Source organism: Haemaphysalis longicornis, unplaced genomic scaffold (assembly GCF_048455015.1).
Source record: "Haemaphysalis longicornis isolate Haplotype H1 unplaced genomic scaffold, Haemaphysalis longicornis Haplotype H1 scaffold_9, whole genome shotgun sequence".
Taxonomy (NCBI): domain Eukaryota; kingdom Metazoa; phylum Arthropoda; class Arachnida; order Ixodida; family Ixodidae; genus Haemaphysalis; species Haemaphysalis longicornis.
In genome coordinates, this window is record NW_027526460.1 from 92,990,535 (window position 1) to 93,118,164 (window position 127,630).

Consider the following 127,630-nt stretch of genomic DNA (forward strand, 5'->3'; position numbering starts at 1 on the left):
TTCAAGCACGGTTTAATAAACGGCGCGTCTTAGCTTTCATCATTTTTGCATCTGCTGGCGGGATATGGGACATCCTCGTAAATAAATATATCGGCGTTTTTTTTAGCGGAAAGGCAAAATATACTTCGTGATAACTAAAGCGTCGCGTTTGCCATTGTCTTAGCCATTATTAGGCTTGCCATATCAGGAATAAGCTTTCTGAGAGTCTCAACATCTTGAATCGCGGAGTTAGTGAAAAAACTGTAGTATTGCGATGATGCTCTAAAGCGTAATTCTTGCTTTACAAATACAAATTAACTGCTCTGAGACTCGAGAGAGAAGAAAAATAAGCTTTCAAAGTCAATATTTTACACTGAAAACTACCGCTCAGGGTGTACATATTTATATATACATATCTATGCACACGAAAATGGTTGAGCAAAATTTGGTTGTAATTTTTATGATTGCTAGTTCACCTTTATAAATCTATATTTACGGTTCCCTCTTCATTGTTTCAAATTAAAATTTTTCATTTTGGTGCATTTTTATTTTTTTTGTGCAGTTGTACTGGCCGCTACGTTATGTATGTTCTCATTTGTGGTGTTATGCATAACGCTTCAAATGCTTTAGCGCAATGTATATTATGTAGTGATCGTGTAATTGTTTAAGTTTTTCGGACAGTAATTTGGATTTTTTTACCTCTGTAGCGACTCATATGAGAAGCCGTGTCTGTCTGCTTTAAAATATATTTTTATTTCTTGCTTTATGGGGCCATTATAACTAGGGGCAACGGGTGAGCAACCTTCCACGAGCAGCAGGGCCTTCTCAAGGCGTGCGCCGAGCATAAAATAAAGATTATTGTATCTCCTAACCACATGTTGATAAAAGCCTTTTGTTGCGTAGTTTTATCAGCCTTGGGCATTGGATACATTGAGGTGAATATCAAATTTTGCTTCGCAGAAACGTATTTGATTAACAGATGTCCTGCCCTCCTTGTTGAACAATTCAATCTGGCGCTACAAACGGCTAGTTTCCTGGTTAGCTCAGTTGGTAGAGCGACTGCCGTAGATAGCTGCGAAGTTTCTCAGAAAGCTGTTTACTTTTTTTTGTACCCGCAGGGCTTCATTGAGGTGTATGTCAAATTTTTCTTCCCAGAGACGTACTCCACCTTGGGCATTTCCACTAAATCTGGTCGAATATCCTTTTTTATTTGCACTGTTCTAAGGCAAATATGCAGATAGTGATGGTGACTTTCACATCCCTTTATTCGGCACTGACTGATAAATGGAATCGCAATACCTTCCATCCCTACAAGAGAAGAAACATTTGACATGTGTTTAAAACGACAATAAACCGCAACGCGGACCATAAATCAAGAACAAAATCTCATAATTTATTACATCCTTCCCTCTGTTCGCTGTGGTCGCATGGTGCTACCATAGGGGTTCGTATTTTCCTATATCAACGTCGTTCACGTTCTTAGCCGTCGCTATATATTTAACGTATCTGTATTTTTATACTCAAGTGTAATCAGTGCAGCGTTTAGGGTGCGTGGGAACTCACCTGAACAGCAAGTGTGTCGTTGCATTACCTCTGAATCGTGGCCTCCATTCTAATGGTATTCAAAATGCTCACAGGACTGTCGGGAATGACAAGTTCAGCCATTCGTGTGGACGCTATATTTGTGTTAAAATTGCAATAGATATTTGTGGTTTTATTTTCTGAAATTTTGAATTTGCGGAAGTCGGTGGAGGAGCATTTGGTAGCTTGTACAAAAGCTGGCTGATAATGACTGTGAATAATAAAATTACTTGGATAACCTTTACGATAATCTGACACTGGCGCAAAAATGTGTTAAGAAATAAAGTAAATGCCGTCATTGTGTCGCAGGCAACGTGGCAGCACTTTTCTAGCCAGGCATCGAAACAAACCCTTTTTGTGGGCTTCGAGTACGGCGGTAAAGTCACTGAAAAACTGGTGCAAGCATTGACTGGGTGAGTATGTGAAAGACAAGCTTTTCACAGCGAAGGTCTCTAAACCTCCCTAAATAACGACTGTCCAGTCAAAAAACGCATTGCAGGAAAGCTAAATTTTCACGATGCGTTTCACAAAATGATTATAACCGAAAGCACATCACGCGCCTCAAGGAAAAAAAACGCTTCCCTGTCGAATCGAACCTCGGTACCTCGCGGTCCGAAGCCGACGTTTATCCGATTGCGCTATACCATCATGGTCAAAACAGCTTGGATTCAGAGCGAAGCAACCGTCACCAAAGCTTTGTGAACTGCTACAACACCGACAGCGAAAGAGAAAGAGACCCTCACAATAAAGCTGAGCATTTGAACCGGCGTTGTCAATAGACGAAAGGGTTTTAGTTTTTGAATTTTGCACTGCGAAATTTGATGCCACGTCGTGGCATTTGTAATAGTTTAAAATGTCATTCTGAAATAATCTACGCCCTGCTGTAAATTTTGCATAACGATAGTCTTTTTTGTACAACTAAAACGCGAAAGGTTTGGTCTGTCTGTATGTCTGCCTGCCTGTCGCTCGATTCAGCCGCTTGGCCAAGTTGAAGGAATATAACCAAAATGTTTCCACTAAATAGATTTAGAAATATGCTCTGTACCTCCCGGCATTGCACATCACAAATAGAAGCACTTGAAGAATAACTGTAATACGTAACTGTTGTTGGTTGTCTTCGTGTTGCTTTAAATAATAGTAGGTGTGCGGTAGGCTTTCGTGAAACAGTTAAAAAATACCGGTGACTTAGCTCGGCTATGCCAGCATATACATAGCGTGAGCTACGGTTCAGCTGGTTATTCTTAGCTTTCCTGGTTGTCTAGGATTAGCTGATTATCATGCTTGCTGCTGCTAAATCGATTTCCAATCCAATCCAAACCAATGCAATCCAATCCAATGCTCCTCGCGCTTGCGCAGCACGGCCCTTTTAGGTCAACGCGAAACTTCTTAATCTCGGCCATTGTAAGCTTTCGCTACAAAATCTCCAATCCACGCTGTGAAGGTGGTTGGACTGCAAAGCTGTAAACGACACCCACAACGATTATTCATGTGGCGTCACTCACACACGTGGCACTACAAACAGTGAAACCAAAGACTCTGCAAGCCGTTACCTATGATTCGCCGGAGTGGGGTGCCGAACGCTGCGGCGTCGGCCACGGTAGGGGCCAGATGCCAAACCCCTCGGTCGGACGCCGCCGCTCTAGCCCGGCCGTCTGTCGCCAGGAAGAAAACGGAGAGGACGGCTTTCGAAAGCTGAGGAGGAGGGCGGGATGCCCGACTATGGCGTCACCTCTCTCACTACGATGCGATGATTCAAGAGAGGGGGGGGGGGGGGGCAGAAGAGGGGCGCAAAGGGCCCGAAACTCTCACTGCCTCCCGTTACTTTCATGTGTCGCCTCCAATGAGCGCCCTCCTCCTTACAGGCTAAATACAAAACCACCTACTGTCTCCCCCTCCCCGCCGCCCCTATCTCCACGTGTGGGTGTAGCTTAATCGGCAAGCCGAAGCGCTTTCACGCCGTTCTCTTTGGGCCCAGTTTCGATGCTAGTCGGTGCCAGTAGTTTGTTTGTGTAGCCTGTATTTAGCCGGTAGCCAGTAGTAGCCTTGGAGGTTTCTTTGTGTAACCAGTAGTAGCCTGGTGGTTTCCTGCTGACGGAAACACGAAAATATTCTTGGCTCTCTGGAGGTATACTGCTTCGCAGTAAGGCAAATTAAATACGATGTTTTAACGGCAGTATACAAGCTGGCACCCAAGGATTGCGCCCGTGGCTCGAGCGCTAAGTACCCACAGTCCCAACAGATGGCGTGGCGCACCAGCAGGGCGAACGCGGTTAAACTGAACTCCCCAACGGCCAATCGGTGGACCGAGACAGAAGGGGAATAGCATGAGAGGTGTGGGGAAGACACCGGAGAGAGTTACGTGGCAGGACGGCAGAAGAGCGCCCGTTAGGGATCCCCCCAGGGGGGCAAAATTAATCTGGAGCCCCCCACTACGGTGGGCCTCATCGCCTGTGCAGCGTCAGTGCGTTAAACCTCATAATCATTCAAGGACAACATTCAGTGCGGCGCCATTAGATGCGCGGCCAATTATTGATTACAAAATTTATGTGCATGTAATGATGGCTAGCTCCTAGACTGTATTCTGAATCGTTTCAAAGCGTGCCATGGACGAATACAAAGAAATGTTATGTGGCTTGGCAGTTGTGGGAACAAAAGTTCTTGCTCGCTGTAGTTGCATGTCCACTTAAATGCGGCTGAGTTTCTCTCTACTGCTGCTAGTAGCACTGCCTGCTAGCACTGCCAGTCACACCACAGATGCCCCTTGGTTTTTCCAGTAGCTGTGCCCTAGCCCAGGCTTTGTCTAGGTGCGTGCTCTCGCACTTCTGTTGTATTATCGATAAGCTCAACCCATATGGCACGCTTTGCATTATAAAGTTTCCGGTTAACAAATGGGCACAGAAGAAACAGGGACAAGCGCACTTTTTGTCTCTTGGGAGGCGTTTTTCGGATTTTGCCCCGACGTCAACTCCGACACCCACTTTGTCTGTAAAGAAAAGATGTACTTGCACAATAAAGAAATTAGCGGTCGTATCACGCCTTTTCAATGTTTTGAAATGTGGTCATCTGATTTTAATGGAAAAGATTCAATGAATATAATGCAAGTAAATAATCTCTTTGAAGTGGAAACTGCACACGCGGTCTAAAGTTGTAACGAGCTGGGTTTAGTATTGAGAATATTTTTATTTCCCCCTTTACAATGCGACGCTTCAAAGCGGCGGAAGTGCTCGTCGTCATTTCACAAGTCCTTGCGTTCGGCGTTCATGCCTGCGCTGCACCAAGTCAATTTAGCCATTGCATCCTATTTACTAAGAGTATGTTCATCGTTTTCTGCAGATTTTAATATTTACCGATGTTTGAACTAACTACGCTTTGCTTTTCTCTAGTTTCCATCCTGATAGTGATTTTTTTGAGTGGCTGACGGGGCCTACCTACACCCCCAGCCCCTCCTTTATACTAGCTCCTGTGGTAACGTTGCGACTGTTTAGGGAAAGCTAGGAATGTTGTATATTACCCTGACATTTTTATTCTACATTATGCTCATGCTCTGTCAATATTTGCAGGAAATGCTCGCTAATGGCATTTATAACCCATCCGAGAAGACCCTGTTGCAGTCCCACATGCCATGTAATGCCTGCGTCAACACCATTAACAGATGAAGATGTGGCTGTTATGGTATTTTTATTTTCTGTCCTGTCTCTTTGTATGAGCAGTAGACGTTGCAATGTTTGCTGGAACTTTATATATACCATAAAGAACGCCGCTCTTTTGATAAGACGAGCACTAATTTATTCGTGAATACTTATTCTGCACATCCTCCTCAATTAACAAGAGAGGAAAGAGCTAAAAAGGCGCATCTATTGTGTGCTCAAAATACGCTAGGTGGTTTTAAAACCTGCAAACCTGTTTCTGAAATGCTGGAAAACATTTTGGAATGTATCTTCTTCTCCATACATACGCGTGGTGTTATTATTCGAATCTGTTTTGGAAAGAATACATTACTTCAGAACACATTCCTGTGGTTTTCGAGATCTACTAAAGAGACAGAAAATAAACGGCAAATACCGAACTCAGTAATAGGGCGTTGACACTCGCGGCATGATTGCGAGTTTGAAGCATTTTTAATAACAGCAGGAATTGTAATAAAGCACTCAGTGGCAATACTCTACAGCTTTACATTCCACACCTAGAAAACATAGCACATTACCACAGAATCGCTGAAGCATCTTTGTGGAAAGCAGCAAACGCTCACGTGGACAGTTTGCTATCCGCTGAGAATGAGGCTCTTCCTGTGATTTGGCGATCCTGTGTCAAATATCAGCATTAGGAATCTGGAAATCACTGCATAGGCCTAACAACCGTATTGAGATACTTCATTTGAATGGTGCACGATAAACTCCGTGAATATGACATACGAAATAATGCGCTATGACTTATGAATTATAGCGCTAAAGCGACAATCGGCGCTCAATAGATGGGAACAAAATACTCCTCGTAAAAAGTCAAAAGAATGCCCGTTCTGTGTCGGCAATGCTCTCTGTGCTGCGTCGCGGTTTTTGTGCGCTATTTTCGGGAGCCTCAATTGTTGGGTATTCTCCGCAGCAAAATAGCAGAGGCATGCCGCAAACCGGTCTCTCGTCATTTTGGTTGAGACTGCGGTCACTTTAGTGGTTTATTTGAGAATAACGGTGGATTTCGAAACAAAACCATGCACAATAAGCGGCACACAACCCAGCAAGTCTGCGATGGGGCGTTACTAAAAGGATGCGCTGCAAGCAAACGGCCGGAGTGGCGTACGGACAACCGCGCCGGGACTCGAGTTCCAGTCTTGTGTACTACATTTACAAGGGTTTTAGCGTCGCGCCTCAGGTCATTCAGTGTATGTAAATCAGCTTTTATTCTAAAATTGGTCGAAATGTCAAAACCAGAAGGAAACACTCTGCTGCCCAGCCAAAGGCACGTATTGCTTGGTATAGTCCAGCGCTGCAGAATGATTTTAGCTCCTGCTTATGGCTGTTTTTCATTTTGTTTAATTCACTCTGTAGTATATTGTATGTGCTTGCACTCTACATTATATCGTTTATATATTTCGTAGATGCATTTGCTTTTTCTTCTGTTCGCAATATCCGTCTTCTCAGTGGTACGAATCATACCAGCCGAATTTTATGTCTTGAATAACAAAAAAATCTTCAAAATGACGTGAATACCTTGGAGCGTTTGCAGGACCACAATCTAGGGCTACCAGTTACGTCAGCAACGCTGCATAGAGTATCGAGAACTGGGACTTAAGTTTTTGCCATTTTTGCAAAAACGTTTTGCACATGAGCTAATCGTTGCGCTTGAGTATTGTTGCAAAAAAGTCAAGCTACTCAATAATTTGGACCGTGTGACTACCCTAACAGCGGATGCAAGCTATCTGTACCATCAGAAGGTGCTGCGGCGCACGACATTGAGAGCAGTCTCCTCGCCTGGCGTTATGTTTATATTTGGGGTTTGGGGTGGTTTTTAAGCGCCTAGAAACTCGCGTCACGGCAAACACTTCATTAGGTTTTTTTATTTTGACATTGTGCCACTGTTATGTGAGGAAAGCCGTTTCACTCCCCAAAAATGCAAGAATAGTGACTGACAAATGGTGTGGACTTTTATGAGAAAGGTCGACCGCAGTAGGCGCACGACATGGGCACATTGTGAAAGGTTATCGAATATCGGTTAGCGTGTGCTTGCGGGAAAATGCAGCAATGTAATATCAAATGTACATTGTGCAGGCGCTTGTACAGCTGTTAACCAAGCAACCGGTAGTGTAGCATATATTTATTTGGCTGGTAGTGTAGAATAATTATTTACATGGCAATTCCTCAATTAAGGTGTGGCTAATGTAGAACAAAAGTCACCTTGAGTAGGGGCGTAGCCAGAATTGTTGCTGGGAGGGGTGGACTGACATTGTACGTCGATCTCCATATGATTTTTCAAAGGGGTTAAAATATGTAGAACACATAGCTATAACTGATTATGTACATAACTATTACTGGAAATTTACAATAACTGACAATACGTAATTTTCAACTGTCAGCAACAAGGAAAACAAAATATTTTAAATTTATTAGTATGTTCCAAACATTTTGCAAGATTTGCTGTCACTGCTTGCAATTTCCTGTTTTGTCTATGTAAGAAAAAATAGCACTTAAAGAAATATGGAACTGAAGAACAAATATGCAAAGATTCTTCGTAACAAACATGTAAGCAGGGAACGTAGAAGCAAAGATCTATTCATCTAGAACTAACAAAGCACCGAGCGGACATGAAAAACGTTAAACGAACGAAACAGAAAATTGTGAATGGATGTTTTATTGTATTGGCGCTCTCTCACCCAAGATACTTGTTTATTCTATGCACACATGCGACTGCTCGGGACAACCGTCGTGGTCTAGGAATAATCGCACCAGAATTCATTCCACCAGATACTTCAAAATCTGGAGTTATGGGGAAAAAGCGAGATTAAAGTTTGATCGGGGCAAGAAAAGTCACAGCCAACCACGTGTATAATTATACAGAAAGCCCATTTCTACATAGTGTGAGTTTACCTGAGAATTTGCTGCGGCGGCGCCGCTAGTGCGGCAAAACGACCTCTTTGTGTAGCTGCGGCAATAGATCGTTTTGCCACACGAACGGCGCCGCTGGAGCAAATTAGTAGGTAAATTCCCAACATGTACAGGTGCCGCGGGGGGGGGGGGGGGGGGGGGGGGAGGGGCGGTGGAGGAAGGGGAAGAGATGAAGCTCGAAGTTGTTAGGGCACTGGTTTCGGGCGGCGACCCTGGTTGCTTTAACAGAACGTGCTGTTGCGTTAGTTGGTACATAGTGAATGGGAGCCTTAGCGCAAGAGGATGGTTGCAGGCGGGACAGGCGCTACTAACTACTGAGTTTATTTCGAAAAAAAAACAAGCGTATATATGACAGGCACGCACTAAAGGAAAAAAAAAGAAAGGAAGGGAAAAAATGATACATCCCGCGAATCTGGCGAAACCAGAAAAAAATTGCAGAAATGCACTTTCCTTGTAGACAGAAAGCGACGGTAAACTTACGCACATGGGCCCCTTTCTTTTTGTGAAAAAAAGCCTCGGCAACCTCACGTGCGGTCGCATCTCTGCTTATTTCGATTATTATTGTTTTGTCCACATCGGGTTTGCTATCACAATCTTACAATGTTGTGGCATGTGCAAACCAGTTCCATTTTTCATCGACAGGGCATGTTCTCTTAACCGGCCGATGCATTAATGACCACCTAAGAGAACATGCCCTTTCGATGAAAAATGAAACTGGTTAGCAATTGACACAACATTGTCAAAATTGTGATTGTGACTAAACACAATCTGGGCAAAAGAAAAATAATCGGAAGAAGCAGAGATGCGACCACACGTGAGGTTGCCGAGGCTTTTTTTCATAAAAAGAAAGGGGCCCATGTGCGTAAGTCTACCGTCCCTTTCTGTCTATGATAAGGAAGGTGCATATCTACAAACGTTTTTCTGATGTTCACCAGATACCCGTGATCTGTCTTTTTTCCCTTCTTTTCTTTTTTTTTTCAGGGCATGCCTGTCATATATATGCTGGTACTGTTTGAAATAAACTCAGTTAGTAGCGCCTGTCAAGTCTGCCACCGACCTCGTCTTTTTGCGCTGAGTCTCCCATTCAGTATGACCCTGGTTGCATGGAGGTACTCAAGCAGCCAGGCCTGCTGTTTCGCATGCCCATCTCCCCTAGTTGGTTATGAGCAGCTACTCGCCGACGCGCCAGGGAGCGCGAACTCGCACAAAACCCCTGTGTATGAAGGCCTTGCGTAAGAGTTAGGCATGCCATGAGGAAAGCGGGCCACTGAGGGAGAGTAGGTGCGCTTTCCGGGCAGGATTCCTGGGGTTCTAGACAAAATCCTAGAATGGTTTACGGCCCAGGTGGTTGTCCTGGTCGCCGTGCATGACAGAGTGACAACATTTCGGAGGAGAGAGGGGGCTGATGTCTCATAAGCCTCCTCCGCTCCCTACCCTGACCGTGAGAAAGAACTACTCAGTTGATGATCGTATCACTAATTCTTCTAAACTATGCAGTGTCAACTGCGCCAGCACAACACGTGCTAATCAGCCGAAGGAAACAAAAATGAATCTCATCGGAGGTTGTTTGCTTTTCCTGGAACTCTTCCTACTCTGGCATGTAGACGGGCAAAGAGGCTGATGGGTAGCCTCCACTTAAAAACATTGTTTTTGAAACAGAAGGTGGCAGTGTGTGTGCGATGTGCAAGTACGTGATCTTAGGAGTGTACCCCACCAATAAACCTGGGGTGGTCCTTCTCTTTCAGGCGAAAGTAGAGACCGAGTCTCATGCACAAACCATCAGCTGTCTTTCGTTCAGCATGGCTGTGAGGGCCTTCCATGGAGCGCAGGAGGACAGCAGTTGCAGCAAGGAAGAATTGTTTGCGTACCCTCAGGTGATGCCCCATGCAAATGAAGTATTTGGCTTGGGCGAATTGGCCTCATCAACACCACGTGAATCGCTTACACCGGGGTACACTACCAAAAGGGTGCATGAAGCGTATTGGGATGGTTGCGACACGAATGCGTGTTGCAGAGTCCAAGTAGCTTCTTTTCTTGTTGAATATTGAAGCTATTCAGGTAAGAGTTGATTTGAATGATTATAGGTTGATTTGATTAATTGAACAGGCGCCGGTGCTACACAAACGGTGAGGCGCACCATAGTGGGGGGCTCCGGATTAATTTTGAATACCTGGGGTACCTAACGTGCAGCGAAATCTCGAACACCAGGACGTTTGCGCTTTTCACCTTCACCAGAAAAGCGGCCGCCGCGGCCGGGAACCTGAACCGGCGTCCTTGGGCTCTGTTACGGGTTCAGTGAATAGTTAAGGGCTCAGCGTAAATTCTTGTTTCATTGACCACACATTGTTCCCAATGCTAGAGTAGATGAAGATTTCGCACCTGCGCATGGCTGCAAAGTTACAGTATACTAGCCCCATCTGCGCGTGACATAACATTGCAAAACTCGCTTGTGGCTGTGGGATGGTGCCAAGTTTCAGACCAAGTTCCTGGGACGTGTACAGAAAGCAAGATGGTAGGCTCTGATAGTTCGTAATATTGAGAACTGTTAGAGTCACGGGGAGCCCACTTTGAGAGCGGTGGAAAGCGGGTTTTAAAACATCGGCCCACGCATTACTCGATGAGATCTGTGTGTGTCCTGCTGAGATCTATAAGAAGATCACCAAGACCGCACCCCGTACACTACTTAAAAAGGGAGTAATATTCAACCACTCAACGTAGGCTTCCTGCAGGCGACTATAGCATGCAGACCAAGCACCGTGTTTGCTGCTACAGAAAAGGTGAAGGAAACATTCGGAGTCGTAACAGGAATAGCTATTTTTCTTTAATTGGGATGAAGCTGAGTATTAGTTCGAAAAGTGGGGAGAATTCTAGATAAGCGTTAGAAAACGTTCGTACGCTCCGCCGCACCTTGTAGAGTTGGGAGGCTATTAAACCGAACTGTTTTTGTGCTTGCAGTGCAGATCGCACCTTTTTTTTCTTTTCAATGTCACTTTTTATTTATTTTAGCTATATTTGTTTCTGATTAAACAGGATTTTGTATACCTTTATAAGCTACGCACTTAATATGGCTACCTATGTGAACCTTCAAAGAATGCTTCCTTAACAAAATAATTCTGCCCTTTCACTGGAACATTGGGGTAGTCACTATTGTTTCTTGCAGCATGGGGGGAATTGTTTTCGCACCGTGGCCAAATACCTGGCGATATATTGGTCATTCATTTGGGGTCTTGTGAGCAAATGGGGGGGGGGGGGAGAATTATTTCCTTATCCCCGCTGACCATCAGGGCACATTCGCTAGAGCCAGCGCAAATTAAAACTTTTGCTATTCATAATGCAAACCTGCATCTTGCCTTTCCAAAAACTAAAACAAGATGTTTCCTAGTCGGCCGCGACAAGACGAGCATGTTTATTTGAACCACTGTCTCAGGCAAAAACGAAAATTCCTTAAATATCGGTTTAAATCTTTGTTTTTTGTATAAAAACATTTAGTATACTGTATCCTATGCACTTCGGTTTATTACGGCTTGGAGCCTTTGACCCATTTTTTTTTCTCTTTGCAGATTTGCGACATGTTGCCGCAAAGACTGGAAGAAGAACCAGGTACTTACAGCGAAAACATTTTGTATAAATTTGAAGACAGGACCACCATCCTAGAACAGGTACGTGCTGTTTTCCATTTTGTTAGCGGAATCTCTCCTATTATCTACACATTACACGCCCATTCTCCTAGTAAGAAGATAATAAAAGCGATACACATCAGACTTTATCAGACATCAGACTTTATTACGTTTGCTTTCAACAAGCTGTTAGGTGCCCAAAAAACAGGGTGATGAAAGCTAAGTGGACAGTTTTTTTTTTAATTAGGCACTTCGATTTACGTGAAAACCACCTTTGCAGTAACGTTTGGCGCCCAGGGGGACACAGAATTAGGTGGTAATTTTTGATGTCAGTGGCTTAACTAAAATATAATAATTACCTTTTTAGTGGCTGCAGTAAGCAGGCATGTTTGTATTGAAAAGTTCGACGCAACCGTGTTTTCATGCAGTTTCATTTAGCAGAATTCTTCTAGCGCATCCATACTCTGAGATACCGAACTGCGAAGTTTAATTGCCGTTCGCATGATTACGCATGCAAGAGAGCGTCGAACTGCGCAACGCTCCTCACTTTTATGGCGTGCGTCATGTGTACCGCCTTTAGTTTGACAACGGGGTGGAGGCATAGGTAAAGTGATAACTGGCACCCTTTTAGTCTTGGCTGGTATTTGCGCAATCTGCAGTACTCGGAACCGCTTTCGAAACACAGAACAAAGGGGAGGAGCTTTGCGGTGGTCTTCACTGTCTAGCATGCGTAATCATGCGAACGGCGATTAAACTTCGCGGTTCGATATCTTAGAATACGGATGCGCTAGAAGGATTCTGCCAAGTGAAACTGTGTAGGAAGGCAATTGCGTATAACCTTTCAGTACCAACATGCCTGCTTACTGCAGCCCCTAAGAAGTTAATTATTCAATGTTAGGTAATTAGGCCAGCGACATCAATAATTACCACCTAATTATGTGTCCCCCCTGCGCGCATAACCTCACTGTAAAAGCGATTTCTGCATAAATTTAAGCACCTTATTTAAAAAACCGGTTAGCTTAATTTTGATCACCCTGTATTTTTCCTGTGCTGAATGGCAATTTTTTGAGATGATAGTCCAGACGGCCCAGGACAATACATGCGTATTAAGCCTTATTTGTGTTACACGTCTTATTTATCGAGGGTTTGTAGAATGTCTGCTCCATTTCTTGCAATCTCTGGAAGAGCTTCTGCGTCGGTTTTAAATAGTGTTTGCCTGTTTCGCTGATGATTATATCACGTCGACCTCCAAATCCCCTGTGCAGGTACCCCGTCTATACGGCAAAGTGCTGACGCTGTGCGCTGTCGTCTTCGAGCTTGACCAGGAGGACACAAGAGGCACTTGTCCTTCAGAAGGCGGTGCATTCGCCAGGGCTTGGGAGATCCGGAATGCAATTAGTAAAAGACCGGGTAAGCGGGAAGCGAACAAACCTATCCTTACTGCATACATGCCTCAGTGCCATTGTGATATTTACGATGTGGCTGTTCAGCTGCTATTGATATTTTGTTGTGCTATTTGCGGTTGTGCGATTTGCTATTTAAAAGCATGTGTAGCGTACACAAACTTCGCGAGGTACGAATAGGCCCCTGTATCATTTCAATAACCTAATGTAACCGATGACCCCCAGAGCCCCTTTTTGTTTGAGGTGTGTTAACCGGATTGGATATGATACCAAAGCACTTTTAAAATGCAAAGTCGTTCGCTTGAGTGCGATGAGGATTGAATAATAATCAGTCGTTCTAGCCATGAGCCAAAGAATTCGCTACATTAACTAATGCCAAGCTCTGAATTATGTCTGGCTAAATTTAGGGACTAGATGAAGGAAATCCCAAAACTCCCATTTTCATCAACGCGTTCAAGTCTGCAAATTGATCACTTCACTCCCTCTCATGGGTAGTATTGTCTGTGTATAGGCTTTTCGATTCGTTTTCAGAACAAACTCTGTCAGCATTCATGCCCAACACACGTTAGGGCGGACTTTAACCACAGTATTTGTGCATTAGCCGAAAATATCCCTCGATGACCCCAGAACACAATCCTGTAAACGGTCTTCAGCGGTGTTATCTGAATTATGTTCTTGAGTAAAGATTGATATCGTAAGTTTCCTCGAAGTCCAGTACCGATCAGGAACCCAATTGCCCGGGCTCCGGTTTGATTTGGCAGGAGGCTCGTAGAGCGATGGTATTGAAGTTTTCGGAGAGAGTGGCCGAACTGACGACGTCGGGGCGTTTGTTTTTGATGAAGGGAAAGGAAGAGTTTATATATAACTATTTAAATAAGGATAGCTGGATACATAAGGATTAAAAAAAAACAACTTCCAACTCCAGTTAGACGCTAGCTAAGCGCGCACAAGTCACTCGAGCTTCTCAACTCCGTCTAACACTCCTATGCTTGGAGCGTACACAAACCACTCGAGAAACGACGGCCGGGACTCTGTTCCCGCCGCAGGACCTGTCTAGTTGCCCGGTACACAGCTGTACCCTAAACTTCCAACGAGATCCTCCAGTCGACCTCCTGCTCAGGGAGCTCACAAATCCGAAACCAGTTTCACCGGTCGAGACTCCTTGTCTCGCCGGAAAATGCCTAGCTTTGAGCTCAGACAAGAACGTTCAGCCTTATAACACGCCGGTATTACTCTCTCGGAACGCCCCTCTAGCTTTCGTACACGCGCAAGGGAGGGCCCAACTTCACGTCGACTGCTGTCACGCAGAATTTGCCGAATATTCAATTAGGCGCCACCGCCTTCGGCTCAAAACCCTGCGCGCGGGCGAACAAGCAAGTGGCGCCGAGTGCACGTGCCTCCGAAGGGTGGGGGTGAAAAGAGGCGGCTACCGAAAAGCAGCAGTTCTTATGCTGTAGTGCAACAAAGTGAACAAAAGCCGCAACTGCCGTGCGGTACGACGACAATTACCCCTTCGTTGTCCGCTACGTCAACAATCCTCGGAACTTGGCGGGGCCGTCTGCATTAGGGGATTATTCCCGCGGTGTTCCTCCATCCAGACAAGCAGTCTTACAAACGCGCCGCAGCGAATTGACGACGGCCACAGCGTAGTGTCGCTACTGCTGTGCCGCTAGACCGAGAGAGAGAGAAAACACTTTATTTGAGCACTAGTTGGGCTAACGACGAGTGGTGACCAGCGCTTGGAGGGTGCCGGTGACCTGAGCTGCTCGTTCAGCAAGTCCTTGCTGGACTTGAGGGTCGAGCTGCGTAATGGCGCCTCCCAGTGCTCTTCCGCAGAGATGAGAGGGAATGAGTTGTGGGGGCATTGCCAAATGATATCAGAGACTGTTTCGGTCGCTCCGCAATCGGGAGGCGGGGATTCATCCTTTCACACGCGAGGCAGCGGCGCCTGGCCTCTGACCTCATAAGTGGACCGTACAACTCCCCCCTTTAAGAGGGTTGGTTATTCGTCCTCTTGGTTCAGTCAATCCGAAAACAATTCAAATGGGGCACTCGGTTCCCCTGCCCTGGAACAAAAACAACAAAAACTCATTAGAGAAGCTAGGTAAACCACAAATGAGCCCCCTACCACTTCTGAACTTCGGCTACTCTGAACGCTGTAAGCTACAAAACAACCTAACCACGAGCCGTTCTAAAGGAAAGGAATACATTAGCAAATCGAAAACACAAAAATGCTAAAAACACTAAAGGCGAGTGATAAAGAAGGTGGGTGGTGTATCCGTGGCGCTTAAACACCGCTAACAACAAGACAAGTCAACCCATAACATTATAACTGTAAACACACACACATTATGTATCTGCCACTGAACCACAACAAAAACACATACTGGCTAACAACCCAGCCAGTTGTGTAGCCAACAAAAGGAACGTTACAAAAGTTTAGACTGTGACTATGGGTACGCGCGCAACTTCTCCCAGATGGAGTAGCATGATGGGGTTCATTGGAGAATATTCAGCCGTTTGTCTGATCAATGCGGTGCACTGAAAGTTGTTTGGTGCTCGAATCTAACAATCAAGGCACCGTATCGCGCACAAACACCACACACCCACACGCATACAGCACCGTAAAAAGAGGATGGATGAACGGGAACGTTCACGTCCGCCGTGGCGGTGTTAAGGCTGGGAGGCAATTCAATACTAGCTTCCCGTAGTGATATTCTGATAACAGGGCAGTGAGTCCGCATATTTCTAGCCTCCTCTGCAGATGGCCCCTACCATGTAGCGTTGCAATGCCAACGCAAGTCTAAAAAATTTACCCACATGAGGCGTACGCGACTTCGGGAAAGACGGAGAAGTTTGATGAGACGCCAAGTAGATTTCTGTCCCAAAACTCCAGTGACCGTGCCTCCCGAATGCCCCAACGTTCGGCAATGCTTCGTGCTGGCAGCGTGAGCGAATGGTCAGTGTTGGAGTGGAATAGCGTCTCTCGAACGCGACGACCTTCTCGGTATCATTTTTTCCCTTACATCCCGGGTGCCCCGCAGCTACAACCCCGTGGGCATCTGTAACCACCGTATGCTGCTCGTGCACGCTATGAGTATTCTTTGCAGCGGCCGAACGAAGGCATTTTTTCAGCTGCACCTACATGCACTCGGACAAATGCTGGGGGGCACTATAGAACACGAAATCTTTTTAATAAAACACTTGCATTTTTGTCCTCGTGGCCCCTTTAAACGGCTTCCGGTACTGCATGTATTATTTAAGTGCCCACCTTCGACGAAGCTGGACGGCAACACGTTTCTGACATTCCCCCACATCTGTGTTTATAATAGCGGAATACCGGTTCGATTACAGTTCTCGTTCAGGCGAAATCGTTTCGTTTCGGTTGAGTTCCGGTTCGACAAAATCAAGTACCGAACCGGTTCACGAACCGGTTCGGGAGCTTCAACCGGTTCGCGAACTGGTTCGATGAGTTGAATTATCACTGACATGAAAAAAAAAACAGATTTAGTAGTTTAAAACGACAGTCAAATCGAAATACAAACAAAAATGAAAAATGCTGCTGTTCGCCAAGGGCAGTCGCGCAATTGCAAAGCAAACTTCAAACAATTACGAGAAAGTAGAAGAACAGATGAAGTTGCGACGATTTACCACCTACTTTATCGCCAAGACTTTGTTCTAGCGACTACCTATTCATACAGCCACCACCAAGAAATATGAAGGTTGGATATATTTTCTGCCCTTTCCTTTTTGTTGAAATCGCAATCGAAGCTATGGAATCACCCATCACGCTAACATTGAAGCCTTAAATTTAGGCCTGCGTACTGGCGCGTTCAAACGCCAGCGCTTAATACCAATGGCGCATATTTTTAAATTTGTAACAAAACAGAAAAATCCTACAACAGGCACAATAATACTTCCAATAAATTAGGTTGTTTCGTCGCCCTGAATAATTTGTTAGCTAGGCCTTATCGAATGTGTTAGCCACACTTTAGTTAAAAGTAAGCCATAGTTAACGCTCAGTCACTGCATTATTGCTATGACCACTTCAATTCCTTTTGCGATAGGTATACCGGATGTGTGCATTACAATCAGTATGTAATCGTACCGCCTGACCCCCGGCCATCGTTCCGTGTGCTACATTGCGGAATCTAACAGGTTATGCTGTTACAAACTGAAAGGAAAATGTGACGCGCGGAGCATGAGATGGGACTTTTTTGGGTAGACGCTCTTTAACTGGTCCACAGCAGTACTCCCCTCCGGAACGAGTAGCAGTACAGTAATGTAGCGAGTTGGCAAGTCAGCACAAGTGAACCTTCCAAAAAAGCGGATTTTAAAGAGGCGAAACTGCAGAACAAGGAGAAAAGATGATCGCTGGGCGAATGGGACAGTGTCAGGTACCGGCCTGCCTTTCTGCACGTGTCATCTGCTTTATTAATGTTTCTGCTTTTAAGACAAGGTGGAGGGCTGCAGCTTCTAGCCAAGGGATTAAGTGCGCACCTCAACTGTTTTTTCTGACATATCTGTCGTTATTTGTATCTGTAAAAAATGGAACTTGTCCACTGTACTGTCTTCAAAAACTGACCACAGAACTCGCTTTCTTCAGAGTGATGACACGTTTGGATGTAAATAGCAGGGCACAAAAAATATAGAGGAACATCCAGGTTTTGTGCTTTTTCTACTTCTTCGGTTTAACCTACTTGCTGCGTAATATTTTAAAACAGCGTGATTCGCCTTTTCTTTTTTGTTGTTTTTTGTGCAAACACATTTTCCTAAAAAACTGGCCCATTTGATGCCTCGTGCTATATCTTTGCTCCGAGGCGCGGTTTATGTTGCCGACCGGAAGACTAATTTTAACCAGCTGTTGATATTAAACCTGGATCAAATCTCGATACACGGACGTTATCGATTTTCATCTACTTCAGAAAAACGGTCGTGGGGAAGGGAGATTGAGGCCACTTGGGTAATAAGTAAACGGCCTAGCCACTGAGAAGCTCCTGCGGTCACACTTGTGAAGTATTAACAATTTGCAGGTGTCGGACTTTTTAAACAAATTATAAAATGCAACAAGTTGGCAAAGGTTGGTATACCACAGGCTTTTTAGTGCCATCATAGCCGCAGTAGAATATCCTTCAAGACATTGACATCAAAATAATGCTACATGTTGAGTCTGCACATGTTTGTCCAAACAGGTATCCGCTCAATACTGTCGAAAGCTATGTCCGTAACCGACGTAGTTCCAAAAAGTTACGATCAAAATCTGCAGTAGCTACACGAAATTTATAGCGCCAGTGTCACATCTGAAGTTGGTGATCCTGCCTCCAGTTATTAGTGATTAGACTTGAGTGATTGGCTACCTGCAGTGATTTTTGTGAGTGGACTTCAGTATCGATTCCCCACGAATGGCAGGCTCACTGGAATGGTATTCCAGGGATATACCAGCACCGCAATATCGCGGATAGCCGCGGTAAGGCATGGAAAAACGCCGAGCCTTGTCTGATCAACGGCCGCAGGGTCGTACGGGATCGTGGGTGATAGCATTTTCCTCGTGCATTGCAATGCAATTTGACGCCACTATACTGGAGTGCAGGTGCTCATGGGTTTCAGTTTTGCCAAAAAGGTCATCTGCAGAATGAAAGAAATAGACGTGTGCGAAAAGTGCCCTGACTATACCTTTGCTGGCGAGATCATCTTTCGTGCAGATCAGTATAAGTAAATGTATTCACGTGCTGCTTGCATCATTGCATCATATGAACATCATGTGAAGTGCATTGCATTATGGGAACATGATGCAATGCACTTTGCGCGAGACCTAAAGATAGGACATTGAAGACACACAAATCTTATGTCCAAACGTAATTCATGAATACAAAAATTGTCGAGAAAGGTTTGCTTCGCACATGATTTACCCGATAAAATCACAAACAAATAATAAAACAAAACGACACTCTCAGATAGAGTGCCTATATTGCTTTGTGGCAGTGCCTCTGCAGACTGCTCATGTTGCTTTGACGGAGTTTCCGTACTTCAACACATGTACCTAACGTTTTAAACAGCGACGTACGTACGTTACACGTTCGTATTTGATATTCCTCCCGATTACTAGTCTTCCACAGATGTGGATGAAGGCTGTCAATCCTTCACCAAACACTGTGTCAGGATTTAAGGATGCATGACGTTGATACATGTACAATTTCTACAGTTTCTCTGGGATGCACAGAGACATTTACTTTTCTTGCTAAACGAAGGGGTAGGACTGAAGGTTATATCGTTCCTGACGCCTTAATGTCAGTTTCATCCTTCATTTAGAACATTTTCAAGTTTCACCAAGCAGACCACACCGCCAAAGATCACGTCTTTCATAAACACCACGCATTGTTTTTCAGGTCACTGCTTTGTTTGTGTGTCGCCCTTGCTGCGTAGAGCTATGGCAGTGCTGCGTGGTGTATCGTCCCTTTTAGTTCTCTCTCAGCGCAGTTTCCTGTGAGGAGGGAACTGTGGAATTTACATATAGTGAATTCCGTCTAACGCACGGAATGTTTTTCTTTCAGAGACCCCACCACCACCGTCATCACCACCAACTCCACCGTCACGGCAACCAACAGAAACGGTACCACCGGCGATATCACCAGAAACTACCGTCGAAACGCTGCCACCAAAGCCAAAGGGTGAGATTGTTGTCCAAAAAACTAAGGCCTCGTGATTTCGTGTGTGCTGAAGTGTCCTCATACCCTTGGTTAGTTGCGTCCACAGTACAGCTATGGTCGCAGTCGATGATTTTAATGTAGTTAGCAGCACCAAAGATGAACAGGAGTAGGCGTTTTTTCTGTTTTTCTGTTGATGCTTCCATTTTTTCTTGAGACTTCTCCTTGCATTCCACAGGTGAGGTCTATGTTGTCCATGTTTGTGGTCAGTTCATTTCTGTGTATAATCTTTGTGGAATTCCTGTGTTTATTTTTAAGGTTGTCACACCAGCTGCTAAATTCCTCAATTCCTCATGAAAAACGTTACGATAAAACTCTGCAGTAGCTACACGAGGATCAGAGGGCCAATTTCAAATCTAAAGTTGGTGATCCTGCCTTCAGTGATTGGTGATCGGACTTCAGTGATTGGCTTCCATTTGCATGGAGTCTCTGTATTTTTTCCAGTCGCTTAGCTTGCCACACCAAGTGGTTTCCGAAATTTGGTTGCGGTGACCGTAATACTTATGATGATGTGATCGCTTCCGAGTGTGTCTTGTGTGGCAGTCCAGGTGACGTCATTTTCGGTTTCTTTGGTGAAGGTCAAGTGGTGCATCTAAGTTGACTAACAGTAAACAAGTCTCCGCTCCACACCGAGTTTAGCAGAAAGACCTGTTCTTATAATGTCAGAGCAAAACTCGTTCAAACGTTTTGGCGCAAGAAAACATTTCGCAGGTAATAAATCATCTTTCACTTCCGGACAAGCTCTGGGGGCACTATAGAACACGATATCTTTTGAATACAACAAATATGTATTTGTCGTCATTGTCCATTAAATGGCACACTAGCACTGTTTTTTTCCAAACTTGAGCAACGGCTTCCGGTACTAGATGTATTATTTCACTGCCCACCTTCGGCGAAGCAGGACGGAAACACGTTTGACATTCGCCAAATCCGTGTTTACTATAGAGGCTAGGTATATATATATATATATATATATATATATATATATATATATATATATATATATATATATATATATATATATATATATATATTTGATGCATTTCGCATCCAAACTATCCATCTCCAGGCTCCACATGTGTAAAAAGCGCAAGATATTCTACATCACAATGCGTTTGATGTCACGGACTTTATATCAACAGCAGGCAATCTGAACGAGCAGTGGTATAGCGCGTAAGATACAGATCAACTGCATTTAAAGCATAAGGCTCTAGCGGATTGCAAGGTAGTTTGCGTAAGCTGAAAGAGGGTTGAGCACTTTGAGATCCATGGGCGGAAGCGAACAATTTGAGGCGTTCGTGAGGACGTTACGTTTCCCCCAATAAAATGTTTATGTTATGCTGAAGTGTCCTCATACCCTTGGTTAGTTGCGTCCACAGTACAGCTATGGTCGCAGTCAATGATTTTAATGTAGTTAGCAGCACCAAAGATGAACGGGAGTGGGCGTTTTTTTTTTGTAGACACCTTGGGCTTGCCATATAGCACTGATCCCGCCCACCCCATCACCCTGAGGCAGGCCTACGTGCATCGATTTGACATAACACAAGGGAAATGTGAACGCCGTTACTACGTGTCAACAACTTATGAGCTTGTCTGGCCATCGACATTTTCAGGACGAAACGGCCTCGAATTTTATTTCCAGACCAGCCAATGTTCACTAAGAAAACTGTTTCAGCTGACCTTTCTTCCGGCGTACTTCACCCTTCCATGGCCACAAGCTTCATCTACCATTCTAGTCTCGTTCGTATTTGAAATAGGACCCTTTCTGTCCGCATTTAATTTTATTTGCTAAGGACACACTTAGAGCATAAATGCTTTATCTTTAATGGCAGGCTCAACGACCACCAAAAACAATTTGTGGCCAATTTCGTCTTGGATACGCCTCCGCCATAAACACTCATACATGTAAGAATAGTTTGACATAACCGAAAATTAGTCCTAAACTACGTTTTCAGGTCCCACGTTCTCAGCCGGTGCTAGCTGGTTTGTGTGCCGAAGTGGATGTTGCTTCGGGTGTATGTGTATAAGCGTAACTCCATACCCATTAAGTTGGCTTTGCCAGTGGTAGTGATACTTGCCGAAGTGCATGGCTAAATGCCAAGGCCAGTGGGAACTGTCACGATCTAGTCCCGCGTTCGTGAACCTGGGAGGGTAGGGGTACCCTCCAGCCGAGAGACGACATGCAGCGTGCTGGTGGTGACGGTGACTGACCCCCGAGCAGCCGTGCTCGGAGGTGTTTATTGCCCGGCCACACACAAGGTTGCCCACCGAGCCTGGTGGGACCACTGAACTTAGCGGCCAACGAATATCAGGGATGGGGGGCGCCACACACTTTTCACACCCCTCACCCCCAAGTTTGTTTGTCCTACACAAACACCAAACAACACCTGTCCCCCCGGCGAGTACCGGTCCGGAGGTCTCCGCAGTCTCTCACTCCGCCGGAGCACAGGTGTCGAGGCCGTTGTGGCAGCATTAGGTGCTGCCTGTGTCACACTCGCACCAGCTGTCAGCCTTCCCGGTGTCGAAGGACTTGCGCGTGGTGCCGCAGTGGCGCGAGTAGCACCAGCCCCTGGTGCTGTGCTGGCAGCGGTCGGTGAAGCTGGCTCCCCTTGAAGGAGTCCAGGCTGAGGCAGTGCAGCGGGCCCGTGGCCAGGCAGCCCGGCTGCGCCAGCAGGGGCGCCAGCACCTACTCGGGCGCGTACGGGTCCCCACACAGCATGCACAGCATCAGCCGCATGTCCAGCCGGGACCCCGCGACCGCGGGCAGCGTCTGGTAGATGTGCAGCCGCTCGATGCTCTCCACCAGCGCGCACAGCGCCTGCTCCAGCCGCACGGGGTCCAGGCCGCCGCCGTCGTCCACGAAGGGGCACTGCAGGCTCTTGGCCCGGTTGATGCCCTCCTCGCGCAGGAAGTCCCCCTGGCCCGCAAACACCATGACCAGGGGCAGGCCGTGGAAGGGCAGCCGGTCCTCCTGCTCCAGGTTGGCTAGCAGGGTCTTCGCGAGGCTCTCGCGGATGTACTCCAGCCCCGGCTGGCTGGTGTACACGCACAGGCAGCTGTGGGGCAGGGGCTCCGTGTGGAAGGAGTTGTGCGGCAGGCCCACGCCGCCGTCGATCTTGAAATCCAGCGCGTACTGGGCCTTGTCGTCGAGCCGGAAACCCTGCGGGTGCACCTGCCGCATAGCCTGCGCCACCTTCTGGGCACTGACCCTGGCACCCAGCACCACCAGGTACAGCAGGCGGCCGTTGGTGCCCAGCACCCCGACGCCGTTGGTGCCGGCCTCTCGCCGGTGCAGCAGCTGCTCGATGACGCCGTCCATGCAGTCGGGCTGGACGGGGCAGTGCTCCCTCTGGCACCCAACGCTTGCCGCCGTGCCTGTGCATGTCCCCACCTCGGGCTGGAACAGGGCCTCCGACTTGGTCAGGAGGCTCGGGCCATCTGCCACTGCATGCACTGCTTCCTGGTACTCCGGCAGCCTCACGCCCAACGCCTGGATCCAGTTCCGGCCCAGCAGCGTCGGTGACGGCCCCTTGGTCAGGTACAGGGGAAGGGTGGCCTCCCTGTCGCCAAGGCGGACGCTGACCTGGGCTTGACCCTCGACTTGGGCGAGCTGTCCGGAGTAGCTGCGCAGCATGACGCCCGACGCCTCGACGGCCACGCCAGGGAAGGTGCGTCTGAATACTTTCCCGGCCATGACAGACACACTGGCCCCTGTGTCCAGCTCCATGGAGATGGGGCGCCCGCAGACTTCGACAGTCAGCCAGTATGGTGGCACCGGCGGCTGCACTGTGGCCGCGTGCCACATGTCGAAAATCTGCGGGTCTTCGGCCACGGCGTGAAGCCTAGCCGCTGCACCCGAAGCTGCTGCCGCACGCCCCCGCCGCCTACCCTTGCGCCGACTCCCTCGGCCGTGGGCTGGCGCGGAACCTGTGCTCGGCGCCGGCTGCTGCTTCCGTCCGTCCGCCGTCGTCCCCCCTCGGCACGCCCGAGCAATGTGCCCAGTTCGTCCGCACGCGAAGCACTCCGCTTCCGCGAACTGGCACTGGGAGGGGGGGTGGTCACCACCGCAGCGAACGCACCTGCCATGCCGTGCCGCCATCTTGTTCACCGCCGCCTCCGCCGACGGTGCGCCGGCCGCACGCGCTAGCTCGCCCGCGTCCTTGGCCGCAGCCTCCATCGCCAGCGCTGCCTTCACGGCGTCGTCCAGCGAGGGGTCGGGAAGCTCCAGGAGTCGCGTCTGCATGGCGGGGTCGTTGATGCCGCAGACGAAACGGTCCCGGAGCAGCGAGTCGAGCTGCTCCCCGAAGGCGCAGCCGCTCGCCAACCCTCGCAGCGCTGCGACGAACTGCCCGAGCGTCTCTCCGTCTCGGCGGCTCCGGTTATTGAAGCGAAAACGCTCCATTAGCGTCGACGGAGCCGGGCTGTAGTGCGAGCGTAGCGTCGCGAGCAGCTCACCCAGCGACTTCTCGTGCGGCGTGGCCGGCTTGAGCAGGTCGAGCAGGAGAGCGAAGACGCGGGTCCCGCAGCTGGCCAGGAAGATGTCGCGCTGTTTTGCCTCGGGTGTGTCATTCGCCCGGAAAAACACGCCGACTTGCTCCTCGTAGACCGGCCAGGCGGACCCTTCACCCTCGAACGGCTCGAGCCTCCCGTACAGCGGCATTGAGGGGGCGGTGTCTCGGCGTTCTCGGTGGCGGCGTTCATGGTGGCTTCGGCCGCTCCGCGGGCTTCTTCCCTCGTCGCCAGTGTCAGTGGCGACGAGTGGCTTCAGTGGCGACGTATCCCATCCTCGTCGCCAGTGTCACGATCTAGTCCCGCGTTCGTGAACCTGGGAGGGTAGGGGTACCCTCCAGCCGAGAGACGACATGCAGCGTGCTGGTGGTGACGGTGACTGACCCCCGAGCAGCCGTGCTCGGAGGTGTTTATTGCCCGGCCACACACAAGGTTGCCCACCGAGCCTGGTGGGGCCACTGAACTTAGCGGCCAACGAATATCAGGGATGGGGGGCGCCACACACTTGTCACACCCCTCACCCCCAAGTTTGTTTGTCCTACACAAACACCAAACAACACCTGTCCCCCCGGCGAGTACCGGTCCGGAGGTCTCCGCAGTCTCTCACTCCGCCGGAGCACAGGTGTCGAGGCCGTTGTGGCAGCATTAGGTGCTGCCTGTGTCACAGGAACACAGCCGCCAACAATTTTCCTAAAAGCAATCAAGATAACGGGATAGTAAAGCCAAAGAGAGCAGTCTTATGTGTCGGAATTTTATTGTTGGTTGGCTTCAACTTTAGTTGAACATTCCTAGATAAAGATTTTTTTAAGTGTTGCCTAGTCCTCCGCATATTACTGTGGGCAGCAGTTTTACTTACGGTATACCACAGGCTTTTTATTGCCACCATAGCAGTAGTAAAATATCCTTCAAGAGATCGAAATAAAAATTATGCTACATGTAGAGTCTGCTGATGTTAGTCCAACAGTTATCTCCTCAATATTGTCACACGCGATGTCCATTACCAACGTAGTTCCAATAACGTTACGATAAAACTCTGCAGTAGCTACACGAGGATCAGAGGGCCACTGTCACATCTAAAGTTGGTGATCCAGCCTTCAGTGATTGGTGATAAGACTTGAGTGATTGGCTGCTTTCAGTGATTGGCGATTGGACTTTAGTATCGATTCTGTACGAATGGCTGGCTGACTGGCAGCCATTGAACAATTGGTATTCCAGGAATCTAGCAGCACCGTAATATCGCGAATAGCTGCAGGAAGGCATGGAGAAACGCTGAGCCTTCTCCGATCAGCGGCCGCAGGGTCGCACGTGATCATGGGTGATAACATTTTCTTCGTGAATTGCAATGCAGTTGTACGCCAGTATACTGGAGCGCAGGTGCTCACTGCTTTCAGTTGTTCCTCAAACGTCATCTGCGGGACCAAAGAAGTTGACGTGTGACGATACCTTTGCTGGCGAGATCATCTTTCGCGCAGATCACTATAAGTAAATGTATTTACGTGCTTGAAGAAACATAGTGCGAGAGCTGCTTCACATGACCACTCACTGTGATATGGCGCTCTTTTGCCTCGATGCTCTTGTGCCAAAGTACACACATACATACATAGATTCTATTCCCTTGTGAAACAAAAACACGCAATAGATACGTACAATTGTTTGTTTTATATGCTGTAGATTACAGGAGGGGCAAATGTATAACGCTATTACTGCAATGTTTGGTGCCTAAACGTTTGTTTCTTTTCAGTTTCTATTTCAAAACAGTCCAGCCACGTTTGCGACCTGTGTGAAGTCGCTTGGTGCAATGTCACCTTTGTGTCATCGAAATTTTAAAACCACCTGACGGACCTCAGTCACCTTGAATCCGAGGGTAGAATGAAAGCTCTCCCGCGGGTCCCAAATCCTCATTGCCCTTGTTCGAACCATGGGCATGTATCGATGCTTCTGGTCCTCTGTCATTATCATTCCTGAATAGGATCATCTGCAATTTTATATTAGCGGTTCTTTACACTCGCCCATATAATACCCTTAATACCATAAACGTGCTACTTTTACTACATGTTGTATGCTCATGGTTAGACGTGCACGGCTTTACCACTTATACATTCCTTTACAGAGACGCCCAAAACCTCCGGATCAATGTCATTTAAAGTTAAAATAAGGAAAACGCCTTCCTTTAGTTTCGGCAAAACAGGTTATTGTAGTGGCGCGAGTGAAACATTTTTAATAACCGTGTTCATAACACTCCAATTACTTACCATATATTCGTAAATACTACTGAAAACATAAATCGAATAAAAAAACCTTGGTAAAATTCCGATTCTAACTCTTAAGAATATCACCAGTCGGGTAATTGAAAGACCACCTAATATTGAAAGACCACCTATGTATGTATGTGAATAGTCTTGGCACTCAGTCGTCGCAGGTATTCCTGCGTCAATAAACGCAAACATACTACTACTACCGTAATTGGTTAACTGTTTGCTTTTAGGGCGTGTCTGTTCATCGAACAGATTGCAGCATGTGGAATAAAACATATTTCACACCTTCTCAAACTAATGTTGCCTTTAGAGTCACGTTTCAATGCGCAAGTGGTCACATCCCTACAATAGAAGCGACGCTCCTCCAGGATAACACAGATGACATCACCACATCTCGCCTTAGATGCGCCAGCAGACACTTGATTATGCAATTATACTTGCAGTAATGCGCATTATGCATAACGAAACAGCCGAAATATTTTTTTGCAAACTCTTGTTTGCAAAACTCCAAACACTATACAAAATCTAGAAAAACATGTTTTCTGCAGTCAAACAAACTACAGGATAAAAAAGGCCTTCTTTGATACAGTCCCATATCTGGGTGTATGGTTTGTAAACCTCTAAACAACACTCAAAAACATTTTTACAAAAATATGCGAAATGGTAGTACAATGAAAACGCAGAAAAGATTGCAGTATATTCGTGTTCTTGCATTTTCCATGCGTTGTGGTGTATGCATGCGAATGAAGATCTGAAGCCTTTCATACAATTTTTTTTATTTCAGGAACTCCGTGGTGGCACAGAACGAAATTACCACGCACGGGTGAGCTGTACTGCCCTATTCTTTAGTACTCTTTTGTTTTCTGTGTTTAGCCTTGTGCTGTGGCGTGCCTGTGTGTTCCTGTAGTTCAGTAGATCACACAGTTTCCTTTGTACCAGTGAAAGACATTCAGGTGTAACGAAATGTGCATTGTTTTGAATTAAACAAGAATATTTGTATTTCCCTAGGATCAACTCCCTGGTGGAAGCGTAAGGACACTGGTAAGGGTACGTATATTCCACCGCTTCGTGCACGTAAGGAGACACTATGGGGCTGCACATGAATTCCCTTGGTCCGCTACCTCCATTTATGGCTTCATTTTCTGTGAGGCTGGTTAAACGTTTGAGTTGTTCCTCACTAAACGGTAAATGTTTCCTGTTCACACTGTGATATCCAGGCACACGGCAAACAACTTCGAGCGCCAATAAATCCGAAGGGGGTGGTGCAACACCGACCAAACGTGCGTTTCCCACTAATGCCAGACACGTATCATATAAGGTGCACCTTGTCGCCTAAGCATAGCATGGGCTTCATGCGAAGAAATGCAGCAACACAAAAAACGGAATAAAAAATATTGTGGGATTCGTGTGTAAAAAAGTTCAAAGCCCCTTTTAGTTGACGTGAAAGATGGTTCAATTAGGGTGCTTTCTCCCAGGCAACTTGGATCAATGTCCAGAATTCGTAATTATTCAATACGAAAGACGCGGGCTTTATGATGCGAGGGGCGCACGTTCTAGACCGACCACCGAAATCGTTCCTTTTGGTAAGGCGTTTGATGGGCCTTTACTTAACATCATGATTGTTTAGAGAAACCCATTGTTCAAAGCCTGATTTCTGCACGCGTTATGTAGTGACATGGAACACTATCAGTGAGGCATAGAGAGCTTCGCTTCATAACGATGGTACGGTATTTAACGGTTTTTCATCCTTCAAGAGATCGACATCAAAATAATGCTACATGATGAGTCTCCAGATGTAGGTCCAAACAGTTATTCCTTCAATACTGCACATGCGTTGTCTATACGTAGTTCCAAAAAAGTTACGATAAAATTCGGCAATACCTACACGAGGTTCAGAGGGCCGATGTCACATCCGAAGTTGGTGATCCTGCCTTCAGTGATTAGTGATTGGACTTCAGTTATTGGCTGCCTTTAGTGATTTTTGTGATTGGACTTCATTAACGATTCTGTACGAATGGCTGGCTGACTGGCAGCAATTGAACAATGGGTAACCTACCAGAACCGTAAAATCGCGGATAGTCACAGTAAGGCATGGCACTACGCTGAGCCTTCTCCGATCAGCGGTGGCAGGGTCGAAGGTGATCATGGGTTATAGCGTTTTCTTCGTGCATTGCAATGCAGTTGTACGCCAGTATACTGGAGCGCAGGTGGTCATTGCTTTCAGTTGTTAATAAAACGTCATCTGCGGGACCACAGAAATTAACGTGTGCGAAAAGTGCCCTGAAGATACCTTTGCTGGCGAGATCATCTTTCGTGCAGATCAGTATAAGTATATGTATTCACGTGTTTGAAGAATTATAGTGCGAGAGCTGCTTCACATGACGCAATGCACTTCGTGCGACATCTAAAGATAGGACGTTGAAGACACCCAAATCTAGGTCCAAACCTAATTCATGAATACAAAAAAAATTTCAGAAAGGTTTGTTTTACCTGATTTACCTGATAAAATCACCAACAAATAATAAAACTAAACGACACCCTCAGACAGAATGCCTATATTGCTTTGTGGTAGTTCCTCTGCAGGCTGCTGATGTGGTTTGGATTTGTTCCCGTACTTCAAAACAGGTACCCAAAATTTTAAACAGCGGCGTACGTATGGTACACGTTCGTATTTAAAAATTATTCACGATTACCAATCTTCCACAGATGTGGATGACGGCGGTTAGTCCTTCACCAAACATTGTGTCAGGATTTAAGGAGGCATGATTTTGATACATGTACAAATTCTACAGTTTCCCTGGAATGTGAAGAGACACTTCACTTGCTACAGCAAGGGGTAGGACTTAAGCTGATATCGTTCCTGACGCCCAAACATCATTTTCGCTAGTCATTGCGTTCATTTTCAAGTTTCACCAAGCAGGCCACACAGCCCAAAATCACGTACACACATAAACACTACGCATCGTTTTTCATGTCACTGCCTTGTGTGTGTGTCGTCCTTGCTGCGTGTAGCCTTGCTAGCACTGCGTGGTGTATCGTCCCTATAGTTCTGTCTCAGTGCAATTTCCTGTGTGGAGAGAACTGTGGAATCTAACATGTAGCACTTTGCGTATAACGCACGAAATTTTTTTCTTTCTTTCAGCGACCCCACTACCACCGTCATCACCACGAACTCCTCCACCGTCACCGCAACCAACAGAAACGGTACCACCGGAGATATCCCCAAAAACTACCGTGGAAACGTCACCACCAACGTCAGAGGGTGAGATTGTGTTCAAAAACTGAGGCATGATTTTTTTTCCTGCTTACAGTTCATCGCAAGTGTGTCCCCCATGGTTTCTGCGTAAACATGGCCCAGGTTTAGAACATCTATACCTCATTATCAGGAGCGAAAGTAAATACTGCGCACCGCCTGTCGTGAAAGTTCTCGTTTGCTTGAGATTTCGCAGCCTGCCATTTACCAATATCTACTACATTATTGTATGCATTCATTCGCTTTTGCTCAAGAGCGTGCACAAACAGTCTAGCCGGCATAGCATCGATGAGGCGGCTGAGGGACTTAGCGCCGGCAAATCGGACGCTAAATATTCGAGTGGTCACATGGTACGCCGGCAAAGCAGATGCTAAATATTTGAGTGGTCACATGGTTCGCTTGCACTGCAGCGCATGCTCAGACGTCTCAGACATCGTTGAGCGATCAACCGCAGAAAGAAGCCGCCGTATCTCTTGAGCCTTGTCACATAGTAGCGCAGAAGCGAGGCTCCAGTAGAGCCAAAAGTGCAGCTTGCAATACGGCAGCTGAAGGTCACTTGCAATGCAGTGAATGACCAGAGCCTAGCGTACAAAACATTTTGCTCTAAAAACAATCATTCCTTCAAGGACCTGGAGCATTGAATACACATGTAAAATTCGAGAAAGGGTAGGGCGTCTTAATATTGACGGTTTGTTACTCATTAAATATTGGCCTTATACACCAAAGCACTGAGCATACAACTGAGATTATGCACAACCCACTTTTTGGCGCTATTTGTACTAGTATCCCTTGCGCCATTGAACGCAATCATCACCACCACATCATAGCCGAAGTAGAAACGGGCGCAATGCATGATGATTTAAAAATGACTTTGGCAATTACGGTGTTCGGACAGTGTCACTGGCTGCCTACTAATGTAGCAAAAGCAAATCCTGATTGCCTAATATTGGCTTGAGAGTTTCGTAGCAGAAATGAGCAAAGACAAAGCACCAACCTTTTAGTCTGCTCACAGATGTTCGCAAAAGACAGTATTGCACCATTACAAAATCTGACGGGTCATTTACCAAGGTATCTTGATTGATTGTGGGTGTGGCACTGCATATTCCGAGCCCCCATACATAGGCTGTTACCTACTCTGTCGAGATGTTGAAAGTAACGGGTTAGAAACTGGCAGTGGTGCGATCAGAGCCTTTGTAAATCCTTCTGATGGACTCTGCCTGCCACACAGGGCTCTCCAGGACACTGACCACGAGGATAGCCTCATTGGACCTAGGGCCGTTACCCACGTCTGCATTATGCTGCGCGGGAGACCCCTAGACAAGATAGGACCCGAAAAAGGGCCCGCACCAAGACTATATTCAAGCCCCAATCAAACATTGATTTCACTACTTTTGACAACTTTCACCCTCTCCCGGTTATGCAAACAGCCAAAAGGGGCACTCCTGCAGCAAGTAAATTTGGTTTCTTAATTTCGAACCTTATTCAAAATGTTGTAGAAAAAATTAAGAGGCGCAAAAGGTATGTGAATACATGCTGACTCAAGAAAAAGAACAGTCCTCTAACCTTCCTAACTTACGAAAGCTGTGTGTCTTCGAAGTCACCATCACACCTCCCAAAACCGTACAGCTGTCGGGGCCTGCTGGTATGATTCAGAGCTAATTCATTTATGGATTACCTATGCCAGAATTCCTTGTTAGTTATCCCCCTCGCCCTACGGCAGGTGCTGAGCCACTCAACGGCTTTGTCAAATGGCATCTCCTGCAGAACGTTCCAGTCGGAAGGTGCTGCTTGGAGTCAGAACGTGCATACAGTCTCGATATTGACATTTGATAAAACAGTGTTGATATATGTACTAGTGTGCGGGGAAAACCCACTACCTCGTAGTAAATTTCAATGGTTGCGTAACTGTTAAAAAAACCCTTGCCGAGGAACATAACGTGTGGGAATATTTTGACAGTCTCAAGTTGCCATTGTACTGAGGCCAGAGGCCACTGTATAATAATATAAAAAAATAAAATAAAATGAGCGTCCAATGACTGCGCTTTTGCAAAAGAAAAAAAAATAGCGTAAACATCATAACAAAATAACGCGAAAATACAATCAATATCACAGTTCATGTAGAAAATACTTTTTTGTTTTACGTTTAAAAGTGGCTGCCGATGCAAGCCGTTGAATCATGTGAATTTTCCCATGATGGCTGTGAGAAGGTTAGGAATTTGCCATTTTTGTGTTTGCGTGCTCTAATTCGTTTTAGTTCGTGCTCTACGAAGTCCTGAGACCGGAAATATATGCCCCTTCAGTATCGGGTAATTAGAACGTTTCAATGATCATCCAACAGAAAGCTGTCGGAGAAGACGATTCAGCTGCTCTAATAGTTTAAAGTTATCCAGCCTACTTAAAGCAATGCAAAAATTTAAGGAGGAAAAAAAATCAATAAGCATAAAAGTCAAAGTACCCCATTCCCACCTAGAAGCAGGAAGCGACATGCACTGCTTCCCCCTTGAATTTACCCTAACGCAGCTCTGGGTGGAGGCGGAGTAGTGTCTTTCTTGACGGGTGGCCTAGAAGTCAGAGGAGATAGCTTCCCTGGAACTCACCCGTCGGGCTACCACTAGAAGCACCTATCCTAAGCACACAACGTGCGTTGTCTGAGGATGATGTGGTCACAATCAGCAACACTGGCAGTGGGCCGTACTGTCTGGTGCTGTTAATTCGGCCCCAGAACTTAGGGCGTGAGCTCGCTTTGGAGCACCTAGCGCTCCTTGTATTTGGGGTCAGTCACACAACACAAACACACCATATCTGTACCCCAGTAGTGTCAGACGAGTACATGTATTTTGCTACAACTCCATACTAGCGATGCCCACTGAAAAGTTCCCCAAAGACTGGCAAGGAACTGTATCCTGTTACGTCAAAGGCTACACAATAAACTATTACGCCCAAGCATAGAGCTCTCCAAACCGTAATGGTATTATAAATTGTAGTTCTATAGTATTCTGTGAATCTAGACTATGTACAGTGGAACCCCGTTCATACGTTTTTACCCGGACCGGGAAACAAAACGTAACAATCAGGAAAAACGCAACAGCGAGGAAACATCGCCTCTATGTGAGCTGAGCAGGAACTATACAAAACCAACCTAGCAGTCGGGAAAAGCAACACTAAGGAACGTAAGATCGGGGTTCTACAGTATGTGAGATTGTCAACAAGCAATCGAGTACTGCTTTTCTCCAGTCGATGCATCTGAATTGCAAACATGCCAACTTTCTTGAACAAAGACTGTCTTCCGAAAAAAAAAGGATGCCTGAGCCCACTCCTCCGGTGAACTGACTGTTCGCCACTCCCCAGTCTTGATGCGGTTGCTAGAGTCATTTTTAACTGGCCAGAATATACTTCTTATACACCCTTCGGGACCACTGCTCATCTCAGTCAGGATTCTATTCCTCAATAAATAAACTTATCGAACCTTTCGTTTTAATGGGTATTCTACATTGACACAATAAACTCTAGTGGTCTGGAAGAAAGAGTCACCTAAATGTTTTTGTTTTGCCGTCCGCAGATTGCCTTTTTAATACCACGTCAATATTGCGGGATAAAGCGTAGCCTATATTTACTTTGTTCTAGATCTTATTGGTGTTGGTACAAACCATTCCTCTTCTATTTCAGACAAATATAAAATAAAGCGTTGCAAAAGGGGGAAACCCCCACTGCCGTGTGCAATAGCAGGTAACCGCAGACCCTTTAGGGAACGAGTGAGGTTCTCCGGCTTGCGTAGAAGGCGCCAGAAACTTTTGGTTTTTCTACTGCAGTTAATGGAAGGCCTTGCACATGACGTTTCTTACACTTAACATGATAATATTTACGCCTCATAACGTCAATTTCAAAGTTCTACATCAAGTTTTTTTACATCTTTGCGCTAATCGTATTTTTTCTTTATACGAGGGACCGACGATTGATTCCGGTACGGGAAGCCCTTGTTTTTTTCACTTCACTCATGATCATTCATTATCGTCAGAGAAATTTAGCTTCTCTGCAGGGCATATTGGTGTACAACGGCATCAGCCAGGAGACGAAAACGTCGCTTTTAAAAAATCGAAGTGGAGGGATGGTTTTTTTTATGGTTTCTTCAGCGTGAGCGCAAGTATACAAAACAAAGGTAAAGGCCAGCCACTGCAGAACACCTTTACCCCGAAAATTCTTTCCTTGGCACTTTTTGTGAGAAACCGGTTTAGGCTTTGGACGAATTCCATACCTAGCTTGTCCATCCACGGTTAGCTATACCATAGTTTGTTAGTTATCCCTTCGCCTACGGCAGGTGCTGAGCCACTCAACGGCTGTGTCCAATGTCTTCTCCTGCGGAACATTTGACTCGGAATCTGCTGTTTGGAGTCAGAACGTAATTACACTTACTTTTGCCGCCCAGCTTTGATAACGGTGCAACAGATGAGTGAAAGGAACGAGGTTCCGGTGAATACGACAATCCATTACGACTTCGTGTACCCCGGCCGCTTTTAGCACAGAGCCAGAGACGCCCCCATCCTCAACAAAACGAATGCATTCCTCAGTTACAAGGTGCTTAGACACACGGTCTTCATTTTGCAACTCCGACAAGAGCCTATGGGTGTTTGCTGATTGCCAATAGCGAAGAACTACTTTGGCCCCACTTTCCACCTGCGTCCCCTGGAAGTACCTACTGCTCCCGTTCGAAAGATGAGGAAAGTATGCTCCTTCCCTGCCTTTTTATGCTGTGGTGCTAAGAGACCGTTGGTGATTGGACTTCAGTATCGATTCTGTACGAATGGCTGACGGACTGGCAGCCGCGGAACAATGGCTATTCCAGGAATGTACCAGCACCGTAATATCGCGGATAGCTGCAGTAAGGCAGGATGAAACGTTGAGCCTTCTCTGATCAGCGGCCGCACAGTCGCACGTGATCCTGGGTGATAGCATTTTTTTGTACATTGCAATGCAGTTGGACGCCAGTATACTGGAGCGCACTTGTTCATTGCTTTCAGGTGTTCCCTAAACGCCATCTCCGGGACCCAAAAAATTGACATGTGCTAGAAGTGGCCTGACGATACCTTTCCTGGCGAGATCATCTTTAGAGCAGACCAGTATAACTAAATGTATTCCCGTGCTTGAAGAAATATAGTGCGAGAGTTGCTTCACATGATGCAATGCACTTCGTGCAAGACATAAAGGTAGGACGTGAAGACACACAAACCTTAGGTTCAGACCTAATTGATGAATGTGGAACATGTGAAGAAAAGTTCGTCTTCGCACATCATTTACCTGATGATAAAATCCCAAATAATGAAATCAAACAACACCCAGAAATATAATGCCTATATGGCTTTGTGGGAGTGTCTCTGCAGGCTGCTCATGTGGTTTTGAAGTTGTTCCCGTACTTCAACAGAGGTACCCAAGAAATTAAACAGGGACGTACGTACTGTACACGTTCCTGTTTAAAAAGTCCTTACGATTACCAGTCTTCCACAGATGTGGATGACGGTTGTCAGTACTTCACCAAACATTGTATCAGTATTTAAGAAAGCATGACGTCGACACATGGACAAATTCTACAGTTTCCCTGAAATGAGAAGATACCTCCATTTCACTTGCTACAGCAAGGGGTAGCATTTTCACCCTTCATTGCGACCATTTTCAAGTTTCACCAAGGAGGCCATACAGCCAAGATCACGTACCTATATAAGCACCACGCATTTCTTTTATGTCGCTGCCTTGTTTGTATGTCGCCCTTGCTGCGTGGAGCTTTGCTAGCGCTGAGTTGTGTAACCTCCCTCCTAGTTCTGTCTGAGCGCAATTTCCTCTGTGGAGGCCATTGTGGAATTGAACATGTAGCGCTTTGTGTGTGACGCGCGCAATTTTTTTCTTTCTTTCAGAGACCCCCCCACCACCGTCAACACGAACTCTACCGTCACCGCAACCAATAATAACGGAACAACCGGAGATATCACCAGAAACTACCGGGGAAACTCTACTACCAACGTCAAAGGGTGAGATTGTTAAAAAACTAAGGCATTATTTTTCTTTCCCTGCTAACAATTCATCGCACGTGTGTCCTCCATGGTTTCTGCGTAAACATGGCCTAGGTTTAGAAAATCTAAATCTCATTATCAGGAGCGACAGCAAATACTACGCACCGTCTATCGTGAAAGTTTGGTTTGCTTGAGATTGCGGAGCCTCTCATCTACAAATATCTACTGGATTATTCGATGCATTCATTCGCTTCGTCGAAAGAGCGTGCACAAACAGTCTAGCCGGCATGGCATCGATACGGAGGCTGAGGGATTTAGCGCCGGCAAAGCACACGCTAAATATTCGAGTGGTCACATGATTCGCTTGCGCTGCAGCGCACGCACAGACGTCTTAGACATCGTTGAGCGATCAACAACAGAAAGAAGCCGTTGTTTCTCCTGCGCCTTGCCACATGTTACCGCAGAAGCGAGGCTCCGGTTGAGCGAAAAGTGGAGCTTGCAAGACGGCAGCTGAAGGTCACTTGTGATGCAGTGAATGACCTTTAAGAGTCTAGCGTACTAGACCTTTTGCTATAAAAGCAACCATAGCTTCAAGGACCTCGAGCATTGAATAGACATGTGAAATTCGAAAAGTTGACGTCTTCTTAAGATTGGCGGTTTGTTACTCATGATTACTGGCCTTACACACCAAAGCACGGAGTATAGAAGTAAGATTATGCACAACCCACTTTTTAGCGCTCTTTGGACTAGTAGCCCTAGCGCCATTGAACACTATCACCACCACATAATAGCCGAACTAGAGACGGGCGCAATACATGATGATTTACAAATGACTTTGGCAATTACGGTGCTCGGACAGTGTCACTGGCTGTCTACTAATGTGGCCAAAGCAAAAGCTGACTGCCATAATACTGGCTTTAGGAGTTCGTAGCAGAAATGAGCAAAGACTAATGACCTACCTTTTAGTCTGCTCACAGATGTTCGCAAACGACGGTATTGCACCATTACAAACCTTATAGGTCATTTACCAAAGTATTTCGATTGATTGTTGGTGCGGCACTGCATATTCTGAGCCCCCATACATCGACTGCTACCTACACTGTCGAGATGTTGAAAGTAACGGGTTAGAAACTGCGAAGTACTTGCGGCTACCGTTCGAAAGGTGAACAAATTGTTCCGTCCCTGCCTTTTGATGCTGTGGTGCTAGGAGACAGCGACAGGTGAAATCAGCAGCCCCAGCGTACAGCCGCTCAGCTGGCGTGGCGTCGAAAACTCCAGTTTTTGGGCCCTCAGCCAGTCGTAACCTCGTAGGTAGACAGAACAGCGAAGAGAAAACCCGGTTAGGGCATTTAAGCTTTTACGAAGTACATTGTAGCTTTTTCAGAGCTAAAATGTACTTCTCAAGCTTCATTATGGAAATACCGAAGCTGAATATAATATAACGCCTTGTTGAAAACCGCAATTTGCCGTTTAAAACTGCAATTTATGTGACCTAAACCGCAATATATTGCATATGTATTGTTTACATTTCAATTCAATGCAAAGTACTCCACACAACAGTTCGCAAACACTTTTCGGAACTCCACCGACAACACATCTCACTCCAGCCGGCCGTTTATCTGACTACTTTTTGTTTCCTTTTAATTGCGGTTAGGTACCTATCCTATTAAAGGAGTAGAACTCAATTACAAACTGACACTATATACCAGCGTCCCCGTTGTCTTTTTTGATTTCTCATTTGTTCCTCTAACCGAATTCATTGTTTACCTCTACGCCACATTTGACGATGTTTTGCACTCTTTGCCCTTGTTGACTTTGCGATATTATTAACATAACCATATCATCGTCAAACGAAGGATAAAACCGAGGCAATGGTGGAATGACCAGTGAGCATCTTACAGGCAAACCGGGTAAGTGGTCGGGCCAGGCAGATTGGACTTCCAGCGAAAAGAGAAAGCTGAACTAAATCACTGACCGATTATCTCTTACATACAGCCACACAAATAAACAACTGTATACACACGTGGAGACAAAGCGAGAACTTTGGGCCAACACTTTCAGTGTGTCTGCCGTTCATACCATTACGTTTCTTACGCACAATAACAAAATGCGGTTTTAACACAACTGTACCTTTACTAAGCAAGACAAATTCGCTGCAGTTTTCGAATGTGTACTAATCCATGTGCTGCTAGCATTACGTACGAAATGGACAATAGATCTATGAATACACCCTCTACCCAATTATTTGTGCTCAACGAGGTGTTACAGGTAGGGCGTTTGTGAGAAAGACGAAAGCAGGCATAATTGTTCTATAATAAAAGCAAGATAAGTAAATTTTACCTAGATGCTACAGGCTTTTCGCTTTCACTTGCTACGGAAGAAATCATCAACGTTCTTCTGATGTGCCTTAACGTAATTATCATCTGCCATACCACCTTTAATTTTTAAGGCGGGACATTACACACCCGTGTTGAACTTATTACTTACCGTGCGTAATTCCAAGATGGTATACGTCAGGATCTTTACATTTTTTGACGTTTTAGACTGAGGGCCTTGTACACCCCCATACCAATGATTTATTTTGTAACCGCCTCACGTCCTTTGAAGTTGTATTTCCCTGACAGAAAGACTTCAAGACGCTATACGCCATCACTTTCTCTAGAATAATTGAATGGCAGACCCCTAAACCCTTCGGTATTTTTAGCAGATGAACGTATGTTTCCAACGAATTGTTTTTTAACTTACATTCAAGATATCGCATATTAAACCTTATTGCCTACCGCGCACCATTCTAACAAAGTATCCTCCAGGATATTTATTTATTTTTACGTCGTTTTAGACATAGGGTCGTTTACGCCCCATACAAATGATTTATTTTTGGCCCTCTCACGTCCTTCCAAATTGTATTTTACTGACAGAAAGACCACTCACTCTGACATGGCGCTCTTTTGCCTAGATGCCCTTGTGCCATTAACGCATACCTACATGTATTCTATGCCGTTGTGCCACACACACATACATACATACCATCGTTTGTTTTAAATGCTGTAGATTGCACGAGGGCAAATGAATAACGCAAACATACCATTTATTTCTCCGGCGTTTGTTTCCTAAACGTTTGCTTGTTTTCTGGTTCTAGTTCGAAACAGCCCAGCCACGTTTGCGACCGGTGTAAAATCGCTTGGTGCGATCAGTGTGAAATCGCTTGGTGCTCGGGGCCTTAGTCCCCTTGAAACCGAGGGTAGAATAAAAGCGTCCCAGTGTGTCCCAAACGGTCCCTTTCTTGTTCGAACAATGAGCATGTACCGAGCCTGCTGGTGCTCCGTAATTTGCATTCTTGATTAGGATCATCCGCAATTTTGTATTACTGCCCTTTACACTTGCGTATACAGCACTTTCAGTAACGTAAATGTTGCATGCTCATGATTCTCTCGTATTTCATTGTTTTGTTGGTCAGTTTTTTGCGCACGACTACACACTGTGTGCTCATGGTTAGGCGTGCATGGTTTTATAGCTTAGATATTCCTTTACCGAGACTACCAAAACCTCCGTATCAATGTCATATAAAGTTAACATAACAAAATGACCTTCCATATTATCCGCAAAATGGGTTATTGTTGTGTTTCGCCCGAAACATTTTTAATACCCGAGTTCAGGGCAGTCCCATTACTTAGCATAAGTTCGTAAATCCTCCTCAAAACATTTATCCAATAAAAATATTGAGGAAAAAATTTTGATTATAAATCCTGAGAATATCACCAGTAGGGGGATTGAAGACCACCGAATAATCTTGGCACTCATTAGTCGTAAATAACCTTGCGTCAATACAAGCAAACATGCTACTACTGCCGACAATTCCTTAAAGGTGTTGTGCCACCAAATTTTAACTCTGTAAAAAGCCTGCTGTAAGCTTCCTCTGCATGCAACGACCCTCAACACGAAGTGCTGGGTACCGCAAGCGCTGAATAAATAGTTTAATTCGCTTCTAAAAATTACCTAAATGCTCTTCTGGAAATCGGGACCCATCGCTAGCGCCACTAACCATGACGTCAGTGAATTGCCAGCCTAACAAAGTTTGTGACGTCATACAACGTTAACGACTCGAGCGACGTCAACGTGAACTCCAGTTACCACAGTTTGTTTGGTCGCTTGGTCGTATCAAACACACTATGCCAACACGACGGCGACGACGACGCGACGCCGACGAGTCGCCTCGCCAAACCATCGGCCAACTGCCGAATTGCCAGACCGCGTTGTCACACTACGCCGACGGCGACACAAACACGTCGGCCGATGGAAAGTCGCCGTAGTGACTTACTCGCCGACCGAAGACGCCAACGAAACCGGCGCCTTACTGGTCGCCCGGCGCGTCGTCGGGAATCGACCGAGAAGCGAAAACTGCGCCCCGACAACATTCGTGCCGCAATGAACGCGGCTCTATTTTGTTAGTTTCTGGAGTGTAATAGTAAGTTCCATGAAGCCCATACAACTCAACACTAGCGCTAATGCGATCAGTATTTTGGCGTTCGACGCTTCGGCTGTGCTCTTCGGCGACGCCGCTACCGCCGCTACCCCGGAACGCGTGTGCGATCGGCTCGCCTGTAGAAATATAAGGTCAGTTTCGTGCAGAAGAAGAGTTACGTAGGGTAATTTGGGTAATAAGAGATCAGAATTGGCAAAGGTTTTTAACGTAAAACGTAAAACCAAAGTACGGCAAGCACTATCCCTTCAGTGCAAAATCGCAGTCGCAGCCGGGCAAACTTATTTTTGCGAGTGCTTTCGCAAAAGAGCAGAGTTGATACAAGTCAGGAATTCTGTAAACTATCTAGTAAACACCGACGTACGACTCCAAGAATGGGCCTCCATCTGGTACACCGGCTATAGCGCGGTGTGAAACCGTTTACTCGGTGGCTCAGTGTTCTCGCGCGTTGCGCCTGCCCGGTCAACGTTGCTGGTTCGATTCGCGGTGGGGGCAACATTACGGTTGCGCAGCCAACGCAACCGTAATAAACGTGGGCTCGGCCACACAGCCTCATCGGCCGCCTACACCATCATGACTGTTTGGTGAAACCCCTTGTGCAAAGCCGGTTTTCTGCATGCGTTATGTAGGGACTTGGAAAGCTATTGGTGAGGCATAGAGAGCTTCGTTTCATATGTATGGTACGGTTTTTAACTATATAGCCCTTTTAGGGTCTGATGTTTCTGTGGCTGTTAGCCGTCCGTTATCACCACTTCTCATCAAGGGTACGCGGGAACCCCTCATCGCTGACAGCCGGAAACTACGACTGAAGCTGATGGATCGAAAGGCTCGCCTGGATCTTGAGCTTAGGCACAAGCAACTGATATGTCTGAAAGGGGGCCAATCATATGACGGCCGAGACGGTATAAAAGATGCTTGAATTCAGCAGGCGCTGCTCCTTGCCAGTGAAGTTCGTTCTAAGCTATTTCGGTGGTACAATGACCGGAAGACAGTCGCCAGCCATGCCCGCAACTGACGCCATCACACTAAATTGGTTCTCTCATAGGAACTAATGCCGCCACTCGAAAGACAGTCGCCAGCCATGCACGCAACTGACGCCATTGCACTAAATCGGTTCTCATAGGAACTAATGCCGCCACTAACACTGTTACCGAACTAAAAATGTTACAGAAGATAACGCAGGTCTCTCAAAAACCAACGAACATTGAGTTTATGACCAGAAACAAAATTAAATGTTTCCTAGTAACAACTAAACTTACGGTATACAGTTTAAATATATATCAAAGGAGCTTTCCAGTTTTTTTGTGGCTCCGTCACCACGCAACGTGTGTCGGGCAAGCTATTAATGGCGCAACCCTGCGAAGTTAAAGTACCGGAAATACCGCATCCGGAAGAACACTCACGCAAAAAAGTAAGGCGTGAACCTACTATAAAAGGGTTCAGCCGTCCTCACAATCCCCAAAAGGCAAAAAAATATTCCACCAATCGGGCAACATTGTAACTCGTCTAGGCTAGGGAACGGTAGCACGGAGAGAAAACCCCGCACGGGGCACCTTGAGAAATCTTGGTGACGGTATTGGCGACAGCGCGGACCCCGAGCCCCTTACTCACGCTGTAACCGACCGTGGTAATCGGTTTTAAGGTGAAGTGTAGAAACCTCAAACGCTGGCCATCGTAGCCCAGGTCAAGCTCCGGCGGATCGGCTCCTTGTATACCAGGCAGGGAGCTCCGGGACCTCTCTAGCTAACAGGGTAAGGCTCGAGATAAAAGTATCCCATTCCCTGCTGTATACTGTAGCATATGCTATATTCTAAACCCTCCCAACCAAATGATCTAGCCCTGAAGAGAGCTCGCTCCGAAGTAATTGCTTTCCCACCACTTTCTGCTGAATTTGTTTACAAGACCTGAGAACTTCACTCCTTTCCTGATACAGTCCGTTGAGAAAAAGGCACCAACCACCAGTAACTACAAGGCGAAGAAGCTAACATCAGGCGACATTCTCGTTGAAGTGCAAACCAAAGAACAATCCAATAAACTCCTGAGTCAGAGTGAGATGCATGATATCAAAGTGTCTGTCCCGCCACACCGAAGCTTAAACCGCTCGCAAGGTGTAATTTCTGAACCTGACCTCTTGAAAGAGACCGATTCCGACATCCTAGATGGCATTCGTGACATAGGGGTTACTGCAGACAGGGGAATGATGGTAAGGCGTGAAGGAAATAAATATCCACGAAGCCTGCGATTCCAACTTTTGATCGGAGCACTCTTCCCCAGTTAGTCACTACAGGATTCTTGCATTGCGAAGTTCGACCATACACCCCCAACGCACGCCGATGCTACAAGTGCCAACGGTATGGGCACACTACAGCCCTCTGCCGAGGACGTCTGACGTGCCCCAAATGTGCAGCGGACGATCACCCATCCGAAAAGTGTATATCTGATGAGCTGAATTGTCCCAACTGTGAACAACCGCTCGTAGCCTATTCCAGAAAATGTGAAACGTTCAAAGCAGAAAAACAAATCATCAATCTCAAAGTAACACAAAACATCTCCTACCAGAAAGCGCGGAGAAAACACGCCATGTTTTCTCCTAGATATGCCAACGCAGCTCGCCAGGGAGGCGGAGCCGCTTCCGGTTTAGATGGTGACCCGGTACAGCAGTGCTGACTTGGTCCCATCCTCGGCGCCCGCTGTGGTTCCCTCGGCAGCCCAAAACGTTGTCACACTGCCTGTGACTTCAGCAGCAGTGGCGACAAAGACTTCTGGAATGGTGCGGCCACTCTGGTGTCTGATGCACCCACCCTCAGTGTTCCTGAGAGGTTAGGGAACATGGACTCGGGTGGCCGACTCCACCCTCCACGTTTGCCGTGCCGCATTTTGCGCCTCCATTGCGCGCGGCCAACAGACGCCAACCCTCTCGGAGCACGCTAGAAAGAGCCTGACCCATCAGCTGCTCATGGGGCGCCCGTTGATGAAATGGATGTAACGCCGTCCCCGGTGGCACCAGAGCTGTCGAGGGAGCGGCGCCCCTCAGTTCAGCGTAGAAAACAAATAACAAGAGTAACAGGTCCACCACGCAATAAACTGAAGTAAAAAAAGAAGCACAATCTTCCCTAAAACGAAATCTATGTTGCAAAACATTATAGTGTGGAAGTGTAGGGGCCTGTTGAAAAATCTTGACGACATTTACAAACTATTGTCAGAACACAAGCCAGAGTTAATTTGTTTTTATGAAACACATCTGAACGCAAATCACACACACTTTCTGACAGAGAACACGGTTTTCAGAAAGGATAGAGATGGCTCCACTCACTTCTCCAGAGTTGTTGCCTTAGTCATTTAAAAGTTCATTGCTTGTCATCAAAGAAGCCTGCAAACTAACCTTGAAGCAGTTGCCAGGAGGGCGATTATCTTTAATAAGCTAATAATTGTTTGTTATTTGTTATACCCCCAGAATGCCATCTCCAGGCTAATGAATTTGAAACCTTAGTTGACCAACACCCGCCGCCTTTGATACTGATGGGTGATTAATTCTCATCATCAACTCTGGGGTTCTGCACGTGCCGATACACGAGGAAGACCTATAGAAAAATGCTTGCTATCTTCAGCAACTGCTTATTTAACAAAAAACAGCCGATTTATAACAACACAACCTACAACAATTACACCGCGATCGATCTCGCAATAGGCTCATCAACTACTCTCTTTCAATTAGTAGAGTGGAGTGTAACACGAAATCCCTACGGTAGTGACCGTTTTCCTGTTGCATTAACTGAAATAGATAGCCCCGCAATTCCAACACAAACGCAACGATTTCGTGAAGAGGAAGCCGACTGGAAAAAAGTTTAGGGTGATGTCCTAACGGTCGGATGCCTCAATAGAAAATTTAGATGTTCATGAAGCGACAGATATGATTACTGCACACTTAATAGAGGCAGCACATTCTCCAATTCCCCAAAGCTCTCGTAGAAACAACAAACGGAAGGCCTTGGTGGAACGAGGCGTGCAAGATAGCTCGCAAACAACAAAAAGCCTGGGCAGCCCTCAGAAGGTATCCCACTACTGAAAATCTCGTTCCCTTCAAGCTCGCAAAGGAAAAGGGCTGCCGAATTATACGAGAGGGGAAAAGTGACAGCTGGAAACCATTTATTTTTTCCATTAACTCCTGCACTGATACTCACAAAGTTTGGAAAAGAATTAGTGCACTACAAGGAAGAAACACAAACAACCTACCACTTGTTAGTACAGCTGGAGCCACGCTTGGAGATCAAGCTAACGCCCTTGGGCAACACTTTGACAGTGTCTCCAGCTCTGCTCAACACACTACACAACTCTTGAAAAAAAAAGTTAATGGAACGGCAGCCTCTGCGGAAAAAGACCGCGTTGGCTACAACTGCCCGTTCACCTAACATAAGTTTGCAGTTGCACTTTCGACCTCTAGAAAAACTGCTCCAGGGGCCGACAAAATAACACATGAAATGTTAAAACATGTTTATCAAGACACTCAAGAAGCAATTCTTTTTTTTATTCAACAAAATATGGCAAACAGGACGCCTTCCCAAATCTTGCAAAGAATCAATTGTAGTTTCAATACTAAAAGAAGGGAAAGATACCTGTTTACCTGCCAGCTACAGGCCGATTGCATTAACGAAGTATTTATGCAAGCTTTTGGAGAAAATAATCAGGGCCTTGTTTATTTTTTAAAGCATAACGGGATTTTAGACAAGTGTCAAGAGGGCTTTCGCTCGCGAAGGTGTACAACGGATGCCCTTGTGGCCTTTGAGGCATACGCGCGTGACGCCTTCGCGCATAAACAACACTATGTCTTTAGTCTTTGACGTAGGAAAGGCCTATGACACTACGTGGCATTACGGCATTCTACTCGATCATTGTTCATTCAGAATCTGTGGCAATATGTTAAATGTCATAGAAGACTACCCGACCCACAGGACATCCCGAGTGAGAATTGGCCACATCTTATCACGCGCTTTCATCCAAGAAAACGGTGTACCTCAGGGAGGTGTTTTGAGTTGTTCACTTTTCATCGTCAAAATTAATTCTTTAAAGAACAGTCTACCCCGCTCTCTTTTTTACTCTGTATATGTGAATGATGTTCAGATTAGTTTTAAATCTTGCAATATGGCCATTTGTGAGAGAACTCCTACTTGGGGTGAACAACTTCTCATGGTGAGCAAATGCGAACGGTTTTAAATTTAACTGTGACAAAAGCAGCTGCGTATATTTTACTAAGCTACAGGCATGCGGGCAGACCCATGTGTGACTCTTGAAGGGAAGCCCATCCCGTTAACAAAAGAGCGCATCTTTCTGGGAATGCTGTTGGGTGAAAAATTGTCCTTTATTCCTCGCATAAAACAATCACGAATAAAATGCACAAAAGCACTTAATATTCTAAAGATTCTGTCATGTCAGTCGTAGGGCACGGACAGAGCGTGCTTATTGAAAATTTTCAACAGCCTCGTAAGATCGGGGCTTGATTATGCTAGCCCCAAAAGCTGCTGTGAGACTTCTGGACCCTGTCTATCATATAGGCCTGCGTTGGCGACGGGTGCTTTTCGTACGAGCTCGATCGAAAGTTTCTATGTAGAATCTGACTTGTGGTCACTGGAAAACAAGCATGCTTACGCGTCGGCGTTATGTGCTGGAAAAGCTACGTCAGTCATAAACCACCCACACATCTTAATTCATGACACTTCCACTGTATCTTTGTTCGTTAGCGGCTGTCACTTCCACAGCCCTATGCAATAATAGTAAATACTGTAGCCCCCAGCTTGGACATTTCTTTCAAAGACACGTACAAAACCTCTTTAGCTGACGTTTTATCCCCATGGAAGCTATCGCCTGTAGCATGCGACATGTCTTTTGCAAGCATAAACAAAAACAAACCACCTAGTGCGTAATTCAACCGCAATTTTTAGGTCTTCAGCATAAATATCAATGTGCACAGTTCTATACAGACGCGTCCAAAACAAATTCTGCAGTGTCATGTGCCGTACTGGGACAGAACCTCTGCGCTTCTAAAATCCTAAATCCTCGCAGCAGCATTTTCACAGGTGAAGCCCAAGCCATTGCACTGGTAATAGAACGCATAATACAGAACAAAATAGTTTGTTCGGTCATATACACTGATTCTCTCAGTGTGGTGACAGCCCTGTCGTTAGCGAAGCCACACAAGAACGCAGTCTTCAATTTGCTCATAAACGCTATCATGGCAGTATATTCGATGGCACTCAAAATTACTGTCTGCTGAGTCCCTGGTCATTGTAGAATAGCGGGAAATGAGGCTGCTGATAGGGAGGCAGCTGTCGCTGCTCATGTGACAAATGTGGAGATCTTTCTGTACTCTATATCCTAATTGAATGTAAGTTACTCGAAAAAATCACACTTCGCTAGTATGTACACACAACACATACCACTACACCCTGCGCACTTTCTCTCGGATGAAGGAACAATCAGTTACAAAAAGTTTTAGACTACTTGGCCGAGGTTGATTTTTTTAATGAAAATTTCTTATCGCACATGACCCCAGCTTGTCTGTCAGTAATGAGGACACTGCTGAGGTACTTTTCCGTGACACTCACGGGCCTCATCCTTTTTGTCATAGGCGAAAACTCTTCCCAAGGCACCCTTATTTTTATCCCAAATCTTTTTATACTCTCACTAGTTTTATTCACTTTCTAGTAACAATCATTGGACCTATACACCAATTTTACATAACCAACCTTTAACCAAAGTATGCAGCATATAACTCACCTGCGACGTTTACACACCCTTGTTTTGGGGTTATTTGGCCTAGAAGCTCTTGCGCCATTAAGCACGATTATCATCATCATCAGGATGGTGAGAAAAAGAAAAGGTATAATCCAGGCATTTAGTTTGAGCCTAATATCTTATAGCTAGCAGCAACACACTGACCCACACGGGAGAAAATCAAGCGCAAGCCATCATTAAGACCGCTTATAGGGCAGCCCTCATTATCACAGTTTTGGCGGTCGCCGAAAAGGCCCTCTGAAAATAAGATACGAGAACGAATTTTGCGGTAAAGTGATGGACCATATTTTTTCGTAATGTACTAGGAGTTTATGGATTTAAAGAGGCTTCCCTCAGCGTCGGGGAAGCGGCTGAAAAAAAGTGTGGATAGGCAAAGTAGGTTGCCCAAAAAAAGATAGGCAACCCCTAAAAAGAAAAATAAACGTAATGTTTGACATGCCCGCCTAAGCCAAGCTAAAGAAAAATTCCTTCAGGGAAAGTTCCAACCCATGAAAACATTGCCCACCGAAGCCGGCATATCAAAAAGCACTAAGGAAATCAACGTCGTTGGGGATAACTATGGCGATTGTAAGTGCAGAGAACTTTATGGGCTCGCCTTTTCGTCATAGCTCGCTAACGGTCGATGCGACTGCCGGAATCAGGCGGCGCAGCGAGATAACGGACCCAAGTAGTGCCTGATGTACCATGGTGAGGGGTCACGCTGAGGCTTCAAAAAACCATGCAGTTTAAATAGCAATAACTGTTCGAACCTCGTGCACCGCTGGCGTTTGTGACACATCTTCCCGTTGTTTAGGGCACAGAAAACTGCAGGTACATGTCAGGCAAAATATGTGTATATAAACTGCAACCCCCGCGTTAAGTTAGCTAGGAACGCTCGTTGGGGTGGTTTTTTTTATAGTTAGAGAAAAAAAGAGGCTGCCAAATAAAACAAATTACACCATCTTCCCGCGAGGGGAACCATGGAGTAGATGCAACGCATCGGGGGTTGCCGTTGCGTTTCCGTTATGTTAGCGATGTCAGCGTGTGTACTGCTGTTGTGTATCCTATTTACGCAGCATGTTCACCCCCGATCCGTCGCAGCTACCCCATGGTTCCCCTCGCGGGAAAATGGTGTAAATTGTTCACCGAGCGCAAGCTGCGCGCTAACGCACAGCTGGCACGGTGACGGGAGCGAGTGCAGCCGAGCGCCAGCTGCGCGCTGACCGCGCTGACGCACAGATGGCGCTGCGGTGAGAGCGGCGGAGCGCGCAGCTTGCGCGGCGAAGAGAATGGGGGAGGGATGCGGACTACGCCGCGACAACGACGCGGGACAAGGCGAGTTAAAGAGATGCGTTGCATCTAAAAGTGGTGCGTTCGAAATGACGCAGAAAGGGCCCAGCTGCGCAAGAAAATTACGCGTTCGAAATGATCCAAAACAGCTCCAGCGTACGAAATTAAAGGAAGCACAAAAAGTACAGAACTCCCTCTGGCGCAGTTTCAGGCAGGGGGCGCGTGAGCACTGGGAAGGCGGGAAATTTGAAATGCATTGGGTGGTAGCAGTGAGCGGAGTACGGCGCTGCAGACTATTATGGCGAATCACGGCTCTGCACTTCCGATTGCTTTCACATTTAGTCGAACAGCTTTAATTTTGTGTTTCTACGAAAATATACATACCCTAGGTGAATTTATTTTATACGGGTGAAACTTTAGTTTCTAACAGACTCTCATTACAGACTCTCATTACAGCATTACAGACATTATTACAGAGAGACGACCTAAACGCTTTCGTAAGATTATTCCATCCACAGCGAAGCTCACATTACAGGGTCATCCGGACGCGACGGTCTGGAAGGGTATGTGAAGGCACGCGCATTCACATACAGTGGTCCACGCGACGGTCACTGCCACAGCCCCTCCACAAAATTTTCCTCTCTTCCTATGCCTAGGCACACAATTTTTAGCGTGCCACAAGTGGGTATGTAAGCCGCATATTCCCAAACTCTGCGGAGCGCGGAAATATATCCCTTTGCGGCACGGCGTGTACAAGTGAACACGCGTCTTTTAAGAGCAATTGTGAGTTATAATCGTTGTGATCCCCACTGGAACCGCTCAGCCAGCATTCGCATTTCCCGCTCTACGGCGGGAAATAGGATGCTGGCTGAGCGGTTCAAGTGGGGTTCAAGAACACCCACTCAGCGCTTCAAGAACAGGTACTTGACACGCCAAATTTTCGGTGCGTCAAGTAAGTGTCCTTGGTTTTCTGTCTCTATCTGCTCAAAATGTTTAGAAATAAAACTGAAGCTGTTACCTAAAGGGCTACAAATCAAAATAATGTGTATACGTTTTATATTTTAGCAATGTTTAGGAAAAGGCGGTCACGTTTATGTAGTTGGCTATGGTGTTTAAGTGAAATTTTGGTTATCAAGAACATAAACAGGGCGTTTCAAGTTTTTTGTAACAGATACGTCTTATGCGGGTCGCAAATGCGTGTCGCAAGGTGGGCGAGCAAGTTTGGTATTAACGTTCGAAGTTCACACAAAGGTGTGTTATATGCAACGAAACATGCACAGTCCCTAACGCAGCCATGAATACGCTATGGGAACAACAGCTCAAACGTTACATATTCTATTTTCTTTGACAAATGGGAGGCAGCTTTAACCAGCTCGGAACCACGAGATCAGGGTGAAATTATAGGGAAGGCACATAATAAGCTGCTAGCTGTGGAGCTCTGAACTCTTCCCAGATCTCAGTAGCAATTCTTGCGAAACAAAATTCTTGGCATTTTTTCTCTCTCTCACCCTGTCTATAGTGGATAGTTTTCACGCAAAAGTCACAACTCTCCTACATATCCATAAAACACAAATCTACGAAGATTGTAGCTTCTTTCACCCACACATATCGAAGCTTTAAAATGCAAATGCCTTAGGCCTGCATACATAAAACCCCAGAAGGACCTGGTGGAATGAAGAATGTCGAGACGCACGCCAAATGCAAAAAAAAAAGCCCTGGGACAGCCTTCGCAGGTACTCAACTGCACGGAAACGTATTAAACACGATAGTCTTTCTTGGGCTACTTAACCCAGAAAATTTGGTCTGTCTGTCTGTCTGTCTGTCTGTCGGTGACACGATTCAGCCACCCGGCCAAAGTGAAATTGATATTGCGCAATAGTCTTATATACTCACAGCCAAATGTAAACGTATAATCCCGGTTTATATGTTCATACTTTTCAACTTTGTTGAACAAAAACAGGACAATACGCAAATATAAGACAGGAAATTAGTATACAAGGGATATTTACTGTGTTCCTTTATTAAAAAATTCACAGATGCTTGGTTTTTCGATAGCAAATGATATTCTACATCTCCTGCAGAAAACCGCCGCCTCCTGGCGGCATATGAAAAATCACTCGGCAACAGCAACGAAAGGTTCCACTAGCTAGGTTCCACGTTCTTCTTGGAACGCACGTGGAGCACGGCCACGCGGTTCTATAGACCTTGTAGTCGGCCGCCTCCATTCACGCGCGTCTCCGTCGTACTGCAGCGCTGGAATTGAGGAACCCGGCCTCTAGCAGTGGAACACGGTAAATTCAAATAGCCTCGCGCAAACCTTTAGTGTGTTTACCTTGGTAAGAGCGCGACGGTACAGGAACAGCATGACAGGTGAGCGGGAGTGCAAAGGAGGGTATTTCCTTGGCAAATGTCTACAAAGAGTATCGTCGTTTGACGACATTTGCAACGAAAGGAGCAGATACACGGCGAAGCCAGTTCGAAAACTCATTCTCCGGTAGGCAGAATCCAACAGTTGTAGGGATTTTGTATCGTCAATTCCTCCACAGACTAAGGCAAAGTCTGGAACCGAACAAGAAAACAGACAAAACAGAAAGCAAACAGCCTATGCCTCGTGAACACTAATGATGGCACACTAGACGACCAATCAAACACACTGGCTAAACATATTGAACTTGTATAAAGCTCTTCGCACTACACAGACACAGAACTTTACATTGGCGACATGTTAGTCATCTGCACTGGTTGCAGACCCCCGCACATTTACAATGATACAACACCTGGACTCAGACACTCTCGAAGCACTGCTGTTATTATTTAATGTGATACGGTGTGCCGGACGTTTTCCGCGGGCTTGTAAACAGGCAAGTGTGGTGAGATTACAAAAACAAGCAACACAAGCTCTCTAAGTATGCTGTTCCTGAAAACTGCGGAAAGATACTTTTAGAATACCATGGTGTTCTGGATAACTGCCTGGCGGATTTCCGGGCGGGAAGGTGCGACTGACCATCCTTGGAATCATACGTCAAAGATGATTTTGTCTGTAGGTAGCACTATATGTCTGTTTTATTTGACTTTGAAAATGCGCACGAAACTGCATGGAGATATGTCATCCTGCGGGACCACAAGACTGACGGAGCATCTGGAAACATGCCCAACATTATAAAAAACTATCGGTCGCAACAAGCTCCTTGCGTGAAAGTCGGAGCGTCAATTTCCAGAACACGCTTTAAACAAAACTTCAAAAGGCACTGCCGCCCACTATTTTCTACTTGGTCTGCGTTGATATTTATATGGGAAATAAATCGTGTGATCTCTCAAAGTGGGAGGGGCAGTCATAATTTGCTTGAAACAAACTTGCAAAGTGGGTTGACGAAAATGGTTTCAAAACGAATCCTGTAAAGGGCACATGTATTTTGTTTTCCACGAAGCGTGCGTGGCGTTGCGCTGCTGAGCACAAGGTCGCGGGTTCGATTCCTGGCCGCGGCGGCCGCTTTTCTGATGGAGGCGAAAAGCAAAAACGCCCGTGTGTTCGAGATTTCGGCGCAGGTTAAAGATCCCCAGGTGGTCAAAATTAATCCGGAGCCCTCCACTACGGCGCGCCTCATCGACTGCGTTGCGTCGGCGCGTTAAACCCTACTATCAATCAACGAAGCCTGCGTTCGGCTTGATCCTGCAGTTCGACTGAATAGTTGCCATATCCTTTACAAAGGAACAGAAGTTTTTCAATATTCTGCTGGATAAAAGGTTCGCATTTATTGCCTACAGAAAGGGACTCAAAATTAACTGCGCAAATACTAAACGTACTTAAGGTCTCAACAACCAATCATATGATACAGATTAGATATGTCGCGCATAGACTAGGGAAGTATTATTCATACTACAGCCTCAAAAAATGCTTTAGAACTGCTGGGCCCAGTTCGCATGCAGGGGTTCATCTGTCGTCTGGGGCTTTCCAGACAAGCGCTATTCAAAGACTGTACTTTTAAACCGATCACTCCTGTTTAGAGCACCAGGGTATTTACATAACGCTTTTTATTGCATCGAGGCAACATCCCGGGGAAATCATCCGTTCAATGCTATCTTTTTTTGAATCCTCTGAAAGCCTGTTTTTAAGCCGTCCATCGTTTCCCTCCCTTTTGCTTCCCGAGTGAGAGCATACGGGGAGGAGATTTGGGTCACCCTAATTGTAACCTACGGAACTAATTTAGTTCATTCTGCCTGGGCATCTTCTCCCTGTCATCTGCGACACGTCGTTCAAGGAAGTTGACAAAGGGCGCGCACACAAGGAGCTAAATCTGCAACCGTTTTTCGGCTTACACATACGCATACACCGCTTTTTATAGGAATGCCGTGGCATGTGCGGCGCATGGTCCCAACTTTTCCAGCAAGAGAACACTAAGCAGGAACAGAAGTATGTTCACGGCTGAGGCACACCCTTTGATTATTGCAATAGAACCCATAACGAACAGACCCAACAATTGATTATATTTGCAGGTTCGGTAAGCGTTGTAATGGCGTTACGTTCAGGCCTAAGTCAGCGTATGCTTTTCAGTAAACCATAGTAGTCTGGTGGGTGCCTGGGCGAAGAGGAATTCCTAACAATGAACTCGCTGAGTACCTCTGCAGCAGCACTCCACGACGTCACCGATGTCCTACAGCTGCCCTATCTTGATTTGAAAGCACTCATTTGAAAGGCGCTTCAAAAATGCAGGCAGCAGCAGTGGGATATAACACCATGAAATCCCAAACAGGCAGCTACTGCCTACAGAAACAGAAGAGCAGCCTAAACTTACATGTGCAGACTACTTATAGGCCATGCATATTCTGCACATTCACACCTTCTAAATAGAGCACCATCGTCATGATGTGCGGACATTGTGTTTCAGTAACGCATATATTATTTGGAGGTCAGTACTACCAGAATGCGAGAAAGAAGCAGCTTAGAGAACTGCACACTCCCAATAAACCACTTCACCCTTGCTTGTTTTCAGGAAATGAACCCTTAAAAAGCAGCAATCGTCTTTTAGCCTACATTGGACCGTACCTGAGCGCAGAGCCCTGACGAGGCCAGCTTTGTGTGACCTTTCATTCCTAACTCTACCCCATAATCATTCTTCTAACTTTCACGTTAGTGTTTCACCCTAACCGTATTTAAATTCATTTTATCTATAGCATTGTTTTAACTATGAGTACAACCACAGAAATGACAACGATTGTAATGGCGGTGTTTGGCCTTTTGTTGCCTTTGCGCCAGTAAAGAGAAATATATATTCTCTCTCTCTCTCTCATCTAAGCAAACAAACAAAATGTTTGCCAATGTATTGGGGAATGACGACTTTGAATAACTGACACTGTCGGTCTCTCGCTCAAACTGACCGACTCTAAGTAGCCTCAAACTTTGCGCCCCTATCTCATGCCGCAGAAGCGTAGATGGCGTCTGTCTTTCCTGTGCCACCTCGATTGAAAAGCGTTCACTCTAGTATTACTCTTTTCGCTGGCATTCAGTACTTGAAAGACAGAAATTGTAAAAACAGGAACTCCATAGAAAAATACTCTCTCGGCGTCGAAGTAATGCTATCGCATCCTAAACATTGAGACCTAAACGTACATGTCACCTTCAACATTTTTATTTTTGTGAAATTATTTTGCAAGTTTAGATTTTTTCACAGCCGCGATGTTATATTTAGCTAAGAGACAGCAAAAAAATTCCTCCAATGATAGAAGAAAAAATGTCGTGTTGAAGCTATCGACTATCACTTTTATAGCGTAATCGATAATGGTCGAGCACAGCGCATGGAATGTTTGGCGTGAAATGACCAATTCCGTATTCTGGGTCTTTTCAGTGTTGGGCATCCTAACAACCTTAGAATACACACACAAGACGATTCCTGTAGTGTGTTCTGGCTGGCTGTTTTTATCGTATGGGAGCAATCGAAACAACCTGCAAGTTCTTCTCTACAGGTCCGCTGAGTAGCTGCAACATAATTTAGGCCCAGTAAGATTGCTTACAGTTTTGATAGACGCATCGATATCAAGTCCAATGTTTTCTTTTCTCGCTGTCATTTTCAGTGCCTACGACAACCAGCAGTACCAAGTCATCAAAAGGAAAACACAAGACAATGACCACAGGTGCGATATTAATATCACTGATTACTGGCCCCTTAGGCATTAGGTGCCCTTGCAACCTTAAAGTACACATACAAGGACACCCTCTTAATATGTTCATAGTTGGCTCCTTTCATCGAATGTGAGATATACAAATACTTGTGTCAATGAAACACAGCTGATATCTTGTTTCCTAAACATTATTCTCTATAGGTTCCCGGGATGACATTATTCTACAATTAGGACTGGGAAGACTGTTTGCAAGATTGGTAGACTTATCAATACCATTTCGGTTGTTTTTTTCACTCTGTCATACACAAATCACATTCCATAGCGCCACGTCCATCACATAAATTATTTTGTAGTTATTGGCATCCCCACTAACAGCGCTACCAGCGGTACCTTTAATAAGTGGTCTTGTGCAGCCGCGCCCACTTTTAACAGCCGAGCGGTGTATTGCTTACTTTGGTGGAGTCTCTGCTGGTATCGTGTCACTCTTTGTGGAGCATGTTTTTCAGACCACACATATTTGTCGCACACACACAAAAGGCCACACGCATGCCCCAAACTCACACCTCTTAAAAGAAACTCTCTCTCTCTCTCTCTCTCTCTCTCTCTCTCTCTCTCTCTCTCTCTCTCTCTCTCTACACGCATATATACGATGTTTAAGGATATATCAAACTCATCTCATACATATTTTATCATCAAACGGATCAGAAAAAACGCCTTTTACATAACCGCATAACCAATTTTGCACTGTTCAAGCACTAATGGCGGTGCGACATTTACATCAATGTAGTACTATTGCTACATATGGTACGCTCATGGCTTCAACATACGCGGTTATACCTTTTAGTTTTCCTTTATAGAGACTCCGAGAACGTCACCCGACTCAAACTCTTCTAAATATGAACTAAGCGAATACTATGGTCCCTACAAATATGTCCGCGCGCTTTCTCTATGGGAAGGCGTGTCCGCGCCGCTGATGCACGCACAGCGCTGCGCGGAGGGCGCTGCGAGCAATCGGAGCGCCCGAGCGGCCGGAGCGAGAGCGGCCGTAGGCCGGCCTGTGCCGCGAGCTACTGCCGCGGAGCGCGAGCGCGCATCGGGGTTTGTCATCCACTTAGAGCTGTGAAATCGAATGGTACGAGGGACATCAGCTCACAATTGAAGGTACGATAGTACTATAAGACCTTTCAGTTTCACGCCCCGAGTTTTTCGCGAATTAGGCTGCGGAGCCTCTTTGCGGCCGCTGAATTTCGCGAGTGAGACCGAAGGATGAAACCGCAGCAACCAGCGTAGCCGTTTCACTACCACCGCTTGAACCATTATTAAAGTGAAGCTTTCTATGTCTCACTGATGGCCTATGTCGCCTCGAAAAAGCACTGCAGGAAAGCCAACTGTCTCTGACGACGGTGATGTTTGTGAGTAAAGTGAGAGGGAAAAAAACGCTTCCTGTGGTCAGAATCGAAGCTGGCTTCATCGCGTTATGAAGCGTACGTCTATCTCAATGCGCAATTCCAACATGGTCAAAGCAGTTTGGATTTGGAGATGAGTGCATGGACGTGCACATGTAATTAGTCAGAAAAAATTATCCACTCCTCCGCTCCGCAACGATGGTTGAACACGAAGCTTCCTTCGCGTGAAATCAAACGCAAAGGGTCGATGTCAAATCCGGCGCGATCATAAGTCGAAAATGCGTGCGAGTCAAAGTGAAAGTTCAATGAGTCAGTCTAAACTCAGACGACAAGGAATCGCTCACAAGAAAGCTTGGCGTTCAACCATCAATGTTCAGGCAGTGAGATCCCGTTCAAAAAGAGCTCTCTGCGGCACGAGAAGCTGCGTTTGTTCCACATCGAAACTACCGGGCCATTCCCGAACGTCATTGACGGTGGCAAGCACGCAGCCGGCTGGTAGGCTGACAAGAAGAAAAGCGAAAGCTTGAGTAAAATGTGCCAGCAAAAACTTGTTCCTATATACTTTGGGCAGAGTGCGGGGGGAGGGGGGATAAAGCAAGGTATATATGGTCATGACAGTATAAATAAACCTCAATATTTTTATTCCTTGGTTTCAAACAGTCGCGATTATAATGATTGGCCATAACACAAATATTCTCCCGTTTTGCTTTCCCCGCGTGCGTCTCGCAATTCCCTCCGAGTGTGTGGGAGATAAAAAAAAGCCTGTGCAATGAGGAATGCAAGCGAAGTTACTGATTTGCAGCCGGGTGTTATTAAAAATCGGTTTCACGTACCCAATGCTGGCGAATGTTTCAAATCGTGGTATTCACAAAAATTACAGGCACGCAAAAGAGGTTTGATAGTACCCAAAGTTTTGGAAATTTCGAGGTAAGTGGAGTGTTGGGTTAAGCGAAATGAGAAAAATGTATGGCCAGATCACTGGAATAAGAGCTAGTGCTGGTAACAAACGCTCCAATGCACAGGGACGCTTCCAGAATACAGGCAAAATAATTCGCAAAAAAAAAAAAAACATTTTTTTAGGTATTGCGGAAAAAGAACTGCGTGATGATCGCCTGTTTCGCCTTCGCATCTGGTCCCAAAAAAGTGTTCTCGAGCTTCTCAATGCCCCAGCAACTGTTGGTCGCCAACGCTATATTCTATCTTGCTGTGAAGTAGGCAAAGCATGTGTTTTTCTTGTTCCTGCCGTTTTTGGCACTTCTTGAGACACGTCGTCGTCCACATGATCAGAAGCGTCTTCCCCAGTTATATCAACGATGTAGGCGTCGGACAGCACTCTGCTAACGGGACATCGGCCGAGCACAGTGCGTACCCTGCGCAAATTTGCCGTTCGCGACGGTGTTCCGCGCGTAATGGGAGCTAATCTTTAACCGAGAGCTTATCAGCTGCCTGCAGCGGATGTTGCATTGCGTCGTCTTTGTCAACATTTCAGTATACCCGTGGTCCCCGAAAAGGCGTTTCGAGACAAAGGGTGGAAAATGTCGCCTATGGCAGGTATATGCACGGAAAAAAAAGGTTTCGACATTAACGACATTTCGAGATAACCGTGTTTGAGTTATGGAGAAATCACTATCTGATGACTGAAGGTGATAAAACTTCGTATGCATGTGCACACGTATTTACATTTAACAGATTCCCAGTTGATTGGACGTAACTGCGGGGGCCTCGAAGGCGTGTGCTTAAGGGCCTCCAGATCAGCAATGCGAAAGATCAGAAGGCACCGGTTCGAGCTGCTTTATTTACATACACGCACAGGGGACAACATCTTGGGAAACTTGCAAAAAAAGACGGTTCCAAAGAGCCATACAAAAAAGCGGAGCGCCGACACACAACACACACATTTTTGCGCGCTGACTAATTTATCAGTTAACAACGGCGGGGTATTCACAAAGAACGGTTGTTTGCTAGCTGAAGTCCCGCATGATGTTTCCAAACTGGAAAACGATGCCATGCCGGCAGTGTTCCCAAGCCCCCGAGTATGTGTCGAAATCGGTTCGACACATACTCGGGGGCTAGCGTAGCGACACGATTCCGCGGTTTTTACAAGGCTCGATCCTTCATAACACGCGAAAACGTACTCCTGTCACTTCACGCTTCGGGTAAAACTCTTTGTACTGGTAAGAACCAACTTATTTGGCTAATCTGGTTTGTCGACAGAAACGGATAGGGTTCAAAAAGGGGAGTTAAAATGGGCTGAACCCGCCCAGAAATAGGGCAGAACTACGAAGGCAGCAGCGGCACGGCAGAGCGCCGTCCGCCGCTGCCCATCGCGCCGGCCGGCCACCGCGCTCCGATTGACTGCAGCGCCGCCGCTGCATGCATCACGGAGGAGCCCCCTTCGCGGCCGGCGGACAGCAGACTAGCACATTTTTGTAGTTTCCCAACACACCTTATTGCAGGGTTTAGCCTGCAGAAATTTTTATAATCCCGGTTCAGAGCATGTTCATCACTGAGGCGAAATTTTGTAGCTGATACTGAAAAAAATTCAATGCCGGAATGTGTTAGGAATAACCTTAACCAAAGCTCGTTCACGAAACATTTTAAATTCAGTAATTCTTGGAGTGTGCACTTTCAGCGCGTATGAATTTTTGACATGAATTTACATGAACGTAAATATCGTTCACACCTCCTCGAAAATGATGTCCCAGCGGAATCATGTTGTAGTGTAAAGGGTGCCCCATCTCTAAAAAAGAAATGAGCCTCCTGTAAATTAACGCACGTACCATCATCACCTCACTTCTGGGCCTTACGTTCTTAGAAAACAGCTTCGTAGCTGTAGAATGAACGACGGAATATCCTCTTAGCAGCCACAGCCCCCCTACTTATGGAGTGTTACTTTCAGCAAAACAAATTACGCAGACCCAAACCACACAAGCAATTATGGTTATCTCTTTGAACAACACTACTGCTTCACATTTGGCTTAATGTATTGCACTATCTGGATTTATCTAAAAATTAAAACGCGTGGTTTTGTATAGCTCCACGTCTGGAGGTATGGTTGTTATTCCGCTATACGATTGAGAAAAATCGTATTACGATCTAGGAACTATTTCTGTATGTTTAGTGCTTTTCTTCCCTTTTACATGCCGTGGGGTGCATTTCAATGCGTATATGGCAACTTTTATTTTAGGGACAGTCTGGTTTGATCAAACAACACCACGCACCGGTAAGCGGCCCCTTGTCCTTTGTTTTGTGCTCTTTCTTTTCTGTATAATAACGCGTGCTGCAGCGCACGACGGTGTTAGTGTACTTTCATAGGTCACATAAGACCCTTCGTCCCAATGAAAGACGTATTCACATGTTGCAACATGTTCAATGCTTTGAATAAAACAAGGTATATTTTTATTTCCCCAGGACCCACCCCCTGGTGGGAACTTACCAAGACTGGAAATGGTTCGTATATTTCAGCACATTTGTGCCCGTAAGGGGACACTATGGTGGAGCGCGTGAAGTCACTTCCTTCACTACCTAATTCCGTGGCTACATTTTTTGCTGAAATTAGGGTAAACGTTTGAGCTCTTTATCAGTACAAAGTTCAAAATTTTGTCTTCGCCCTCTCGTTTCCAGGAACACTGGAAAAAACTCCTAGCTCCAAGTCATCGGAAGGGGAAGGCACAACGCTGACCAGAGGTACGTTTTCAACTGATGCCAGTGTTTTTTCAACACGAGAATCACGCGCCACCGAAGATTCTCGTGGTCATCAAAGAATAGCTCCGGTTCGGTCCGAAATGTATTTGCATTCATTTGTACGGGCTTCATGCAGTCAAATGCAGCAGCACGAACCGAAACGGGAGAAAAAACGTCTTACAGGACTGTGCCCGCAGAAAAGATCAAAGCCTCTTTCAGCTAACGAGAAAAATGTTTGAAACATAAAACTCTATCCCATGGACCTTGAGTCAGTCAGTCCAGTCCGAAATTCGGAATGGTGCAATAGGATAGACGTGGTCCTACTAACGCGAAGGACGCAGGTCGTATCCCGATCACGGAAAGCATTTTTTTTCTGGTAAGCCGCTTGATGTGCCTTTGCTTATCCTCAATTCTTTATTGTAACGCATTGTGTAAAGTTGGCTTTTCTGCTTTGCGTTATGAAGGGAAAAGGAAAGCCATCGGTCAGGGATAGAAAGCCTTGCTTTATAACGTATAACGATGGTACGCTTTTTAACGCGACAGCGTTATTAGGGTCATTCGATTTTTCCGTGGCTGTTAGCCGTTCCTTATCACCCGTGCTTATCGGAGGTACGCAGTAACTCCACATCGCTGGTATCCGGAACCTATGGCTTAAGCATACAGAGGCAAACGCTCGTCTGAATCTGGAACACACGCAAAAGCAACTGAAATGTGGGAAATGAGAACCACGATACTGCGTCCGAAATGGTTGAAAAGAAGCGTGAATTCGCAAGGTGCTGCTCCTGGCACAATTCTCGGTGGCACAATGCCCGGAAGACGGTCGCTAGCCATGCACGTGACTGACGCTATCAAACCAAAGCGGTTGTTTCGTCGGAACTTATGCCGGCACTAACATTCTGTCACCTAACTAAAAATTGTACAGAATATAATGCCAATTTAAATCAATCTTCAATGTGACTACCAGTACTGGCCACGATATTGGAGAACAGGGACTTTGAAACACCGACGCTGTTGCCTTCCCGCTTAAAGTGACCTCACTAAGCAGCCTTAAACATTTGGCGCCCATATCTTAAGTATTGCCTTCTCGCGGAAAGTGGCCTATACTCAGCAGCTTTAACCTTTGGCGCCCATATCTTAAGCGACACAACTGTGTCTGGCGGCCGTCTTTCTTTCGCAACCACGATTTTAAACCATTGATGCTAGGCTTACTCTTTCGTTGGCTTTCAGTGATTGAAAGGCAAAAATTGTAAATGCAGGAACTCCTTTCGAAAATTCAATCTCCGTGTCGACGTAACGTTATCCATCGTACATCTTGAGAACTAAGCGTAGATGTCACCTAGTTTGTTTTTGCGTATTTATTTTGCACAGCAGACTTTTTACAGCCGGGATGTTTAAAATTCTCTAAAAGAGTAGCAGAAGCAATTTTCTCCAAAAAAGATTGAAGGGTGTAATTAAGTGATCGAGCATAAATTTTGTAGCGAACTCGGTAGATGGTCTAGATTTACGCATGGGGCGTTTGGCGTGGAATTTCCAATTACGTATTCGGGGACTTTTTGTTAATAGGTGCCTTGGCCTTAGCACATAAACACAAGAACACCGCTTTAATCTGCTCATGGCTGGCTCTTCTCGCAAAATGGAAGCAATATAAGTACTTGTAATCCAATATAATACAGCTGAAATGCTGTAGCCTAAACATATTTTTTTATAGGATCGCTGCGTAACTTAAGACTAAAATTCTGATTAGTAAGGTGGGCGGCAAGTTCGATAGACCTCTCAATACCAGTTCCAATGTCTCTTTTCATGCCGTCATTTTCAGTGCCTCCGACAGAGATAACCACCAAGTCAACAGCAGGAGAAGAGACGACACCCAGGAAAGGTGCGTCTCCCACTTGTTGAAACATTTATCGCTGTTTTTTACATAGAAATCAACACAACACCATTAAGCAAGTTAAACCAGCCAATCCAGTAGTGAGCCAGTTTTGCGATTAACATTCTGTAAGTTTTGTAAGGAAGACCAGCCACGACCCCTCCATCAAGCCCTTCAGCGATGGGTCATGGTCCCACTCTGGGAGCCACTCAGAAAGGTGACCTTCAGTTTCAGCACTTACACAACTTTATATTTGCTGTGTCGGAAGCACTGGCGTGCCGCCCGCGCGTCCAATTCGTTATAGATTGAAGCCATTCGCCATTCGTGAATGGTTCAGGTGACTTAGCTAGCATTTATATTCCTTCGAGATGTACTGGAAAAGTAAAGGTTCTTTTGAAATGCAAGACCATAAAGTTTAAATGCAAAGGTAAGTTATAAAAAAATATGCAAACCACATTTCATCCCGCTGCGTTCATCACAACTGTTTTTGTAGTTTTTGGAATCCCGCACTAGGACGCCAGCCACACAACTTTTTTGTAGTTTTCGGCATCCCGGACTTGGACGCCAACCATTTGGGACGATCACCTCAAGACAAACGCAGGAGATAATCCCCATTATCTATACCATTTATGGCAAATAAACGTTCATACTACTACTTCTACTGCTACCAGCGTCACTTTTAAGTAGTGGTCTGATACACCCAGGCATCACTTTGAACAGCAGAGTTGTTTAGCGGCAATCTCTACTGGCATTGCGCGCCTCTCTGTAAACGAGGTTTTTTTTCCGCAGCCAAAAACATATGAATAGAAAACAGAAAGAATAGAAAACAGAAAGAATAGAAAAAATAAACAAATCTTCCATGGCCTTCGGATTCCAAGCAATGTAATTGTGCGTAGACGTGAAAGTGGAAGCTTGGTTTTTGTAAGCAGGCTTTCCCACATTGCGTTTTCTGCAGTGAAAGATGGTCATCTACGGCGGAGTCTGATTAGAGAACTCGGCTCCAACACTTGCATTATGAAACCTATACTAAAAACTTATATAAGCCCGCTGTGAAGCTCAACAATTACGCTGAATTTCGTTTATTTGTCGTAATCAGTTTCACGATGAAGTTTTAAACATTAGTGAAATTTGTTTGCTGTAAGTACAGGACCATCCACACAGGGAGTATTGTTACAAAAAATAGCTGGAATTGTTATTCTGGAAGAACATTCCGGAGTAAAATTTCATCACATTTCGCTGTAAGATTCCTCTAGCAATACGCAGAAGAGAGCCCGTGCTAAACGGAATCTTCATAGGGACAACCGACATCTTCGCTGTTTAAGCATATACCACTCATCGGCAACTGGGTTTATTGTTTAAATTGAATCACATCGAGCCTACTATTTCAGATTCATAAACTCCCATTAGTTAACTACCACCATGGAAATGGAGCTGTGACATCTGCCCTCCTTCCGCCAAACAAAAACGTACTTAATCAAGCAACCGAAACAATCTTCAAACTATTTTCTTATTTTTTCTCTGCTCTAAATAGTACACAATAAAGGCTAAACAACTGTGATTTGGTGAAACTATTTAGTATTCTGCAAGAGCATTTTCTACAAAGACATCTCCAGTACACTCGGCACTTCCCGCGCCAAGCTTTTTGTGTAAGCCATAGGGTCATATAAATCGCCAGCAAATCTGCAGTCACCAAAGAGGGCCGCGCCTAAATTGTTTTGCACCGGTCCCACATTTCGGGAAATTTGACGAATACCCACGTTTTTTGATAAAATTGGCTAATAACTTCACAATCCCTATCTGCACTGGGGACTGCTTCGATTTATGTTGACGGTGATCGGGGACACAGGATTCTGTGCCACCCCCCCTTCCTTTTAAGCTCTGACCGACTGTGCTGAGACATTTCAAGGCGAAGGGGCAGACATCTCGCTGTCTGCGTTCCGGTGAAGTGCTGCCTGAGGGTTTCCGAATTTTTTGGTCATGTTGATTTCCGAATTGTTTGGCCATGGAGAGAGCTCCGGTACATAGTGGGGTATTAGAAGGCCCAATAATACACTAATAGCACACAAATATTTTTGTAAAGCCCTTCAACCTGCATACATAAGGACCGGGCACCCAAAAACACCTGCATCGGTTGAGTCTGGAACCTTTCCCACACATGGGCTTACCTTTTGGAACCACGTAACACTGAAAAATCAGTTTCACAAGAATGGCATTCCCGTAGCTGCAATTAAAAAACCCAACCTCCAGAGCTGCATGAAGTCACCCACAGAGTTCTTTCAGGCTCTTTTAGGAGTTCAATGAATTCCTGAAAGAGCCCGCACAGGGCACCTCAAGAAACCTTGTTTGTGATGAGGAATGACAACCCGTACACCAAGACCAAGTTCTTACGCTGCTTCCTAATATGGCGGGAGTTGGAAGATGAAGAATTAGAAACCGCGGGGTCTGCCTGTCTCTAGTCTTCGTCAAGATCCGCCTGTCTTTTCACCTGGGTGCCTTCGATGCGGAGCTCTGGCGCCTGTCTGAGCACGATGGTAGCAGTATACTTTCATTTCCTTCATTGTTTAACTTATGCCGTACGGGTTTTTCAATATTTCTTTCAATATACTGGTGGGTCTCCTACAGTAAGCCGCGTCGATCATATACTGAATGAGCCGAAGTACTTTGCGAAGTTCCTTGACATTCCTTTTGTAGAACCAGCGGCAAATACAAACGGCAAGTCAGTGTGTGAAGTATCGAAGTTTCTTCAATTTGTATTTGTTGTAACTACAAGAGAAAAACGTTGCCATCTGGAGGCATAATAATGAAAAGATATACTACAATTTTACCTGATAATCTTCTGGGTCAGCCAGACATGTGCGACGTCACTTTCTCCAAACAGCTCACCGTTAATACCTCGCAGGGACTAATCAATGCACTAAAACTCTCTTTTGAAACGGCAGAAGATATCTTTGTAAAGCTTCAATGACAAGGTTATACAGCAGCAAGGCAAATTACCATCAGACGCCTCTTCATTCCATAAATGCCATTATTCGGTCATATGTTCCCAGGATGCATAGATTATTGTTTTTGTGTTAGCGCTACGTACACGGATGCAAAGCATGTGCAAAAAACCTATGTGCAAACTGCTGCTCACATGATTACCCCCCAGAGAACTGCGAAGGCGACGTATTCAAACGCTCAAACTTTGAATCGCTAATATACCCTATAATAGACTCTTTAAAGAGCCAAGAAAAAGGGCGCTATGTTCTTTTCACGTGTATATTCACACGGGATCGTCAGAAAGAGCGATTTTGATTTCTCTGGCAATCAAGGTCCGGAAAGGGACTCGGCCCAGTCCCTGCCCGTCACGAACCTCCGAAGGTAGCCTAGCCTGGCAACGGAAAAATAAAATTAGTATAGAAGAACGCGCAAAAGTGGACACGTGATTTCTTTTATATACAACCAATGACGACGCGTTTGACCTGCTATCAATACCAATGCTATACGAATGATGATTGCTCGTTGGTTTCTAGATGTTTTACAAGACCGAAAGATGCCCTTCATCGAAAGTTAAACAACAGCTTCATCGAGGTATCAATATGCAAATCACACGTAACGGTCGCACACATGCGCCACGAACGCGCCTAATAGGTACTCCTGCACCGAAATGCATGCAGTGGGGTGAATGGCGGCCTGTATTACACATTTAGATATACAGCTTTCGCACCAGACGAAGACGCCACTTCGAAGAGCTTCTTAATATGAAAATATCATTACATTGTCAGCTTACTCACTACCCTAAATGGGTTTGGCTCGCTAAATGGCCAGCAGAATTCTATTTCTTTTTCTTTATTTGAACTATATCTCCTCCTCTAGTTTGTTCTCTCAACCAGGTATGTCGCCTCCTGTCCCTGAGTGTTATTCCTAACATTATTCGTTCCATGGCCTGTTGAGCCGAACTAAGTTTAGTGGTGCCAAGTTTGGGCTCCGCTTGTCATTAGCAGCATTGTGCACGAGTTGTAGATCTTTCTTTTGAGCGACAGAGATAGCTTTCTTTCCATTACTTCGGAGTACTTTCCGAGGGCTCCTCAATCCGTACCTCGTCTGCGCCAGATTACTCTCTCGTGGTTGGGGTGAGCACTAACCATCTCTCAAAGGTATTTATATTCTTTTACTTCTTCTGCCGTTTCGCATACTAAGCTGAAGAGGGCGTTTCAGCCATGATTATTCGTTATTACTTGCGATTTATTCATGTTTATTTTTAGCCCCACGGCCAGGGTTCCTGACTGGAGCTCCCAAGAATGTTTGCATGTATTCTGCAGTCTCACTCAGCTAGACTATGTCGTCTGCAAACCTCAAATAACTCAATTATTCCCTGTTTATCTTTATGGTCATGTTTTTCCAGTTAAGCTTTCTAAATACACTTACCGACGTGATGTGACTAGTTTTGACGAGATCATATCTTCCTGTCGTACTCCCTTTAGGATTGGAAATGTATCGCTTTGCTGGTGGAGGGTTTATCCTGCTCATACATTCTAAGTTTTCTAAATGGTTTGTGAAGGTGTCCTCTATTCTCAGTGCTTCTAGCACGGCTGCGGTAAGGACGCATTGAAACGCTTTCTCATCTATAAATTCCATGTAAAGAGGTTTAAAGTACTCTGCGAATTCTAACTTCACTTCATTGACGACACCGATGTGATCCATGGTTGAGTACCCTTTATAAAGCCCAGCCTGCTCTCTGGCTCGATGGCAATCCAGGCTGTCACCTATGCGACCAACTATAACTTTGGTAAACTGCTTGTAAATAAGCGGGAGTAGGCTGATGGGTCTGTCATTCTTGAAGTCTTTGGGATCTCCCTAATTGATCAGAAAAATGTTTGTGTTTTTTTAGGTTATGCGCACTTTTTGAATTTTCACCATTCCGCGCAGCTTTTTTAGTACGACATCCCCTTCCTTCTTCACAGGATCCGCGGTTTTGCCGTCGTCACCTGCAGCTTTACCTGTTTTCAACTTTTCTTTAGTTACTAGTAGGAGATCCCAATTTCAGTTTGTAGTCTCAGTAGTTTCCCCTGGTCTAATGCTGCTGGCTTACAACCTGGTGTAGAATCGTCCTGATACCTTTACCTCGTCCGTGTTTTGCGTAATTTTACCCTGAATGTCTCTGGATGCCTACATCCTGTCTTTGCCTATGGCTAGCTTTCTCTTAGTTGCTTTCAAGCTTCTCTCTCCCTTTGGTAGCATTCCCTCGATCACTGTCAGGTTATATCCGCGAATGCCGTTTGTTTTGCTTATGTTAATCAGTTTCAAAAGCTTGGCTGATTCAATCCGATCAGGCGTACTTGACACTATGTTATGTTTGACAATTAGTTCCTTTGTTTTCTTTGTTGTACAGTCTGTTGCCTACATGCTGATTCTCCTACAGCTGCTGCTGATTCTCTGAGGACCGATGTTGGGTTGTCAGCTTGTCTACACTGAACTAGTTCTTGTTTCTCAAAAGCGAGAATTTGGTTAGAAGAGTTACTCCTGCGACATGGCTCTGACTCCATACGGCATTTCTTAGTTTTCACGAGTTTCGTTCATTTGGCTTCGAGAGTCATCCTTAGCTTGCATATAAACAACCAATCATCGTTGCTTCGAATCTTACTTAGCACATCTACTTCCTGCACGATACCTGGGTTGTCACCTAAAATGAAGGCAATTTTGTTTTTTGTTGTGTGATGGGGGCATTCCCGTGTCCAGTTCGTATTCTTTCGCTTGTCGAAGTATGTGTTCATAAACTTCAGGCTATTTATCAGGTTTTTGCGAACACCTATTCCTACGTTTCCCACTGACATTTGCTTCTTCCCGACCTTAGTGTTAGTCTCCAATCACAATAGGGAAATGTGTTGTTGCCTTCTTCATTGCTGATTCGACGCCCTCGTAGAAGCTGTCTACGGCTCCCTTATCATAGCTGGTAGTTGACGCGTAGGCGAGTATTCTTTGACCTGTGTCGCTTGTTTAGCCTAATAACAACAGCCGCAACTCTCTCGGTAACGCTGAAAAACTCAGTTTACTGCTACTTCTGTGGATTAAATATCGCACCCCTTGTTCGTTCTCCTCTTGGAGTCCAGTGTAACAAGCTATTCCCGATAGTGAGCTCAATGAACCCTTTCCCCGTCCTTCCAACTCCGTTTATTTTTATAATATCCCACTTATTGCACGAGAGAACCTCTAGTAGTACAGATAAAACTCCTCAATAGGCAAGGTGCGTGCGTTGAATGTTGCCACGATCAATTTTTAAAGGCGGCCTGTCCGCACCCAGAAATCCTTAACACTCCCTGCTGTAACGCTGTTCTTACCGCCGCTGTGGACAGGCGCTCTGCAGCTGCTGGGGACCGAGGGCTCATGGAAAAAGCGGCCACCTACTACACCAGGGTTACCAGGTCATTTTTTGTTGCAGGAGTACTGTTTGTCCCAAAGAACCTTCCTAGCAAGGTTGAACCTTCCTATTGTATCCCCTTAGGTATCGGGATGATTGTTACTTTCGGGTTAAGCCGCCCGCCATACCTGCATCGATTGGGCACAGAGATCTAGATAAAGGGGAGAGAGATTTCAGGGGAATTTTCCAGCGGACGACTTAGCCCCGCACGCCTGTAGTGATATTGCCATAGCGTTTGTCGGGTTTGCTTTTTATACGCGCGGTTAGTAAGGAATAAGTTGACACACTTGCTTGCGGATGAGATCCACTGACGTCTGGCAGTTGGAAATGTAAGCCATTGCCACTATCAAGTGTAAAGGTACAAAACAACGGTAGTTTGAAGCTCAGCTGGCCAAAAAGCCTCTGCGGTTTATTAGAATCTTTCTGTGCCTTTTTAATACGATTCTAAGCTGAATAACTGTTTATCCGCCCTTTTCGAAGAGATAGGTAAAAGTTGGGCAATCCTGTGCTCTGTAGTCCGTAAATCTCGGCATCCACGCACGGGGACAAACACTTACGTAGTTTCTACTTAAAAACATATCTTGGTATTTCTTCCTCGGGCTGTCATGACAACTGTTTGTACTTTCCTATGCGCCCAGGGGTTTTCGAGTTGTACATATTTCAGCGATGCTACCTGTATCACTGTTGGCCATTGTCCTATCCCTAGCCCGGTATGGGTGCGGTGTTTCTGACGTAGCGCTGAACGAGTTTTCTCCCGCCGTAACTTCATGTACGATTTTGCGGAAGGTATTCTTTAGCTTTGCCAATAGTGTTTTTTTTTTCTAGCCTCGCTGCTTTTTCTTAGTTTAACCGGCCCGGCAGGGCAGGATTGGCTTGTAGTTTCCGTAGGCTGTTCGTATCGCGCCTTGACGAGCGCTGAAATTATAAGGCATTTCCTTGTTTATAAGTGTCTGTGATGTTCCAGCGGAATGTTTTTAACTTTTTTTCAGCCGCTTAAAGGCCACGCCGAACCAATTAATTGCTTATTCTGCAGTTTTTAAAGGCCGCTTAGGCGAATGGGGCAACGGTGACTGTTTTATTTACATTTGGGATTTTGACGAACTTTACCAAGGCTAGTTCGTGTGTAGGTTTGTTTTACTTGCGTTAACACCGCATGTGACTCAACGCGGCCACACCACACCGAAAACGAAAAATATATCTGTAAGCCTACCGGTCCTACGAAAGTCAAATTTGGTACAAGGGCGCCCTAGAACTTTGTGAAAGACGAGTGCCAAAGGGTTTGAACTTACATGCCAGATTCCTGGTCGAAAGTAGAAAACTTCGCGCACCTCCGTCGAAACACGTCTTCTATGATGGGAAGCTTCTCGAAGCTACTTTACGTGTTTACATGTGGCACGCCAAAAATTCAAGCGGGCTTCGTGCGCCGCCAAACTTCCCACGCCTCTCCTCGAAGAAACACGCAAAACGCTCAGAAGGGCCTTCGCCCCTTCCAAAAAAATTGCAAAATATAATTATACCTTTCATTATTTCAGCAAAAGAATCAGTGGGTTAAATCAGTGCTAACTCTTTCTTTCGGTTCATTTTTTAAAACTAACCCTTTATTGAACCCAAGTTTCGGCTCCCTCGGGAGTGCTGCCGCTACTGAGAACTCAAGACCAAGACGCTCAGATCCCCTGCTCGAGGGAAGCGGATGTATCGGGATCGTTGATGCTGTGTCGATTCAAACATTATGATAGTTCTCGCGTTTCAGAATTACGGCCTTTTTCACCTCTCAAACAGAACATTTACTAACATCATATTGATTCTAAGCATACCTGCATATTTTACTATAAACCGAATAATGAGCACATAACAAATCTTGAACTCCTCGGCCACTTTTAACGGTGCGCCATTTGCAACAACGTCTACGAATACTACATATTGTGTGCTTACGTTATGACGACACAAGGTTTTGCCGTTTACTGCTTCCTTTGCAGAGACACCGAGCACGACACCCGGCGAAGAGCCAGCCACAGGTGAACTAAGCAAATAGACGTCAACTATATAGCCTCCAGAACAGACCCTATTGTAAGGGGTCGCTAGAAGCAATTTATAGAACCCTGCTCTGAGCGTCCCCATCACGGGGACTAAGCATTGTAAACAGGACTGGAGGAATTGAATGGCGAAACATTTTAGGAATAATCTTGATTTATTTAAAGTTCTTCCAAAGAGTACACTAAATCCAAAAGTTCTTGAACTGCGCATTGTCAACGACTATGAATTTGACTCATTCGTTACCTGGAGTTAAATACCGTCCAGACCTCTTCGAACCTGGGGTCGTAGAAGACTCACGTTGCTGTGTAAAGGGGGCCCCATCTCGGGGGAGGAAATGAGGCTCCTTTGAAATACCTAATGCAGAGCGCTTCCCACTCGGTTTCGCAGCGTTACCTCCTTACAAAACAGCTTCTTAGCTGCAAAAAGGAGGACGGAATATCCGCATAGCAGTCACAGCACCCCTGCTTATGGAATTGTACTTTCAGCAAAACAAATCACGCAGACAGAAGCCACAACAGCAATAATGTTTAGACTTTGAAGAACGCGACCGCTTCGATAACTGCCTAAGGTATTGCCATATCTAGACGCAATTGAAAGTTAAAACACGTGCTTTTGTATAGCCCAACGCTTGGGCGCACAATGTGTATTGCGCAGAAAAAAACGTATTCCAATCGCGAAGCAATTCTTGTATATTTACTGGTTTTCTTCCCTTTTACATGCCATGGGGTGCATTTTAATTTGTGCATGCCAACTTTTTATATTTTAGGGACAAAGTGGTGGGATGAAACAGAACCACGAACCGGTAAGGCCACTTGGCCCTCTTTTCGTGTTCTTTCTTTACTGTATATTAACGTGTGCTGCAGCGTGCGGTGTTAGTGTACTTCCATAGGTCACACAATGTGTCCTATATCCCAATGAAACGCGTATTCACATTTTGCAAAGTGTTAAATGCTTTCAATAAAGCAAGTTATACTTTTATTTCGCTAGAAACCACCCCCTGGTGGCAACTGACGGCTGGAAATGGTAAGTATAACCCAGCACATTTGTGCACGTAAGGGGACACAATGGTGCTGCACGTGAAGTTTCTTGTTTCACTAACCAATTTTCTGGCTACATTTTTGGTGAAATTGAACGTTTCGGCTCTTTATCAGTACAAAGTACAATTTCGTCTGTTCACGCTGTCGTTTCCAGGAACACTGGAAACAACTCCTAGCTCCAAGTCATCCGAAGGGGGAGACACAACGCCGACGAAAGGTGCGTTTTCAACTGATACCAGCGTTTTTTTAAAGACCCCAATCACGCGCCACCTGCGGTGCTTTTGGTCACCGAAGAATAGCTTCTGTTCGCTCCTAGATGTATTGGGACTCCTGATTACGGGCTTCATGGCATGAAGTGCAGCAACATGAACAAAAACGGGAGAAAAAAACGTCCTACAGGGCTGCGTCTCTAGAATAGACCAATGCGTATTCAGCTAACGAGATAAATGTTTGAAAATCAAATCTTTCCCCCATGGAACCTGAGTCAGTAAAGTCCGAATTCCGGAATGGCGCAATAGGATAGACGTGGTCTTTATGACGCGAAGGAAAGGAAAGCCATTGGTCAGGGATAAAAGCCTCGCCGTATGACGATGGCGCGCTTTTTAACGCGATAGCGTTATTAGGGTCCTTCAATTTTTCCGCGGCTGTTAGCCGTTCGTTATAAACCTAGCTTATCAACGGTACGCGCTAACTCGGCATCGCTGGGAGCCGGAACCTAACGCTGAAGCAGAGAGAGGCAAAAGCACCTCTGAATTTTGAAGACACGCAAAAGCAACTGAAATGTGGCAAACGAGCACCACGATACTACGGCCGAGGCGATAGAAGAGATGCGTGAATTCTGCAGGCGCTGCTCCTTGCACAATGCTCGGAAGACAGTCGCTAGCCATGCCCGCAACTGATGCTATCACACCAAAGCGGTTCTTTCATTGGAACATATGCCGGAACTAACATTGTGTCGCCTAACTAAAAATTGTACAGAACATAATGTTAGTGTCTCAAAATGTGAGTTTCTCATCAATCGTCGATGATCCAGGGGCCAGGAGCTATTGGACTCATATGGGACTCGTGATTAGGGTTCCACCCCGTCTGACGCCTGCGAGCGTCACCTGGAATGGGCTCAGCGAAAGTTATTTCTCTCTCTCTCTCGTCGATGTCAGTAGCAGTACTGGACATGCTATTGGAGAATACAAACTTCGAAACACTCAACACTGTCACCTTCTCATTCAGTGACCTAGACTGAGCAACCCCAACTCTTCGCGCCCATACCTTAAGTCACACAACCGTATCTGTTGTCCGTCTTTCCTGTGCCACATGAATTTAAATCCGTTGACGCTAGGATTACTCTTTCGCTGGCCTTCAGTTATTGAAAGGCAAATTGTAAATGCAGGAGCTCCTTCCGAAAACGCTTTCTTGGTGTCGACGAAACGCCATCGCATCGTACATCTTGAGACCTAATCGTAGATTGCACCTACTTTATTTTTGCTAATTTATTTTGTAATGTAGATTTCTATCACAGCCAGGTTAGTTAAATTTCTCTAAGAGATAGTAGAAAAAACTCTACAAAACCTTTTCGAGATTGAAGGGTGTAATGAAGTGATCGACCATACATTTTGAACCATAATTGGAGGTGGTAAGAATAGCGCATGGGATGGTTCACGTGGAATGGCCAATTACGTATTCTGGGACTTTTTGGTGCTAGGTGCCTTGGCCACCTTAGCATATACATACAAGAGCACCCCTTTATGTGTTCATGGCTGACTCTTTTCTCCAAATGGAAGCAATATAAGTACTTGTAATTCAGTTGAATGCAGCTGAAATGCTGTAGCCAAACATTTTTTTTCTATATAGTAACACTTATTGAGCTCAGTCTAAATTTAGGATTCGTAAGATTGGCTGCAAGCTCGGTGACTTTTCATTGCCAATTATTACCTATTTTCATTTCATTGCCTATTTCATTGCATATTATATTTCCTTTTCACGCTGTACTTTTCAGTGCCTCGTACAGAGATCACCACCAAGTCATCAGAAGGAGAAATGACGACACCGAGGAAAGGTGCGTTTCCAACTTGTGGAAAAAATTTTATTGCTTTTTTTACATCCCAATCAACACAACACCATTAAGCAAGTTTACCAATAAAACATGGTTAACTAGCCCAACCAATAGTGAGCCCGTTTTGCGATGAAGAGTCTCTTCTTGTGATAAGGAAATCCAGCTCTGGGAGCCACTCAGGGAGGGGAGGGGAGGCATTAAGTTTTTGCACTGACTACTTTCTATATGTTTCTCGCACACACTGTCGTTCCCCCCGCGCCTCCAGTTTGTTAGATATCGAAGCCATGCGCGATCTCTGAATACTGTTGCAACGTATTAACGTATAATTTGCGCGATATTCACTATATAAATACGCACACAGAATGTTGAGTGTACACGGTGAATTAGCTACCATTTATATCCCTTTATACCCCGTACTGGAAATTTAAGGGTGCTTTCGAAATGCAAAAACATAATCTTTATTCTAAACGACACATATAAAAAATCCACAAATCACATTTCATCCCGCGGCGTCCATCACATACATGTTTATTTAGGTTTGGCACCTCGGCCTAGGGACGCAAACTGTAGGGGACGATCACTTCAAGACAAACGCAGGAGATCACCCTCACCTCACTTGCCGTTTTTTGCACATAAACGTTTATATTGCTGCTGCTACTACTACATAGTTTAGAGAGACTTGTTGTTGGGCGAGTTGGTGCATTTTCTCAGAAGGTGTAAACTGCGCTAAGGAAGACGCTACACAGAGAGAGGTACACAAACACAGGCGCAGTCTACTCCTACTGCTACTACTACTACTACTTGGTATACCTATTACCAGCGCTACCAGCGTCACTTCTTAGTGATCTTATACACCCTCGCATCACTTTGAACAGCAGAACTGTTTTGCCATGGCTTTGGCCGCAATCTGTGTTACTATTTCCTGATTATCTTTGTGGAGCAGGTTTGTAGGCGACTACTTCAAACGATTTTATTATTAAGCAATACAGCCGAAATAACTGTGATTTCATTAAAATATTTTGGACTCTGCAAGAGCATTTTCTAGTAAGCTAGCTTCAGTAAACTCTGCCCTTTTCGTGCCGTGAGTTTGCCTTATGGGAAATGTCACTATAGCCGCCAGCCCTTCAAGAGACACTGAAAGGTGCTGCGCGTAGTTTTTTTGCACCACTCCCAACTTTTGGGAATTCTGACGCTAATTCTGAATGCTAATAAAACTGGCTAATAAGAAAACACTAACTTCACAACTCGTCCCTGCACCGGGGACTGTTAGGATTTATGGTGACGTTGTTTGGGGACACCACAGATTCCTACCCCCTTATTTGAGCTGTAACCGACTGTGGTAGGTTTCAAGGCGAAGGGGCAAGATCTCGCTGTCAGCGCACCCGTCTTGTGCTTCCTTATGAGTTCCGACTTTTTTGGTCTGGCAGAGAGCTGCGGAATCTCGCTGGAGATCGCAAAGGCCTAGAAGGCTCATAACGCACCTACCTTGCATTAAAATATTTTTGTACTGTACTTTCAACCTCTCTACCTAAAGGCCAGGCCACCCAAAACGCCCACAGCGATATAGTCTGTAACCTTTTCCAAATATAGGCTACAACTATACGGAACAATTTCCCCGTTCTCCCATTAAGAACTCTGCGAACAGCCAAATGCCAATCGAGGAGAAATCAGTTCCTCAAGAATATTATTCCAGTAACTCCAATTCTCCAGAGATGCACACATTGACGTAATCCACATAGAACAGTCCAATGAACTCGTGAAAGAGCCCGGACCGGGCACCTCGAGAAATCCTAGTTGTGATGAGGGGAGACAGCCCGTACGTCAAGACCAGGTGCTTACTGTTTCCTAATGTGGCGAGAGTTGGAAGAGAAAGAATTAGAAACCGTGAGGTCTGCCTGTCTCCAGTCTTAAGCTCTGGCCGCCTGATCGGGGGGTATTCCAGGCGGGGCTCTGGCACCTGCCTGAGCACGACAGTAAACGCAGTCTGCTTTGATCCCTTTTCTTGCTTTAGTGATATGGCATGGGTTTTTCAATATTTTTTTCAATCAACTGGTCGCCCTCCTACAGGAAGCTGCCTCAATCCTATACTGAGTGAGCCAAAATACATTGCAAAATTCCTTGTCATTCCTTTTGTAGAACCGGCAGCAAAGAAAACTAGGAAGTCAGTGTGTGAAGTAGCGAACTTTCTTTAATTCGTATTTGTTGTAACTACTACAGTACATCGTTGCCATCCAGCGGCATAATGACAGGATATACAAAAGTATTATCTGATATTCAGAATCCTTACTCAGCGAGGCATCTGCTGCCTCACTAACTTTCTCCAAACACCGAACCGTTAACACCTCATAGAGAATAATCAATGCACTTATCGGAAGAAATCTTCGTGAAGCTTGCATGACCAGGGCATACAGGAATGAGGCAAATTACCATCATACGCAATGGTAAAGAAATGAAGATGGAACACAGTGTACTTTCTTTTTACACAAGCAGGCCTCCTCATCCCATAAATGTCAAAATCCGCCGGCATGTTCCCAGGATGCATAGAGGATTTTCGTTAGCGCTACGTACACGTATGCAACGAATGTACCAAAACCTATGTGAAAACTTTTGCTAACGTGATTATCCCACTAAAAACTGCGAAAGCGACGTACTTAAATGCTCAAACTTTGAAACACTAGCAAACCCTTTTATACATATACATAGGCTGTCATATAAATATTGTGAGACCAGTGGTAGCCTCGTTTGTGGAAGTTCGAAGCGCTGAACGCAATGTCCCAGTGGAATGCAATCATCACTGGCGCCCGGTTGCGGCCACGGCTTCTTCATTTCTGTATATACTCATCATCACCGATTCTTCATCCTTCTCGAATTATCATCATCGATAACCTGGTTCGGTCGCCATCTTGCCGCCTTGCAGCTCGGCCTGCGAATAAAGCGGTTTGCGCGTACTGGTCTGCCTTCGCCTACAATAGGCCTTACAATATACATAATATATAGGCTATTATACATAGGCTGTCCCTATGCGACAAACTGGAACTTTCGTAAACTGCTTCTACAGAAGCGAGAGATGTCTGGGGTGTCTGTAACCTTGAGGTCCATGGGATTTCACTTCTTATGTATCAGAATAGCGTTAGCGTTTTTCAGGTTATGCTCACTTTTTAAGTAATCAAGCATTCCGAAAAAAGTACAGCAAGCTTTTCAGTTCGATATCTCCTACCTTCATCAAAAGATCCACGGTTATGCCGTCGTCACCTGCAGCTTTAGCTATTTTCAACCTCCTCTTGAGTTGCCAGCGGTAGATCACAATTTGAGTTTGTACTCACAGTCGTTGGCTGTGGTCTAACTTCGCTGGCTTACTACCTGGTATAGAAACGTTCTAATTCCTTTATGATCTCGTCCATATTTTGCGTAATGTTACCGTGCCATCCTCTGGGTGCGTAAATGCTACCGTTGCCGGCGGCTAGCTTTTTGTTAGTTGCTTTCAAGCTTCCCCCCATTTGCAGCATTTCCTTCATCACTGATGTGTTATATCCACGAATGCCGCTGGTTGTACTTCACTTAATCAGTTTCTAAAGCTCGGCTAATTCAATCGGATTCGCGTAGTTTACACTTGGCAATTAGTACCTTCGCTTTCTTAGTTGTACAGTTTGTTGCCTACATCTTGCTCCTCCAACAGCTGTTGCTGATTCACTAAGGGCCGATGTTGGTTGTCATCTAGCTTGTCTACACTGACCTCGTTTTCTTGGCTCAAAAGCGGGAATTTGTTTAGAAGAGTTATTAAATTGCTGCGATTTGGCTCTGACGGACTCCATGCGGGGTTTCTTAGTTTTCACGAGTTGCCTTCTGTTGCTATTGAGATTAAGCTTAAGCTTACATCTAACCATCCTGTCTTCGCTGGTACGAATGTCGCTTAGCACCTCTACGTCCTGCACAATACCTGGGTTGTCACTTAAAATGAAGTCAATTTTGTTTTTTGTTGTGCCTTCGGGACATTTCCGTTCCCATTTCCTGTTCTTTCGCTTGCACAACTTTGTTTTCACCAACTTCAGGTGATTTCTGACGTTTTTGCGATCGCCTATTACGACGTTTCCCACTGACCTTACTCCCGTTTCGTTCTTACCGACCTTAGTCTTAGCCTCCAATCACAATAGTGTACCGTGCTGTTGCCTTCTTCATTGCTGATTCGGCGCCCTCGTAGGTTTCTACGGCTTCCTCGTCATCGCTGGTTGTTGACGCGTAGGCCTGTACTCTCTTTAACCTGTATCGCCTGTTTTGCGTGATCACAACCGCCGCGACTCTCTCGCTAATGCCGAAATATTCCACTGTTTCCTGCTATTTCTCTGTGGATTAAAAATACCATATCGTGTTCTTTCCTCAATTCGGGTCCACTGTAGCATACCCGATGCCCGCGAGTGAGCCCACTTAACCCTTTTCATCTCATTCGTATACCCCTGCCACAAGGCAAACTTAAGGTCTATCTCGTAAAATGTCACTCGTTCAAAATGACATTTGTTTGCTGCTACACCAGAAAATGTAATTAAATTGTATGAGAATGACATTAGAGACCTAATAATTTTGCGGAACCGATTCGAAAACGTTCTGCGACCACATGTATTATCTCGACACCTGAGACTCGGCGGAAATGCTAACCCAAAAGGAATTACAAAAGTGTCAGTAGCATTATAATATATTTCCATTCGTATATTTTAGACATTTATTTATTTATACGAAACCAGCCTAATAGAGTTGTAAAAAGAATGCTACTCTCGCTACCAGGCCAGCCTCAGACGGCGTGGTGGGAGCCAGCGGCCATGTTAGTTTATATGCTCCATGCTGGGCGACGGCAGTGTTTAATTGGTTTAAGCGTGTTTAATACGTTGCTGCAACTGTGCTTAACGCTCATTCAAAAGTGCAATAAAGTTGGCTCAGCGCTTTTCTCTGAGTTTTCGCCAATATTGGATTGTTTGCTAAAAGTTTTTTTTTTCTCCACGAAAGGTTTTACCCATCGCAATTGTCATCATTCCCAAATGACATCAATTTTAGCCATGTCGCAGCGCGTTAAAAAAATGGCATCAAGTCAAACGAATGACATTCGATGGGAATGAAATTAAATTTGCCCTGTCGCTGTGCCATAACTTATAACGCTTAAGGCACGAGAGCTCCTCTAGCCGTACAGCAAGGCTTCCCGTATAAGGCAAAGTGTGTGAGTTGAACGTTGTCAGGGTCAATTTTTAAAGGCAGCCTGTACGGACTCTGAGATCCTTAGCACCCTCTGCTGTATCGGTGTTCAAACCGCCGCTCTGGACAGACGCTCTGCAGCGGCTGGGGACTGAGTGCAGAGAGCTGAGTTGGTCTGACATGGGAGGAGGCGGCCAACTACTAAAACAGGGTGGTCGGGTCGTTTTCTCGTGAAGGAGTACTGTTTGTCACAAAGGGCCTTTCTTGCAAGGTTGAACTTTCCTAGCGCGGCCCCTTAAGTATCGAGATGATGGTTAATTCTGGGGCAGGCAGCACTCCACACCTGCATTACTTCGGCACAGAGAGCCAGGCAAAAAAGGCAGAAAGGCCGAGGGAAGTTTCCCGCACACATGTTCTCGCACGCCTGCAGTGATATTGAGCCAGGGTTTGCCGATTCTGCTTTTTATACGCACAGTTCTGAAGTAATAGGCTGAGGCGCTGGATTACTGATCAGATCCACTGACGTCTTGCCGTTGGAAATAATGGCCACTGTCACGCTCGTGTGTAAAGGTACAAAAAAGGGTAGTTTGAAGCTAAGCTGGTCAAAAAGGCGCTGATGTTGCATCAGAATTGTAATAAAAAGTGGATTAAAGATTCTAATCCTAATAAGTTTTTATTGTGCGCTACGCCAACAACTCTGCGTTTTTGGCAAGGATGCGTAAAATTTATGCAATCAAGTGCTCACTATAGTCCGAAAATCTTGGAATTAAGACCGAGGAGCAAACACTTCCCTATTATCTACATAAAAACCATTTACATCTCTGGATAGCTTCTTCTCGGGCGGATAAGACTAGTGGTTGTACTTTCCCGTGTGTCCTGGTGTAGTAGAGTTATAAAAATGTCAGTGATGCTACCTGTATCACAGTTTGCAGTTGTCCTATCCCTAGCCCGGTATGGGCGCGGCGTTTCTGACGTAGCGCTGGACTTGATTAGAGTTTACCCTGCGTTACTTAGTGTCCGATGTTTCGGTAGGCCTTTCTAAGATTGGCCAATAACCTTTGACTCCTGCGTAGATAATAATCTCGGGGTTTCTCGTTTTCTTCGTTAATTTAACCGCGCTGGCTGGGCCGGTAGGGCTTGTACTTACTGCAGACTGTTATATCGCGCCTGGACGAGCGGCGTCTCCTTGCTTCTAAGTGCCTGTTATGTTGCAGCGGGAGGCCTTTTAACCTATTTCAGATGCTTGAAGTCCACGCCGAACGAATTACTTGTTTATTCTGTTATTTCGCGCAGGCGCCTTCGCCGAATAGGGATGCGATTACTTTTTTGTTTAGATTGGTATTTTGGCTGTAATTATCAAAAATGCGCCTAGCGAGCTGATTTAACGTCAAACCATCGGAAGAGCCACTCGAAAATGCCAGCATAGCCTTTAAATAGGCTTGTAAATAGGCTTGTTTTACTTGCGTTAACACCAAGTGTGACTCAACGCGGCCACCACACACCCAAAAAAAGAAAATGTTTATAGCAGTAAACCTAGTACTGCTAGGAGGTCGAAACTTGGAACAAGGGCGCTCTTGAACTCCGTGAAAGATGAGTGACAAATGATTTGGACTTACAGAGCAGATTCCCGGTCGAAAGTTCCAAATTACCGCACCTTTGCCGAAACACGTCCTCCATGATTGAAAGCTTCTCGAAGCTACTGTACGTGTTTACACGTGACAAAAATCCAGGCCGTCAACCCTTTCCCCCCCCCCCCCCCCCCCCCCGTGGCCTCCTCCAAAAGCACCCGCCAACGCTCAGAAGGGCCTTCACACCTTCGACCAAGCATACCAAAATAGATCCATTATACCTTTCATTATTTCTGCAGAAGAATCAGCGGGTTAAATCAACGTGCTTTGATCTCATTCTTTGGGTGTATTTTTTTAAAAACTACCATTTTATTGAACCTACCTTAAGGCTCCCTGGAGAGCGATGGCGCTACTGAAAACTCATAACCAAGACGATCAGATGTGCTGCTCGAGCAAAGGGGATGTATTGGGATCACTGATGTGTGGTTTCAAACATTATCGTAGTCCTCGCGTTTCAGAATTGCGGCCTTTTTCACCTCGCAAACAGAACATTTACTAACATCGTGTTGATTCTAAGCATACCTTCATATTTTACTACCAACCGAATAATCAGCACATCACAAAACTCGGAACTCCTCGGCCCCTTTTGACGGTGCACCATTTACAACAACGTCTACGAATACTACATTTTGTGTGCTTACGTTTTAAAGACACAAGGTTTTGCCGTTTACTGTTTCCTTTGCAGAGACACCGAGCACCGCACCCGGCGCAAAGCCAGCCACAGGTGAACTAAGCAAATAGACGTCAACTATATAGCCTCCAGAACAGACCTTATTGTAAGGGGTCGCTAGAAGCAATTTATAGAACCCTGCTCTGAGCGTCCCCATCACGGGGACAAAGCATTGTAAACAGGACTGGAGGAATTGAATGGCGAAACATTTTAGGAATAATCTTGATTTAATTCAAGTTCTTCAATAGAGTACACTAAATCCAAAAGTTCTTGACCTGCGCATTGTGAACGAATATGAATTTGACTCATTCGTTACGTGGAGTTAAATATCGTCCAGACCTCTTCGAATCTGGTGTCGCAGAAGACTCACGTTGCTGTGTAAGGGGGCCCCATCTCGGGGGAGGAAATGAGGCTCCTTTAAAATACCCAATACAGAGCGCTTCCCACTCGGTTTCGCAGCGTTACCTCCTTACAAAACAGCTTCTTAGCTGCAAAAAGGAGGGCGGAATATCCGCATAGCAGCCACAGCACCCCTGCTTATGGAATTGTACTTTCAGCAAAACAAATCACGCAGACAGAAGCCACGCAAGCAATAATGTTTAGACTTTGAAGAACGCCACCGCTTCGATAACTTCCTAATGTATTGCCATATCTAGACGCAATTGAAACTTAAAACACGTGCTTTTGTATAGCCCAACGCTTTGGCGCACAATGTGTATTGCGCAGAAAAAACGTATTCCAATCGCGAAGCAATTCTTGTATATTTACTGGTTTTCTTCCCTTTTACATGCCGTGGGGTGCATTTTAATTTGTGCATGCAAACTTTTTATATTTTAGGGACAAAGTGGTGGGATGAAACAGAACCACAAACCAGTAAGGCCACTTGAACTTCTTTTCGTGTTCTTTCTTTACTGTATATTAACGTGTGCTGCAGCGTGCGGTGTTAGTGTACTTCCATAGGTCACACAATGTGTCCTATATCCCAATGAAACGCGTATTCACATTTTTCAAAGTGTTAAGTGCTTTCAATAAAGCAAGTTGTACTTTTATTTCGCTAGAAACCACCCCCTGGTGGCAACTGACGGCTGGAAATGGTAAGTATAACCCAGCACATTTGTGCACGTAAGGAGACCCCATGGTGCTGCACGTAAATTCACTTGGTCCACTACCTAGTTTTCTAGCGACATTTTCGGTGAAATTAGGATAAACGTTTCGGTTCTTTATCAGTACAAAGTTCAATATTTTCTGTTCACGCTTCGTAAATGGTTCGTATAATTCAGCACATTTGTGCCCGTAAGGGGACACTATGGTGCTGCGCTTGAAGTCACTTCCTTCATTACCTAATTCCCTGGCTACATTTTTGCCCAAATTAGAGTAAACATTTGAGCTCTATCAGTACAAAGCACAAAATTTAGTCTCCATGCTCTCTCCCAGGAACACTGGAGACAACTCCTAGCTCCAAGTCATCCGAAGGGGGAGACACATCGCCGACCAAAGGTGCGTTTTCAACTGATGCCAGGGTTTTTAAAGACCCCAATCACTCGCCACCTTAGGTTCTGTTGGTCACCCAAGAATAGCTCCGGTTCGCTCCTAGATGTATTGAGACTCATGATTACGGGCTTCGTGTAATGAAGTGCAGCAACATGAACGTAAATGGGAGAACAAACGTCTTACAGGACTGCGCCTGTAGAAAAGATCAATGCGTCTTTCAGCTAACAAGATAAATGTTTGAAAATTAAAACTTTCTCCCATGGAACCTGAGTCAGTCAAGTCCGAAATTCGGAATGGCGCAATAGGATAGACGTGGTCTTTCTGACGCGAAGGAGGCAGGTCGTATCCCGACAACGGAAAGCATTTTGTTGTGTTAAGCCGCTTGATGTGCCTTCGCGTATCGTCGTAATTCTTTATTGTAACCCCGTCTCTAAAGTTTGCTTTCCTGAACGGTGCTATGTAGGGAGAAGGAAAGCCATTGGTCAGGGATAAAAGCCTCGCCGTATAACGATGGCACACTTTTTAACGCGATAGCGTTATTAGGGACATTCAAGTTTGCCGCGGCTATTAGCCGTTCGTTATAACCCGTGCTTATCAAGGGTACGCGCTAACTCGGCATCGCTGGTAACCGGAACCATCCGCTGAAGCAGAGACAGGCAAAAGCACCTCTGAATTTTGAACACACGCAAAAGCAACTGAAATGTGGGAAACGAGGACCACGATACTACGCCGGGGCGATGGAAAACTTGCGTGAATTCAGCAGGCGCTGCTCCTTGCACAATGCTCGGTCGTACAATGCTCGGAAGACCGTCGCTAGCCATGCCCCCAACAGTCGCTATCACACCAAAAGGGTTCCTTCATTGGAAATATGCTGGCACTAACATTGTGTCGCCCAACTAAAAATTGTACAGAACGTAATGTTAGTGTCTCAAAATGTGGGTTTCTCATCAATCGTCGATGTCAGTACCAGAACTGGCCACGATATTGGAGAATAGGGACTCTGAATCACTGAAACCGTCGCCTTCTCGCTTAACGTGACCTACACTAAGCAGCCTCAACATTTGTCGCCCATATCTTAACCCGCACAACCGTATCTTGCGTCCTTTTTTTCGGTGCCACCTCGATTAAAAAAACCGTTGACGCCAGGATTACTCTTTCGCTGGTCCTAAGTAATTAAAAGGTAAAAATTGTGAATGCAGGAACTTCTTCCAAAAATGCTCTCTCGGTGTCGACATAACGCTACCGCATCGTACTTCTTTAAACCTAAACGTAGATGTGACCTACTTTATTTTTGCCGATTTATCTTGTATCGTAGATTTTTTCTCCACATTTTCTCCAAAAATTACGAGATTAAAGGGTGTAATGAGCATAAATTTTAAAGCATAATTGAAGATGGTCGAAATTAGCACATGGGACGTTGACGTGAATAACCAATTTTGTATTCTGCGACTTTTTGCTAATACCTGCCTTGGCCTCCTTAGCATTTACATACAAGAACACCCGTTTAATGTGTTCAGTACTTGCTCTTTTCGTCAAATGAAAGCAATATAAGTACCTGTATTCCAATTTAACACAGCTGAAATGCTTTAGCCGAAACATTTCTTTCTATATAGGATCACCGAGTGACCTTAGTCTAAAATTAGCATTAGTAAGACTGACTGCAAGCTCGATGACTTTTCAATACCTATTCCATTGCTTCCTTTTCATGCTGTCATTTTCAGTGCCTCCGACAGAGATCACCACCAAGTCATCAGAAGGAGAAGAGGCAACACCGAGTAAAAGTGCGTTTCCAACTGATGCAAAAATTTTACTCGTGTTTTTTACATCGCTATCAACAAACCATTTAGCAAGTTTTCCAATGAAGCATGCCTTAACCAGCCAATTTCACAGAAAGCCAGTTTTGTGATTAAGATTTTCTAAGAGTGATAAGGATGTCCAGCTCTGGGAGCACTTCAAGAAGGGGGACATTAGGTTTATGCACTTCGACTACTTTCGATATGTTTCTCAGAAGCACCGTCATGCTAGCCCCAGCTCTAGTTCGTTAGATATCGAAGCCATGCGCGGTCTTTTAATACTGTGGCAAGGTACTAACGTATAATTTGCATAATATTGATTATTTAAAGGGACACTGAAGTGAATTTGTCAAGCTCCCGTTTTTGCTTGCACTGCGTAAACTGGCTCAAATTAGCACACTTTTCATCGCTTATCCGGTTGAAAAATCGGTAATTATTTTACAAAGCGCGAAAGACGAAAAACTACCATGCGCGGTTTGCGGTGGCCGCACCAACTAAGGCTGTGACGTTGGGAGGAGGGGACACCGTGATTGGCCGATGCCCAAGGTTAGCAATCAAACAAGTTTCGGTTTCGGTTTCGGTTCTGTAAAACACAACCAATGGCGTTGTTGGATGGGCATTCTCAATATCTCAGTAATTATAGTACCGCGCTTCTGCCATGTTGTCGGCTGTAAAATGCATAAGATAAGCCTCCCAGGACGGCTTGGAATCGTAGCATTCACTAGCCGAGGCCTACTCAGTGCATGAACGCCCTCCGCGTCCCCGCAGACGCTCAAATGCCATGCGCTTTTCCCGTATATTTGGAACTTGACTCACTCATGCCTGTATCGTAAAAAGCTTGTTCGCACCAGGCCAAGGGTTGTTGATTCTGGCCTGTGCCCACTGCCCGCAAGCAGTCGGTGCTTATGGAAACAGCACGCCAACGAGAACTCGCTAGCGCGCCAGTTCCCGCCTGCGCGCGTTCTGTGAACTAGTTCGTGGAGCAATGAACGTTGCGGCCCAAAAAAAGGTGAACTCAGTATAGAAAACATCGGCGGAAAACAAAAAAGTTAACTTAAAAAAATAATTAAAAAAAAGCACGGTACCCGCGGGGATTCGAACTTGTGACTTGCAAACCACTTGCGCAGACATACCTAGCACTCCAAAGAACTCGGCTACGAGCGCGCGCTGCCAACCTTGGTAATATAAGGTATATAATGTATAACCAGCTTACACTTTTATTTAGTTTAAGCATTCCAAGCAGCTTAGGTGACTATTTGTTGTTTTGCGCTCGTGCAGTAAGCATCCCCCAAGTTTCCACAATATCTCAAGTCTAGAAATTGCATTTCTTAGACGGAAAAGCGTTCGCAGATGCGTAGTCGTGGTGCTGGCCGCTGTACTTGTTCGGCCAGCGCAAAAAAGTGCTTCCCACACCGTAGTTTTACGCACCGTAGTTTTACGCTGTATGGTAAAAATATCAGTTGATTTAATTCCTTTGTACCTATATTGACTTCGCTGACTCTTCTCCCGCCTTCAAGAGGCCTTATATTTTCCTACTGGCGTACAAGTCAGCGAAGCGTCGCATGTGCGCTTGTGCAGCGCTTGTGTGACGCGACCTTGTCTTGGAGATAGATACAGTGTACAAACTAACCAAGTAAAGAAAGTCACATTCTTCTATTCACAAACGTGTCCTGGCTTCGTTTCAACTGAGCGAACGAATTGCGACGACCCGTCGGCGGCCGGAGGACGAAATGCTGGGCCGACTGACTCTGTCTGAAGGCCGCGGAGCCGTGCACTAGCGCAGCCAATTGCGAGCTCGGCTCGTCCCGACGTCACACGAAAACGCCACAGAAAATGGGCGAGCGTAAAGAGAGGAGGACAGGATTTTCGAATTAATTTTTCTTCTAAATAAAATCGCGTAAACGCGCCCAGAGTGGTCGAAACATGGCCTGGGAACTACGGACTACAATTTGCGCTAGTAATCCCGCAATGTTTGCATATCACTTCAGTGTCCCTTTAAAGACGCCCAAAGCCTGTTTAATGTATGCATTGAATTAGCTAGATTTTATATTATTCCCAGATGTACTGAAAATGTAAAGGAGCGTTTGAAAAGCGAAAACATAATCGTTTTTGTAAACATCACACCTACAAAAAATACACATATCACATTTCCTCCCGCCGCATTCATAACATTTTTTTTTTAATTTTTGGCATCTCGGACTAGGGACACCAACCGTAGGGGTACGATCACCTCAAGTTTAACGGTGGAGATCGTCCCCCGCTCCTTTACCATTTTGGGCAAATAAACCTTTGTTACTACTACCTACAGCTACTTGGTGTCCCTATTACCAGCGCTACAAGCGTCACTTCTTATTGATATTATACACTTACGCATCACTTTTAACGGCAGAACTGTTTCGCGTTGGCTTTGGCGGCAATCTGTGTTGTTATTGCGTGATTATCTTCCTGGAGCAAGTTTTTTCTCCACCGCCAAAAACTGATGCCAAGTACAGAAAAATTAGTAAAAAATCAACAAAGACATTATTGACTTCGTATTCCCAGCAATGCTATTGTGCCTAGACGTGAAGCCGGCTTTAAAAAGATAATCAGGTGCTTGGTATTTGTAAAAAGGCTTTTGTTTCTTCATTACTAGTTCTGCAGCGAATCATGACCATCTTGTGCGGAGTATGATTCGAGAGGATGGCTCTAACTCTTTAATTATTAAAGGTACTTTAAAAAATTTGTATGACAATTAACTGATATGACGCCTCAACAATGACACTGACTTTCGTTTACTTGTCGTAATAGTGTTTCACTGTGAAATTGCAAGCGTTATCAAATTTTGTCGGCTTTGAATTCAGGACCATGTACACAGGGAGTACCGTTACAAAAAAGAGCTGGAATCGTTATTCTGACACAACTTTCCGGAACAAAATTATACGACAATTAGCTCTAAGATTCCTCTAGCATTCCGCGGAAGAGAGAAGCCCAATCTAAACGGGATCTTTATAGAGACAACCCACATTTTCGGTGTTTCAGCAGATACCACACAGGGGGGAAGTGGGTTTACTTTTTAAATTGCGTCACATCGAGACTACTATTTCAGATCCAGAAACTTCCATTAGTTAACTGCCACAGCGGAAATGGCTCTCACTAGCCGCTGCTATCCTTTTCCCACCAGAAAATGTGCTTAATCATGCAAGCCCCTCTGCACTAAATATTAAGCAATACTGCCTAAAGAACTGTGATTTTATTAAAGTATAACAGGGCTGCAAGAGCATTTTCTACTAAGACAGTTCCAGTAGACTCTGCCCTTTCGTAGCAAGCGTTTGCGTTAAGGGATATGGGTCAACTTTCTGTCAACTATCAAGTCAGTGTGTAAAGTAGCGAAGTTCCTTTAATTCTTATTCGTTGAAACTACTAGAGTAGAGCGTTGCCATCTGGCGACATAATGATAGGAAATAAAACTTTTATCCGATATTCATCTTAGTCAGCCAGGCATGTGCTTCCTCTCTTTATCCGAACACCGAACCGTTAACACCTCGCAGAGACTACATCGGAAGATTCGTTCTGAAGCTTGCATGACCGGGGTATACGGATATGAGCAAATTACCATCAGACGCGATGGCAAGGAAATAAATATGGAACCCAGTGTACTGCCTCTTGACACAAGTATGCCTCATTCCATAAATGCCGAATTCCGGCCACATGTTCCCAGGATTCATAGATGATGTTTGTGTTAGCGCTACGTACCTAGATGCAAAGAATCTACAAAAACCTTTGTGCAACCTGTTTGTAACATTGGCCCACGGAAAACTGCGAAAGCAACGTATTTAAGTGCTCAAACTCTGAAACACTAGCACACCCTGTATGGACTTTTTAAGAGCCCGGAAAAGCGCGATATATTCTTTTATGTGTATATGCACACGGGGTTCGCCAAGAAGAGCGATTTCTGATTTTGCTGGCAACCAAGGTTGGGAGACTAACTTGGTCAGCCTCTGCCCCTCACGGACCCCAGAAGGCAGCTTGGCCTGGCCGCGGGCAAATAAAAAGGGTTCAGTTGAATGCGCAAAAGCAGACACGTGACTTTTTTCGAGACAACACAGCGTTCGCTCAATCTGAGTGTGTTCCAGATAATTCTATACCATTGACGACAGCACATCGGTTCTTAGGTGTTTTTCTTGACCCAAAGATGCCCTTCATTTAAAGTTGAACAACAGCTTCGTCTAGGTACCGATATGCGAATGACATAATTGATGGTCGCACTCACGCGCCACACACTCCTTTTAAGTGGTACTCCCGCACAGAAATTCATGAATTGGGGTGAACTGCTGTCAGTTTTGCACATTATTTAAATATACAGCATTGGCACCCGATGAACCGACACTGCCAGAGCTTCGTTATATGAAAATACCATAACATCGTTCCCCTACTCGCATCGGCTGCAGGAAAAACGCCTTTACCACAAAGTTCCAACCGATCCGGTCCTCCGCAGCTCCAGTCCACAATTTACCCTGAATTTCTTTCATACCTCCTATGCGTTAATCGCATTGCCCTCCTTCAAGACCCACCTCTTGGGCTCCACTCTGTTACCCTAAATGTCAACGGTTGTCGGTTTGTCTGCATACATAGCCGGTCCAATTCGATTTCTTGTGCTTTATTTGAACTATATCTTCTACTCTACTATGTTCTCTTATCCAGTCAGCTCATTTCCTGTCACTTAGTGTTAATCGAGACATTATTCCACTTCATCCCTCTTTATTTTTAGGAGACGAACCAGTGGTCACGAACAAACGTGTATTATCATATCTCGCCGGAGCCGATTTTTTAAATCTCATCTCGTACCACATGTAACTTTCGGAGGATCTCTCAGCATTAAGAGAGCTACCGAGGGTTATGCACCCATCATGGCCACCTTCATCCACCATTATGACCATCTTCATATTTTTAATATCAGAGCCCCTTACACCCATATATTAAGCTATTTTAGTATTAGGATCATACTCATAACATACACATTTTAGACACACTAAAATGACAGCGAAGGACCACTAAATATTATCTTGGCGCTCTTTGGCCTTGGCTGCCCTTGCGCCATAAACACCCACATACTACTACTATTCATTCCGTGGCCTATTGAGCCGATATAATTTTGCTTTAGTTGTTTAGTAAGGTGCCAAGTTTCGCCTCCATGTGTCATCACCGGCAGTGTGCACTGGTTTTGGAGTTCTTCTCAATTCATACCTATTCTGCACCAGATATCTCTCTAGCGGTTACAGTCAACACCAACCACCTGTCCCCGACGTATTTATAGTCTTTTGTTTCTTCCAGCGTTCTGTATCCTAATCTGAAAATGACGTTCTTGGCATGCTCATTATTTGATTAATTCACATTGATTTTAGCCCCACGGCCATGTCTTATGATTGTTCCTCAAGCGTTGTTTTCTTGCGATGTGCAGTCTCACTCAAGTCTGTCGTCTGTATACCCCAAATAGCTCAATTATTCTTCGTTTTTCATAATTTCATGTTTTTTGAGTGAAGCTACAGAAGTGCTGTGAATACTTTAGGTGAGATATCGCCCTGTCTTACTTTATCCTGCTCCTGCATTCCTTTTATATGTCTTCTAAAAGTTTCGTGTTGGTTTCCTTTAGTCCCAGTGTTTCTAGCATGGATGCGGTGATTACAGAATCAGATGCTTTCTCATAATCTGTGAGTGCCATGTAAAGGGGTTTACTATACTCTGCGAAAATTTCTATCACTTCATTGAAGGCACTGATGTGATCCATAGTTGAGTACCCTTTCCTAAACCCAGCCGGCTCTCTAAGGTGCTGGGAATCTGACTGTACCTTTGCGACTAAATGGAACTTTAGTAAACCGCTTGTAAAGACGCGAGAGCAGCCTGATGGGTCGGTAACCTTGAGGTCCATGGAATATCCCTTCTTAAGTATCAGCATAATGTTGGTGTTTTTCAGGTTATCGGCCCTTTTTGAGTAATCAAGCATTTCGAAAAGAGTGCCGCAATTTTTTTAGTTCGATATCTCCTACCTTCATCAAAAGATCCACGGTCATACCGTCGTCACCTGCAGCTTTAGCTATTTTCATCTTCCTGTTGAGTTGCTAGCGGAATATCACATTTTGATTGTGTGCTCTCAGACGTTTGCTCTGGTCTGATTTCGCTGGCTTGCAGCCTGGTCTAGAATCGTTCTAATTCCTTTTATTATCTCGTCCATGTTTCGCGTAATGTTACCCTGCCAGTCTCTGGGTGCGTAAATTCTATCTTTGCCGACGGCTAGCTTTCTGTTAGTTGCTTTCAAGCTTCACCCTATTTGCAGCACTTCCTCGATCACTGCTTATCTGCCGCTGGTCGTACTTCGGTTAATCAGTTTCGAAAGCTCGGTTAATTGAATCCGATTCGCGTAGTTGATACTTGGTAATTAGTTCCTTCGCTTTCTTAGTTGTACAGTTTGTTGCCTACATCTTGCTTCTCCAACAGCTGCTGCTGATTCACTAAGGGCCGATGTTAGGTTGTCATCTAGCTTGTCTACACTAACCAGGTTTTCCTGGCTGAAAAGCGAGAATTTGTTTTGAAGAGTTAATAAATTCCTTCAATTTGGCTTTCACGGACTCCATGTGGGGTTTATTAGTTTTCACGAGTTTCCTTCTGTTTCTATTGAGATTCAGTCTTAGCTTGCACCTAACCGTCCTGACTTCGCTGCTACGAATCTTGCTTTGCGCCCCTACCTCGTGCCCGATACCTGAGTAGTCACTTAAAATGAAGTCAATTTTCTTCGTGTTGTGCCATCGGGACATTTCCGTGCCCATTTCCCATTGTTTCGCTTGCACAACTGTGCGTTCACCAACCTCAGGTTATTTCTGAAGTTGTTGGGATCACCTATTACGACTTTACCCACTGATCTTACTCCCATTTCATTCTTACCGACCTCAGTGTGCGTCTCCAATCACAATAGTGAACGGTGCTGTTGTGTTCTTCATTGCCGACTTGGCTCCTCGTAGGTTTGTATGGCTTCCTTATCACAGGTGGTTGTTGACGCGTAGCCCTGTACTCTGTTTAACCTGTATTGCCTCTTTAGCTTGATCACAGCAGCCGAGACTCTCTCGCCAATGCCGTAATATTCCACGTTTCCTGCTGTTTCTCTGTGGATTGGAAATCCCACCTCGTGTTCTTTCCTTTCTTGTGGTCCACATTAGCAATACCTATGCCCTCTAGTGAGCTCGCTTAACCATTTCAATCTCATTCGTATACAACTGCCACAAGGCAAAATTAAGGTCTATCGCGTGTAATGTCATTCATTCAAAATGACAGTTGTTTGCTGCCACGCGAGGAAATGTAATGAAATTCGATGAGCATGACCTTTGGGACCTTCCCGCACGGGGCAGCTTAAGCAATCTTGGTGACGGTATTGGCGACACCGCGGACCCCGAGCATACATACTCATTGTGTAACTCACCATGGTAATGAGTTTTAAGGTAATGGGTAGAAATCTCAAACGGTGGCCATCGGACCCCTGGTCAAGCTCCGGCGGATGGGCTCTCTGTCTGTTTACCAGGCAGGGTGCTCCGGGACCTCTCTAGCTAACAGGGTAAGGCTCTAGAAGAAAGTACCCCCGTTCCCTGCTGTATACTGTAGCGTGTGGTATATTCTAAATCCCCCCAACCAAATGATGGAGCCCTGCAGAGGGCTCGCACCAAAATAATTGCTTTCCCACCACTTTCTGCTCAATAGCTTACAAGACCTGACAACTTCCCTCGTTTTCTCATAATAGAGTTCGTTGAGGAAGATGCACCAATCACCAGTTAATCAGTTTTTTTGGTAGCTAAGTTCATAGAGAGTGTAGTTGGCGCGAACTACAAAGCGAAGAAGCTAACATCAGGTGACATTCTTGTTGAAATGCAAAACAAAGAACAATCCAATAAACTCCTGAGTCAGATTGAGATGCACGATATCAAAGTATCTGCCACTCCACACCGAAGCATAAACAGCTCGCAAGTGAAATTTCTGAACCTCACCTGTTGCAAAAGACCGATTCTGACATCCTAGATGGCATGCGTGGCAAAGAGGTTAGTGCAGTCAGGAGAGTAATGATAAGGCGTGATGCAATGAAATACCCACGAAGCATGTGACTCTAGCGTTTTATCGGAGCACGGAGCACTCTAACCTTGTCAGTGACTGCATGATTCTGGCATTGCGAAGTTCGACAATACATCCCCAACCCACGCCGATGCTTCAAGTGCCAACGGTTTGGGCACAGTACAACCTCCTGCTGCGGACGTCTGACGTGCCCCAAGTTTGCAGCGCACAATCACCCGTTTGAAAACTGTACATCTGATGAGCTGAAATGTCCCAACTGTCAACAACCGCAAGCAGCCTATTCCAGAAAATGTGAAAAGTTCAAAGCAGACAATTTCTCCTAGCTATGCCAACGCAGCTCGCCGGTGGGTGGAGCCGCATCTGGTGTCGGTGGCGACCCAGTACAGGAGTGCTGACTTGGTCGTATCCTTGCCCCCCGCTGTGGTGCCCTCGGCAGCCCAAAACGTTGTCACACTGCCTGTCACTGCAGCAGCAGGGGCGGCAAAGACTTCTGGAGATGGTGCGGCCACTCCGGTGTCTGATGCACCCACCCTCAGTGGTCCTGAGCGGTTGGGGGACATGGACTCGGGGGGGCGGCTCAACTCTCCCCGTTTGCCGTGCCGCGTTCTGCGCCTCCAGCGCGCGCGGCCAACAAAGACACCAACCCTCTCGGAGCCCGCCCGAAGGAGCCTGACCCATCAGCTGCTCACGGGGCGCCCGTTGAGGAAATGGACTTAATGCTGTACCCTGTGGCACCAGAGCTGTCGATGGAGCGGCGCCCTTCAGTTGAGCGCAGAAAACAAATAACAAGAGTAACAGGTTCACCACGCAATAAATACCAAAACTGAAGAAAAAAACCAGCACAATCTTCCCAAAAACTAAATCTGTTGCAAAACATAATACAGTTGAATTGTAGGTGCCTGTTCAAAAATCTTGACATTTGCCAAATATTGTCGGAACACAAGCCATAGGTAATTTAAACACATCTGAATGCAAAACACACACACTTTATGACACAGTACACAGTTTTTAGAAAAGATAGAGATGGCTGCACTCACTCCTCCAGGGGTGTTGCCTTAGTCGTTCAAAAGTCGATTGCTTGTCATCAAATAAGCCTGCAAACTAACCTTGAAGCAGTTGCCATGAGAGCGATTACCTTTAATAAGCTAATATCTGCTTCTTTGTTGTATATACCCCCAGATTACCACCTCCAGGCTAATGAATTTGAAACTTTAGTTGACCAACTCCCGAAGCCTTTCCTACTTATGGGCGATTTTAATGCTCATCATCAACTGTGGGGTTCTGCACGTGGTGATACACGAGGAAGACTTATAGAAAAATTCTTGCTCTCTTCTGGCAACTGCTTATTTAACAAAAAGCTGCCGGCTTATAACAAAATAACCCACAACAATTACTCCGTGATCGATCTAGCAATAGGTTCCCCAACTCTCTTTCCATTAGTAGAGTGGAGTGTAACACCAAATGCCTACGGTAGTGACCATTTTCCTGTTGCATCAACCGCAAAAGATATCCCCACAATTCCAACTCACACACGATTTCGTGAAGAGGAAGCCGACTGTAAAGAATTCAGGGTGATGTTCCAACTGCCGTATGTCTCAAAAGAAAAGTTAGATATTGATGGAGTAACAGATACAAATACAGCACACATAATAGAGGCAGCACATTCCTGAATTCCCCAAACCTCTGGTAGAAACATCAACAAACGGAGGCCTTGGTGGGACGAGACGTGCAAGATAGCTCGCAAACAACAAAATAAAGCCTGAGCAGCCCTCAGAAGGTATTCAACTACTGAAAATCTCGTTGCCTTCAAACGCGCAATGGCAAAGGGCCACCGTATAGACGAGAGGCGAAAACTTACAGCTGGAAAACATTTCTTTCTTCTATCAACTCTTACACTGATACTCACAAAGGTTGGGAAAGAACTAGTGCACTACAAGGAAGAAACACAAACACCCTACCATTTGTTACACAGCCGGAGACACGCTTGAAGATCAAGCTAACGCCATTGGGCAACACTTTGAGAGCGTCTCCAGCTCTTCTCACCACACTGCACAATTCTTTGAACACAAAACGTTAATAAAACAGAAGCCTCTGCGGAAAAAGAAGGACCGCATGGGCTACACCTGCCCGTTCACGAAACATGAGTTTGCAGTTTGCAGAAGTGCTCTAGGAGCTGACAAAGTAACGTATGAAACGTGAAAACATATTCATCAAGACACTCAAGAAGCAATTCTTTTTTCATTCAATAAAATATGGCAAGCAGGATGCCTTCCCAGATCTTGGAAAAAATCCATTGTAGTTCCAATACTAAAAGAAGGGAAGGATACCTGTTTACATGCCAGGTACAGGCCGATTACATTACCAAGCTGTTTGTGCAAGCTTTTGGAGAAAATGATAAACAGACGCCTTGTTTATTTGTTACAACATAACGGGATTTTAGACAAGTGTCAAGCGGGCTTTCGCTCGGGAAGGTGTACAACGGATGCCCTTGTGGCCTTTGAGGCATATGCGCGTGACGCCTTCGTGCATAAACAACACTGCATGTCTATATTCTGTGACCTAGAAAAGGCATATGATACTACGTGGCGTTACGGTTTTCTACTCGATCTTTATTCATTCGGAATCTGTGGCAATATGTTAAATGTCATAGAAGACTATCTGACCAACAGGACATTCCGAGTGAGAATTGGCCACGTTGTATCGCGCGCTTTCGTTCAAGAAAACGGTGTACCTCAGGAAGGTGTCTTGAGTTGTTTACTTTTCATCGTGAAAATGAATTTTTTAAAAAAGTCCAACCCACTCTCTTTTACTCTGTATATGTGGACGATGTTCATATTTGTTTTAAATCTTGCAATATGGCCATTTGTGAGAGACAACTCCAACTTGGAGTGAACAGCCTCTCAAGGTGGGCAAATGCGAACGGTTTTAAATTTAACTGTGACAAAAGCAGGTGCGTACTTTTTACTAAGCTACGGGGCATGCAGGCAGATTCATGTGTGACTCTTGAAGAGAAGCCCATCCCGATAGCTAAAGAGCACAAATTTTTGCGAGTGCTACTGGATGACAAATTATCCTTTATTCCTGACATAAAACAATTACGAATAAAATGCACGAAAGCACTAAATATTCTAAAGATTCTGACACGTCAGTCATATGGCACGGACAAAGCATGCTTATAGAAAATTTTCAGCAGCCTCATAAGATAGGCTTGATTATGGTAGCCTAGTGTACCAGTCAGCCCCAAAAGCTGCTCTGAAAATACTGGACCCTGTCTATCATTTAGGCCTGCGGTTCGCGACGGGTGCTTTTCGTACGAGCCCGACAGAAAGTCTGTAGGTAGAATCTGACATGTGGTCATTGGAAAACCAGCGTGCTTACACCTCCTTGTTATATGCTGTAAAAACAATCTCAGTCATAAAGCACCCATCCAACCTTTTAATTCATGACACATCCACTGTATCTTTGTTCGTTAAGCGGCCGTTAGTTCCGCAGCCCTATGCAATTACAGTAAACCATGTAGCCTGCAACTTGGACATTTGCTTCAAAGACACATACAAAACATCTTTAGCTGATGATATAGCCCCATGGAGGCTATCGCCTGTAGCATGGGATATGTCTTTTGCAAGAATAAACAAAAACAAAGCACCTAGTGCCTTAATTCTACAGCATTTTCCAAGTCTTCAGCGTAAATATCAATGTGCAGAGTTCTATACACACGTCCAAAACAAATTCTGCAGTGTCATGTGCCGTACTTGGACCGAACCTCTGCGCTTCAAAAATCCTAACTCCTTGCAGTAGCATTTTCACAGGTGAAGTCCAAGCCATTGGACTGGCTATAGAACACAATACAGAACAAACTAGTTTGCTCGGTCATATACACTGATTCTCTCAGCGTGGTAATAGCCCTGTCCTTAGCAAAGCCGCATAAGAACGCAGTTTTCAATTCGCGCATGCACGCTATCATGACAGCATATTCGATGGGGTTCAAAATTACTGCCTACTGGATCCCTGGTCATTGTAGAATAGCAGGAAATGAGGCTACTGATAAAGAGGCAGCTCTCGCTGCTCGTTGTAGAGATGTGGACATAATGTCAGTGCCTTACTGTGACCTGAAATCGCTCGTTACAAGGAAACTCCGGGAACGCTGGCACAAACACTGGGACACGCAAACAGAAAACAACTCCTTACAATAAACCACACATAGGTTGACACACAACTGAAAAACTACACAGGTCTGTAGAAGTTGCTTCGTGTCGTTTAGGGATAGGGCACACACATGGCACACATGGATCCCTCTTAAATGGAACACCACGACCGACATGTGACAAATGTGGAGGAGATCTTTCTGTATTCCATATCCTAATTGAATGTAAGTCAGTCGAAACAATCAAAGACACTTCGCTAGTATGTACACACAACACATACCGCTACACCATGCGCACTTTCTCTCGGATGAAGGAAGAATCAGCCTCAAAAAAGTGTTAGACTACTTAGCCGAGGTTGATTTTTAATAAAAATTTCTTATCGCACATGACCCCAGCTTGTCCGTCAGTAATGAGGACACTGCTGCGGTACTTTTCCATGACACTCATGGGCCTCATCCTTTTTTCCTAGGCAAAAACTTCCCGAGGCACCCTGAGTTTTAGCCGAAATCTTTTGAATACTCTCAGAACTAGTTTTATTCACTTTTTACTGACAATCATTGGCTCTCTACACCAATTTTACATAACTAACTTTTAACGAAAGCATTCAGCATATAACTCACATGCCCCATTAACACCCTTGTTTTGGCCATCTTTGGCCTAGATGCCTATGCACCATTAAGCACAATAGTCGACATTAGTGACCTAATGAGTTTGCGGAACCCATTCGACAACGTTCTTCGACCACATGTATTATCTCGGCACCAGAGACTCGGCGGAAATGCTAAATGCTAACGGCGGAAATGTTGTAGCGTTATAAAACTTTGAGCGATGCTACCTGTATCACAGTTGGCAGTCGTCCTATTCCTAGCCCGGTATGGGCGCGGCGTTTGACGTAGCGCCGAACTTGATTAGAGTGGAGTTCTACGTTCTACCCTACGTAACTTAGTGTCCGATGTTGCGGTAGGCCTTCTTTAGCTTTGCCAATAATCTTTGACCCCTGCCTAGGTAATATACTCCGTTTTTTTTTAAATCTACCCGCGCTGACTGGGTCGGTAGAGTTTGTACTTACTGCAGGCTGTTAATATTGCGCCTGGACCAGCGGTCTAATTATACGGCCTTTCCTTGCTTCTAAGTGCCTGTTATGTTGCAGAGGAAGGCTTTGTAATCTATTTCAGCTGCTTAAAGTCTCCGCTGAACGAATTACTTGCGTGTTCTGCGATTTTGCACAGGCAGCTTCGCCGAATAGGGATATGGTGCCTTTCTTTGTTTACATTTGGCATTTTGGCTGTAATTTCCATATATGCACCTAGCGAGCTAATTTAACTTGTCAAACCACCGGAACAGCCACTTGATAATGCGAGTGGGGCCTTTAAATAGGCTTGTAAATAGGCTTGTTTTACTTGCGTTAACACCAAGTGTGACTCAACGCGGCCACGCCACACCGAAAAAAGAAAACGTTTATAGCAGTAAGCCTTCCACTACTAGGAGGTTCAAATTTGACACAAGGGCACTCTAGAACTTCGTGAAAGAGGAGTGCGAAAGGATTAGGACTTAATAGCAGATTCCCGGTCGAAAGTTTCAGAATTACCGCAGCTCCGTCGAAACACGTCCTCCGTGAAGGGAAGCTTCTCGAAGCTACTGTACGTGTTTACACGTGACAAACATCCAAGCGCGCTTTGTGCGCCGCCAACCTCTCAACCACGCCTCCTCTAGAAGCACCCGCAACGCTCAGAACGGCCTTCGCTTCTCGAGCAACATCGCAAAAGACCATTATACCTTTCATTATTTCAGCAGAAGAGTCAGCGGGTTAAATCAAAGTGCTTTGATCTCTTTCTTTCGGCGTATTTTTTTTTTCAAAACTAACTCTTTATTGAACCTGATGGTACTATCAACCAACGTTGATGTTGCACAAGTCCGGGGGGAAGATATAGGTCAGTCTGTCGTTCGTATCCAGCCGGTGTCTGCAATATTCTTTTTCTTCTTATCTTCGGTCTTCTCTTCCTGCGGGACTTCGCCTTTCTTCTGACTTTTGATTTGTGTTTCTTCATCATAACTACGTAAGGTGATGAGTCAAAAGCATAACATTTCTTGTAGTTCAAAGTGCGCCCTGACTTAAGGCGTAGTTTCATTGACGTTTTGCCTTTGTACCCGTTGCACCGGTTGAAACCATGAATCTTTGCATCTTGTTCAGTGTAAACGACCCCGGTTCCACGTTCTCCAGGTTTCTTTGATTTGCTAACACGTTTATTAGCCTCCGTGATCGTCGATGTCATCATGTTGGCGGCAGCATGTTTGCCCGGCCTCTTTTTTGGAGGGGCGAAAGGGTGGTCTTTTGTAGGGTCCCTCAATCCGTTTTCAGTGTGTGCGGTTGTCGAGTGGCCAGTCTTTACGAGCAGAGTGTTCGAACAGTTCGTATCTTGCAGCCCTGCCATCGTGCAGTAGTAGCTGCTTAGTCGAAACATGGTCAGGCTTGCTTCGTGGTGTCTCTCTACTGTCGTACGTTGAAGTTGTCTCGATTGTTTCGTTTAGCCCATCGTCATGTAGTCGCACAGATGCCTAATCATAAAGATCCTTGCTCATAAGTTCTGCACAATAGCTTCTGGTGGCAGGGAAGATCTCAAGCCCTTCTTGCACGCAGGATCCGCCAGTGATGCCTTCCGAAGCCGGGCCGTTATCGTCATACACGATATCCTATTCCGGCGCTGATGCGGCTGACTTGGGTAGCTGCGAGACTTTATGAATTTCTCTTCGTTGTAGATAGAGCGAATGCGGTATCACGGAGTCTTGAGGTCTTAGCGAAGGTTGCAAAAATGTCTGGCGTATCTAAAGCACTGTCTCAGCCGAGTTGTCATTCATAGAGGCGCTTGTCGTCGGGGCTGGGGATGTAGCCAAGCTTGAAGGTTTTGCGGGTTGACAACAGACTATCGAAATTCCCATCGAAGTCATTGAAGTATGTTGGTTCTCGTGGGTCCTGGTCTCCTTCCCAGGTTCCTTTCTGTCGCTGGTAAGACTAAGTTCATATTTTGGTAGGTGTGGCCTTTTTTCTTTTTCTGCTAGATGTGGCTCCTTAGGGGTGCCTCCATTTCGTCCTTGAAGTCGTATTTCCAGTAAGGCCATAATTCTGTTCGCTTCTTTCACCGACTCTAGAGCGTCGTCGTGTTGGCCGTCAAGTTCGGCTCCACTAACCAGTGCTTCCAGCTGCTCCTTATTGATTCTCTCAAGTCGGTCGGCGCTTTGCTGGAGCCTGGCTAATGAAACAGCGGCCTCGACATCTTTTGCTTCTTTAAGAGTGGGCGTCAATCAGCGATAAGCTTCCGATTGAAATCAAGAAGGCTTCTCTGAGCAATCTGCAGCCGGTTCCGTTGTCTCGGTGCCTCCTCCTCGCTTCGGGGTGAGCATGGCGGTGGAAGAATTGAATTCCGCTGCATGGCTCACCTCGACGTGTCGCTAGACGTCCCGCATTCCGGCACCATGTGGAAGAACGTCCAGGGAGGCAAGCGAGGAGGTCGTCGTCGATAGAAACAGCAAATATATTCACATTATCTACTGGGAACCGTCTTTCATGCAGCCATCTCGTCGCATCGCCTAGTCGTCTTTGCCTTCTTCATCGCCTATGCGTGAGCTAGGTGCCTGCGTCGTCTTTGTCGTCATTAACAGTTCTAACAGAACCTAACCTTAGGCTTCCTCGGGAGCGATGGCGTAACTGAGAACTCAAGACCAAGACACTCTGTTCCGCTGCTCGAGCAAAGGGCATGTATTGGTATCTCTGATGCGGTGTCGATTTAAACATTATGGTAGTCCACGCGTTTAAGAATAGGCGCCTTTTTCACCGCTCACACAGAAAATTTTGTAACGTCTAATTGATTCTAAGCATACCTGCATATTTTACTGTAAACCGAATAATGAGCACATAACAAATCTTGAATTCTTCGGCCACTTTTGAAGGTGAGCCATTTGCATCTACGTACAACGAATACTACATATTGTGTGCTCACGGTTTGAAGGTACAAGGTATTTCCGTTTATGGTTTCCTTTACAGAGACTCCGAGAACATCACCCAGCGCAAAGTCATCCACAGGTAAACTGAACAAGTCGACGACAGGTAGCTTCCCCAAAAGACCTTATTTTAGGGGTCGCTAGAAGCAACTTTTACAACCCTGTTAAGAGCATACCCATCTTTCAGGACAAGCATAGTAAATGACACTGGAAGAATTCAATGTCGAAACATTTCAGCAATAATCTTGATTTAAGCTTTTCCACAGATTATAAATCCAGAAATTCTTTGACTGTGCATTTCCACAGACTATGGATTTGACTCGTTCGTTACGAGGAGTTAAATATCGTCCACACCTCCTCGAAAGTGCTGTCGCGAAAAAATCCTTTTGCTGTGTAAAGGCGGCCCCATCTATAGGGAGGAAATGAGGCTTCTGTAAAATAATGCAGAGAGCATCCCCCCCCCTGATTTAACAGCGTTTGTGTTCTTACATAACAGCTTCTTAGCTGCAAAAATTACTGTGGCTTAGCAGGCACAGAACCCCTGCTTATGGAAGTGTACTTTCAGAAAAACAAATTACGCAGCAGAAACCATGCAAGCAATAATGTTAACACTGAAGAGTGCCACCACTTCGATAATTTCCTAATGTATTGCCATATCTAGACGCAATTAAAACACGTGCTTTTGTATAGCTCAAAGCTTGGGGGCACGGTGTGGTGTATTGCGCTGGAAAAAAAAGCCTTGCAATGCAGGAGCGATTTGTGTATATTTAATGGTTTTCTTCCCTTTTCCATGCCCTGCGGTATATTTTAATGCGTGTATGCTAACTTTTTTATATTTTAGGGAGAGACTGGTGGGATGACACAACAAAACCAAGCTCCGGTAAGCGCCGCTTGGCCTTCTTCTTCGTGCTCTTTCTTTTATGTATAATAGCGTGTGCTCCAGCGTGCGGTGTTAGTGTACTTCCATAGGTCGCACAATGTGTCCTTTGTCCCAATGAAACGCGTATTCACGTGTTGCAAACTGTTCAATGCTTTCAATAAAGCAAGTTGTATTTTTATTTCACTAGGAACTACCCCCTGGTGGGAACTTACGGCTGGAAATGGTACGTATAACCCAGCCCATTGGTGCACGTTAGGGGACACTATGGTGCTGCACGTAAATTCACTTGATGCACTACCTAATTTTCTGGCTGCATTTTTGGTGAAAATAGAATAAACGTTTCTGCTCTTTATCAGTTAAGTTCAAAATTTTCTATTCACTCTGTCGTTTTCAGGCACACTGCGAACAACTCCTAGCTCCAAATCATCCGACGGTGGAGACACAACGCCGAGCAAAGGTGTGTTTTCAACTGATGCCAGTGTTCTTTAAACACCCCAATCACGCGCCACCTACGGTGCACTTAGTCACCTAAGAATAGCTCCAGTTCACTCGTAGATGTATTGGCACTCATGATTACGGTCTTCAAGCAATGACGTGCAGCAACACGAACGAAAACGGGGGAAAAAACGTCCTACAGGACTGCGTCTTTAGAAAAGATGAATGCGTCTTTCAAATCTTTCTCTTTCGTCTTTCAAAATCAAATCTTTCTCCCATAGAACCTGAGTCCGTCACATCCGAAATCCGGAATGGCGCAGTAAGATAGACGTGGTCTTTATGTCGGGAAGGACGCAGGTTATATTCCGACCACGGAAAGCGTTTTGTTGTGTTAAGCCGCTTGATGTGCCTTCGCGTATCGTCGTCATTCTTTATTGTAACCCTGTCTCTAAAGTTTGCTTTCCTGAACGGCTTTATGTAGGGACAACGAAAGCCATTGGTCAGGGATAAAAGCCTCGCTGCATAACGATGGAGTGAGTTTTAACGCGATGCCGTTATTAGGATCATTCAATTCTTCCGTGGCTGTTAGCCGTTCGCTGGTAGCCGGATTCTACTGCTGAAGTAGAGAGAGGCAAAATACTCGTCGGAATCTTGAACACACGGAAGATCAACTGAAATATTGCAAAGGAGGACCACGATACTACGCCGGGGCGATAGAAAAGTTGTGTGAATTCAGCAGGCGCTGCTACTGCTACTATGCTCGGTCGTACAATGCTGGGAAGACCGTCGCTAGACATGCCCTCAACTGACGTTAATATACCAAAGCGGTTCCTTCATTGGAAATATGCTGGCACTAATATTGTGTCGCCTAACTAAACATTGTACAGAATATAATGTGAGTGTCTCGAAATGTGAGTGTCTCATCAATCGTCGATGGCAATACCAGTACTGGCCACGATATTGGAGAATAGGGAGTTTGAAACACTGACACTCTTGCCTTTTTGCTCAAAGTCGCCTACACTAAGGACGCTCAACTTTTGGGGCCGATGTCTTAAGCCACACCACCGTATCTGGCGTCCATTTTTTTCTGTGCCACCTCGATTTAAAACCGTTGGCGCCAGAAATACTCTTTCTCTGGCCTTACTTGATTGAAAGGCAAAAATTGTAAATGTAGAAACTCTTTTCAAAAATGCTCTCTTGGTGTCGACGTAAGGCTACCGCATCGTACATCTTGAGACCTTAACGTAGATGTCACCTACTTTATTTTTGCGATTTTATCTTGTATCCTAGATTTTTGCCGTAGCCGGGATATTTAAATTTCTCTAAGAGGTAGCAGAAGAAATTTTCCCCAAAAATTACGAGATTGAAAAGTGTAATGAAGTGATCGACCATAAATTTTAGAGCTTAATGTGAGATGGTCGAGATTAGCGAATTGGACGTTTGACGTGGAATCTCCAATTACGTCTGCTGCGACTTTTTGCTAAACGGTGCCTCAGCCTCCTTAGCATATACATACAAGAACACCCCTTTAATGTGTTCACGGCTGGCTCTTTTCGTCAAATAGAAGCAATATAAGCACTTGTAATCCAATTAAACGCAGCTGAAATGCTGTAGCCTAAACATTTTTTTCTATACAAGATCACGGCGTGACTTAAGGATAACATTAGCATTGGTAAGATTGGCTGGGAATTAGATGGACTTATCAATATCAATTCCAATGTTTTCTTTTCATGTTGTCATTTTCAGTGCCTCCGACAGAGATAACCACCAAGTCATCAGGAGAAGAGACGACACCGAGGAAAGGTGTGTTTCCAACTGATGCAAAAGTTTTCCTCCTGTTTTTTACATCGCTATCAACACACCATTTATCAAATTTACCAATAAAACATGCTTTAACCAGCCATTTCCATTCCGAGGAAACTTTTCGTGATTCCATTCCTTTAAATTCCTCGGTATTGCAGACTTTAGCCCATTCCCATTCCTGGAATAGACGGGCAGTTCAATTCCATTCCTTTAATTCCTCAACGTAAAAACTGCCTCAGGCGCTCTATCGAGCTATCGAGGAACCCAGCATGAATGTGACGTTATCATAAGCGTTTAAAAGTGCCAAAGTATGCAAAATGTGTCACTTGTCACTGATTTTGGAGATGGTAACAGCGTGGTTACATATCCCGGGCAGAACAACTACCCTTCTACTGCAAGCATTTACCACCACCGTTTCCTAACGAAAGTAGAGGAAAGTGCCAACGCTAAAAGTTTGTCCAAATTTCGCTGGAAGTGTATCCAAGCGATCGCTAAGCATTCAAACTCGCAAATCGCAAGCGAACAACGAACCAATGAAACAATTTCTCGCGCACAAGTAACGCATCTACGAATGATTTAAATGTACATGGTTACGTAGTTTATGAGAGAAAGATACACTATTGCGCTATGTCTTCAGGGTCAGAAGACGGAGTGCACTCCGTCTTCAGAAGTCTTATTTACAACTGTTCTTTTTTCGCGATTTTCAAGTAACATTTTTGACACAATGGAAGCCCGGTTTAAGAGAGAGAGAGAGATGGGAAGACTATTTGCGGTCCCCGGCTTCACGCACGCGCCGTGTGTCCAGAGATGTTATCAGAGCGTTTCGGTAGAGCAGCCGGTATAAATGGAAATGTATTAGTTTTTTTTTCACATAACGCCATCGGCCCCATTAAGAAAGCTTTCACGCTGAATGGGGCAGTGTGACACTGCCCCTTTTTGCATAATCAGTAGCTGGATCCCGCTACTCATTTCGGGGTTTGCATGTTCGCATGTTTTAACGGTTTTTTCTTGCGCTACGCGAGGTGAAGCAGGTGTTACGTTGATGCATGCTTTTTCCGTTTTGTTGCACAGTCTCTCGCGTGCTACCTTGCGATCTGCTTTGCATACCGTCATACCAGCGTAGTCTGTGGATAGCTCACAGGCATGTCGCGCGGAGCTTTCGCACATGTACACGCATTCTAAATGCTTACTTGAATGATCTCAAGTGAATTTACAGCATTGAGCACTAATGCTTCTGTACTAACGCAAGAGGCGGGAAGGCAGCGTCACGGAACACCGTTAACAGTTTTGCATTCACAGTAGGAAAATCGCCACCGCTTCCAAGTTGACCTCCATTTCGCTTGTTTATTGCCCTGGCACTACCTCAGCCCAATCCGTTCAATACACGGCTTCATTTGACCCCCTCATTTAAAGTGACACATCCATATCGTGACGAGAGTCCTGGAAAAATAAAGAAGTATGGTCACGCAGTTTGTTTCCGTGAACGCGCAACCAATATGCACGAGGACCTGATCAAAAATTTTATATGAGGCCTCCCAACCTGAATAGTGGCGATGCTCCATCACGCCGACTACTAAGGCTTCAGTAATGAGGTACGTTTGTACCCTTGGTGCAAAGGCCACGTGCACAGAAACACAGAGCAACCAATCCACGAGCCAGTTTGGAACTTCTGCAGGAGGTTGCCGCACTTTCGCATCGAAGCAAAGCACGGTGTCGCACTGCTGAGAGCTGTCAACACACTCGCAAACAAGGGCGCTGCTGGGGCCGGAACTGTTAGAAACAAGCGGCCTTTGGCAGCCGTGTCTTCTGCATTGTCGTATATCTAATGCAATCATATATCCAAGCTGCCCACTACCGTACCAGAGCGTGGAGGTAAAAAAAGCTCAGTAACACATCCGAAGCTCGCTTCTTCTGCCTATTGCGGGTGCCGGGCATGCAGGCCCTCACCGACAATTTTCTTTTTGCTGCCTCGGTTTTGATTTGCTGGAGCCCCGGGGCCCGGTGCTACGGACGGACAGAGGGTCCACAGGTTGGCGCCGTATTCCCGGGAGATGCCTACCGGGTCAGCTTACAAGCTTCAATGCTATTCACTGCGCGTCTGGCACGGAGTGTGGGAGGAGAACGCTAAGCAGATTTGTTGTTTCATGTTTCATGCACGAACGCTTTATATTGCTAGCTCGGAGATTTTGCAGCATCAGTTTGATGTGAGAAACACAGCTGATTCGGATGCGCACCGTTTGTATCCACCCCCCCCCCCCCCCTGCTTCTCCATGATATTCCCCGCCTGCTGGACTGGGCACATGGTGCGTGCCACTGAGACGCCGGTCTGCCATCGGCGCCACGGACAGTTGTACAGAGAAATCTATGCCGCAAAAAGCCTGCAAAGCACGAAGAGCCAACGTAACGTCGTTCCCGGTCTTCCAGCCAGACGCGCTTGCGCTGCTCGAAGTTGTTTCACCAGCGCTGCCCCAGGCGGCGCGGGTTTGGTTACTCAAGATGCCGGGTATACGTTCTCGCTTTCGTAGCCGGTGCTCTATTTGAGATATACCGACGCAGTCATCGGCACAGACTAATTAAATAGCAGGAAGGCGCCAGCGATGGTGACGTCGTGGTCTAAAAATCACCATTCCATTCCCTTTCCATTCCGTGGAAAGTGCGCTTAATTCCATTCCAATTCTATTCCTTCAACCGTTGTGTTCATTCCATTCCAACACCTCAAAAAGTGAAATGATTCCGGAGTGATTCCAATTCCGGAGTGGTAACTCCGCAACACTGGTCGCTACCCATGCCTACAACTGACGCTATCACGCCAAAGCGGCTCTTTCATCCTAACTTATGCCGGCAGTAACATTTTGTCACCTAACAAAAAATGTACAGAATATAATGCGAGTGTCTCAAAAACCAACGAACATCAATCTTCAATGTCAGTACTAGTACTTGCACGATATTGGAAAGTAGGGGCTTTGAAACACTGACACTGTCGCCCTCTCGCTCAAAGTGACCTACACTAAGCCGTCTCAACCTTTGTCTCCCATATCTTATGTCACACAACCGTATCTGTCGTGCGTCTTTCCAGTGCCACCTCGACTTAAAGCCGTTGAGGCTAGGATTATTATTTCGCTGGCCTTCAGTGATTGAATGATAAGAATTTTAAATGCAGGAACTCCTTTCGAAAATGCTCTCTCGGTGTCGACGTAACCCTATCGCATCGTACATCTTGAGACCTAAACGTGGATGTCAACTACTTTGTTTTTGCGAATTTATCTTGTAACGTAGATTTTTTGTCGCAGCCGGGGTATTTAAATTTCTCTAAGAGGTAGCAGAGGGAAGGTTCTCCTAAAATTACGAGGTTGAAGGGTGTAATGTAGAGATCCACCATACATGTTGTTGCGTAATTGCAGATGGAATAGACTCGCCCGTGGGAAGTTTGACTTGGAATGGCCAATTACGTATTCTGGGGACTTTTTAATAGAAGGTGCTTTGGTCACCTTAGCATATACATACAATAACTCCCATTTAATGTGTTCATGGCTTGCTCTTTTCGTAAATTGAAGCAATATAAGTACTTGTAATCCAATTAAACACAGCTGAAATGCTGTAGCCTAAACATTTTTTTTTCTATATAGGATCGCTGCGTGACTTCAGGATAACATTAGCATTAGTAAGCTTGGCTGCAATTTAGATAGACTTATCAATACCAATTCCAATGTTTTCTTTTCATGCTGTCATTTTCTGTGCCTCCGGCAGAGATCACCACCAAGTCACCAGAAGAAGAAGAGGCAACACCGAGGAAAGGTGCGTTTCCAACTTCTGGAAAAGATTTTATGGCTTTTTTACATCCCAATCAACACAACTCCATTAGTCAAGTTTAGCACTGAAACTTGTTTTAACCAGTCAATCCAACAGTAAGCCGGTTTGGAGATTAACATTCTCCAAGTGTGATCAGGAAGTCCAGCTCTGGGTGCCACTCAGGAAGGGGGACTTTCAGTTTTTGCACTTAGATTACTTTCGATCCGTTTCTCGGAAGCACTGTTGTGCCGCATGCTCCTCCCGTTTGTTAGAGGCTGAAGCCGCGCGCGATCTCTAAACCCTGTGGCAACGTAGTTACGTCTAATTTGCATAGTAATGATTGTTATTTAGACGCACACGCCCTTAATAGATGAGGTGACTTAGCTAGCATTGGTATTCCTTTGAGATGTACTGGAAATATAAAGATGATTTTGAAAAGCAAAAGCATAATCTTTAAATTTAAACGTCGTTATGAAAAAATCATGTCACATTTCATCCCGCCGCGTCCATCGTGTAACTGTTTTTGTAGTTCTTGGCATCCCGGACTAGGGACGATAACCATAAGGGGCGATCACCTCAAGACCACAGGAGGAGATAATACCGGTTCCTTTACCGTTTTTGGCAAATAAATGGTTGTACTACTATAACTACTAATACTTGATATTGCTCCTACCAGCGCTACCAGCGTCACTTCTTATTAGTGGTTTGGTACACCCACTCGTCACGTTTAACAGCAGAGCTGTTACGTCCTGGCTTTGGTGGCAATCTGTGTCGGTATTGCGTGATTCTCTTTGTGGAGCAAGTTTTTTTTCTCCACTGCCAAACACCGATACCTAGTAGAGAAAAATTAGTAAACATTATTGAAGCTCCCTTGGCCTTTGTATTCGAAGCAATGCAATTGTGCCTAGACATGAAGATGACTATAAGAAGATAAATGGAAGCTTGATTCTTCTAAGAAGAATGGTCATCTACGGCGGAGTGATTGGAGAAGACGGCTGTAACTCTTCTAATATTGAAAGTATTCTAAAAATGTATACGATAATAAGCGGCTATGACGACTCAACGTTTACGCTGACTTTCATTTACTTATCGTAATAGTGTATTCACCGTGAAGTTTTAAGCGCTTTCAGCTTTTGTCTGTTGTGAATACAGGACCATATACACAGGGAGTATCGTCACAAAAAAGAGCTGCAATTGTAATCTGACACACCTAACCGGTACCAAATCATATGACAATTAGCTCTAGGATTCGTCAGACGAGCCCAAGCTAAAGAGACAAGCCCAAGCTAAACGGAATCTTCATAGAGCCAACCCACTTCTTCGCTCTTCCAGCAGATACCACAGAGGAGGCAACTGGGTTTTCTTTTTAAATTGCATTACATTGGGCCTACTATTCCAGATCTATAAACTTCTTTTAGCTACCTACCACCGTGGAAATGATGCTCCTTGGCCTGTGCCCTCCTTCAACCACAAAAAAACGTACTTAATCAAGCAACCTAAACAATGCTTAAATGATTTTCTGGTTTTTCCTCTGCACCAAATATTAAGCAATAGGTGCAGCCTAAACAACTGTTTTTTTATGAAAATATTTTGCAGTCTGCAAGAACATTTTCTACAGAGATATCCCCAGTAGACGCAGCACTTACCCTACCAAGCGTTTTCTTTGTGCTAATGTTCAATTAAACCGCCAGCCCTTCAACGGTCTCTAAAAAGGGCCGTGCCTAAACTTTTTTGCACCACTCACAAATTTCAGGAAGTCTGACGAATACCCCAGTTTCAAATAACAAAATGAGATAACTTCACAATCCGTCTCTGCACGGGCGGGCGTTAGGATTTACGGTGACCGTGATTGGGGACACCGCGGTCCCCTATCTCTGCCACTTAAGGGGGGATGGATAGCAAAACCTACTAAAATTGTAATATAAGGCTCAAATATTCTAACACACTTCGAGAACGTCTCCACCAAGTGCCATCCTCAGATGCGCACCAGAAAGTATTTAAAAAAGACGACAAACGCGCCCCCATGTGGCCCGGCCCAGTCACTTCAAGTTTCGTGTGACGCAGTGTTGTGTACATTGTTATTTTTCTTTAAAATGTGTGATAACGTTTATTTTTAGAATTACTTACAAATACTGCGCAAAATTCGCTAAATTTTTCTGCAGTTCACTGTTAGCCACAACAGCGCTGTGTGAGTTGAAATAGCATTTCGCATACATTGCGAAACGTTTGTTTACGTCAGGTTGGTCGCCTATTCTGTTTGCGCGCATGTAATTGGTTTCTTTTTCGAAATATGAGAGCGATCTTCTAAGCCTGAAGTCCACTGTGCTAGTAGCATTGCCTAGCTTTTCTCGGAATCAACGCAAGAAGTGACAATTTAGAAAATGAAACGAAAACACAAAACACCATTTTCGTTGAGAAAAGGAACATTTTCTCTTGAACTACACGAGTTTCCGAACCCGTTTTTCTGCGAGTTCTTATCAATGCTATATACAGATTCTGAACCAGAATAAGCATGTACTTACCAAAATTTCTTTTTGTTCCCAGTATTTTCTCTAGAAAATTAATACAAATTTGTGTTTGTGCTGCTTATGTGCTTTTTTTAAAAATCAGAGGTTATGGCTACCATCATTCTTGAGGTTCAGAAGAAAGCCTGAGGCTTTTAACACACAAGGAAAATTTTTCAGCACTGTGCCTGTAAAAACATTCCTGAAAATATTCCTTAAGTCGACAAAAAATCTAAACAGCTTATAATTTTTAGTTTAAGTTCTATTAATTCCTCAGTGCGATATTTTAACACAATTAGCAGACATCTATTATACATCTCCCGAACATTTTAAGTCGATAGCTCAAAAGGCAGCGAAGTTAGCGGGAGACGAATTTGGACGAATTTGGAAGAGAAAATACAACTTCGTGAAATTTGAAAGAACTAGGATTCAGTACCTTACTCAGCTCCATTACAGCCCCAAAAGATGTTTTTAAACGAAAAAAACCAAGAAGTATTTAAAAACTTTTAAATTTTGCGCCACAGTGACGTGTTATGAGCAAGAATGACGTCGTACGGGCCAACAATAAAACGTAATTTTCACTGCGTTAATTGCACGTTAGCATTCAAGTGATACGGTGAAATGGAACTAGAGGCCCCATTACAGACGTCCAGTCATGTGTTGTCCCGACAGCTCAGTTAGACGGCTGCCAATCGCACAAACAAGGTTCCGTGACGTCTTAGAAAAGTTGCGAGAAATTGGCTAGGGTGTCGCGACTGCTTCACACGTTTTCTTTAATATCTCCGTTATTTTTTTGAAGATTGCTATGATATTGGTATCATGGTTATCGGGACTAACCAGTCTTTCTAATAAACCCAACTTGTATTTTGTCTTCATGGCTCCTTTAGGCTTTGACTGACCGTGTTGAGAAGTTTCAAGGCGAAGGGGCAGAGATCTCATTGTCAGTGTTCCGGTCAAGTGCTGCTTGATGAATTCCGAATTTCGTGGTTAGGCAGATAGCTCTGGATAAGTGCTGAATATCAGGGAAGGCCCACTAGACTCATAGCACACCTTCCTTGAATTTAAATATTTTTGTACAGTACTTTCAACATCTCTACCTAAAGCGCCGGCCCCCAAAAAATGCCCGCAGCGACTTAGTCAAAAACCTTTTCCAAACATGGGTTTCAACTTTTGGGAACGCTGTCACCATTCTCCCATTAAGAACTCAGCAAACAGCCTAGCACCAGTCGCTGAAAATCAGTTTCACAAAAATGTCACTCCAGTAACTGCAGTTCTAAAAGAAAACCTCCAGGGATGCACACATTGAAGTAACCCCCCTACAGTTCAATGAACTCCTGAAAGAGACCGCGTAGGGCACCTCAAGAAACCCTGGTTGTGTTGAGTGGTTACTACCCGTACGCCAAGAACCCGTACTTACGCTGTGTCCTAACGTGGCGATTGTTGGAACACGAAGAATTAGAAACCGCCAGTTCTGCCTGTCCCTAGTCTTCGTCAAGCTCCGGCAACATTGTGTTGTCACCGTGGTGGCTTCCAGGCTGGTCTCTGGCACATGTGTGAGCACGCCGGTAAACGCAGTCTACTTTTATTCCCTTCCTTGCTTAAGTGATATCGTTTCGGTTTTTTAATTTTTTTTTCAATCAACTGGTCGGCCTCCTACAGGAAGCCGTGTCGATCGCATACTGAGTGAGCCCAAGTACTTTGCCAAGCTCCTTGTCATTCCTGTTGTAGAACCGGCAGCAAAGATAACCCGCAAGTCAGAGTTTGAAGTAGCGAAGTTTTTGAATTCGTATTTGTTGTAACGACTGGAATAAAATGTGGCCAACTGGCGGTATAATAATGAAACGATATACTAAACATTCATCTGACATTCTCCTAAGTCAGCCAGACATGTTCGACTGAATTCACTGCAACTTTCTCCGAACACCCAACCGTTAACACCTCGCAGGGACTAATCAATGCAATTCAACATTGGCATAAAACGGAAGATATCGTTGTGAAGCTTGCATGACCAGGGTATACTGCATTGAGGCAAATTAACATCAGACGCGATGGCAAAGAAGTAAAGATGTAACACAGTGTACTGCACCTCGACACAAATACGCCTCCTCATTCCGTAAACGCCATAATTCGGCCACATGTCCCCAGCCTGCACGTAGGCGAATTGGCCTACGTGCAGGCCAGCCTTAGACAATGATATGCGTGTGAAGATGTTAATAACGCTATAAAAGCACTGAATCAGCAAACCATCTACATCGAAAATACAAGGCATCTTGGTAAAAACTTTATCTACTACAGCACTCTTCAACGAAAAAAATTTAAGCCATTTGCAAACAGTGAGGTCACCATGTCGTCGATGCGCTGTTTGCTGGCACTTTCCTCACAAACGCTGACGTTGCCGCGCCTCCTGGCACGTTCCCCAGGAAGCCACAGTAGCACACGCATTACAGGAATAACAAAGCGCTTTAAATCTATGGCAACAAACACAGAATATTGGGCATCCGACTTAAAACAAAAAATAAAGACATGGCTTTGTAATGACGCCGCACTTGCAACTCTTGTGTCTGACTTTCCGTAATGCCTGAATGTTCCATTAAAGCTACGCAAAATTGCAATGCCATCCGGGACACCTGCGCTCACTAGTTGGTCATAACGAAGTGCTGTTCGAAAGGTAGTGTGACACTTGTGGCGACCAAGTTCTCAAAATGCTTCCTTCCCTCTTTTCCTCGTCGCGTGTAGTGTTCTGGCAGCCACCTTCAGGTTTTACCAGCCGCACTTCCCCTCTCTCCCCTCACCGAAAGTTAAGGAAAAATCGCGGTCGGTGTGACGCCTGCCCCGCGCCCCTCCCCACCCTAGAAAACAAAAATAAGCAGTCCTTCGTCTACTCTACAGAATGCTCCCTCGAATGGCGTTGGTGGGCACAGTCACACGCGCTTACGCACGGAGAGCTCCCACGGGGCCGCGACCTTCTCCCTTTCCATTGAGAGCAATGAATCGCCGGCTGCACGCGCCAGTCGCCCTCGTAGCTGGCGCGGTGGGCACCACACGTACGTCTCAAGAAAGCGGCCCTGGGAGCGACCGGCCAATTCGCCTACCAATAAGCCACAAACACAGCCTAACAAAAACGCCCAACAGCCCTTCACACTTCAGCAAGCGTTCTGCTTGAGACCCGTGCAGATACGCATTGCTTTCACACCGATCGGCCTCCCCAATGGCGTTCCGGGCATGGCGCCCTCTCACGCACAGCGGTCACCTGGCGGAGAATCGCCCGTGCAGGGGCGCGGGAAACACAGTTTCTTTGACACTACCAGGGTCACAAGTCTCCCTAAGTATGGGTTACAATACAAAACATGCGAATCTTACCTTCAACCACCTCGCAGGGACACAACCGCGTTGTTCGTCACGAGCCACTCCGAAGCGATCACTGCATTTAGGCCTCGCGTCGGCTGGAAGGTCGGTGTCTCGGAAGGGACGTTGCAGTGCGTCGCAGGTTAGTCAAGGCTGGTTCCACCATGTTCGCAACGAGCTTCGTCTGTCGGGACGCACTTCACCTCCATTCGTGCGGCCTCAAGTTCACAACGACAATAAATTTTCGGTGACGCTAGAGCTCACGCGACACACGACACCGACTGCCAGCCAATTTGTAATGAGGCATAGAGGAGGAAGGGGGAAGGAGAAGAGGCGTGGGAGTTTTTAATGCTCCCATAAGGACAAACGTAGTGTCCACAGCTAGATACTGCGTTTCGTGGGCAGGTACAATCGCGGTAAATACGCCCATTTACGACGGCTCGTGGCCCCCGGTGTAAGCTGGCAGTTTTCCCTCCATCATACACGTGGCAGCAAGCCGCCTGCCATGAGGTGTTTAAAAGACGTATTTCAGCCAAAAAACTCCCATTCGGACTATTTGTGTTTTGTGAGCAGGTAGCTCGTTTCCTGACCCTAAGTGTTATTCCTAACATGATTAGTTCCATGGCCTGTTAGCCGACCCAAGTTTGCATTAGTTGTTTAGTATGGTGCGATGTTTCGGCTCCGTGTATCACCACTGGAATGTGTGCTTCTTGTAGACGTTTCTTTAAAGTGAAAGAGTTAGCTTACTTTCCGTTGTTTGGGAGCGCCTGCCGAGTGCTTCCCAACCCATACAAATTTTGCGCCATATTTATCCTCGTGGTGGGGATAAGCACTGACCATCTGTCCGAGGTATTTATATTTTTACTTCTTCTAGCGCTTCGTATCGTAAGCCATAGAGGACGTTTTTGGTATACTTATTCCTCATTACTTTATATATATATATTCATATTTATTTTTAGCGCCACGGCCATGCTTTGACTGTAGCTCATCAAGCATTGTTTGCATGTGTTCTGCAGTCTCACTCAGCAAGACCATGTCGTCTGCAAACCTCAAACGGCTCACTTATTACCGTTTATCCGTCATCCTATGTTTTCCCAAACAAGCTTTAAAATACAGCTGCAGACGGACTGTGAATAGGTTTGGCGAGATACCTCCCGGTCTCCCTTCATTTTGCTTGTGGAGGCTTCTTGTAAGTCTTCTAGAAGACTTACGTAGGTTTCCTATATTCCCAGTGCTTGTAGCATGGCTGCGGTGAGTACGGAATCAAACGCTTTCTCATAATCTATAAAAGCTGTGGAAAGGGGTTTAGTGTACTCTGCGAGTTTTTCTATCACTTCATTGACGACACGGATATGATCCATGGTTTAGTACCCTTTCCTTAACAAAGCCTGCTCTCTGGGTTGTTCGGAATCCAGGCTGTAACCTTTTCGGCTACCTATAACCTTGGTAAACAGCTTTTAAACAGCTCCGAGTACGCAGATAGGTTTGTAGTTCTTATGGCCCTTGGGATGTCGCTTCTTATGAATCAGAATAATGTTGCCGGTTTTCTCTGGGCTCTTCTTCACTCTTCATAAAATCCATTTACATATCTAAGTATCTCTAGCTCTGACGGTCATGACAAGTGGTTGTACTTTCCTGTTCGCGCAGAGGTTGTCGAATTATACAAATTTCAGCGATGCTACCTGTATCACAGTTGGCAGTCGTCCTATCCCTAGCCCGGCATAGGCAGCTGTTTCTGACGGAGCGCTGAACTTGATTAGAGCTTTCACCCTTCGTAACTTAGTGCCCAATGCTGCGGAAGGTCCTCGTTACCTTTGCCAACAATCTTTCACCCCTGCTTAGCGAATAATTGTTTCTTTCATATCTAACCGCGCTGGCTGGGTCGGCAGGGCTTGTGGTTACTCCGGGTTCTTCATATCGTACCTTGACGAGCGCACTAATTTTATGCGGCCTTTCCTTGTCCCCAAGAGCATGTGATGTTGCAGCGCAAGGGTTTTTAACCTATTTCATCTGTTTAAAGGCCCCGCCGGGTGAAGTACTTCCTTATTACTCGGTTCTGCTCAGGCTGCTTCGCCGAATAAAGCTGCGGTGACTGTTTTCTCAGCGCGTATGAATTTCGTATTCAGTCGTTACATGGACCTAAATATCTTCCACACCTCCTCGAAACTCGTGTTTACATTTGGGATTTTGGCTGTAACTTCACCTAAAATGCGCCTACTGAGCTGATTTAACCTGTCAAACTTTCTGAACAGTCACGCGATGATGTATGGCCTTTCGAAGGACTTCCTTTTTTACTTGCGTTAACACCAGGTGTGACTCAACGCGGCCACCCCACGCCGAAAAAAATAAACTGTTTATATCACTAAACAAAGCACTGCTAGGAGGTTCTAATTTGGTACAAGGGCGGTCTAAGACTTTATGAAAGACTAGTTGGTAAGGATGAGAACTTAATGGCAGATTCCCGGTAGAAAGTTTGAAAATTGGCGCAGCTGCGTCAAAACACGTCTTCCATGACGGGAAGGTTTTCGAAGCTACTGTACGTGCTTACACGTGACACACCAATTCAAGCGCGCCTCGTACGCCGGCCAACTCCCCACTACGCCTTCTCGCGAAGATCCATCTCCAACGCTCAGAAGGGCCGTCACTGCTCGACCAAGCAACGCAAAATATATTCTCTAATTATTTTTTAGAAGAATCATTCTTTTTAATCAAGGTGCTTTTATTTATTTCTTAAGACGATTTTTAAAGCTAACCCTTTATTGAACCTAACCTCAAACTCCCTCGGGAGCGATGGCCCTAATGAGAACTCAAGACCAAGAGGCTCAGTTCCGCTCCTCGAGCAAAGGGGAATGTATCGGGCCCTCTCGTGTTGTCTCGAGTTCATTAAGCATTATGGTAGTCCTCGCGTTTCAGAATCAGTGCCTTTTTCGCCCTTCAAGCAGAACGTTTTCTAACACTTTGTTGATTCGAAGCATACCTGTGTATTTTTCTATAAACCGATTAATGAGCACATAAGAAATCTCACACTCCTCTGCGACGTTTTATGGTGCGCCAGTTACATCAACGTAAATGTGTTCTAACCAAACTTGCGGATATCAATTTCTTGAAACTCGTATCGTACAGGGCGGGACTTGAGACCCTCTTATCCTTGAGGGAGGTCCTGATGATGAGGTCCTGATGATGCAAAGTGAGCCTCGCTAGCGCATCGACCTGTGAGGCTTCAGGCGATGTCACGTCTCAATCAGAATCCTCTGTCATCCATCATTAAGAGCATCTTCTTGTTTTAGTCTGCGGCCCCTCTACACCCATATATACATTTTTGAGCCAATACCATGCTCATTTTATACATATTTTATGGGTGAACCTGATATTGAAAGACGACCAATAGTCGGGCGCTCTTTAGTCATAGATAAACACATACATACCGCTACTACTACGGTTACTACATATTGTATGCTCATGCTTTGAAGGTGCACAGTTTTGCCCCTTATTGTTTCCTTTACGCTGCGTTTGAGCGTATCAGCCGGATCGAAGTCACCCACAGGTCAACTAAGCAAATAGACGTCAAGCATATAGCTTCCCCAAGAGACCTTATTTTAAGGGGTCGCTAGAAGAAACTTTTACAACACTGTTCAGAGCATCCCCATCATCCAGTCTAAGCATTGTAAACGACACTGCAAGAATCCAATGATGAAAACGTTTAGGAATAATCTTGAGTATAGCTCTTCCACAGAACATTTTAAATGCAGAAAATCTTTAAATGCATTCTCAACGCGTATGAATTTCTGACTTAGTCGTTACATGGACTTTAATATCGTCCACACATCCTCAAAACTGGTGTCTCAGAGGATTCATGTGGCAGTGTTAAGGGTTCCCATCTCTAGGAAGGAAATCAGGGTGCTGTGAAATAATGCAGAGAGCATCACCAGATCTGCTCAGGGCATTAGGGTCTGATAAAACAACTTCTCAGTTCTGTGGCTTGTGAAGTTCTCAACTTCTCAAGCCAAAGAACCCCAGTTTTGAAATCATGAGTTGGAAGGAAGATCGTCTGCTCGGGAGAATGCATGGCGACAAACTGACACCGACCACGCATGTTAATAAATACCATAGAGCCGTAGATAGTGAAGAAGGCTAGCGTACGGTAGCCACAAGCTCTTATTGGTCATCATGGTCCGACTCAGTTTTCGTAATTGATGGCAGAGACCCTGCTGATGAAATGTTACTGGTGTCAGAATAAATAACGCAGACCCAAATCCCACAAGCATTTATGTTTACACTCTTTGAAGAGCACCATTTCTTCAAAGGGGACCTAATGTATTGCCACATCTGGAGGTAAATATAACTTTGAACACGTGATTTTGTATAGTTCACGTTTCTAAGTATGGTTTGCAGTCCGCTATACAATTCTGAACAAAATTGCAATAGAGAAACGATTGCTGTGTATTTAGTAGTGGTTTTCGTCCGTTTTGCATACCTTGTGGTAAATTTTATTGCATGTGTGCCAGCTTTTAAAGTATTTTCTATAAACGTTTATATTTTAGGAACACCATGGTGGCGCGAAAAAACACCACTCACCGGTAAGTTTCCACCTGGCCTTTTTCTTTCGTGCTCTTTCTTTCTGTATATTAGCATGAGCTGCGGCGTGCGTCTGTATTGCTGTACTTCAGTAGGTTACCCAGTGTCCTTTGTCGCAATGAAAGACTTATTCACATGTTGCAAAATGTACATTACTTTAAATAAAACAAGGTATATTTTTTTTTCTCTAGGACCCACCCCCTGGTGGCAACGTAACAAGACTCGAAATGGTGCGTATAATCCAGCTCCTTTGCGCCGTAAGGGGACACTATGTGCTGCACGTGAAGTCACTTGGTTTACTACCTAATTTACTGGCTACATTTTTGGTGAAATTTGGTCAGACGGTTGGGCTCTTTATAAGTACAAAGTTCAAAATTTTCTATTCACGCTGTCGTTTTCACGCACACTGAAATCACCTCTTAGCTCCAAGTCATCTGAAGTAGAAGGCACAACACTGACCAAAGGTGTGTTTCCAACTGATGCAATCGGCTTTTAAAAAGACGCCATGCACGCGACATCTAGGGTACACCCCGTCGCCTCTACGTATCTTCGGTTAGCTTAAGACGGATTGTGGCTGGCTGGTACGACGCAAGGCGCTGTACGCGAGTTACTGGATACCTATCAAAAGTTTCATTTGTCTACTGAAAAAGAGTAATAAGCAGAGAAACCAATTTCTTCAATGATTACGTCGTATTCTGAAACTATACCAAAATGGGGGCACGATCTTGTTGCCTGAAAATCATTACCCTGTCACCCCTCTATCTAACGACGTCCACGAAGCTGTTGCCGTCGGTAAAGTAATTTTCAATAGAATTAGTACAATATGGTCCAATTTTTTGCGACCACTTGATCAGCTGCTAAACTTGGCTTTGGTACATAAGCTATTTAGCTTATTGTGCATTATGCATTCTGGGGCTTTTCCGGAATCGATGCCCGAGGCCAGCGTATTGAAACGGTAACATATTCAGCTGCCTTATGTAATAAGAACAAACAGCTCACCCGGCGTAAGATAGGAGACACTTCCACCTTGACCTAGCGATTGGCTCCGTAGTTCTTTTTCCATATTTTGAGCGCAACATGGGCGGATTCTCACGGTCGTGACCACTTACTAATCACAGTGGCATAAATAAATAAAATCCCATTCAATTAACCTCGACACGAAAAGCTAATCGAGGCAACTTATAATGTGACACGGTTACAGAAACATTTAAATTACACAACGCAATCCCCGCATGGAGCACCTTGAGTAATCTTGGTGATGGTATTGGCTACCCCGCGGACCCCGATCCCCCACACTCCCGCTGTGACCAACCATGCCAATGAGTCGAAAGCCAAAGGGACAGAAGCCTCTAACAGTGGCCGTCGGAGGCTTGTTCAAGCTCTGACCAATGGGCTTCCTGCCTCTTTACGGGGGTGGGAGCTCCGGGAACCATCTTGTTATCAAGGTAAAGCTAGAAAAGAAAGTACCCCCATCTCTGCTCTATACTATTTCGCATGGTATTCTCTAAACACTTCACTAAACTATTCGGGCACCAAAGAGTACCCGCACCGAAGCCATTTTGAAGCTAGTCTCATACCTTGTGTTTGCAAACCCAGCAAACTTCTCACGATTTTTGGTCATGCAGTCATTAAACAAGGAAACACCGATTACAAAGTCTGCACTCCAGATCGCAAAATTTATCGAAAGTGTGGTTGGAAAAAACTATGAATCAAAAAAGCTAGCCTCTGATGACATGCTCATACAAGTGAAAGTAAAGAGCAGCCTAGTAACCTACTAAAGCAAACAAAGAATGAAGCTCTACAGATCACTGTGACATCTCACCGTACCCTCAATAGCTGCCAGGGAGTAGTCTCGGTTATTGAACTTCTAGACGAAAGTGATGCCAACGTCTTTGATGGCTTGCGTGAGCAAGGTGTTACGGTAGTCAAACATATCACTATAGGGTACGATGGAAAAGAGGTAAAAACGAAACACATAATCCTGACATTACCTCCACTGGCAGAAAAGACCATATATCCGGAACCCGCAACACTGCTGTAAGTTTTAACCGCACGGGCAATGGCATCACAAACTGTCTAGGACAACAATGATGTGCAAAATGCTCGGAAACTGATCACCGAAAAGGCGATTGCCGCACGACACAGTCCAAGTGGTCTCAGTTATAATGAGCCTCACGCCGCTTACCCTCTGTCTTTCAGAAGTTCAAAAACGAGAAGGAAATGATAAGTCCGAAAGACACTGAAAATATATGCTACCCAGAGGCTCGAAAAAGACACGCAATGCTCCCCTCCGGAAGCTACGCTGACGCTGCTGGGGGAACCCACTGCAGCACTGCTGACTTGGTCCCTCAACCGCCCTCCACCATGCTTCCCTGGGCTACGGTGTCGAACCGGAACCGGAACCGAATTTTTGCCCGGAATCAGAACTGAACCGGAACCATATTTTTTCCGCCATTTTGGAACTGAACCCGAATCGAAACAAATCGAAGGAAGCGTTTCGAACCGGTTCCGGGGCCTTTTTTTCGTTTCGAGGTGTTTTTCTTTTTTGAAATGAGTCAGATCCACCTAATGCGAATTCGAGAAACAAGCGGAAGTTTTTTTACCGGACCTAAGTGCAACGCCTTCAAAGCTATTATATATTTTACATGTCAGCTAGGGGAAGTGTATGGCCGCAAGTAATTAAATTCTGCCGTGAATATGAGTAATATTGGGATGATGAGCTTCGATTTGGCTCATAGTGATTGAAACACTCTAGTCGATGTGGCATTCTTGTGAAAATTTTATATAAATTGACTTTCAAGCATGGTGGAATTGAGTGGTGGTGGAAAAGGCATTAAAATATGCAAGGGCCCTCAAGAACAGTAAAACTCTACATGGAGAGCAGGTGAGTCCTCTGGACACCTTTTGCAGTCCATTTGGAATTCTTCCCCAGGATAATTTTCTTGGGCACGCCTGCAGGCACTCACGAATTAAGCAAGCTCGTCAATGCTTTGCAATGGATTTCCAAAATGCTTCACTGCAAGGCTGCTCATATCTTTTTTGTCATTTTAATGAACCGGTTCGTACTCTCAGAGAGGAAGTCGAGGGGGAGGGTGCTATTTTTCAGGGCTTGTAAGCGCCAGCTACAAATATAACCATGGTTACTTGGTAGCGTAGGGTGAGACGACATAAAATCATTGTTTCACATCTGTTCCATTTCGTTCACTTCTTCCGTTCACGTCGTCGTTGACATATTTCGCTGATCTCTTAATTTTCATCTTAACTCATAAGTCAGCTCCCAAAAGCAAAAAAAAAATCAAACTTCCGGGAAGCCCCACGAAACAGTCTGAACACTCAAGCGAACAGTAAATGCCCATTGGGCAAACGAATCTCGCTCATTTGATCCGCGAAACAGCAAGATCTGGCGCATTTTCGATACGAACTACGATCTGCGTACCCGTTTTCAGGGCGTTATCTCAACGTTTTTCTTGCCACCCCTTTATTCGAAAGTGACCGAGTTTTTCTTGTCACTACAGTTTTGTCCGACTTAGTTTCGGTTTCTGGATCTAGCTCATTCAAAGAAACGCCTCATATAAGCGTGGGCTATGCGCGTGTGTCAGTGTAGTTTATTAGGTCTCAAAGTATTTTTTTCGAAAGTCTTATTCACATAAAAACATGCATATGTTCATTTTCTTACTAACAACCCCCTAGTGGGAACGTAACGAGACGCGTAACGGGATGTTTTAACCACCCCCTTTGGGCGCCTAAGGAGACACTTCGGTGATGCTCATGAACTTACATAATCCACGTTCTTTCATGGCTTCATATTTGGTCGAAAGTTTTGAAACGTTTGAGGTTGTTAATATTACAAGACCCAATAATTCCTGTTCACGCTGTCATTTTCAGGTACAAGGGAAAGAACGTCCAGCTCCAAGCCATCTGAAGAGGGACGCACACCTACCAAAGGTGGATTTGCAACTTAATTAGAGCGGTTTTGAATAGCCAGCAACTACGCGCCATCTGCGATGCACCTCGTCCGAGAACAGCTTCGGTTCGCTTCTAAGTGGATTGGGAATTTTTGTACGGGCTTCAGGCAATTCAGTGCTGCAACACAAGCAAAGAATTGTGAAAAATGTCCATAAAGATTGGTGTTTGAGAACAAATTGACATGCTTGTTTATTTCATGTTTTACTCGTGTTTCTTGGAGCATGGTGCTGCAGTACCTTGCTTTCTCTGTAGCATTCACTTGCACATCTTCACATTGTTACTGGGGTACTTGTTTGCCTATTGCGAGCAATTGGAATACTTGCAATTCCCCGTAATGCAGCTTAAATATTCAAAGCTTAAACACCAAATCTAGATAATATACGTCAACCCAAATTGGTTCGAGAAAGTTGGTTGGACATTTGGTATAATATTAGAAAGTCCAATATTTTCTGTTCACGCTGTTCTTTTCAGTCACTCCGGAAACAACGGTCAGCTCTAAATCATCCGAAGGGGAACAGGGGTCAACGACCAAAGGTGTCAATGACATGTTTTCTGCTTCTTGCAAGACACTCAACACAACACTTATATGATTGCACGCGCAGACGCTGATGTTAACGTGGTTTGCCGCTGCCTGGTGTTTAGATGCGGCAATGCAGTGACGTTCTGACAGCGGGTAGAGCTGCTGCCTGTCTCTAAGTACGCTCAGTTTGCGTCTGTGTTTGTGTTTGTGTGTTTGTGTATATTTGTGTTTTCTATAAGTCTTCGTCTTCGCATGCACCATGGTAATCATAACCGCACACCAACTCACCCAGTTCGCAGCACTCGCTGGCGTCGTGGTTTCTACGCCTCGTGCTTACGTCTAATTTTATAGCGGTTATTCATGTCTGATTCGCACTTACAGCATGCGCGAACCAATCGGCGTAGAACATACATTTTCATGGAGGGAGTATGGTAAAGAAAACGGCCGTAACTAACAACCGGCAGCGAAGACGAAGTTGATTACGTCGACTTTCATTTATTCGTCAGATTAGAGCAAGGCTGTATACCTCTACCCCCAAACGGTTTCATCGCCGTGGGCAAAAACGGATTCCGCGGACCAAACGCCACGTCACCAAGGCCTAGGACGTGGAGCGCATGTGTCAGGGTAATTACAGCATCGAGCTCAGAATTAGTTTAAGAAAACCACAAAACAAGCATCGAAACTGCATTATGGAAGAAGCGCCTCAGAAAAATGGGACCCCTCCCCCCAGCATGTGTTCTAGGTAAAGATTGTTTGCAGATTATCTTTGAAGGCTAGGCAGGATTAACGTGACTAAACAAAGCAGTTCTTTCCCAGTACAACGAGCGCATGCGCCAAATAGACCGGGCACAGCATTTCAAACATTCTTCGAAACACTTCATCTGCACGCGTGATCTTGGATTTCCATTCAGAACGGCGTCACTCGTGCGCAGCCGCAAAGCAGGGAGAACAAGCTAAGACTACCAGAGCTGACCGACTAAGATTCATACAAAACAAAATGGCTGCGGCAATAAACCTTCGCAGTGTAAACAAATGTCACGTATGCGAACTCACGAATGATCATGGCGGCGGCACGAAACAATAAGAGAAAAGAGTGCCGATAGTATGTACCCCTATCTAGTGACACTAGCTGAGTTCAAGCGACAAGCTCTCTGAGACGAGAAACATTTCATATCCTCCTCCATCACTACTTGTAGCTGTTCGCAACAGCTTTACTGGACATCCACTTTCGCAGGGCGGTATCGCAGCCATTTTTTTTTGTAATGGAGAATTCGTAAACGTTACATAATGACCGTCTGCTGTAAATACATATCCAGAGAGAGAGAGATAGAGAGAGAGAGAGAACGATCTATAATGAAAACTGGTGATGTCAGCCGAGCTAAGATGCCTGGCTTGCTGCGCCAGATGAATGCGATGATGATGATGATGATTATAATGAGGAAGAGGAATACATATAGTTTTAACTAATTAAAAAGTCTGATCAAGACTTGTGTCTTTTAGGTATGCCAAAAGGGCTTTTGTTGCGCGAGCGACACATTTGGAAGAATTCCAAGGACCTAATACGTCCCTCAGTTCTAGTTTTGAGGAGAGCGGCCGGCCCAGGGACACTGCGAGAGACACTCTTTGTGTAGTAAAGCGCACACAGTCCATATTAGGTGTTGGAGGTCTTCACGCACACCACACTGTGGAAACAGAGGCGAGGAGCACAGGTTGATTTGGTAGCAGTGGTATCGCGTGTAGGCGACGTTCAACCGCATGCAGTGCAGTACTGCTTCATCATGCTTGGATAGTCGAGGTGGCATCTTAAAATTAAAATGCGGGTCGATAGAGTAGAGGGGCGCGTAATGACGGGATGCGTCTGCCCAAAGCGATCGCTGCATGCTCCATGCCACACTGGATGCAAGGGCTGAAGCATCTTTGCGAGAAAATGGCACCGGCATTTTTTATCGCCGTTGGTCATGCGCTGTGGATGCTGCAACGTCCGCCTTCACATTTGCAGTTATCCCGCAAAGGGCAGGGAGCCACTAAAGTGCTATTTGATGGTGCGCTTGCAGAGCTTGAAGATGTAAAGCTTGTACATCAAGCTTTACATCTTTGTGATCTTTGGGGAAAGACGCCAGACATTGCAGTGCAGCCAGAGAGTCCGTGAAGATGGCCCACACGCGTGCCGGCTGCTCGATGATGTGAGCCAAGGCCATCGGCACAGCTGCAAGTTCGGCATCCGTAGATGATGTTTTGTGGCTGAGCACGGCATCTCCAGAAACAAAGGAATATGGCTACATAAACCGGCTGTAACTTTTTGTTTGTCAAAACTACTACCAAAACTGACAATTGACCGCTAGGACGACCTTAACATTGCACCGAGTTTTAAATGCAGAGCATTTCAGTAACTCACCATGTCACCCGCGTTGACGTCCGTAGTCCGCACCATCGTTGTCCCTACTATATAAAAAGAAAATACTATCCGGCACCCGGTTTCGATCCCTCGACCCTGCGGGCGAAGCGCAATGTACATGATGCTCTACCCACTGCGCCACAAAGCCGACACAGATTGGGACGCTACGAACGCGCCTTATATCGTTGACTCATTCAAATTACTGCTGACGAGAGCTCTCTCGTCAGCAGTTGCCACAAGTGCAACAACATTAACGCAACGCAAACTACTTAACGTCGTGCGCCCCCGGAAATGCTCTGCATTTGATCGTGCCCCTCGCGAGGGGGATGTTTCATTGCGTCTTCTCTCGGTCGCGGGACCCGTGGCGCCATCTGGCGGAGGCGCGGCAAAACTCGTAGCACTTTGAAAAGATTTTCTACCGGCTGGTTTAGATAGGTAACCGCGACGCTGCCAGTGCGTGGTGGGAACAACAATGTCTTATCTGCGAGTGTCTTTTGTTAAAACAAGTTTCTCTTTTTTACTTTTCATAATCACGCATACAGTGAAGTGGCAAACGTGAAAGAATTAGTCTGCTGTAATACATTGCCTCTAGGGGTTGGAAACAGTCCACGCAATAGTTTTCCATTTTGCAAAAACTTTAGTAATTCTGCTCTCTTGGACAAATACGAACGTGTTCTTATTCGTCCACTCCTTCGGCTGCCCGTGGCTTCCTTGGTTTTCATTATTCACAGAGTGGGCTTACAGGGGGAATTTAAAAAAACGAACAAACGAGCGCACAGCCTCTGATGCATGCTGCACCGTCTGGTCGCAAAGTCTGCAAACTACGCGGACGCGCAGTTTTTCCGGACTCTTTCAGAATGCTTGACCAATAGGCGACGCCGGTCATTTATTTTAAAGGCGCCTTTTCACGCTGAATCGCCACTCATCTTGGTGGAAGGCGAAGGACGACGTGCAAGTTGCTATCAGCGTGCGGCGTGCTTGGCTCACGACTACAGTAGACGACCGGCCAGCTATAGCACGCTGGCTTGCTGGCGCATGCGCATATATATGTAAGATAAAAAAATGGCTACTGTCCGCGCTGTGAAGGTGGTTGGACAGCAAAGCTGTAAACGACACCCAGAACGATTACCCATGTGACGTCACTTTCACACAAGTGTCTCTACAAAGAGTGGAGCCAGAGATTCTGCCAGCCGTTACTTGGGATTAGCGGGCGAGAGCCGCGCCGGTCAGGGCCGGGTTATTGCGGCGGACGCCGCCGCTCTAGCCCGGCCTTGCGTCGGCAGGAAAGAAAACGGAGAGGAGTGTCATTCTAAGGGTGAGGATGAGGGCGGCACGCGCGGCTTCTGTGTCATCTCTCTCACTACCTCATCCTCACTCCTGTTTCATGTGTCGCTTCCAAAAAGCGCCCTCCCCAGCGGCACCTGCTGAATCAAAACCAGCGTCTGTCTTCCCTGTCTCCACGTGTGGGCGTAGCTTAGTCGCCAAGGCGACGGGCTCTCGCTTCGCCTCTCGTCAGGCCCAGGTTCGGTCCCTGGTTGTGGCAGCAGTTTTTTAGTTCTTGTTACGCACGCCACGACGAACCCGTTGGCAGGTAGAGGGAGAAAGCTTTGCTTTAAAATGGGGAGGCAATTGTCATTATGATATCACAGGGTAAAGAAACTGTAAAAGCACAGCAACCAAGTATCAGCTGTAGCATTGGCATCAACAAGAAAAAAATGCTCAAAACTATTACGAGGTACCTCAGTAGCTGAATTTCTTCTTGGTAAATTGGGCTTCCCCAAGAACAATTTCTATGAAGTGATCGTGCCTTTGTGCAAAGCCCGATCTTCGCATGTCTTGCCTATTGAGACTTCAACGGCCCCTCCTCGCGCTAAAGAACACTACGAAACCGAGAAATTGTGTAACATATTCCCATCTTAGAATGATGGCCACTTCATGGCCGTCGTGGCCATTTTGATGGCTCCAACGAGCGCAGTCTGGATACGCCTCTGGTTGGGTACGGACAAGAAAAAATTCTTGAATATTCCAAACATCGTAACAGAAAACACGTCAGCGAGGTCAGACAACTTGTCACAGTTCTGTTTGGTGAACGCAGTAAACATTAGACACAAGTGTTGGTCTAACTTTTACTGCTGCTGAAAGAAACGCTTTATAGCTCAAACCACTCATATGAGCAGCAGAGGGCTTTCCGTATTGAAGTGTTCCTTTCGTTTTCCGGTAAACGCTTCAATTTTTAATGTACATGCGTACGCAAGCGGGCTCCTCTGGAGCGTGTCTATTATGTACTGTACTGGGGAGCCGAGCAACCAGCTGCCAGACTGCAACTAGAATGATGCCGTTCGACCATTGCACTGCTCAGTAGTGACGCAGCGTGCAATGGCGCGTCAAATTGCCGGCGTAGCTGTTTGATCAAGCATCTTTAATTAAAGCACGCCGAACTCTCCAATGCGATCAAAAAATTATGCATGCGCGTAGGTTACTGACTTTGCATTCATGTGGTGCAGCATGCGTTGGAGCCTGTGCCCTCCGTTGTTTCTGTTTCTTTTATTCCACCTGCACGCTAAATATTTTGGTATTTTATAAACACTTTAAACGAGCATCTATGTAGCGGAGCAAACAAAATGCAACAGGCAGCACAGGCATTGGCACAACCATTAGATACACCGCAAAAAAATACATATCAGACTAATCGAAGTTAAAATTTGCAGGCGAAGTATAGGACACACAAAGAACAATTTTCCATCTTATAAAGACACGCACGAGACCTCGAGAACGTAAACGGGTGAAGGAAATTAGGTGTTTGCGTGGTCAAAAGTTCGTGGTTTTAATTTACAAATAAAGGGTTGAAAACGCTATTAGGACAACATTAACATTTTGAGTGGTGCCTTTGTTAAACAACAAAAAGAAAAGCGAGCCTGACACTTCCCGGTGAGTTACACCTGCACAGTTTCTCTTTACCGGTAGCTATTTTGAATGAACCTATTTTGCTTAGAATAACATTTTGTCTAACATTCGAGATATCAGGTTTGTAGCACTCATTCCGGAACTAGAGACTCCCTGGGTAACAAAGGTTATTCTGGGGTTGCATTGTATGCGCCAGGGTCACTAAGCCAAGGGACAAGTTTTAAGTTCACCGCTCTTTATCGGCTCGCCTTGCTGTCGTACCTAGCTAACGGTCGATGTCAAGCGACTCCCGGAATCAGGCTGCGCAGCGAGATAACGGACCCACGTAGAGTCTGGTGTACCGTCGTCAGGGAGTCACGCTAAGGCTTCGAAAACCAAGCAGTTTAAATAGCCATAACCGTTCGAACCTCGTCAACCGCTGGCGCTTGTCATAAGCTTCCGCGTTGTTTAGCCCGAAGAAACTGCAGGTACATTTGAGGCAAAATGTTTGTATGTAACC

The 127,630-nt window shown here is 45.4% G+C and overlaps 2 protein-coding genes across 2 annotated transcripts in view; both read left to right on the forward strand.

Annotated features, from left to right (window-relative positions):
* Positions 1 to 698, forward strand: part of LOC144153308 (uncharacterized) — a 340,475-nt gene extending 339,777 nt beyond the window's left edge. The window contains exon 141 of the mRNA XM_077684958.1: positions 687 to 698. Coding sequence (XP_077541084.1) covers positions 687 to 698 — 12 coding nt within the window. The remainder of the gene's footprint in view (positions 1 to 686) is intronic.
* Positions 699 to 1,873: 1,175 nt separating this feature from the next.
* Positions 1,874 to 121,476, forward strand: LOC144151507 (uncharacterized). The gene is made up of 34 exons (XM_077682582.1): positions 1,874 to 1,973; positions 5,121 to 5,232; positions 9,902 to 10,030; positions 11,717 to 11,815; positions 13,039 to 13,183; positions 19,728 to 19,844; positions 27,429 to 27,467; positions 27,653 to 27,691; positions 29,787 to 29,906; positions 35,801 to 35,914; positions 54,504 to 54,563; positions 59,145 to 59,180; positions 59,369 to 59,407; positions 59,582 to 59,644; positions 61,458 to 61,517; positions 69,882 to 69,920; positions 70,706 to 70,741; positions 70,927 to 70,962; positions 71,131 to 71,193; positions 72,970 to 73,029; positions 80,518 to 80,556; positions 81,340 to 81,375; positions 81,561 to 81,596; positions 81,937 to 81,999; positions 83,715 to 83,774; positions 100,059 to 100,097; positions 100,857 to 100,895; positions 101,083 to 101,118; positions 101,290 to 101,352; positions 103,077 to 103,133; positions 106,881 to 106,928; positions 117,313 to 117,348; positions 117,538 to 117,576; positions 121,232 to 121,476. The coding sequence occupies exons 2-34, from the start codon at positions 5,134 to 5,136 to the stop codon at positions 121,306 to 121,308; spliced, it is 2,061 nt and encodes a 686-aa protein (XP_077538708.1). The 5' UTR covers positions 1,874 to 1,973; positions 5,121 to 5,133; the 3' UTR covers positions 121,309 to 121,476.
* The last annotated feature ends 6,154 nt before the right edge of the window (positions 121,477 to 127,630 follow it).

What these genes read in the sequence shown, in the direction of transcription:
- LOC144151507 (XM_077682582.1), top strand. Translation starts at nt 5,134, where the DNA reads ATGGCATTTATAACCCATCCGAGAAGACCCTGTTGCAGTCCCACATGC. An exon ending in ACTTACCAAGACTGGAAATG is followed by an intron (nt 59,408 to 59,581) that starts GTTCGTATATTT and finishes TCTCGTTTCCAG; the next exon opens with GAACACTGGAAAAAACTCCT. An exon ending in CGGCGAAGAGCCAGCCACAG is followed by an intron (nt 69,921 to 70,705) that starts GTGAACTAAGCA and finishes TTTATATTTTAG; the next exon opens with GGACAAAGTGGTGGGATGAA.